The sequence below is a fragment of the Salvelinus alpinus genome, chromosome 2, assembly GCF_045679555.1.
Source record: "Salvelinus alpinus chromosome 2, SLU_Salpinus.1, whole genome shotgun sequence".
Taxonomy (NCBI): domain Eukaryota; kingdom Metazoa; phylum Chordata; class Actinopteri; order Salmoniformes; family Salmonidae; genus Salvelinus; species Salvelinus alpinus.
In genome coordinates this window covers 26,275,914-26,420,092 of record NC_092087.1, presented here as the reverse complement: position 1 = coordinate 26,420,092, position 144,179 = coordinate 26,275,914, and the positions used below count along the sequence as shown (strand labels likewise).

The following is a 144,179-nucleotide window of genomic DNA, read 5'->3' as shown; positions in this document are numbered from 1 at the left end:
CTGGGATTGGCTGGCACAGAACCAGGAGAGGCTTATCACCTATACATATGATATCAAATCATAACCAAACACCAAATCTGATCTACCCAAGCTATGGAACCCCCTATTACACAACCAAAAGCCTGAAAATCTACCTCAGAGATTTCAGTTTTTTTTTTTTTTTAGCTCTCTATGGAGATTAGAAATATTTTGATCCCCCTCAATTGGAGAGCATTATCACACCATGAAGGAAGGGAGGCACAGGGAGGGTGAAGGCTTTGAACAGGGGAGAGGGGGGAATCATGGCGAGTCTGAAAATAGCCTGATAATTTGTGGTCTGACACAGGTCTGATGTAGCGGATGGATCCACAGCTCTGAACTCAGAGGGGAGAGAGGCCTCTTCAGAAAGACATCAATTCCAGGGTGCAGAGAGCACAGATATCCAACAGTCTCCGCTGGCTTGATCATCAGCATTAGAGGCTTGACTATAAACACACACAGGCCACCACAACAACCTGGCTTGCTGAGAATTATACCCAGGTCAATCAATACAAACGTCAGACTGAAGGATGTACAAATGAATAGCTCCCACCCAGGTATTGTGCAAGTACAAAATGCCTCAACAATAGGTGGGTGAAAAGCTAGGAAACAACCTTTTAGGAATAGAGGAGTCAATTATTACACTTTTGTAATGGTTTTGAAATCAACATTGTCATACGCCCCATAATTTTGCACTAAGGTGCTAGGTAACAGAAAAACACAGACCAAACCATTGTAACAAGGTTGTATGGGAGCAATAGCTATGTGTAGGAACATTTAGTTTCTTTTTACTTTTGTAATAGCTGCCATGACGCAGTACTGTGGCTTTGAAATTCCAGCGGTTCTTAGCCAAGCACACTGACTTCACTGACTTCAGGGTCTTTAGCCAAGCTTTAGCCAAGCTAAAGACCCTGAAGATCACTTACAGCTGTCTGCCTGAACACAAACCCCTGAGAAGCCCCTCTGAAATAATATTATGATTGTGGCCCTTTGGGGCCCATTTCCAATACAGAAGGACTGTGGTATATTGGTCTCTCCCTCATCATTAGAACCTACTGGAGTTCACAGGTGCTGGCTGCTCCAAATCCAATTCTAGCAGGCCAGGCCTGATAACTGTCTCAGTGATGAGGCTGCCTGTACTGGGCCAGGGTCTTTGTGGGTGTAGAGACAGACTCTTTGTGTTTGGGCAGAAAGCCTGTCCACCGACCACTCAATTGTCTCACAACATTAAAATCAGCCACGACAGTTCCATTGCCTCTGGCTAATATATACACTGGTTTCTTCTATGGCTAACCCAATGAGGCGTGCACACATGTACAGTTGAAGTCGGAAGTTTACATACACCTTCGCCAAATACATTTAAACTCAGTTTTTCACAATTCCTGACATATATTCCTAGTAAATATTCCCTGTCTTAGGTCAGTTAGGATCACCACTTTATTTTAAGAATGTGAAATGTCAGAATAATAGTAGATAATTATTTATTTCAGCTTTTAATTCTTTCATCACATTCCCAGTGGGTCAGAAGTTGACATACACTCAATTAGTATTTGGTAGCATTGCCTTTAAATTGTTTAACTTGGGTCAAACGTTTCGGGTAGCCTTCCACAAGCTTCCCACAATAAGTTGGGTGAATTTTGGCCCGTTCCTCCTGACAGAGCTGGTGTAACTGAGTCAGGTTTGGAGGCCTCCTTGCTCGCACACGCTTTTTCAGTTCTATCCACAAATGTTCTATAGGATTGAGGTCAGGGCTTTGTGATGGCCAATCCAATAGCTTGACTTTGTTGTCCTTAAGCCATTTTACCACAACTTTGGAAGTATGCTTGGGGTCATTGTCCACTTGGAACCCATTTGCGACCAAGCTTTAACTCCCTGACTGATGTCCAGAGATGTTGCTTCTATATATCCACATAATTTTCCTGCCTCATGAAGCCATCTATTTTGTGAAGTGCACCAGTCCCTCCTGCAGCAAAGCACCCCCACAACATGATGCTGCCACCCCAGCGCTTTACGGTTGGGATGGAGTTCTTCGGCTTGCAAGCCTCCCCCTTTTTCCTCCAAACATAACGATGGTCATTATGGCCAAACAGTTCTATTTTTGTTTCCTCAGACAAGAGGCAATTTCTCCAAAAAGTACAATCTCTGTCCTCATGTGCAGTTGCAAACCGTAGTCTGGCTTTTTTATGGCGGTTTTGGAGAGGTGGCTTCTTCCTTGCTGAGCGGCTTTTCAGGTTATGTAGATATAGAACTCGTTTTACTGTGGATATAGATACTTTTGAACCTGTTTCCTCCAGCATCTTCACAAGGTCCTTTGCTGTTGTTCTGGGATTGATTTGCACTTTTTGCACCAAAGTACCTTCATCTCTAGGAGACAGAACGCGTCTCCTTCCTGAGAAGTATGACGGCTACGTAGTCCCATGGTGTTTATACTTGCGTGCTATTGTTTGTACAAATGAACGTGGTACCTTCAGGCGTTTTGAAATTGCTCCCAAGGATGAACCAGACTTGTGGGGGTTTACAATTTTTTTCTGAGGTCTTGGCTGATTTCTTTTGATTTTCCCATGATGTCAAGCAGAGGCACTGAGTTTGATGGTAGGCCTTGAAATACATCCACAGGTACACCTCCAATTGACTCAAATGATGTCAATTAGCCTATCAGAAGCTTCTAAAGCCATGACATACTTTTCTGGAATTTTCCATGCAACAAAGTAGATGTCCTAACCGACTTGCCAAAACTATAGTTTGTTAACAAGAAATTTGTGGAGTGGTTGAAAAACATGTAAACTTCCGACTTCAACTGTACATGTACACACACACACACAAAAGCCATAGTTTTTAGAGACTGTTGACTGACAAATATTGATCCTTGTTAGTAAAAGAAGGAATTGTCACATTGAGTCACAGTAGAAGAGAAGACTGGGGGTTATTCCATTCAAAACCGTCACCTTCTGGCCTATATACACTAACAAAATGCACACACACGCACATACACATCAAACATTCTCCTTGTAGTCCAAATGCATTATTCACTGTAAAAGGTGCACAGCTTGCCTGAGTTTGAGCATTTACAATTCAAACAGGGCAGAGGCTGAGTCTGCATTGAGAGAGGCTGTGGCTCCAATCTCCATACAGGACGTGCCTGACTTACCAGATGAAGAGAAGGTGAGAGACCCAGAGAAGAAAAGGGAGGGGAGGGAGATAGAGGAACAGGAAGCAAGAGAGAGAGGAAGAGGAGGGATAGTGAGCAAGAGAGATTGAAATAGAAGGGAGAGAGAAATAATCTTTTGCTCGTGGTCTGCATAACTGAGGCTTCACATGATATGATGTCTGTCACATGATGTCCCTCGCTGACGTAGGTGGAGGCTGAGGCCTTAACAGTCACTAGGCGATTTCTCTGCTACCCTTACAAACCTGGACCCCTGGAACAAAGACACAGTCTGTGTGTGTGTGTCTACTGGGACATTGCAGTCTCAGCCACCAGTTCATTGAGATGGATTTATTTTAGATGTAATAATAAAAGGTCAACTTTGAGACAAAGATAAGGCCACTGTTCCTCTCAGGAGGACCAGCTTCACATTTACACAACACAGACCTTCATGCCCAGGCCAACAGTCCCTACAGGCCAGACAGACTCTGGGGCTCCCATAGACATCCATCAAAACACACTGAATTGGACCATATGAATGGATAGATACACAAGCTGACAGAAGACCCGTGTCAAGCATCAACTCTTTAACAATTAAGATATGGAAACCCCCTCCTAATATGGAGGAACACACACACAAACCTTTGGACGTCCTTCTGTCACAGGACGAGATCAGGCATTGAGCACCTGCTCACACCCCCAGCCTGTACAGATGTAAGATATTCATTTGAGCCAGTTTGCTGCAGGAAAATAATCCTAAGGCAACAGGAAATGTGAATTATTATGTAGATTATAATCAATGGACATTTTTGTAGGGGTTGATTCCTTTTTCATAAGGGAAAATCAAGTCTGAAATTTCATAATAAATGACAAACTTCAGAAGCCTTTTTAAACCTCAAATACACTAAAAGTTCTCCTGCAACAGGCAGATCAAATTAATATTAACATCTGTACCCCACCCTACTCTATGATGACACACACATGCCACCAAACCCCACCTGTCAGAGTGACAAAGAGAACACCTCGGACAGGAGTGGAGCAGGACGATGTCAGACCCCACGCCTATCCTTCTCCAATATACAGACACCTCTTCTGCCAACACAACCCATAATGACCCTACATTTAAACATATCACTTTCACTCTTTTGTGTCCATCTGGAGTGAAAGGAAATATTTTGGACCGCTCAGCCCAGAGTGGATACCAGTGCAGGAACATTTACACAGGCATCATGGCTCTGGATCCAGAGTCATCATAGTCAGCCTCCCTAGTAAAACACATTAGGAGACAAACAGAGATTCTGATTCAAACCAGATGGCCAGATGCAGCAACAGAGCTTGGTGAACTGCACTGTGAAACCCATACGGGCCGGTTGAGGTTAAGTCACCGTTTATAGGTGATATTTCTCAACACGACATGACAGTGACATGACAGTGGATTCCCAATTTATAGGTCACAAAATGCCTTTTTATGGCTAAGGCGTCACCCCTTTTACCTAAACAGTTTACATTTTACTCAGCATACTTGTATACAGCATTCATTATATGTCTATTTGGCTTCAATCAGCAGACATTAAAGAGGCAAAAAGAGGAAGAAGAGGATTTGAGTAAGTAAATAAATAAATAAGACCAGGCCTGCTCGTTAGAATCAAACGAGAAAGAAATTACACCCCAAAAAGACTGTTAAATATGTGAGCCTTTGATCTCTGCCCTAAATGAGCAAGATCCACTCTACAGAAAGGAATGTGTGCGTGTGATGATATAGACTGAGGCTTGCTTTACAGAGAGGGGTTTAACTGAGGTAAAGCTAACCTAACTCTAAAAGTATGCAGCACAGAGCCGTGAGTCAAGAGCACAGACCCAGAGACCAGGGAACTATTAGTCTGAACATTCAGCAGTCTAGGTGTTGACAACTTGAGGAAACACTTCACCTCTACCGTATAGAAGAAAGTCTGATGAAGATTTAGTAGAAAGGTAGAGACATTTTGTATAATAAGGTTTAAACTAGGGTAAAGCGCAAATAAGTGTCAATGCTTTTCATACTGTCTCGTGCAGTAAAATATTGTCAGTATCATTCGGTATCTGTTTGTTATAACATTGGATTTTTACTGTATGTTCATGAGAATGGAGATCGGGATGGTTTTCCAATACTTTACTGAACAGAAAGCCAAGTTCGTCACTTGCTTTGTAGCTGAAGTAGTTATCGTGAAGCATACCACTGGATTATAGGTACACTAGACCACTATGGAACATTCACAACATTGCATGTGTCTGACAGGATCCAGCCTGGTGAAATGTAAACAGAGTCCCCCTGGCTTGGCCTGCCTCTCTGTCCACTGTCCTGTGTGTGAGAAGACCACAGAGCAGAGGATTATGGAAGGGAAATGGAAGTTAGTTAAAAGCTGACCTCTGACATTGATACAACAGTCTTTTGATTCGCTGGATCAGGATGTTCTGTTCTCTGGTGTGGGCTTTAAATGCAAGCTGTCACTTAAATAAAGTCATTATCTAGGTTTTGTCTGAGCGTCAACTGGATAAAGTTGGTAAATCCCTCCCCAATGTGATTCTGTATGGTTTGTTCTATTCGTGACAGAAAGCCAAACAGACAGTTGTCAGATTGTTTGTTTGAAACTGCCAAAAGCATAGAAAGTGCTGTTCCACATTAGTGACACCACATCAGCATCCTGCGAGAGTGTGGTTAGAGAGTGATGATTTCACACCTACGATGTGTAATCTCTCCTCCATAATGTGCAATGACGTCTCAGTCCCCAGTGAGCCTGCAGTATTCTTCTGGTTAACTTTAACACATGACAAGCTGCATATTCATCACTCTCCTGGGTCGGTGGCAGTGTGGTGGTACTGAACTTACAATAACCTGTGATGCCATGAACTGATAGATTCTGGTCGTTAGATATGACATCTTCTGAATAGTCAAAGCTAATTTGAACACTTTCAACTTCAAACTGAGTGAAAGAAGAACGCTCCCGCCAGCTCAAACTACAAGGATATCAGGTTGAGAGAAAAATCACTGAGTGGCCTAAACATGAAAAATGGCCTTGACTTGTTAGTTATATAGTCTCCTATTTCACAAGACACAAGATCCTAAACTTTTCAATTGCAAGGCATACTTTATGAGTTCAATAACTCTATGTGACTCTGCTACACTGAGACAGTCCAGACAAACTGTGGGTCATTTATTTACATACCAAACTATCAACCCCTCAACAGACCAATAAAGGGTCTGCTTTTCACTGTTAGATACTACTGCACTGTTGGAGCTAGGAACACAAGCATTTTACTACACCCGCAAAAACATCTGCTATATGTGTGTATGCGACCAATACCATTTGATTTGATTTGATTCTGCTGTGTCAATGACACATTTTAGGAGGGGACCCTTACCTGATGTCAATTACTTGAAATTAAACATACTCTATCCCTCAAAGTGCTTCATTCTTAGAACTGTCTGGCTTATCTTTAAAAAAAAGGTGAAGGTTCATTGAAGCTTATCTACATGAACTCAATCCAAGTTCCTCACTCAGCCTCAACTTTACAGCAATGCAGTGAGCTGGACCAAGCTAACGCTGAAGAGCAATACTGAGCTGTTTTCAGACGTGTAGTAGGACTAAGCAGATGAATAGGACAAAACAAGGTCACTGGAGTCCAAAGCCAATTCAATTCACAAAATAGCTATTTTTCCTCTGTCCTACTGCCTTCCTTCTTCTAACTGTTAATCTGGTTGTGTTGTATTGCTGCTTGTTGGCTCTAAGACCATTGTAACCCTAATAATGGTAATGCCTGTTATTCTGGGCTGGCCAGTTGTCAAGGCACCAACAGACACCAGCAGTCACTCACACACATCTCCTTGGCAATTAGTCAATTTACACAAATAAACGTGTCCCTACAAGAGAGAGCATCTGCGTTGCATTCAAATCTGCAGTGCTATACGGAGTTGCTGGAGCAAGAGTTTGGGTTTATTGTGCAGTATTTCTGCTTTAGGAATGGAGGATTTAATAGGGTGATATTGGTAAGGCCTACTAAATGAACCCCACATGGTGCTCATTCTGAAATATTCTTAGCGCTGCCTCCCATCAACGTCTCGCTACCGCAGGGAGACATGCACGTACACACACAGCCTTTTAAACATGTTACATCCATAAACATGGTGTAGAATAGTCTTAAAAGTTTCCTGTTTTCTCAAGTTTCAGGTGGAAGACCATTACAGTGCCCAGTGGTGCCATTACTATCAAACGGAGTTACACAGGTTACACTATCCTTGTGGGGACCTAAAATCCCCAAATGGTCCCCAAAAAGATAGTAAAATTGTCCCTTGTGGGGACATTTCCCACACCCCCATGAGGAAAAAGGCTATTTTAAGCTTAGGGGTTAGGTTCAGAGTTCGGGTTACGGGTTAAGGTTAGTGTTGAGGTTAGGGTTATGGTCAGGGTTAGCGGTTAAGGATTTTGAATGGAAATTCATTTTAGGTCCCCACGAGGATAGAAGAACATAGTATATGTGTGTGTGTGTGTGTGTGGGTACATGTTTGTGTGTGCGTGTGATTGTGTTGGCCTGAGTGTCAGGGTGTTCAGTGTCCCTCATGGGGACATTTCCCACATCCCCATGAGTACAAAGGCTATTTTAAGCCTAGGGGTTAGGTTGTTATGTTTAGAGTTACAATTAGGGTTACAATTAGGATTAGGGGTTAGTGGTTAGGTTTAGGTGTTAAGGTAGGGTTATGGTTAGGGTAAATAGGTTTAGGGTAAATAGAATTATGAATGCTAATTCATTTTAGGTCCCCACGAGGATAGAAGAACATAACGTGTGTGTGTGTGCGTGTGCAGGTACATGCTGTTTGTGTGTGTGTGTGTGGTTGTGAAGGAGAGGATGTACGTGTTTGTGTTGGGGTGTTCAGGATCTCTGGAAGCCGTACGTTGTCCCTTCTCTGATCACAGGAAGCTGGCAGTGCCTCAGACCTCCTATTAGATGCAACTTCCTGACCTCTCCCTCTCCTTTCAGATGGATTGATAAGCAGAGTCCAGAAGGGCAGAGCGGCTACTCTTTCATCTGTGAAACACAGGGCTCACTAGCATCCTCCTGGCTATTAATAGACACACACACACAAAGTATGGACACTTAAACACCTCAATATGCATAGCCAAGAGAAAAATGCTTCTGTATGCACAGAATAGAATCTTTGGGACATCATAAAATGTTGACCGGTGATGAAGGATCTTTCTGGTCTCTATAATAACCCTCCTCTGTTATGTTGTTGAGCTTTGACGATATCTGCGACTGCGTCACTCATGGATTCTGCTGTGTGCTTTGAGTCATTGTGAGCTGTGGATGTGATGGGGACCAAAATAACACTTCGCCCACTCCTCAGATGATGCAGAATACGCAGTATGAAAAGCCTGAGCATGAGGGAATAGATGCAACACAGCCCGCAAGACATCTTGGGCCAGATACAAGCAAACCTACACACCAGAACAAGTTCATTTTAGCTTATAAACATTCATTTATTACACCACTTCAAATATGATTTAACATTTAAACAATGTGAAATACCACTGTGTTGGTTAGATTGAATTCTACCTTGGTCATGCTTGCAGCTCAATACGCTACTAAAAGGAACCAATATCCAGTCAGTTAGCTAAATCAATAAACCAATCAAATACATCAACACTGACTGCTGTGTCATCAATCATTTTTTTGTGACTAAACAAATTAATACTGCTCCAATGGGATTCAGTAACGTAATGAAAATAGGAAATGCCATAATTTTCCATCCCAGAGGGAAACATTTAAGTGAAAGTGTGAAAATGTATATTGTTTTGTCTTTTAGCCACCTGACTTGGGGCACTCTTCTGATTTGTTTGTTATGTTGATTATATATATACACATTATATGGATATATATATATTTTTTTTTAATCGACAGTGAGAAGCTAACTTTCTGGCCATATTGATGATGAAAATGCCAGGCGATAACGTCAGATACAACACTGACCTCTGTTGGTGACTCTGCGCTAGAGCTGAAATCTATTCTAATACTTTAAATAACAACTAGGTGGTGTAACAGCAAACTCATCATCCTGCGTAAAAGGACTAATCTGAGTTCACCAGAGCAGAGTAAGGGGACTGTAGATGAACAGAAGGTAAAAGTTAGACTGCTGAACGTGCCAATAATCACAGGAATGTCATGGGAAGCGGAGAGGGGCTGGTAATTAGGTGAGGGGACAGAGATGGAGTTAGATACACCAGACACACAGCTGTGGCGGTATCTTAGCCAGTGTGTGTGACAGTGTGTCAGCGCTGGCCTCTGACCCTGGCCTAAGGGACACAGAGATAATGACTGCATCTCCTGATGTTAACGGGAGAACATGTAAAGGGACGTGAATGAACAGTGCAAACCCTAACAAGTGTGGCGGGTGGAAATTGTAGGCTGTGGAACGTAGTGAAGTCAGTGTGGGGCTGACGGCTGCGAGACTCCCCCTTTATTCCAGGTGACAGTTCAATAAGCCAGGATCAGCACCAGTGGAGACGCAGGCTGAATAAATCCTCTAGACTCCAAAGCAGAGCAGAACACTGCCTTCAAGGCTAGAAACTACTGGGGATGGAGCTCTCCGGCAAATCCATCAAGGGGGAGAGTGCATTGATCAATTTATTTTCCTAATTTCAGAGTGGATCAAACATGCAAACAGCAACCACAATGTTTGTATGCAAATCGAACAAAATCACGAGGACGAATGTTTTCCTACAGGAATGTAAAGTTACACTAACAATGACAGTCAAAGTTACAAATCGATTCAGAATACCAAATGCACTCCAGACATTGGGATTCACTTGCCCTCTCCCTCTCTCCTACATACTGTAGATAAGCTGGTCTACATCACTATCTAGTGAGTCTGACTTCATCCTCTTCTCCAGTCTCTCTCTGGGTCAAAGAGGGATTTTCTGATGCCTATCTGTCTCTGTCCAATACCCAGAGTGCTTGGCACCTGTTCAGTATGACCTCTAATAACAGTCTAGGAAAATAGATGGGTATCAGACTAAAGCAACAAGACACACAGATACCCCTAGTCTGGCACAAGATTACGATATGTTTTTGTTCAGGAACCAGCTGTGGAACACACAGTGCCATGAGGACCATCTCTCCTGGTTGTTAAAAACATTATGTAATCGCATATCACTATTAAGAAATGATAACACAATAATAAAAGCTGGGTGACTGTTCCATTTTTAAACATCCATATTTGATATCTATTGCTGCAAACGAATTGCCCTTTAGGACAAAGGATATGTACTCCAGTCTAGTCTGTATGAGACATGTTCGCCTCCCTGTGGAAAAACAAATGTGTTTCTACACAGACAGTAAACACAAACAACTAAGTGAAGGTGGAGAACAAGGCTCCTCAGAGCTTAAAACAAGATTTGGTCCCATAGAATCAGAAAACAAGGAATGTTAGCCCCAACACTGAATAAAAGGCTTTGAAGGTCCCAGAATGAAAAGCACCTACTCAAAATGCAAGTCATCACAATGCCGAGTCAAAACAAAAAAAGCCTGTTTTGGCTTGTGACTTCTGGGCTCTCTGATTATGTGGGTTTTCTGTCACTGGCACACTGGTCACTCCACAGCGTCAAAGTCAGGGTAAAGAGACGACTTCTGTTGTCTGTCCGGGCCAAGACTTTAAACAACAGCACTTCAATTTTGCTTTATGGCTGTTTAGAGAACTTGATGCACAAGTAGATGGGCTGTAGGAATGTGAAGCCTTATACACTACCACAATTATAGTATAGTTAAAATTTGCACAGCATACACTAATGACTTCAAATATTTAATTTAGGTTACGGAGTAAACGTTATTTATAATAAGGGTTACATGGATGGTCAGCAAAATGTATTGTACCTAAACCCTCCCTGAATGCTTGAAAAAAACAAAAAAACAAGTGACCCTCCTTTATACCCTAAATAATAATTAAAACAAAGTGGATAGCAGAAAACATGTCTACCATTTACCCTCACTTCTTGGACAGACCTGAGCCATAGATATGCGTTTTTTTTAAACTGTTCTTCATCCTGTAAGCGTTACATGGCAACACAGGAATTTTGATAGCGCACAGGGCTGCGGGCCAGAAGGTTGTGGGTTTGCAGACCACTGTGGACAAGAATAGGAGTGGAAAGATAACTTTTATAGTAAAACTATTGTATGAATCTATCATCGTATTTGCAGTTTCGTGTTCGCCACGAAACTGTCCCTGTTGGCAAATAATTCAATTGAGACGTCATTAGGAGTCTGATGATGGTACCAATGCAGAAACATTAAGCTTTAATTTCTGGCTACTCTTCTTCCGTGGCTTAACCCAACGAGAGGTCACAAGTTTTTCCCTAAAAGCTGTCTGGGTTTTAGGGCTGTCCCCAATTGGTACAAATTTTAAATAATGTCTTCATCCATTTTTTTATATTTAACTAGGCAAGTCAGTTAAGAACAAAATTATTTTTTACAATGTCATATATAGACACACCCTATGTGTTTTAATGAAATCAACTATATACAGTGCCTTCGGAATGTATTAACACCCCTAGACATTTTCCACATTTTGTTACGTTACAACCTTATTCTAAAATGGACTAAATAAAAAACAGAAATACCATATTTACATAAGTATTCAGACCCTTTGCTATGAGACTTTCAAATTGAGCTCAGGTGCATCCTGTTTCCATTGATCATCCTTGAGATGTTTCTACAACTTGGAGTCCACCTGTGGTAAATTAAATTGATTGACATGATTTGGAAAGGCACACACCTGTCTATATAAAGGTCCCACAGTTGACAGTGCATGTCAGAGTAAAAACCAAGCCATGAGGTCGAAGGAATGGTCCGTAGAACCCCGAGACTGTGTCGAGGCACAGATCTGTGAAGGGTACCAAACTATTTCTGCAGCATTGACTGTCCGCAAGAACACAGTGGCCTGGATCATTCTTAAATGGGACAAGTTTAGAACCACCAAGACTCTTCCTAGAGCTGGCCGCCCGACCAAACTGAGCAATCAGGGGAGAAGGGCTTTGGTCAGGGAGGTGACCAAGAACCCGATGGTCACTCTGACAGAGCTCTAAAGTTATTCTGTGGAGATGGGAGAACCTTCCAGAAGGGCAACCATCTCTGCTGCACTCCACCAATCAGGCCTTTATGGTAGAGTGGCCAGACGGATGCCACTCCTCAGTAAAAAGGCACATAACAGCCTGCTTGGAGTTAGCCAAAAGGCACCTAAAGACTCTCAGACCATATGAAACAAGATTCTCTGGTCTGATGAAACCAAGATTAAATTCCTTGGCCTGATTGCCAAGCGTCACATCTAGAGGAAACCTGGCACTATCCCTATGGTGAAGCATGGTGGTGGCAGCATCATGCTGTGGGGTTGTTTTTCAGTGGCAGGGACTGGGAGACTAGTCGGGATCGAGGCAAAGACGAACGGAGCAAAGTATAAAGAGATCCTTGATGAAAACCTGCCCCAGAGCGCTCAGGACCTCAGACTGGGGCAAAGGTTCACCCTCCAACAGGACAACGACCCTAAGCAAACAGCATAAACAACGCAGGAGTGGCTTCGGGAGAAGTCTATGAATGTGCTTGAGTGGCCCAGCCAGAGCCCGGACATGAACCCGATCTAACATATCTGGAGAGACCTAAAAATAGCTGTGCAGCAATGCCCCCCTCCAACCTGACAGAGCTTGAGAGAATCTGCAGAGAAGAATGGCAGAAACTCCCCAAATACAGGTGTGCCGAGCTTGTAGCGTCATACCCAAGAATACTCGAAGCTGTAATTGCTGCCAAAGGTGCTTCAACAAAGTACTGAATAAAGGGTCAGAATACTTACAGTGGGGAGAACAAGTATTTGATACACTGCTGATTTTGCATATTTTCCTACTTACAAAGCATGTAGAGGTCTGTAATTTTTATCATAGGTACACTTCAACTGTGAGAGACGGAATCTAAAACAAAAATCCAGAAAATCACATTGTATGATTTTTAAGTAATTAATTAGCATTTTATTGCATGACATAAGTATTTGATACATCAGAAAAGCAGAACTTAATATTTGGTACAGAATCCTTTGTTTGCAATTACAGAGATCATACGTTTCCTGTAGTTCTTGACCAGGTTTGCACACACTGCAGCAGGGATTTTGGCCCACTCCTCCATACAGACCTTCTCCAGATCCTTCAGGTTTGGGGGCTGTCGCTGGGCAATACGGACTTTCAGCTCCCTCCAAAGATTTTCTATTGGGTTCAGGTCTGGAGACTGGCTAGGCCACTCCAGGACCTTGAGATACTTCTTACGGAGCCACTCCTTAGTTGCCCTGGCTGTGTGTTTCGGGTCGTTGTCATGCTGGAAGACCCAGCCACGACCCATCATCAATGCTCTTACTGAGGGAAGGAGGTTGTTGGCTAAGATCTCGCAATACATGGCCCCATCCATCCTCCCCTCAATACGGTGCAGTCGTCCTGTCCCCTTTGCAGAAAAGCATCCCCAAAGAATTATGTTTCCACCTCCATGCTTCACGGTTGGGATGGTGTTCTTGGGGTTGTACTCATCCTTCTTCTTCCTCCAAACACGGCGAGTGGTGTTTAGACCAAAAAGCTCTATTTTTGAATCCTCAGACCACATGACCTTCTCCCATTCCTCCTATGGATCATCCAGATGGTCATTGGCAGATGGTCACGGGCCTGGACATGCGCCTGCTTGAGCAGGGGGACCTTGACTTCCGGCGCCGAAAAGAGATGGCCGCCTCGCTTCGCGTTCCTTGGAAAATATGCAGTATTTTGTTTTTTTATGTGTTATTTCTTACATCGGTACCCCAGGTAATCTTAGGTTTCATTACATACAGTCGGGAGGAACTACTGAATATACGATTAACGTCAACTCATCATCGTTCCTACCAGGAATATGACTTTCCCGAAACGGATCCAGTGTTTTGCCTTCCACCCAATACAATGGATCTGATCCCAGCCGGCGACCCTGTGCGACGCCGTAAAAGGGGCAAACGAGGCGGTCTCGTGGTCAGGCTTCGGAGACGGGCACATCGCGCTCCACTCCCTAGCATACTACTCGCCAATGTCCAGTCTCTTGACAATAAGGTTGATGAAATCCGAGCACGGGTAGCATTCCAGAGAGACATCAGGGATTGCAACGTGCTCTGCTTCACGGAAACATGGCTAACTCAAGAGACGCTAACGGAGTCGGTGCAGCCAGCTGGTTTCTTCATGCATCGCGCCGACAGAAACAAACATCTTTCTGGTAAGAAGAGGGGCGGGGGGGTATGCCTTATGATTAACGAGACGTGGTGTGATCATCATAACAACACACAGGAACTCAAGTCATTCTGTTCACCTGATCTAGAACTCCTCACAATCAAATGTCGACCGCATTATCTACCAAGGGAATTCTCTTCAATCATAATCACAGCCGTATATATTCCCCCCCAAGCAGACACATCGATGGCCCTGAACGAACTTTATCTGACTCTTTGTAAACTGGAAACCACACACCCTGAGGCTGCATTCATCGTAGCTGGGGATTTTAACAAGGCTAATCTAAAAACAAAACTCCCTAAATTCTATCAGCATATCAATTGTGCTACCAGGGCTGGAAAAACCCTAGATCATTGTTATACTAATTTCCGCGACGCATATAAGGCCCTCCCCCGCCCCCCTTTCGGAAAAGCTGACCACGACTCCATTTTGTTGATTCCAGCCTACAAACAGAAACTAAAACAACAAGCTCCCGCGCTCAGGTCTGTTCAACGCTGGTCCGACCAATCTGAATCCACGCTTCAAGACTGCTTCGATCACGCGGATTGGAATATGTTCCGCATTGCGTCCAACAACAATATTGACGAATATGCTGATTCGGTGAGCGAGTTCATTAGGAAGTGCATTGACGATGTCGTACCCACAGCAACGATTAAAACATTCCCAAACCAGAAACCGTGGATTGACGGCAGCATTCGCGTGAAACTGAAAGCGCGAACCACTGCTTTTAACCAGGGCAAGGTGACCGGAAGCATGACCGAATACAAACAGTGTAGCTATTCTCTCCGCAAGGCAATCAAACAGGCTAAGTCCCAGTACAGAGACAAAATCGAGTCGCAATTCAACAGCTCAGACACAAGAGGTATGTGGCAGGGTCTACAGTCAATCACGGATTACAAAAAGAAAACCAGCCCCGTCGCGGACCAGGATGTCTTGCTCCCAGACAGGCTAAACAACTTTTTTGCCCGCTTTGAGGACAATACAGTGCCACAGACACGGCCCCCTACCAAAACCTGCGGGCTCTCCTTCACTGCAGCCGAGGTGAGTAAAACATTTAAACGTGTTAACCCTCGCAAGGCTGCAGGCCCAGACGGCATTCCCAGCCGCGTCCTCAGAGCATGCGCAGACCAGCTGGCTGGTGTGTTTACGGACATATTCAATCAATCCTTATCCCAGTCTGCTGTTCCCACATGCTTCAAGAGGGCCACCATTGTTCCTGTTCCCAAGAAAGCTAAGGTAACTGAGCTAAACGACTACCGCCCCGTAGCACTCACTTCCGTCATCATGAAGTGCTTTGAGAGACTAGTCAAGGACCATATCACCTCCACCCTACCGGACACCCTAGACCCACTCCAATTTGCTTACCGACCCAATAGGTCCACAGACGACGCAATCGCAACCACACTGCACACTGCCCTAACCCATCTGGACAAGAGGAATACCCATGTGAGAATGCTGTTCATCGATTACAGCTCAGCATTTAACACCATAGTACCCTCCAAACTCGTCATCAAGCTCGAGACCCTGGGTCTCGACCCCGCCCTGTGCAACTGGGTCCTGGACTTCCTGACGGGCCGCCCCCAGGTGGTGAGGGTAGGTAACAACATCTCCACCCCGCTGATCCTCAACACTGGGGCCCCACAAGGGTGCGTTCTGAGCCCTCTCCTGTACTCCCTGTTCACCCACGACTGCGTGGCCATGCACGCCTCCAACTCAATCATCAAGTTTGCGGATGACACTACAGTGGTAGGCTTGATTACCAACAACGACGAGACGGCCTACAGGGAGGAGGTGAGGGCCCTCGGAGTGTGGTGTCAGGAAAATAACCTCACACTCAACGTCAACAAAACAAAGGAGATGATTGTGGACTTCAGGAAACAGCAGAGGGAGCACCCCCCTATCCACATCGACGGGTCAGTAGTGGAGAAGGTGGAAAGTTTTAAGTTCCTCGGTGTACACATCACGGACAAACTGAATTGGTCCACCCACACAGACAGCGTTGTGAAGAAGGCGCAGCAGCGCCTCTTCAACCTCAGGAGGCTGAAGAAATTCGGCTTGTCACCAAAAGCACTCACAAACTTCTACAGATGCACAATCGAGAGCATCCTGTCGGGCTGTATCACCGCCTGGTACGGCAACTGCTCCGCCCACAACCGTAAGGCTCTCCAGAGGGTAGTGAGGTCTGCAGAACGCACCACCGGGGGCAAACTACCTGCCCTCCAGGACACCTACACCACCCGATGTCACAGGAAGGCCATAAAGATCATCAAGGACAACAACCACCCAAGCCACTGCCTGTTCACCCCGCTATCATCCAGAAGGCGAGGTCAGTACAGGTGCATCAAAGCAGGGACCGAGAGACTGAAAAACAGCTTCTATCTCAAGGCCATCAGACTGTTAAACAGCCACCACTAACATTTAGCGGCCGCTGCCAACATACTGACTCAACTCCAGCCACTTTAAAAATGGGAATTGATGGAAATTATGTAAAAATGTACCACTAGCCACTTTAAACAATGCCACTTAATATAATGTTTACATACCCTACATTACCCATCTCATATGTATATACTGTACTCTATATCATCTACTGCATCTTGCCATCTTTATGTAATACATGTACCACTAGCCACTTTAAACTATGCCACTTTATGTTTACATACCCTACAGTACTCATCTCATATGTATATACCGTACTCTATACCATCTACTGCATCTTGCCATGCCGTTCTGTACCACCACTCATTCATATATCTTTATGTACATATTCTTTATCCCTTTACACTTGTGTGTGTGTATAAGGTAGTAGTTGTGGAATTGTTAGGTTAGATTACTTGTTGGTTATTACTGCATTGTCGGAACTAGAAGCACAAGCATTTCGCTACACTCGCATTAACATCTGCTAACCATGTGTATGTGACTAATAAAATTTGATTTGATTTGATTTGTGTGCGCTGCAGGATTTTAATCCATGACGGCGTAGTGTGTTACTAATGGTTTTCTTTGAGACTGTGGTCCCAGCTCTCTTCAGGTCATTGACCAGGTCCTGCCGTGTAGTTCTGGGCTGATCCCTCACCTTCCTCATGATCATTGATGCCCCACGAGGTGAGATCTTGCATGGAGCCCCAGACCGAGGGTGATTGACCATCATCTTGAACTTCTTCTATTTTCTTCTATTTTCTAATAATTGCGCCAACAGTTGTTGCCTTCTCACCAAGCTGCTTGCCTATTGTCCTGTAGCCCATCCCAGCCTTGTGCAGGTCTACAATTTTATCCCTGATGTCCTTACACAGCTCTCTGGTCTTGGCCATTGTGGAGAGGTTGGAGTCTGTTTGATTGAGTGTGTGGACAGGTGTCTTTTATACAGGTAACGAGTTCAAACAGGTGCAGTTAATACAGGTAATGAGTGGAGAACAGGAGGGCTTCTTAAAGAAAAACGAACAGGTCTGTGAGAGCCGGAATTCTTACTGGTTGGTAGGTGATCAAATACTTATGTCATGCAATAAAATGCAAATGAATTACTTAAAAATCATACAATGTGATTTTCTGGATTTTTGTTTTAGATTCCGTCTCTCACAGTTGAAGTGTACCTATGATAAAAATTACAGACCTCTACATGCTTTGTAAGTAGGAAAACCTGCAAAATCGGCAGTGTATCAAATACTTGTTCTCCCCACTGTATGTAAATGTGATATTTCTGGTTTTTATTTTTAATAAATTAGCCAACATTTCTAAAAACCTGTTTTTGTTTTGTCATTATGGAGTGTAGATAATAAAAAAATATGTTTTAGAATAAGGCTTAAACCTAACAAAATGTGGAAAAGTCAAGGCACTGTATGCATTGAGCTTGTCTGGTGCTTTAAGTTCACTGTTTGATGAAATAACACTCAAATGACTCAAGAGGGAGCCAGAGATCTTTTTTATTTTTTATTTTACCTGACCCGACTATCATCTTGCTCCTACTGGTTTTCGCAGATTCTGCCTTACTCTCCGGAAGTTGCCGGTAATAGGCTACACGAGGAGTCAGCAAACTTTCATGTGTAATGCCAATTTATCTTACCATTTCTACTGATCTGCGTGCCAGTTATGGTTTTCATATATACATTTGTAGAACGGTTTCATTTCATTATTATAATAAAGTCTTTGTATCTCAAAATCACTGTCACGTGGTTAATCAAAATTCTATCTAAATGAAAATGATACAAACCTAAAAAGTAACTTCTATTGCCATTGCTAACTATGTAAAAATAGCATATAAAGCCAACAAATAAAAACATTGCAGCCTGCAGGTAGAAAATATCCTGATAAAAATAAATATATCACATTGGCTATGCACGGCCTGTCTGCAACGAACTTGAAACACTGTATCACGTTGGGTCTGGCCTGAAGCTTCTTGCAACACTGTATAACATATTTTGGGCCCTCAGATTTACCAGAGCCAGTGAGCTTAGGACAGATACAGCTGTAGGCTATTTGCGCAAGGGATAAGAAGTAATCAGGTAGGCCTATTTTATGACGTTTCCACTGGGTCACAACACAGTCATCAGATTACCATAGCACAAATAAGAATACAAACACATCCGTCATGTAATCATTAGCTTAAATGACGACACCCTTGTAACAGAAAACACACATACACGAATTTCATCTCCCTGAGCAGCGTACAGCATCTGTTGCAGTGGTGTCATAGATAGCAGCATCATTACTACATGGATCTCATCCAGACTCAAGATATAATTTCCCCTCTCCAGGTAGACAAACACAGAAAGACCATAAAGAGCAGTGCTTACAACACAATATTTCAATATGACTGGGGATCAAAGGAGAGCACTGGATAGGAGAGACACTGAACTAATAAAACAGGCTCTTATCTGGGGAGGGGTCTTTCCACAATGACCTCTGTTTGCGTCACATGGGGTGACTTTTAGATGCAGCTAACCCTGGTTCATCTCAACTTTTAACATGCCACTTTATTGGAATTCACGAGCCGTCCGATTGGCCCTCGGTGTCTCAGCGGGCTACCACATGCTTCCCCGTTTCCGTGACCACCATATCTAATGGAAAGTTAAATGTTTTATTTTTTTACAGCCAATCAAAGACAGCCTCTCCCTCTTGAGCCAATAGAGAAGCTTTCAGAGAAGCAACTGATCTTAACCCAGCCTTTGATGCATAGAGAGACAGAGGAGTAAGAGAGCGAGTAGGAGAGATAGAAAGGGAGGGGAAAAAGAGGGAGGATAGGCTCCCAACCCTGTCAGAGGATCTGTAAAGGTCAAACTATGATTAATTTCAGGGTTAAATAGTTCTCTGGGTTTGTATTATTGCTGAGCAAAAACCCTCCGGCGCTGTCAAAACACAGACATTTAAAATTGGATCCTCTTAAACGACAAAGACAAAACATTCAATTTACACAATAAAAGCCGACATCTCCTCATTTGCCTCCTGACCTAAATGAGTGTTACCACGCGGCACAGATGTTGCTGCTTTCCACTTCAAAGGACACAGGGAGTGGAGTGGAGGAGATAGGGATTTGGTCCAATAATTACCAGTAAACCTCTTCAGGGCTTTCACTGGAGGTTGGCATCTATCTCCATGCCAATACTGAGACTACAGAGAAGAGAGGAATCATGGTAAATCCAACAGGCCTATTGTGTGGTGGTGGCCACCAGGGTCATAAAGTCATAAACAGCGCAATGCTTGAAGCACAGCGACGAGCTGCTGGCAAAACGCACAAAATTGCTGTTTGAATGAATGCTTACGAGCCTGCTGGTGCCTACCATCGCTCAGTCAGACTGCTCTATCAAATCATAGACTTAATTATAACATAATAACACACAGAAATACGAGCCTTAGGTCATTAATATGGTAGAATCCGGAAACTATCATCTCGAAAACAAAACATTTATTCTTTCAGTGAAATACGGAACCATTCCGTAATTTATCTAACGGGTGGCATCCATAAGTCTAAATATTCCTGTTACACTGCACAACCTTCAATGTTATGTCATAATTACGTAAAATCCTGGAGGTCCAAACTGTTGCATATACCCTGACTCTGCGTGCAATGAACGCAAGAGAAGTGACACAATTTCACCTGGTAAATATTGCCTGCCAAATCAGTGTCCAAAAATACCGATTTCCGATTGTTATGAAAACTTGAAATCGGCCCTAATTAATCGGCCATTCCGATTAATCGGTCGACCTCTACTCCATATCCCCTCTCCTCTGATTTTACTTCAACTTGGGTTTCAGCTTAGGCCAGTGGTGCATACAAGAGCAGGCTCTTGTTTTCAATGATGAAAGGCTGTTGCGCAGCAACTCACTGCCTTCCTGAAGACAAACAATGTATACGAAATGCTTCAGTCTGGTTTTAGACCCCATCATAGCACTGAGACTGCACTTGTGAAGGTGGTAAATGACCTTTTAATGGCGTCAGACCAAGGCTCTGCATCTGTCCTCGTGCTCCTAGACCTTAGTGCTGCTTTTGATACCATCGATCACCACATTCTTTTGGAGAGATTGGAAACCCAAATTGGTCTACACGGACAAGTTCTGGCCTGGTTTAGATCTTATCTGTCGGAAAGATATCAGTTTGTCTCTGTGAATGGTTTGTAAATTTCGGTGTTCCTCAAGGTTCCGTTTTAGGACCACTATTGTTTTCACTATATATTTTACCTCTTGGGGATGTCATTCGAAAACATAATGTTAACTTTCACTGCTATGCGGATGACACACAGCTGTACATTTCAATGAAACAGGTGAAGCCCCAAAATTGCCCTCGCTAGAAGCCTGTGTTTCAGACATAAGGAAGTGGATGGCCGCAAACTTTATACTTTTAAACTCGGACAAAACGGAGATGCTTGTTCTAGGTCCCAAGAAAAAAAGAGATCTTCTGTTGAATCTGACAATTAATCTTGATGGTTGTACAGTCGTCTCAAATAAAACTGTGAAGGACCTCGGCGTTACTCTGGACCCTGATCTCTCTTTTGACAAACATATCAAGACTGTTTCAAGGACAGAAAATCAGAAACTTTCTGTCCAAAAATGATGCAGAAAAATGTATTCATGCTTTTGTTACTTCTAGGTTAGACTACTCCAATGCTCTACTTTCTGGCTACCCGGATAAAGCACTAAATAAACTTTAGTTAGTGCTAAATGCGGCTGCTAGAATCCTGACTAGAACCCCCAAAAATGATCATATTACTCCAGTGCTAGCCTCCCTACACTGGCTTCCTGTTAAGGCAAGGGCTGATTTCAAGGTTTTACTACTAACCTACAAAGCATTACATGGGCTTGCTCCTACCTATCTTTCCGATTTGGTCCTGCCGTACATACCTACACGTACGCTACGGTCACAAGACGCATGCCTCCTAATTGTCCCTAGAATTTCTATGCAAACTGCTGGAGGCAGGGCTTTCTCCTATAGAGCTCCATTTTTATGGAATGGTCTGCCTACCCATGTGAGAGACGCAGACTCGGTCTCAACCTTTAAGTCTTTATTCAAGACTCATCTCTTCAGTGGGTCATATGATTTGAGTGTAGTCTGGCCCAGGAGTGTGAAGGTGAACGGAAAGGCTCTGGAGCAACGAACCGCCCTTGCTGTCTCTGCCTGGCCGGTTCCCCTCTCTCCACTGGGATTCTCTGCCTCTAACCCTATTAAAGGGGCTGAGTCACTGGCTTACTGGTGCTCTTCCATGCCGTCCCTAGGAGGGGTGCGTCACTTGAGTGGGTTGAGTCACTGACGTGATCGTCCTGTCTGGGTTGGCGCCCCCCCCCTTGGGTTGTGCTGTGGGCTATACTCGGCCTTGTCTCAGGATGGTAAGTTGGTGGTCGAAGATATCCCTCTAGTGGTGTGGGGTCTGTGCTTTGGCAAACTGGGTGGGGTTATATCCTGCCTGTTTGGCCCTGTCCGGGGGTATCATCGGATGGGGCAACAGTGTCTCCTGACCCCTCCTGTCTCAGCCTCCAGTATTTATGCTGCAGTAGTTCATGTGTCGGGGGGATAGGGTCAGACTGTTATATCTGGAGTACTTCTCCTGTCTTATCCGGTGTCCTGTGTGAATTTAAGTATGTCCTCTCTAATTCTCTCTTTCTCTCGGAGGACCTGAGCCCTAGCACCATGCCTCAGGACTACCTGGCATGATGACTCCTTGCTGTCCCCAGTCCACCTGGCCATGCTGCTGCTCGAGTTTCAACTGTTCTGCCTGCGGCTATGGAACCCTGACCTGTTCACCGGACGTGCTACCTGTCCCAGACCAGCTGTTTTCAACTCTCTAGAGACAGCAGGAGCGGTAGAGATACTCTCAATGATCGGCTATGAAAAGCCAACTGACATTTACTCCTGAGGTGCTGACTTGTTGCACCCGCGGCAACTACTGTGATTATTATTATTTGACCATGCTGGTCATTTATGAACATTTGAACATCTTGTTCTGTTATAATCTCCACCTGGCACAGCCAGAAGAGAACTGGCCACCCCTCATAGGGGTTCATGGATTCCTCTCTAGGTTTCTTCCTAGGTTTTGGCCTTTCTAGGGAATTTTTCCTAGCCACCGTGCTTCTACACCTGCATTGCTTGCTGTTTGGGGTTTTAGGCTGGGTTTCTGTACAGCACTTTGAGATATCAGCTGATGTAAGAAGGGCTATATAAATAAATTTGATTTGATTTAATTTTTCCAAACAGTACTGCAAATACCACGACTAGCCTACTGTACCACGTGAATTAAGGTACTGGCAAGAAGAAATTACTGCAAATGGGAACATTTTCCAGGAGTTACAGTAAAATTACTATAACTGCCCTAGTATTAACTACTGGTCAAGTGTTAACATTCAAGCCCCATTATCATTGGCAGTGGTGAGCCAACATGCCTTGGCAGTGCGTTGTGCGAGTTATTGAACACAGCTTTAAAAAACACCGGTGGAGAGTTAAGTGGGTCACACGATCAGGCTGATCAGATATCTGCTCTCACACAGTGCTCATGTTAATAAGCTCTGTAATGAGTCTCATTAGCACAAAGAAAATCAATCAAGCCAACGGCTAGCATTAATAATTCAAAGGAGCGCGTTGTGCAAGTTAAATCCACTCCTGTCTTCCCCTATCCTAACCTACCCTGCCTAGAGCTGCCAACTCTGGTTACACAGCTACACTGGCTCTTTAGTAATGTGCAGCTACTGTTCATCAGAATATATTTTCATTATTGAAATGAACAGATTGAATTGTTCTGAAGCCAGAGGCAAATCAAACTAATCGCCTGAATCAATACAACTAGGCATACAGCAGTCTATTCATCCTGTAGTCTATTCATCCTGTAGTCTATTTAGAAGACTGTAGCTCACAGTAACGCATAACATATTACAGTTTGCATACATTGCTTTTCTGAGAACAAATCATGTTATACTAAAGTGACAAATTCTTATTGGAGTTTTCCTTTAGTCAATCTTTTTCAGAAGCCATACTGAGTGTGATTGGTTGGATTAAAGCTCAACGGTGAAGAATCGGTGAAGAATCTGGTCAGTAGTAGACCTGAGTAATTTAAAATGGATGGCACTTGACTGGGCCTTCAATAGGACCTGAATGGGACCCGCCAACAATAAAACCACTGCGGAAGAGTAGGCATAAAACCCCAGGACACCAGCTTAGCGGAAGCTTCTTTATAGCACGGAAGAAGGAAAGAAGAAAAAAACTGGCACAAACTCTTCCTGAAATCTCAAGCTCCTGAACATTTAGAAAAGCATCAATATTTTTGAGAATTCTGGAGATACACACGTTAAAGTGTAGGGAATTACTTAGCCCAGTCCCTTTTACTGTTAGTTATTCATTTCTGAGAGTTCAACCCAGTTCTTTAAATGGCCTGGCTTTCCCAACCTCCTTGGCTTTCCTCCAGACTCACACAGTGGAGGTCATCAAAGAGGGTTCTGTTGTGCAACTATGTCTGACATCAGCAACAGTGGCTGTTTAAGGGCTGTTATAGAGAACCAGATTTTTTATTTTTTTAATTTTAAATAGCCCAGTCCCAAACCACATACACATCATCATCAATAATTTCCCAGGGAGACAATTCAAGGTCTGATTTTGGTAGTCTTGCAAGTCACTGTGTTGACTTAGTAGTTTTGTCACTCTTAGTTAATAAACAGCAGGGTTATATAGTAGCCTAGCTACAATACTGTCTATCCTATGTACGCACCTGCCTTCTCCGATTACCTAATCTCCAACACTGAGGTCAGCTAAAGTCCACATTCAAAATAAAACACCCATATCTATATCAATCGGCATGAAAACATGCTTTGCTGAGAACCAGAGAGGAAGAGACTGGTTGGAGTGTTTTCTTTTAGGAAGGTACAAAGGAGTTCAGTGATGTTCGTAGCCATAAAGTTCCCTCGTACTGTTCTAGCTTCTGCACACAAAGCAGAGTTTTCAAGGCCGTCTGTAAGAAATGTCTGCCGTTGGGTTGGTTTGTCGGGAAAAGGTTTACTTTTATTGTGGCACTGCAAACACAGGCAATTAAAGGCACATTCCAGAGGTTGGCTGTTGCCCTGTAATAGTTTACAGAACGGAGGCCTGATGAGCCTCTGCCTAGACTGGCAGCCCCTCCTCTCTCATTGTAGACCCTCTTTTACAGACAGACCAGGCTTGGCCTTCATTAAGGCTGCTTACATTGCTGATAGAGAGGACGTGTCACATAGAGGGATGTCTACTTTTTCTTGGAAAAAATTAAACCACCATGTAGAGGTAAAAGTTATTGCTTTCAATAATCGATGAGTGCCCCGATTTAACAGTGAATAGAGCTTTTGCTTGTCACACCCACACACAGCTCAACTATTTTAAACAATTCTGGAAAATGAATGTTGTCTTAATATTTAGCTTCATAGTGAATCATACCTAAACACAATACAGTTTATAAGTGCGGCATATGAAAGTCTACCCAACGCTCATTCCTTTCACTCTAACACAAATACAAGCGGAGAGTGTGTGTAGAATGACTGCTTAAAATATCCCATACTGCATGAATGGCTTTCTTAAAGTCAACTTATGTTAGGGCACACAGATCATGAACAATGCCTTGCTGACTCTGATATGCATGGCTGAGTCCATTAAAAACCTTAACACATGAGGGCTTCAGTAACTCACAGGTGTCCTCCAGACCAGTGCTCTAGCAGAGAAGGAAGTGTCCAATGCCTCAAACTGGAATAGAGATATGGTCTATACTATTCAAGAGCAGTATGTATTCAGAGTTTCCTCAGGATGTTTTCTCAAACAAGGAGCAAGCACTATTCCACCTTACCAACTACCACCACTGAATCTTTTAACTGATACTGACTGAAGTTTTTGGCAGGGAGGGAGTAGAGAGATGCCCTGCAAAAGTAAGTGTATAAATAGAGAAGGAGAGAGAGAGGGTCCCTACCTCCATTGTTGCAGAGTGAAGCCCGGTCACTGGTCTCCACACACGTTACACAGCTGTTCACTCTCTGGGTGTTCAGCTAGTGACCGAGAGAAGAACCAATATATGATACCTCCTTGTATCACGCATCTCTTCATCAAACACATACAGTATGCTGTCTCTCTGTCTCTCACATGACAACAATTCACATTGGGACAGAGTAGGTTTACAGATTATCCCGAAAGGCATCGGAAAATTGAGACATTACAATGACATAAATCCAGGTGCATTAGGCCTACTCCCTTTGAGTATATGACCTGGGCCACATTCCCCCAAAATATCACTGAATCAGAGAAAATATGTTGAAAAAAATATAGTTTCTGTGCCTCTGTCTAACAGTTCATAAAACCAGAAGTCTCTAGGAAAGGTTTGACAAAGTATGCGTATTGGCGTAGAATACAAAACCAGCTATTCATCAGCGGGCCAATTAATGTGACTTAATTCGTCTTTGATTTGTACTGGTGGATGCGTTATCTTTCCTGAGCAGATGTAACTTCCCCAGGGAAACGGTGCAAAGAGGAATGCACTACTTTGCCGATTGAGAAACAAAGTCCACAGACTGCATTTACACAGCACAGTGTTTGTGGAAACTGGTAACCACACTGATGCTGTTGTCATGCAACCATCGTTTTACTACATTTCTGCCCAAACGTGGGATCCTATGAAAAACGACAACTTGCATCACTCACCGTTCTACTGGATACTCTCTTCTTGGAGCTGCGAGGGAACATGCCAGTCTTGTTCCAGGACAGTGGGATGAGAACTGAGACCAATAAAGCAAAAGGTACACTTGAAGAGTGTCCGCACACGTTCGTAAACAAATCCTGGCGCTCGACTTTCCTCAAACAAACAGAGAGCCCTGCCCTCGCGTTTCATTCATAAATGAAGAAGCGCGGTTTCCGGATACTCCAGCTCTACCTTATTGCCTCCAATAGAAGCAGCAAATTCCGCAGACTATATTAATCTTGACAGCTAAATATTGCAAGTAACACTTTACACTGTCATTATTAATTACATTTCTAAAATTAAAGTGTTATCCATACTCACTACGTTCATTAGGCTACATAGAAACAAGTGAATTGTCAGAGAGTATTTTTCTATCATATAGGCCTACTGTATGAAATAAGCTAAACAGTAGGTCAAAGTTGGAAAACTTTGTCATTGCCTTTGAATCCTTCATGAGTTTTCCTATGCTAATGTTTTACCATCAGACTGTAACCAAGCCAACCCAAGAAACTCCCCTTCTCAAACACAGAACTGAGGACTCACTTTACTGTATTCTCTCCAAGTCACATTTGGCCAGAAATTATACATTTTACCCCCATTTGTTTGATGAAGTGTCCAACTTTTTCCTCCCACTCTGGAATTTCCCATTTCAATTTCCTGTGAGGTATTGCAGGCAGAGTTGGCTCTCCAACAAGTGCTTGCCATTTACCACCAGAGAAAAGCTTTGCCGCATTACCAAGACAGGCAGACAGACTCAATGCACTCAAGAGAGCTTTGAGTCCCAAGGCCTTTCCTCTCAAAGGAGAATTCTTCACAGAGAGCAGAGCCATGTTAAGAATATCACTGCAATAATCTCCATGCTCAGGGCTCTATTCACTTTACTGGGCAATCGTATATTTATTTCTCTTACAATTCATTCAAAGGATGGTATTACTGCCTAATATATTATACAACTCCTTGAATTCCCTCTTGGCTTTTCTCTATCTTCAACATGCTCATGTACCACTCAATTCACTACAGTTCTATGTGCTTAGCTTGCTTCACTTCCCACAATGTTCAGACATCTGTTTTCAACACTTTTGAATCTGGAACAAGGTTGCACTACTATGAAGAAGCAGCACTGAGGCACAGATGATAAAATAAAGATAGTCAGCGCTGTCTACTGTTTCTAGGTGAGAGCTTTGACCTTCAGACTTCCTCACTCCTGTGGACTAAAACATCCACAATGTTCCACATCAGCATCAGCAGGCTCTATACAGACATAGAGAGATAGAAAGAGAGAGAGGGGTGGGGGGGTGAGAGATTGAGTGAGAGAGAGTCCTGCAGAGGAATAACTTAACCCCTGTCTAACACATACACACGAAGGTCCACATTGTTTGTGTATGTACAGCAAGCTAGAGGCTAATGAAACCTCGTGTTAGTTCAAAGCTGTGTGTAATTACCCAGGGGAGTGGTGATGGTGGTGGGGGCTGTTCTACAAGGTGTTTTATCTGACGCTGGGTTTACGATAATCCTGATGTTATCTAATAACAGGATTGAGGATCATCATGGCCGAGGTGTCTAATAGTAGCCACCTGTATATTCTTCAAAAAGACACATGGACAAGTATTATACCAATGGTTACAAATTATTAGGGCTATGTTCCAAATCAAAGGAAAATCATATTTTTTCCCCCATACTTATTTTTCCCAGGCCATGCCATGAATTTATACCTCACAATTTTCAGTGTTCAGAAATAAAATGTCTTTAGGATAAAGGGCACATGTGTTGGGAATGTACAGTAGAGCCCCAGGACCTATAAGGACTGAGGTCACTGCTTTAATCTGGGTGGGAAGATCTGGGAATATGTCTGATTTGAGCACACACAGGCACAGACACGCAAGCACGGGTACAGATACAGACACAGACAACCACGACCCCCCCCCCCCCCCACACACACCTGATTCTACACGATGGTTAGATATAAACTGTAGTTCAAAATAAAAAATACAAAATACAAACATGGAATAGAAATTGATTCTAAATATTCACTCCAGTACAAGGTGATGATATGAAACAGTGTAATCTATACATAATACACACAAAACACATATTCCACATTGACAGGGGACTTCAACCACTCCCAGCATTAAATGTGCTCTAAAAAATATGAACACGCAGTCTGCACAGCTCTACGAGGTTAGATGAAGGAAACAGCTAAACTTGCTCTATTGCATAATTCAGAGGTAACTCTCTCTGCACTGCTGCAGGGGGAAATGTCAAAGCTTTTCAATGGAATACTGCATACTAAGGTGGTTTTAGTAGCAAACCCACAAAGGGGTTTTCTGTCTGTTACCACTTAGTTAGCATGGCACAGGGCTCTGGTTGGTGATACAGGGTGCAGTGATGCTGAACTCGCCCAAAGGGGAGGAGGCAACAGTTCAGGTGGGACACTGCGGCTGCTCTAACCCTAGGCTAAACACTTTACCTGGATAACTATATCAACCCACTTATTTAGCCGTCTGTTCCAGATTGAGTATTGCCAGAGGATATGAGTGAGCATGTGAAGAGCGGTGTCACGACTTCCGCCGAAGTTGGCTCCCCTGCCTGTTCGGGCGGTGCTCGGCGGTCGTCGTCACCGTCCTACTAGCCGCCACCGATCCCTTTTTCGTTTGTCTGTTTGTTTTGTCTTATTAGTTTCACCTGTGTTTCTGTTGTTTTCGTAAATGAGCTTCCCTATATTTAGTAGGTAGACCCGCCATTGTTTTGTGCGGGATTGTCTTTATGTTACATGTGTGTGTTTTAGGTAGAGGTGTATTATTTTTTCTATTTACTTGGTACCCTGTGTTTTTGGGTTATCAAGTTGTTCTCTGCGCCCTGGATGTTTGGGCTTATAATTTTTTGTGCATTAGTAAAAGGAATATTTTTTCCAAGTGGATCTCTCTCTGCGTCTGATTCCTTCACCCACCTAGTCCCGCGTGACAAGCGGTTGTGTATGAATTGCTGATAAGGTTAGATTGAGCTCAAGTCATAACATACAAGCACCTCATATAAGTACCCATGAAAACAGATTCCATGTGATAAGAATACAAATAAAAAAGTAGATAAGTGTCCACTGAGAGATTGGAACTCATCAGCATATTAGAAAGTGATTGGAGAAACAAGTTCACCTATTTTAAAAATTACCCAGTTTACCTTGTAGGTGTCAGAGTAGTTGTTCGATCGAAGTTGGAGCTGTGAATGACAGTGTGATCCTAGCACCTGGGCTCCGTAGACTTACAGGTGTTTGCTGGGTCTTGTTAAAACAGAACATGCCTACGTGAGGAGGGATCCATGGAGATGGTAAACAGTAACCATACCAGGTGAGTTGAAGGGTCCGCACGCACGCACGCACGCACGCACGCACGCACGCACGCACGCACGCACGCACGCACGCACGCACGCACGCACGCACGCACGCACACACACACACACACACACACACACACACACACACACACACACACACACACACACACACACACACACACACACACACACACACACACACACACACACACACACACACACACACATTCTACTGGCAGAGGTGTCATTCTAAGTAACATAGCTACACATGCTTTTAAAACGATCAATAAAATGCTCATAACCATTACAGGTAAAGTAATCTATTTTTCTGGCATCATGTTAGTGCTGAACCAATGACCATAACATATTGCAGAGGACCTACCTCCTACATTGGAAAACATGACATTGAATGGGCTGTTTAATTTAACCTGAGGTCTGGGGGAATGTTCATACATCTGGTCAATGTGGGCTGCTACAGTATATTGGATGTTATCTCTCTGAGGAGAGATCACTCTGCCAAAGACCAGTGGTTTTGTTTAGATAATGACATGGTCAGGGAACCATCCTTGTATGTTAGACCCACAACATACCTACAGAAGTGGTACATCACAAACTGTCTGGACACTAAAACAACTGGTTTCAGACCAACCTTATTACATTGAGTGCAATGTCTACTGTAGGCTACTGTCGTGTCTTTGGCATCATTAAAAGTGAAGACTGTTATTTTATCAAATCAATTCTCTGTAATTATATTTCTGTGATTAAACTAATCATGTGAATGTAATTAACTAGGAAGTCGGGGCACCAAGGAAAATCTTCAGATTACAAAGTTATAATTTTCCTAATATAACTCTTCAGATATTTTAATATCTGATCAATTAGTCTTCTAATTAATGAATTATTGTTTATCTCACGTTAGTCTCATTCCAAACGTCGTAAATTGTTGGTTATCTGCACGAACCCAGCCTTTACTATGAATCATCCATACACCAATTGGCTTAATCATTTATTTACTAACTAACTAAATAGAATGCATAAAATAGAATGCATCACAGAAATGCATAAACAAACAAACAGTAGATATGGTTACAAGGAAATGATAGAGGAGGTTCCCTAGTGGGCTAAGCCGATATGACGGCTTGGTGGACAAAGGGAAGTGGGTGTGGACTGACAACATGCGGGAAAGACAAAAGGAATCACTATACAGTTGATAATTATATTAATTGAAATGCTAATCCTTTGCACATGAACGCTCACTCATTCAGGAATAATTGCAATCAATATATATTTACGCCCAGTGTGTCGTCGTGATTTCTGTTGGAACTCGGTCCTTCTGCGGAGAGTCAGTTCATCAGCATCTCTCTCAGCGTCGCTTCCCTGAAGATCAAAGTCTTCGTGGTTAGAATGGATACTTCAGAGTACCATTCAGAAATGTTCTCATAGAATAGATGTTTCGGCGGTTGTCTGTATTCGCATCCCAGGTTGACATAATTTCTAGCTACAGACTAGTAATTAGTATCTAAGATTAGCTCTTATTCTGTTGGGATTGATAGTCTCAGAGTTTAACCATTTCCACCCGTGTAGCCAATACTCCACGTGGTATCGTTAGGAATTCAACAACCATTGCACCCTTAGCTTACGCTTTCCTCAGGAGGGTTTTTTATTCGTAACACTAGGAAAGGGCGGTTCATGATGCCAGATCATGTCTGTGCTCACGGGGGCGGGCCAATGACTTAGTTAAACTTTAAAGGGAATACAATTCTCTCACATTAAAGGTTTAACATCACATTACATCATTTCACAAATAGTTTCATCTTTACTCATTCATTTTATACAAGAATTAGATGCAAACCTCATGATTTAGAAATGTACACATTCAGAGATATAGTTATGTGTGTTTCCTGTCCTCTCTGAGGTCACCAAATGAAACACACTCATCATACCCGTCCCAAGCTAGGGGGCAGTATTTGGATGTTTGGATAAATAACGTTCCCAAAGTAAACTGCCTATTTCTCAGGCCCAGATGCTAGAATATGCATATAATTGGCAGATTAGGATAGAATACAATCTAAAGTTTCCAAACCTGTCAAAATATTGTCTGTGAGTATAACAGAACTGATATTGCAGGCGAAAATCTGAGGAAAATCCAACCAGGAAGTGCTGTTTTTCTGAAACTACTCTGTTCCATTGCCTGCCTATCCTCCATTTAAAGGGATATCAACCATATTCCTTTCCCTATGGCTTCCACAGGGTGTGAACAGTCTTTAGACATAGTTTCAAGCTTTTACTCTGAAAAATGAGCGAGAATGATCACATCGCGTCAGTGGACTGCAAGATGTCCTTAGATTTGTTCATGCGCCACTGGTAGCTCAACATTTTCTTTCTCTCTTGTATTGAAAAGTTTACCGTCCGGTTGAAATATTATTGATTATTTATGTTATAAACAACCCGAGGATTGATTATAAAAAACGTTTGACATGTTTCTACGAACTTTACGGATACTATTTGGAATTTTCATCTGCCCGTCGTGACCTGCACGAGCCTGTGGATTACTCAACAAAACGCGCCAACCAAATGGAAGTTTTTGGATATATGTAACGGATGTGAAATGGCTAGCTAGTTAGCGGGTATGCGCTACTAGCATTTCAATCAGTTACGTCACTTGCTCTGAGACTTAAGTAGGGTTTCCCCTTGCTCTGCAAAGGCCGTGGCCTTTGTGGAGCGATGGGTAACGATGCTTCGTGGGCGACCGTTGTTGATGTGTGCAGAGGGTCCCTGGTTCGCGCCCGTGTCGGGGCGAGGGGACGCCATAAAGTTATACTGTTACATATACAAAGAATCTTTATTGAACAAAACAAACATTTATTGTGTAACTGGGAGTCTCGTGAGTGCAAACATCCAAAGATCATCAAAGGTAAGCGATAAATGTTATTGCTTTTCTGACTTTCGTGACCAAGCTACTTTGCTGCTAGCTGATTGTAATGTTTTGTCTACTGATCGATGTCCTCACACAAACGCTTGGTTTGCTTTCGCTGTAAAGTTTTTTTTTCTAAATCTAACACGCCAGGTGGATTAACAACAAGCTAAGCTGTGTTTTGGTATATTGCACTTGTGATTTCATGAAAATTTTATATTTTTTGTAATTTCATTTAAATTTGGCGCGCTGCAATTCAGCGGATGTTGACGAAAATGATCCCGCTAAAGGGATCGGTGCGCCAAGAGGTTTTAAGTGTCCACGGACCATTCCCACAAGTGGACATTTTGTTTCAAATTCCCATTTTGGGGATTTAGGAGTTTGCCATGTGAAATCCTTCGTTCTCTCTGTGTCTCTCTGCATGGCCAGGGGGAGAGAGTCTCCGCCAGGAATTCATGGCCTGAGATAAGAGAACCTGGGTATAGGAGAGAGTGTGAGAGAGAGAGAGAGAGAGAGAGAGAGAGGGGGGGATGCCACGATCTACACCCAGAAAGGGCCACGTCATGACACTACCTACCAAGAATAATTTCCCTGTGAGCATGAAATCTGTCATGTCATTTCCAGGAACAGCTCTGTTGAAACACAAGGTATTCTGGCATGGCCCTGTCAGATCCTTCTGCTTGGTAGAATGATGACTTTCTCTCTCCCTCTTTCTCTCCTCACTTCTATGCTACTGTAGAAACTCTCTTGCTTTTAATACAGTCCCCTGGATCTGTTGACAACTAACAGCTAAAAGAATCCGCAAGCTCCCTACAATACACCTGAGATTTGGTGTATTGTAGGCTTGAACAAACTAGCTGGAGCCTCAGCACACAACTTATTTGAATGCATTTTCATGGCGCCCCATGGTCATAGCATTGCCTTTGTATTCCCAAGTCCCTTTCATGTATGGTTACTAAGCTACAGTATGACAGACAGTCAACAGCACATGGTCACAGTACTGCATATCTTAGAAAAACCTACCAACCAGTAATTACACCTGGAGGACCAGGTGAGTGTCTAGAGAAGACCCCCATAGACAAACAAAGATGGGGGGAGGGTTCACTGAAACATATGCACAGCGTAAATCTGTTCTTTATGGTATGGCGGGGAAAGTGCAATAATGTTAAAGTGACCATCATGAAAGCAATGACCACTTTATGGCAGAGGCATGTCTTCTCTCTTGTCTATTCATAGCAAGATCATAGCTATTATTACTTATATTATTATGTGTTATTACGTTTCTATTATTTCTCTATTTTCTTTCTCTTTGCATTGTTAGGAAGGATCATGAGTAAACATTTCACCGTTGGTCTATACCTATTGTTTACTAAGCATGTGACAAATAACGTATGATTTGATATTAGACTTCATAGTGTGATACATCAAGGTTTGTGTATGAAAATTATGTATTAGCATAAGATGTGCTCATAGACAAGGATGGGCTGTGTCAGTCACTTTATTTCCTCTGATTCTATTATCTCATCTCATACATAATTCAGACATTTCATATCGCAGCATTAAAACTATTTCACATATTATGCAGACATGACACACATATAAATATAAACATTTGCTGGGTGAAATGGTTTGCCTGGACCATCTAATAAAGAGGTATGTTTTCTTTAGGGCATATAACTGTATTACAATAATTTATAAGCCAATGTACATTCAAAGGAATAATACAAACTATCACAACTTAAGCAAATTAAACAAACACATGTATATAATTTATTATTATAATACTTTTAAATTAATTTAAAACTACAAAAAATGTAAACAATGTGGCAAATGTGGAATAAGATATATAAATTGTTACATAAATATACTGCATATTGTTAACATAATCAGTTCATTTTAAAAACCTGAAAATACATGTGGAATCTGGATCGTCAAATATTAACAGTCAGACTATAGAATCAATCTCTTCTGACTGGAAGATTTGGACAATAAAACATTTAACATTAACATTGAACATTTTCATTTCATTAAATATAAACGAATACGATTTTTTTTTAACTCATTTTGAATGGCTATCAGATACAACGGTGTGGAATTCCTATTTAGCTGAAGGTTAGATGGAAACATGACGAAGTATAGGTGCACCGTCATGAAAATATCCTGCTGATATTCTCAAGGTATCATTTATAAAAAGGCTAATATGGCAAGTATGGCTTTGTCCTCAAAATATGTCCCCCAATTATTATTGTTTTTCTTATTTTTGTCATTCATTTTCTATAAAAGTCTATCAAAAATCTCATGGAAGGCATAGGTCGCATGAGATAAAGCAAACACCTTCAAACAGAAGGTAACGTGATTGTGAAAACACCCATATGAACACTGGAATGACAACATATCCATAACATCATATGGTAATAGAGAATTATGGAAATAAATCTGGATAGACTGTTGAAAGGAAATAACATAAAGGATGAGAAACAAGTGGAAGTTGTTTGAGTGGAGGTACAGTAGAGTAAGCAGTTCCTACAGGCAGCATTTGGACAACTAAGACGTTTAAGGCATCAACTCTCTCAGTTGAGTCCTCAACTTTAAAAGGACAGCTATATCTTTAACCTACTCTCTCCCATTCTTCTCTGGCCCACCTCAGGGTTGTTCCTCTGTGGTAGTATCACCTGGCTGAGTCTGCGTCCGCAGCAGCTGCCTGTGATAGCCTCGGCAACACCAGATCAGTCTGTCTTGCTATGCTTCACTACACCACATTTGCAAGGGCACCTGACTAATGTACCATCCTACTGCTCACTGCTGGTGACTGCGTGTGCTGCTTTAGACCAGGTAACGGTCATTACAAGAACTAAAGCACAGGTAGGAACATAGCACTTACTACACTGCTCCATAAACACTCAGCCACTGAACTAGCTTGGATAGTGACACCACAGAGCATAGGTAAAACAGGGCTGAAGGATGCAGAGACTGTAATACAGCTAAGAGTGTAAGAGAGAAAGTACATACAGTGTGTACACATTCATACACATACCCAAAACTGACAGTCTTCTTCTGCCTCATTAGACAAAGAAGAGCCAGGCCGTAACACTGCCATAATATGAGAGAAAAAACACTGCCAGAAACACAAAGCAGCTACAGTACACTGGACTGAATATGATGATACATATTTCTAAGGCACATTTTTATGTTCTAGTGCCCTCAATCTCAACTCTGGACCTCGAAGCCAGTTCCACTGCGTTTTTTCATTGGTCACCTCTAATCAGGGACTGATTTAAACCTGGGACACCAGGTGTGTGCAATTAGTTATCAGGTAGAACAGAAAAGCAGCAGGCTCCGGACCTCGTAGGGTCAGAGTTGAATACCCCTGTTCTAGTGTATGGTGAAGGGATGTGGATAGATACACAGTAAATATAGTACACTGTGTTGTTTGTTGGAGAGAAAAAAAAACAATTCTTAAATGATCTTACAATGTAAAAATACATTTTGAGTATATCGTATAATAAATAAGTAATTTACCATGTTATGTACAGTACTTACACCTGTTCTATTGACATATTTACACATTGGAGGGAATAGAGGTCATTTGGAGGATGGAACCCTCGTTACTTTAGCACCACTGAGAGGTTGGATATCTTGGCTTGAAGAGCAGCCGAAGAGAGCTGTGAAGAGAGGGAGGGATGCCAATACAGAGGGATGCCAAAACCACATACACTTAGAAAAAAAGGTGCTATCTAGAACCAAAAAGGGTTCTTAGGCTGTCCCCATAGGATAACCTTTTGAAGAACCTTATTTGTTTCCAGGTAGAACCCTTTTGGTTCCAGGTAGAACCATTTGGGTTCCATGTAGAACCCTTTCCACAGAGGGAGCCCAAAGGGTTATTACCTGGAACCAAAGAAGGGTTTTACCTGTAGCCCAAAAGGGTTCTCCTATGGGGTGAGCCGGTAAAAACCTTTTGGAAACCTTTTTTCTAAGAGTGTACTATGGATACAAACACAATACAGGTGACATGTTTCATGTTTAGGAGGGAAATAGTGGTACATATAATAATAGATTGGAGCGATAAAACACTATATATTTCTAAGAATAGTTAGTAATATGCACACGGTTAAACGGTCAATTTAGGCCACTGTGATGAGCAGGCCAGACCCAGAAGACGGAGTGCATTTCCCACAGTAACCCCGACACATTAATGTTACTCTGCTTCCATCATGTGGACAAACAAGGAACAATGTTTACACTGCTATAATAAACAGGATACAGCATGGTTTAGTAACAGTAACACAAATCATGATGTATCCACTCATCTACCATGCCATCTCTTTTACAACTGGCCATGAGAAGAAAAAAACCCTGTTGAAGGTGGTTTTAGGCTCTGGCCTTTTGTGAGGTTCTCTGTCACAACGTTATAAAGGTATTAAAGCAAACTGTAAAATGGGGCCGCTGAATGAATTACATATACACTACCGGTCCAAAGTTTTAGAACACCTACTCATTCAAGGGTTTTTCTTAATTTTACTATTTTCTACATTGTACAATAATAGTGAAGACATCAAAACTATGAAATAACACATATGGAATCATGTAGTAACTAAAAAATGTTAAACAAATCAAAATATATTTTATATTTGAGATTCTTCAAATAGCCACCCTTTGCCTTGATGACAGCTTTGCACACGCTTGGCATTCTCTCAACCAGCTTCACATGGAATGCTTTTCCAACAGTCTTGAAGGAGTTCCCACATATGCTGAGCACTTGTTGGCTGCTTTTCATTCACTCTGTGGTCCGACTCATCTCAAACCATCTCAATTTGGTTGAGGTTGGGGGATTGTGGAGGCCAGGTCATCTGATGCAACACTCCATCACTCTCCTTCTTGGTAAAATAGCTCTACACAGCCTGGAGGTGTGTTGGGTCATTGTCCTGTTGAAAAACAAATGATAGTCCCACTAAGCTCAAACCAGATGGGATGGCGTATCACAGAGAATGCTGTGGTAGCCATGCTGGTTAAGTGTTCCTTGAATTCTAAATAAATCACAGACAGTGTCACCAGCAAAGCACCCCCACACCATAACATCTCCTCCATGCTTTACGGTGGGAAATACACATGGGAAGATCATCCGTTCACCCGCACCGTGTCTCACAAAGACACGGCGGTTGGAACCAAAAATCTCCAATTTGGACTCCAGACCAAAGGACAAATCTCCACCGGTCTAATGTCCATTGTTCATGTTTCTTGGACCAAGCAAATCTCTTCTTCTTATTGGTGTCCTTTAGTAGTGGTTTCTTTGCAGCAATTCGACCATGAAGTCCTGATTCACACAGTCTCCTCTGAACAGTTGATGTTGAGATGTGTCTGTTACTTGAACTCTGTGAAGCATTTATTTGTGCTGCAATTTCTGAGAAAGGTAAATCTAATGAACTTATCCTCCACAGCAGAGGTAACTCTGGGTCTTCCATTCCTGTGGCGGTCCTCATGAGAGCCAGTTTCATCATAGCGCTTGATGGTTTTTGCGACTGCACTTGAAGAAACTTGAAATGTTCTGTATTGACTGACCTTCATGTCTTAAAGTACTGATGGACTGTTGTTTCTCTTTGCTTATTTGAGCTGTTCTTGCCATAATATGGACTTGGTCTTTTACCAAATAGGGCTATCTTCTGTATAACTGATAACAGAATTTTGTTCTTCAGGTTCATAACCCAATTTAATTATATTACTCAGTCTGCAAACCAGAATTTGTAAGATCCTGGTCGAATGAAACAGACGGAGACCCAGCTAAATAGTCAAAAAGGTTTATTCACGGGAACGTTCTAAAGTCAAGAATACAAAACAATTCATTTTATACCGACTTTTCACGCCCACACATTCACACAACCATACGCACAGACGCACACACATACACACAAACAGACGCACACACACACATACACACAAACAGACGCACACACATACATACACACAAACAAACACACACACATGTCCTGCTACCCAGCCGACAGAGATTAGTGACCTTGTCCTTGAGACGTACTCCCCGTTCTCTCCCAAATCTCTAGACAGGTCGGCACCAAGCTCAGACAGTCTGTGTTTATAATACCATAAAGACATATTGTCTTTATCCTAATTCTGACTAGACTACACATTTATTGATTATGATTTTATACATTCTAATCACTTCCATACAATTATATGTTTCAGGGCGGAATATTCTAATCATTCAATTAACAGATCATTCTCACCTAACAATAACCCCCCCACAAATTAACTTTTAAGAAGGCACACCTGTTAATTGAAATGCATTCAAGGTGACGACCTCATGAAGCTGGTTGAGAGAATGCCAAGGGTGTGCAAAGCTGTCATCAAGGCAAACGGTGGCTATTTGAAGAATCTCAGCTATAAACTGTATTTTGATTTGTTTAACATTTTTTAGTTTCCTACATGATTCCATGTGTTTTTTCATAGTTTTGATGTCTTCACTATTATTCTACAACGTAGAAAATAGTCAAATAAAGAAAAACCCTTGAATGAGTAGATGTTCTAAAACTTTTGACAGGTAGTGTAAATGCACAGTAATCTAACAGCATTTGCATAAGCGATGATGTGGAACACTTTCAGCTTAATACACAGGATAGTAAAATGCAACAGAAATCTATCCCACGGAATGAAAGGAGCGGCATCTCCTCTGTAGTTGGACAACACTTATCGTGAGTGCCCTCCACCGCACTTGACTTAAAACAACCGGTATTCAGTTAACCAGCCTTGAGTGTCCAGAGCTCCACTGGCTTTGAGACAGATTCAGCGTCCTCAGCCTGATCTCCATTACAAAACCAGGAGGGCCCACTTCACCGTGCAGCTGCCCAATAAGGCTCCGGTCTCTCAGGGCACTTAAGGCACCAGAGGATTCTGGGATACAGAGCCCACTTGGGCCAATGCCCAGAACAGAGAACCCTCTGGAGCCAAGAAGAAGGAAGGGAGGGAGGGAAGGATGGATGGATGGATGGATGGATGGATGGATGGATGGATGGATGGATGGATGGATGGAAAGAGAGAGAGAGAGAGAGAGAAGAAAGGAGGGAAGGAGGGAAAGTGGAGAATGATGTTGTCTGAAATCAGGAAAAGCCTGTTGGGTATAACACTGGGGTAAATCTCAGATGAAAACTCGCCATCATAAGTGACCAAACATGAGGCTGTGATGTGCATCATGTTCTTGCCTGGGATTTGTGTATATCAGCAGCTACATAGTTTCCTTCGGAGATCCACTTGGTTTCCTCAGCTAGCTGGAAGCCTGTTGATGAGAGGTTGATGCTGAATCGACCCTGAGGACACAGCGAGGGAGGGAGGGAGGAAGGAAGGAATGAGAGAGGGAGGAAGGAAGAGAACGAGAGAGAGAGATAGAGAGGGCAAGGGAGATATCAGCACTAGGGTTGCAAAATTCCGGGAACTTTAATAAATTCCCTGATTTTCCCGAAATCCCGGTTGGAGGATTCGCGGAATCAGGAGGGAATAAACTGGAAATCCGGATGTCTCCAACCAGGATTTGTCACGCCCTGACCGTAGATTGCTTTGTATGTTTCTATTTTTAGTTTGGTCAGGGTGTGATATGGGTGGGTATTCTATGTTGTAGGTCTAGGTTTTCTATTTCTATGTGTTTGGCCTGGTATGGTTCTCAATCAGAGGCAGCTGTCTATCGTTGTCTCTGATTGAGAGCCATACTTAGGTAGCCTGTTTTCCCATTTTGAGTTGTGGGTGGTTATTTTCTGTTTAGTGTTTTTCGTCACCTTACAGGACTGTTCGTTTGTTGTTTTTGTTGTTTTGTTCAGTGTTCAGTTGTTTTATTAAAATAATGAACACTTACCACGCTGCACCTTGGTCCTCCACTCCTTCTCCCGACGATGTTCGTTACAGGATTACTGGTAAACCAGGGAATTTATTGAAAGTTCCCAGAATTTTACAACCCTTTCAGCGCCTCCCCCATAAGGCCAACAGAAGGGAGCAGTAGAGAGCAGTTCAATTACATGCCACAGCTGCATTTAAATTTCATCAAAGCCCAGATTATATATGCCTGCCAAACCCCAGCGACAAATACCAGACTCTTTACAGCACAAACAGCTATAAACAGAGGTTGTCTCTTGGAACTCTCTTATGGAAGCATAAGTATTTGTCAAGTTAACAGAGCATGGTGAGTAGTGTATTACTACTGTAAATGTGTGCATACGTTTTCTGATTACAAGGTGTGTTGTGTTAATGGAATTAAAAAATATGTTCAATAACTCTTGGGGTCCAATGAAATATTTATTTATTAGCCTATCAAAACCAACATGTTTTGGTGCAATAGTTTTCATTGGGGTATTTTTTGGTAGTTGGAAACACATGGCCTCAGCCACATCTCCTGAAATGATTGAAACAATTACATTTACATGGGTTGGCACCGTGTCTCACTGGGCCATGGCCCCAGCGAACCTGCTCTCACTTGGGGCCAAAGCCAGGCCACTGGTACTTTTCAGCTTGCATTTACATAACACTGGTTAACTGTGAACTTTAACACATTCTTACAAAGCAATTGTTTTGATTATGCAGAGGTTGTTGATTCTGCTCTTCACAAGTCCTCACTGCCAGCCCTAGCTATGGGAACACAATGTCCCTAGTATAACATAAGGCTAAGGTAACACTGGAGTTACAGTCGAAAAGCAGCATCAAGAGGGGAGGGAAAGTGGGGGGAAAGTGGGTGAAATGGTGTCTTTGAAGGATGTTTCTTCCTGTTTTACTGGCTTTCCCTTGTGGTGGGCTGCAGTCTGCGACACTCTGGAGACTCATCATATGTGCCGCACATTGGGAGCTGGCTGGGACTGTGGGAAAGGTGGCATATACACACACATACAGATAGAACCCCTTCTTCATGCACTGGCTGAAGCTCATACACACACACACACACACACACACACACACACACACACACACACACACACACACACACACACACACACACACACACACACACACACACACACACACACACACACACACACACACACACACACACACACACACACACACACACGTGTGTGTACACATAGAAACATACATGCATGGACAGCACACACATACGGTGCCTTCAGAAAGTATTCATACCACTTGCACATTTTGTTGTGTTACAGCCTGAATACAAAATTGATTCAATTGATTTGTTTCCTCACCCATTTACACACAATACCCCATAATGACAAAGTGAAAACATGTTTTTAGTCATTTCTGCTAATGTATTGAAAATGAAATAAAGAAATATCTCAGTTACATAAGTATTCACACCCCTGAGTCAAAACATGTCAGAATCAGCTTTGGCAGCGATTACAGCTGTCAGTCTTTCTGGGTAAGTCTCAAAGAGCTTTGCACACCTGCATTGTACAATATTTGCACATTATAATTAAAAACATTCTTCAAGTTCTGTCTAGTTGGTTGTTGATCATTGCTAGACAGCCATTTTCAAGTCTTGCCATAGATTTTCAAGCCAATTTAAGTCAAAACTGTAACTAGGCCACTCAGGAACATTCAATGTTGTCTTGGTAAGCAATTCCAGTATATTTTGCCTTGTGTTTTAGGTTATTGTCCTGCTGAAAGGTGAATTTGTCTCCCAGTGTCGGTTGGAAAGCAGATTCAATTTTTCCTATATGATTTTGCCTGTGCTTAGCTCTATTCCGTTTCTTTTCATCCTAAAAAACTCCCTAGTCCTTGCCGATGACAAGCATACCCATAACATGATGCAGCCACCATCATGCTCGAAAATATGAAGAGTGGTACTCAGTGATGTGTTAGATTTGCCACAAACATAACGCTTTGTATTCAGGACATACAGTTCATGTCTTTGCCACATTATTTTAGTGCCTTATTGCAAACAGGATGTATGTTTTGGAATATTTTTATTCCAAAACATGCTTCCTTCTTTTCACTCTGTCATTTTAGATTAGTATTGTGGAGTAACTACAATGTTGTTGATCCATCCTCAGTTTTCTCCTGTAACTGTTTCTCCAGCAACTAAGTTAGGATGGACACCTGTATCTTTTTTACATTTTTATTTAACTAGGCAAGTCAGTTAAGAACACATTCTTATTTACAATGACGGCCTACACCGGCCAAACTCGGACGGCACTGGGCCAATTGTGCGCCGCACTATGGGACTCCCAATCACGGCCGGTTGTGATAGTCTGGATTTGAACCAGGTTGTATGTAGTGACGCCTCTAGCACTGAGATGCAGCGCCACTTGGCAGCCCTCATCTTTGTAGTGACTGGGTGTATTGATACACCATCCAAAGTGTGATTAATAACTTCACCATGCTCAAAGGGATTTCAATGTCTGCCTTTTTTTATTTTAACCATCTGCCAATAGTTGTCCTTCTTTGTGAGGCATTGGAAAACCTCCTTGGTCTTTGTGGTTGAATCTGTATTTGAAATTAACTGGTCGGCTGAGGGACCCCACAGATAATTGTATGTGTGAGGTACAGAGATGAGGTAGTCATTCAAAAATTATGTTGAACATTATTATTGCACACGGACCATGCAACTTATTATGTGACTTGTTAAGCACATTTTTACTCCTGAAATGATTTAGGCTCACCATAGCAAAGGGATTAAATACTTATTGACTCAAGAAATTTCAGCTTTCATTTTTAGTGAATTAGTGTGTAAACCAGTGACACAACATCTAAATGTAATCCATTTTAAATTCAGGCTGTAACAACAACATGTGGAAAACATAAAGTGGTGTGAATACTTTCTGAAGGCCCTGTTTACAGATACCCTCCACAGTCATATACAGGCGCACTCCGCTGTCTCTGATAGACCCCAGATGAGAGGCAGACATTGCACAACATCATGCAGAGAGACATCATGCAGAGTTATTACAGTCTCACACACAGCATCAGTGGTGAGGGGAGAGAGTGGAGAGTGTGTGTGTGTGTCTGTGTGCCAGCCAGCCGCCTCCTCTCCACAGGCGAATAGGATCTGCAGAGACTGGCCCAGGCAGGGAGTGTGTCCAAATCTCCCATCAGACAGACGGGCCCCTCTGTCCTCAGGACATGTGTGTCTGCTCTGCTCGGTCCCCACTCACAGAAAACACTCCTGCTCCCTCTGTTAACAGTATCACCACACTCAGCACCTCACTTACCTCTTGAGCATGAGGCTCTGCTGGAACTTAGCACACATTGAACTCAACAGCACAGTTAGATGGTCAGACACTAGTGTTGTCACGATACGCATCCGACCACAAGGGGCTACAGAGAGTAGTGCGTACGGTCCAGTACATCACTGGGGCCAAGCTCCCTGTCATCCAAGACCTCTATACCAGAGGAAGGCCCTAAAAATTGTCAAAGACTCCAGCCTCCCAAGTCACAGTCTGTTCTCTCTGCTTCCGCACCGCAAGCGATACCGGAGCGCCAAGTCTGGGACCAAAAGGTTCCTGAACAGCTTCTACCCAAAAACCATAAAACTTACTCAACAGTTAATTAAACAACTACCCGGACTTTCTGCTGTTCACCCCTACCTACATGTACTTCAATTATTGTGTTACTATTTTATTTTTATCTATTTATTAATATTCATACTTTTTAACGGCATTTTTGGGAAAGGGCACGTAAGTAAGCATTTAGCAGTCTGCCATTATCTACACAGTCTACACTTGTTGGATTCGGCGCATGTGACAAATAAAAATGTATTTGATTTGATACCAGTATCGCGATACTAGGAAGTAAGGAAGCAAAGGAAACTAAATATAAAGCAGACTCAATTTCTTGAGGAAAACAGTCCTGGAAAAAACAGCTTTATGTTTTCAGTCATAGTCACATTTGTTTATGTTTCAAGCTATAGCACACAATATTTTACAAAAGTAAGTTTTAAGGGACCATGGAGTTAAGTCTGTTTCGTGTTTTCTAATTTGCCAAGGAAAATCTGGTATCATAGTATCGCAATTCTGGTATCGTGACAATACTATCAGACACACTGTCAAAGACACACCTAGTAAACAAGATGAACCTAGATTCATGAGGTCAATAGAAGTCTTAAGTCCTAACCTCAGAACTCACACCCTAGTTCTTACCTGTGAACACCAGGGGGCACTGTAACAGTCTCCAGCTGTGGCGAAGGGAACTCTGTGGCCCTCGCGTGTGAAAGCAAACTGTCAGTCTGTAGCTGAATGACAAGTGAGAAAAACAATGGCAGAACATATTAGTAGACACGACAAATACTTCGTAAAAATGAATCTGGAACATAGCTCAATCTTTTTGACTGGCCAGCATTGCTATGAAAACTCATATACCAGCAAAATAACAACGTGCCTCTTCCAAAATGAGTACACTTTCACATAACCTAAATCGAACCTTGCTTTTAGGGTCACCATAATGGCAATATCAGTATAATTCCATCTACTTAGTGCAATTTAAACTGATCCCCCCCAGGCCCTTTAATTGTGTGCTACTAAATGACCCTAAAAGACATCTTGATCCCATTAACCCCACTCTGCTTGGACTTAATGAAATGTCTCTGTGAGGAGGGGGAGAAGAGGAGGCTCTTATTTCACAGCATGTTGTGGGAGTCAATCATGGTACTCTGACACTACGCTACATTCAAGTTAGCGTAATTAACTATGATGTAGTGTGTGTGTGTGTGTGTGTGTGTGTTGCAATAATTGACTATAATTGGTAGGGTAGTCTACATGGCCTTGCTGCATGTGTTCTGCAAGTGGTTTTGACCTACTCACTGATGATGTGCATCTTGCTGAGGTCTAGTCATACACTTGTGAAGGTGGAGAGGCCAGCAGCGGTGTAGTCTCTACTACACTCACAGTCCTCTCTCATGGCCCTTGTAACAGGACACTGTGTGGGGTCTATCAGTCTAGAAAGGAAAATAGCAAACATACTGTCTCAATCAAGTTCATATAACATTTGACAGTTACATGATGATAAATGAAGTAATCCATAGGTTGCTTTACCTGAAGCCAAATACTTCAGAGTAGTTCTCTCCCTCTCAGGTCGTCAAGGCGATGTACTCCCGTGGCTTGTCAGTCTGCATTCCTGCACAGAAGACCTGAGGAGGAAGAGGAGTTGGGGAAGGACAGGAAGGAGGAAGAAGGGGTGAGGGAACTCGCCCAGAGAGTTAATTTAAAACCTCTTCAGGACGACATGCTATTTCTAAACCTGACCTGGGTTGGCCTGGTTCTCAAATGGACAGCCAGACAGACAGACAGACAGTCTAAAGAAGTTCCCCTCAGTCTCATTCATCTAAAACATGAGAAAATAACTAATGACCAGCCCGCTTGGGTAGCAACTTCAGAATGGAAAAACAAATGTACTTGTTAAAATCAGGGGCTGGAACGGTTCAGGGAACAGAACCGAAAACCGGAAAATAAGGACATTTTTCAAGTAACATTAACGGAACCTGGAACCAAATTGAACAGTTGTTTTAAGAGTTTGGGAACCAATTAATAACGTTATTTTACGTTCCAGGCTCTATCTGCACTGATTTGTGAAGTAATTTAATGAACTAAATGTAAACTATTTATTTCACAGGTTAAAAAAAGGAACAGAAAGGAACGATATAAACCGGTACCTTTATTTTGCTGGTCGGAAACAGTGGAACAAAATGAAAAAAAAATGGTGGTTCTGTTCACCATCGGGCTGGAGATCAGACAGACTCTTGTTGGTAAAGTAGGGATATAGCTTAAAAACACTAAAGTGTATTATGGGTAACGTAGTAAGTTAACTTTCATTTTTGATGCAATTGTGGTGGTGGGGAGATGTAGCCAAACTGTGAGCCCCGCTCTTTTTTCTCCGTTAGCCCACTGTTTTGTTTTGTCATTCAGACTACCTCACATGGTGAACAAGTTTAATAAATGTCAACTACTACAGTGGAATTCCAGACTAACTCGTCATTAGCAGCGGATAAGATCCACAAAGGTGGGAATTACCACCGAGCATCCATAAATTGCTCTGGCCCTGGAGGTAAGTCGTCCCGACTACAGTCTGGAGGCGAGGCAGGAAAGTTAACACCCTGGACGTCACTGTAGCTAGGGGGCAGATGGCCTAAAAGAGAGAACAAAGGACACATTTAGGAGAGGTATAGCTATGTTACAGAGGTGTATTACACACATACTTTATAACAGGAGTTAGGTAAAGAAGAGGCTGAGGATACTGTATGTCTACTGAAAGGCAGGGCTGCTGCAGGCTTCGCTGGCCTCTGGTTTAGTGTCTGAGGGACAACAGTCACTGCCTAGACCCTCAGCAGAAATACACTGCACTGTCCTCTCCATTACTCCATCTCCACAGCTCACTTAACACTGAGGGGGAGAAAAGAGTAGGAGTAAGGGTGCCTGCCACGGGCAATAAGTACTAAAATTAGAAAAAACATAACACTGATAGTTCATAGAGACTGGAAGCCATTCACAGCTCCCAAGATTCCAACCCTCCACTCCTGTGTTGGAGGACAGGGGCCTTGGTTACACGGCATGTAGCTCAACTGCCCTGGGGGGGGGGTCCCAGGGCAGTTGGACGAAGACTGATGCTCATAGGCCTTTTCTGAGCTATCAAATTTGAAAAGACAGATTGTGGATGAGGTTAGGGTTTGTTTTCAGCACCAGCAAAAAGTTGGTTCCAAATGCCAAGGTGGCTCACTGGGTATATTTTATGTTTCATCTGAGAACCCTCACTACATTGAATATGGGTTATGGCAAAACAGGATATAAGAGATGGGAAACATTACTGAGCATGACCAACAATGGTAATACTACAACACTAGGGTTAAACAATTTCAAAACCTACCTTTGACTTCCTGTAAGACTGTAGAGTATGTGAACTTGTTGATTTGTTGTGCTGGATGAAGAGTGAGAATTGATAAATAATATAATGGCAGTGTGCAATCGACATTACAGCAGTGTGTTGAGACATGTTTGTAGTCCAGACTTACTTTTATGATGGAGCTGACAGAAGTCTCAGGCCATCACCCTCGTTCTCTACATCCAGATGTACACTGAGTGTACAAAACATGCTCTTTCCATGACATAGAGTGACCAGGTGAATACAGGTGAAGCTATGATCCCTTATTGATGCCATTTGTTAAATACACTTCAATCTGTAGATGAAAGGGAGGAGACAGATTAAAGAAGAATTTTTAAGCCTTGAGACAAATGAGACATGGATTGTGCATGTGTGCCATTCAGAAGGTGAAAAGACAAAATAATTAAGTGCCTTTGAACGGGGTATGGTAGTAGGTGCCAGGTGCACTGGTTTGAGTGTGTCAAGAACTGCAATGCTGCTGGGGTTTTCCTGCTCAACAGTTTTCCATGTGTATCAATAATGGTCCACCACCCAAAGGACATACAGCAAACTTAACACAACTGTGGGAAGCATTGGAGTCAGCATGGGCCAGCATCCCTGTTGAACACTTTCGACATCTTGTGTCCATACGACTCAAATAGAGGCTGTTCTGAGGGCAAAAGGAGGTGCAACCCAATATTAGTAAGGTGTTCCTAATGTTTGTACATTCAATGTATGTAAGTAGTAACTCAAGTGACTTGCCTAGTTAAATTAAGGTTAAATAAAATAAATAAATAAAAGTGTTGTGATGCTGTTGGACAGTGTTATGTTGGTAATCCAAGTTTAGAGATTTTTTGGAAGGGTTTGAGAGGCCTTGCGTCAGAAACACTTCAGCTCTTACAAATGCACTCCAGCTGGTCTTCATCTACGTTATGCGTCCAACGCTGTCAAACAAATGAAATACCTGGAATTGCTATTGTGAGCTGAGCAGCCATGCTGTGCCTTAATGGAATTTAGCTTGTCATAGCTGGCTGGTGGGTTTGGGCTAATGTAAAACCATTCTAAATGTGTTATTATAACAATTACAACATTACGACAACTATAACATTATAACTTTAACAGCACCAAGTAGCCTATACAACTATATTGGAAAAATGGACAGAGGAACTTGCTCATAGTATGAAATATTAGAACTCCTAGCTATTAGAATGAGTGGCATAGCCTATGTTATGTAAATCTGTGTTATGTTAATCTATGTTATGTTAATCTATGGTGAGAAAAACAAAGAACAGACTGCCACTAAAAACCTTTCCTCAAGCTTTCAGATTAACTGACAAAGGAGGAAGGCAATATAACAGCTGGTTGAGAAACTAGCTTAGCCCACAAAGGCATTAGACCTGAAAGAACAGGGCATATGGTACAAATGTACATGTGTGTAGCTGTCAGAGCACAAGTTGGAGCTACCTTTCCAATACTTTCAGATCTGCATGAAGTGACTATGAGATATAGCAAATCAAATCACATTTTATTTGTCACATGCTTCGTAAACAACAGGTGTAGACTAACAGTGAAATGTTTACTTACGGGTCCTTTTCCAACAATGTAAAGTTAAAGTCTTTATGCATCTTAATGTCATTTAGCAGACGCTCTTATCCAGAGCGACTTACAAATTGGATCTTAATGTGCTCTAATATCATAAGCAAATTTATTTGGGGCTAATTCACAACCTGATTAAGTGGAGACTTAAGTGGAGACTTAATCAGGTGGAGAATTAGCCAAACATACCCTGGTAAAACTGACTATCCTACCAATCCTCGACTTCGGCGATGTCATTTACAATAGCCTCCAACACTACTCAGCAAACTGGATGCAGTCTATCACAGTGCCATCTGTTTTGTCACCAAAGCCCCACCCACTGCGACCTGTATGCTCTCGTCGGCTGGCACTCGCTACATATTCGTCGCCAGACCCACTGGCTCCAGGTCATCTATAAGTCTTTGCTAGGTAAAGCTCCGCCTTATCTCAGCTCACTGGTCACGATAACAACACCCACCCGTAGCACATGCTCCAGCAGGTATATCTCACTAGTCATCCCCAAAGCCAACACCTCCTTTGGCCGCCTTCCCTTCTAGTTCTCTGCTGCCAATGACTGGAACGAATTGCAAAAATCGCTGAAGTTGGAGACTTATATCTCCCTCACTAACTTTAAACATCAGCAATCTGAGCAGCTAACTGATCGCTGCAGCTGTACACAGCCCATCTGTAAATAGCCCATCTAATCTATCTACCTCATCCCTACCTCATCCCCATATTTATTTACTTTTTTGCTCTTTTGCACACCAGTATTTCTACTTGCACATCATCATCTGCACATCTATCACTCCAGTGTTAATTTGATAAATTGTAATTACTTTGCTACTATGACCTATTTATTGCCTTACCTCCTCATGCCATTCGCACACACTGAATACAGACATTTTTTTTCTTCTAATGTGTTATTGACTGTATGTTTGTTTATTCCATGTGTAACTCTGTGTTGTTGTTTGTGTCGCACTGCTTTGCTTTATCTTGGCCAGGTCGCAGTTGTAAATGAGAACTTGTTCTCAACTGGCCTACCTAGTTAATATAAAGGTGAAAGAACAATTTAAAAAAACTAAAAGACTCAAAATGCATTAGCTAGATCACTAACTCTAAAGATAATACCCACTCATAGTATACGTGCATTAATCTAACATTACAGTACATTTAATGTCATTTTATTTTTTCAATTGTAGCCATCTAGTCCGGGGAAAAGTGACTGGGCAACAGGATAGATAATAGACAGTAGCAGCAGCGTATGTGTGAAAGTGTGTGTGTGTGTGTGTTGCGTCAGTATGCATGTGTGCGCAAGTTATGTGTGTGTGGGCATCTGTAGTGTGTGTGTGTGTGTATCTGTGTGTTGGGGTGTCAGTGTAAGTACAGTATGTGTGAGTGTGTGGATAGAGTCAGTGCAAGAGAGTTCAATGCAAAAAAGGGTCAATGCAGGAAGTCTGGGTAGCCATTTTATTAGCTATTTAGCAGTCTTGTTTAGCAGTCTCAGGCTTGGGGGTAGAAGCTGTTCAGGGTCTTGTTGGTTCCAGACTTGGTGCACTGGTACCGCAGTGGCTAAACGGACTAGAGAGGCATGAGGAGTTCCAGCCTCCGGAACTTTCAGTGAGGCAACTTGACCCGCCAAACGTCCAACAGCAGCATGAGGTTAACTGCCATAATTACCTTCAGCTGTTTGCAGCTTGAGGGGTGCCAAGGCGGTATTTTCTCTCTACTAATTAGGCTACACTCTCCTCTAAGTGCAGTGATTTCATGCTGCTTCTTGACCTAGATTTAAGGCTTCCTGAACATAAATTAAAAAAAATACTACTTTAATGCACCCTTTAAAGACAAGAAAGTCTGAAAAAACCCAACCAACATAGACTGATAACAGTGTGTATGATAGCCTGTTGATCTGAACTTTTGGCTACCCAAAGACATTTGTTGATGAGGTCAGTTTGGGTCGAAATTTCATGTTCAATAAACATTTTCTTTAGAGTATGCCTCTCAAGCTCATATTCACTATAAATGATGTCTTCAGCTCTATAGGCCTACTGATATGATTGGAATCCAGTGGTGTGTATTCATGAATGCCAAGGGAAGACAGCCTTCCCCAAAAATTAGACTAATAATAAAAAATTATTATAATAATGTGTCTTTCACCTCTCTGTGTTTCATAATTGTCCTTCAATTCGCAAGTGGCTGAATGTATCCCACTGGAGAAAGCATCAGAGTGAGAAAAACATTGCCCCTCTGTCTCAGTATGTGTGGCCAATCTATCTGATGCTGTCTGGTCAAAAAGAGTATGACATTGTTGCCGCCAGTAGCGTTGAATTCAACAGCAAATGAAGGCAGCGAGCATTTGGCCTCCCTTAATATATATTTTTTATTATAACAGAATAGCCAATCAGCATTGAGCTAAACTTAGTGAGCACAACTGTGAATGTTCTTGGCACACCCAAAATAACTTGTGAAGGGAAGCCAATTTGGATTTGCCTTCACACCAATCACATCACATCAAAAGCAAAACGTCATTGACAGAAAAACTCGGAATTGTTGTATGTCGATATGTCATTGTCCTCCGGTGGCTAGCTAGGGAGCTAAAATCATCCCTTTCCTAAATTAGCCATGGATGGAGATATGGATTTGGACTTGGTGATTATAACGGTGATTCTGATCCAACCATAAATTCATACATTGTGCCTCTGGCCTGAGAGGATGGAAGTTCAATATGTCGCTAGATGTAGTAAGTTAACGTTAACTAGTTAGCTGGCTCATCATTGCCAATGAAAGTAAGTTAGGCTAGTTAGCAAGCCCTTTAGTCAGGTAGCCTAGTTGAGGACAACAAAAACTAAAAGTGCATAGGTAACTGCATGACAGTCAGAGAATTATGGCAACATGACAGAGAAGAGGACGGTATTAGTACAAACACACACACACACACACACACACACACACACACACACACACACACACACACACACACACACACACACACACACACACACACACACACACACACACACACACACACACACACACACACACATCAGTACCATCGACAGCCACCTGATATTTAGCTTATGTGGAATGGACTAAATTGTTTCTTTTTGTTTCTTTTCTTTTCTTTTTTTTTGTATCTTTTAGTTGTCACTGTATTAGACTAAGCATAGGTAATTTGATGATGTTGAAGTTGAAATGGTGCTGGAATGACATTAGTTGAGGCAGCTTCTGTTTTTTGTTGTTGTTGCGACTTGCGGTAAATCTCTGTGGTTCTAAATCAGTAGTTGTTTAGTAGTCCAAAAATGGCAGAAACATTAACTTGCTTGACCATACTGTTTGTTACATGCAATATGCTTTGTGGACTTCACCGGACAGATGTTGCTCTCTGGTTCTCTTTTGTTTTCGTAACGGGTCGCCAAACAACCTATGGGATTTCCTTCCCCTTCACACGATGTGATTGAGATGCTTAATATCAAAGATGTTACAGTCACGCCACACCCTTACTGTACCCACGTGACCTGTCACCATAAAAGGCAGTGTGGAGTGACATACTGTCTTTTCTTCACGTTTGTGTTTGAAATTAAAAGACTGCTATTAAATCCCCTTCGGATAACTTTCTTACGATTCTTTAACGACTCGAGGAGGTGCCGTGAGTAGTTGATTTTATCTAATCTACTCCCCCTCGCTCTTGTTATTGTGCCGGCCCATTCTAGCGAAATGTTATTGCTTTTTGTCAGGCATTTCCATCCCTGAGTCCACCAACACCGATACTGACAGTCCATACTTGACTGTGCCTGCCAGATAGCTTCATATAGGTGTAAGTTTTGAACCTTGATACATATTTTTTTATATATTACATTTTTTTTATTTACTCCCGTTTGCTGCCGGCTGTGACAGAGCCTGGACTTGAACCAGGTTCTCTAGTGGCACAGCGTGCTAGTGGATCGGAGCCAACGGTAAGTATAACATTTTCTCTCTCATTCTCTCAAGCATTTGAAGCCGATATCAAGGCATTCGAAGCACACGCCGAAACATATAGAGACAAAAATATTTTTCTTGGAACACACTTGTGTGCTGTACATAGGATGTCATTCCACCCATGTCAACAGTAGACCACTGCGCCACTCAGGAGGCCCACCTTGACACATATTTAGACGGGAGTCTCGACCCCAAAGCACTATGGATCGGAGCCAATGGTAAGTATAACATTCTCTCGAAGCATTTGAAGCCGATATCGAGGCATTCGAAGCACACGCCGAAACATATAGACAAAAATATTTTTCTTGGAACACACTTGGAATGACATACATAGGATGTCATTCCACCCATGTCAACAGTTTTAAAAACAACTCCCAGCCTCAGATGAGCACACATTTTGCACAGTATAGCAGCTCTTGCTCTCACTGTCAGAAATTCAAACTGAGTTGAAATCTTGAGCGCTTTGGGTGCGGAGCCTCCGGATTCTCATCAGATGAGTCTACCACACAGTCCAATGATCATTCCAAATGTGCCAGGTCAAATGATGGGTCTCACTCCTTTCATGATCCACCGCCAAATAAACGCCATCGCTCGTCCTTGCCTGGGCACAAATTTAGAGAGATACGCAAGGAGATTAAGTCACTGGACAGTCGTATGGAAACCCTTGAGTCTGCCCTCGAGAACATCCTGGCCAGGCTTCCCCCGCCGGTACCAACCCCTACCTCTGAACGGAGCGTAGATGTTGAATCGGATGACACTGACGTACTGTCCACAAGAGCCTCCCACTCTTATGACAAAGTCTATGAGTACTCTGATGATGCTATGTACCACAGCTCTAGCATCTTCCAGTCTCAGTTTGCCGGCTTGGCAGTGACGGTCGACCAGAAAATATCCTTGTCTGAAATTTTTGAGAGTGCAAGCAGGAACCTCAATATGGAGCATGCATCTACTGCCACATCCACATCCAAGTTTGATGAACTCAGTTCTTCAAAGAGTGAGACATCCATTCTGTTGTTCAAAGAGTGAGACATCCATTTTGTTGTTCAAAGACTGAGATATCCATTCTGTTGTTCAAAGACCATGTGCGTGAGCAATGCACTTGGAGCACACCAAATGACAGAACCCCTGCTATGCCAAGCATATGCACTCGCGTAGCTACAGTTCATGGTGCAGATGAGAATGGATTTGGCCATTTATCCCATATGGACAAATACTTTGCTTCTCTTGTTCATACAAAATAAAAAGCATACATGTTAATAGGGATGTGCATCTTTCCCTTTGAAAACCATTTGATAGATATTTAGCTAGATACATGGGCTTCAATACGATATAGGAATTATACATTTTAGGTTAAACCTACCTAACCACACTGAGGATGATTACAGCTGAACACAATGAGAATGATGAGAATGACCTGCGTGCCTACATACAGTAGGGCTGCCAATCTTAGCGGATGTGTATAGGTCCCGAGGCGAGGCTACATGTAGTCTCTGGAATGCAGAGAGTGGAAGGGCGATTTTCCGTGCCACGATGCCACTGAAAGTCTTTCACACTTTCTCAAGAATGCTACGATTTGATAACCGTGAGTCAAGACCTGCAAGACGTGTGAGAGACAAACTGGCGGCTATAAGAGAGGTCTGGGAGAAGTGGGTGGAGCGTCTGCCATACCTATACAACCCTGGGACTGATGTAACAGTGGATGAGAAACTGGTTCCATTCAGAGGTACATTTTTATTTTCATATCTGTAATGTAAGTGATTTTCACTGTTAATTGTATTATGTATTGCTGTAATATCACCACCTGCACTCCTCACAACAAAGGGTAGAGAGGCCTTCTCATCAAAGTTTACCTTCACACCCACCACCACTCCAGTTTCTTACCTCCCAAAGAGAAACAAGAATGTGGTCCTTCTGAGCACACTGCACAAACGGCTGAGATCAGTGATCGTGAGGACAGGAAGCCAGCCATCATCCTGGACTACAACCACAACAAAGGAGGCATTGACAACCTGCACAAGGTGATTGGAAATTACAGCTGCAGGAGGATGACTGCCCGCTGGCCCCTGGTCATCTTCCATAACATCATTGATGTGTCCTCATACAATGCCTTCATGATATGGAAAAAGATCAACCCTACCTGGATTCCTGATAAGCGGAAACAAGAGGAGGGTGTTCCTGGAGCAGCTGGGAAAGGCACTTGTAACCCAACACATTCAAAGAAGGGAGTGCCTCCTGCACACAGCAGCCTCCTCTGCTCTGCAGCACTTGTGAAAGCTGTTCAGGGGGCTGAATCTTGTCCTGATCCACCTGAGGCTGCAGCTGGAGCAGGCAAGAGGAGAAGATGCCAATTCTACCCCCCAAAGAAGGACTGTAAAACAAACACTATGTGCTGCACATGTGAGAAATACATCTGCAAAGTCCATGCACACACACTTGCATACTGTCCTACATGTGCTAATTAGAGTTGATTGATTTATGTTCTTCACATTTTTGTTTTGTATCTATTGTCTTATTTTATTCTTATTTATTGTTGTTTGTACTAAAACGTACTAAAACGTGAATGTGATTTTGCAGAGCATACAACCATGCTGATAACCATCCGTGGAGATCAGTGGACAAAGGGCTGGATAACGGGCCACACCGAAAAACGCATGGTTCCACAGAATACCAACTGGGATGGATCCCGAGGCAAATGTGGCTTCTTCATCAACATCTTCATGATTTTGTTTGTAAAATAATGATAAAAATACTCTCGCCAGCTTTGATCCATGCCTGGGCCTGCAGGACGCAAAGTTCTTTGTCAGACGAATCATTGGTTCGAAACTACAGAACAGTACAAAACAAGAGAACACACATGGTTAATGTTCTGAAAAAAAGTATATATATATATTGGTCATATTGGTCATGGCCCCCGAGTGGCCCAGCAGTCTAAGGCACTGCATCTCAGTGCAAGAGGCATCACTCCAGTCTCAGGTTCGAATCCAGGCTGTATCACATCCGGTCGTGATTGGGAGTCCCAAAGGGCAGCGCACAATTGTCTCAGTGTCATCTGGGTTTTGCCGGGGTAGGCTGTCATTGTAAATAAGAATTTGTTCTTAACTGACTTGCCTAGTTAAATAAAGGTTAAATAAAAAATATATATATAATATGTCTTACAGAGCCTTTCCATTAGTCCACTCAAGTTTCTTCAACTGTCTTCTGACCATGATTAGAGCGATGTTAATGTTGTGCTGTGATGCCAGCAGATTCCAGACTGCATTTGCCGATCGCACATCGTCTTCAACCATCAGTGAGTCGATGGCTTGAATAGTCTCGCTGGAAATTGTAATGAAAAGCACTATACAAAGTAAATGTATTATTTATTATGGTCTGACATGTCTGCAGAAATGTTGCAATTTTGTAATGTGTTTTGTTTGGTAAATTGTTTTGTAAATATTAATTCACATTTGTGGTGCCACTCAATAAACAATTAATTATTTAAATCAATATTGTCAATATTGTTATTATTATTATTATTAAAATATGTTTTTATAATGGAGGGTGGTGTTAAAAAAAATGAGCCCCAAAAGGGGTTATTCGAAGAACCTTTTTCAAGGGTTCTTTGAATAACTTATAGGGTTTCCCCCACAGTTTCAATTTGAAGAACCCCTAAAGGATACTCCGGGAACCTTTTCATTTTAGTGTAGGAGAAAATGTTAGCTGGCTTTTCATAGCCGAGCATTCAGAGGTCAAGACAGCAAGTGCATAAGAGAGAGAGAGAGAGAGAAAATCGAAACACACACAGTAACGCGTGTTAATGAGTTCCGAGAGCCGATCAGCCGATCTGTTCAACGATTAGTTTAATTAATAGCCCGGTTACTGTGTGAAACTCCCCCCCAACAAGTAATAACCCTACTCACGTGTGGTCAACTATTTCATCACCGTTTTGCACTGCTCTGAGACAAGCAAGACTACTAAAACAACATATACATTTTAAAACCGTTTTTTTTTATTAACCCTGCATTATAAGTGTAAAAAGGCCCTTAGATATTAATTTAGAATCCTCTAAATTTAATTAGATCTACTACAGTACAATGACATTTTATGGACCTGCCAGTATTTTAATTTAGAGATTCCAGTAAAGAAATGTATATGTAGCGGGGTAACTTTCTTCACCAATTCTCTTACCATTTTGTACTGTTGTGTGATTAGCCTACCAGTTGGTGTAACTGTAATGTTAATTCTCTTGAGAGGAATTTTGCTCTTCACTTTCACAATATTAAAAACTTTCAAATGCATTCATGAATTAAATCGCTTTAGCCAACATGTTGCGGTTAATCTGATGAAGGATTGACTAGATCTATAAGCCCAGGATGATAGTAAAATGGGCAATAAGATACACTACAAGAAAGGGAACACATATACAGTATAACCTTAGAAAACGGTTGCAGTTCGGAGGGTCATCTAACAAGTGCAGATCGGTGGGCCATCAAGCAAACATACCAATGAAGCACGGGTAAACAGTGGGAGTATCTATGACTCTCTGAGAACCCCTTCCTTCGGCGCTGGGTTCTGGGCCGGGAGGGTGGCTTCGGCTCTCGCCTGAGCTCGGATTCCCGCATCTACATACAAACGTTATACGCGTGGAATATAGCAATAAGAATGTCCGTTTGATATGCAGTGCAGATCACCTACTATTATCCTTCTCAGAGTTTTAAGAATTGTGTGTGTCCAGTTATTTGTGACATTGTGGCATTCAAAGCATATTGAAGATAGAAGCAATAGGATATGAAGCAATAGCCTTCCCGCGTGTGGTCAACTATTTCAGCAATGTTTCGCGCTGCTCTGACACAAGCATGGGGACTGGTCTTGATAAATCAATGAGATTTTTATTTTCACTGAATATCCATTTGGGTATTGGTTAGACTACAATTAGGGTGTAGATATGTTAGGATTATTTTGCTCTTAGTACTGTAGCCTAATCACGACCAGTCACGTTGTACAGCGCCATATTTTCCTAACGGAAACCCTGAGGGTTTTGTCTTAGAAACACCATAATATTAATCAAATTAATTAAGCAAACATTTTTAAAATCCATCCCATACACTATGTTCTTACAAAAAAGTTTTAAATTCTCTAGTACAGCCATATTAAAGACTGTCAAATGCTTCTCAAAGATGCCCTCTGGTGGTCAAACTAGCACTAACTAGCATTAATGGCAACAATGGCTGACACTTAAATAATGTGCCATAGAATTCTGCGGTAGCCCGCAAGGTGTGCTGCAGTATGAGGATTATAAATACAACTGTGATAGCCTCTACTAGCCTCTCAAAGCACTTCTTGATGACAGAAGTGAGTGCTACGGGGCGATAGTCATTTAGTTCAGTTACCTTTGTTTTCTTGGGTACAGGAACAATGGTGGACATCTTGAAGCAAGTGGGGACAGAAGACTGGGATAGGGAGAGATTGAATATGTCCGTAAACACTCCAGCCAGCTGATCTACGCATGCACGGGATCAGCTCCCACACACTGAGGAAGAAGGACCTTGCTGTTTCTCTGAACGTCCTGTTCGGGTTTAAAGTTGATCAGGATTTGAATACCTTCGCAAATAAATGACTAACTATGAATCAGGAGAGGGCAGTCATTTCAAGAGGTGGTGAAGTAATTCAGTCAATCTGCATTTCATACCTTCAGGTAAGAAGACAGGACATGTTCATGGATATGTCTACTGTTAGTCCAACTGCAAAACCAGAATATGAATGCACACACGGCAAGTGTTTTCACCTATTGCGATAAATGTACACTGTTAATGCATGGTGTCTGAGGGGAGATGTTTGCATTAGACATTACATGAATTACTACACTTCACATTTTTTGTATAATCACATACGCTGTCTCCATTTCTGCTACTAGCTCTGTTTCTGCTTCTAGCTGGGCAAACATTGTGTCTACAGTATATATGGATCTGTTGTGCTGAAAAATAAAAAGTGAGAAACATAGCATTTGCATGGTTATGATTAGAAAATGTTAGACTTTTCATGACCAATGTTTGACATCATGGACAGTAAGATTACATGCATCATTTGAAAACTTCCCTCCCCTGTCAGTGATAATGTTGTCCACAAGTCCAAAATCAAGAGGTTTGTTGCTGATAATTGAAGCGATCTCTGTTCCCGATTTGCCCTACAAGGGTTCAGCAATTACCCATTTGCTGAAGAGGTCAGTCATGGTTAGAGCATATTGGTTACCAGCAACGGTTCTCTTCTCAAAAGGACTTATGAGATAGATGCACAGGATAGACCATGCATGTCTAACTTGATAGGATGCATCACAGGGGCCCGCGTTTTCATGTTATAGTAGAGTTGACACTGCACTCCTCAACCTTATAGAATGTGAAAACATAGTACAGTTGTGGCCAAAAGTTTTGAGAATGACAAAAATATTAATTTCCACAAAGTTTGCTGCTTCAGTGTCTTTAGATATTTTGTCAGATGTTACTATGGAATACTGAAGTATAATTACAAGCATTTCATAAGTGTCAAAGGCTTTTATTGACAATTACATGAAGTTGCTGCAAAGAGTCAATGTTTGCAGTGTTGACCCTTCTTTTTCAAGACCTCTGCAATCTGCCCTGGCATGCTGTCAATTAACTTCTGGGCCACATCCTGACTGATGGCAGCCCATTCTTGCATAATCAATGCTTGGAGTTTGTCAGAATTTGTGGGTTTTTGTTTGTCCCCCCGCCTCTTGAGGATTGATCACAATTTCTCAATGGGATTAAGGTCTGGGGAGTTTCCTGGTCATGGACCCAAAATATTGATGTTTTGTTCCCCGAGCCACTTAGTTATCACTTTTGCCTTATGGCAAGGTGCTCCATCATGATGGAAAAGGCATTGTTCGTTATCAAACTGTTCCTCCGACTTTCAAGTAGAGGTCGACCGATTAATCGGAATGACCGATTAATTAGGGCCGATTTCAAGTTTTCATAACAATCGGAAATTGGTAATTTTGGATGCCGATTTTGGCGATTTTTAAAATATATATTTTTAACACGTTTATTTAATTAACTAGGCAAGTCAGTTAAGAACACATTCTTATTTTCAATGACGGCCTAGGAACGGTGGGTTAACTGCCTTGTTCAGGGGCAGAACGACAGATTTTTACCTTGTCAGCTCAGGGATTCAATCTTGCAACCTTACGGTTAACTAGTCAAACCTTACGGTTAACTAGTCAAACGCTCTAACCACCTGCCTCACGAGGAGCCCGCCTGTTACGCGAATGCAGTAAGAAGCCAAGGTAAGTTGCTAGCTAGCATTAAACTTATCTTATGAAAAACAATCAATCAATCAATCACAATCACTAGTTATAACTACACATGGTTGATGATATTACTAGTTTATCTAGCGTGTCCTGCGTTGCATTTAATCGATGCAGTGCGCATTCGCGAAAAAGGACTGTCGTTGTTCCAATGTGTACCTAACCATAAACATCAATGCCTTTCTTAAAATCAATACACAGAAGTATATATTTTTAAACCTGCATATTTAGCTAAAAGAAATCCAGGTTAGCAGGCAATATTAACCAGGTGAAATTGTGTCACTTCTCTTGCATTCATTGCACGCAGAGTCAGGGTATATGCAACAGTTTGGGCCGCCTGGCTCATTGCGAACTAATTTACCAGAATTTTACGTAATTATGACATAACGTTGAAGGTTGTGCAATGTAACAGGAATATTTAGACTGATGGATACCACCCGTTAGATAAATTACGGAACGGTTCTGTATTTCACTGAAAGAATAAATGTTTTGTTTTCAAGATGATAGTTTCCGGATTCGACAATATTAATGACCTAAGGCTCATATTTCTGTGTGTTATTATGTTATAATTAAGTCTATGATTTGATAGAGCAGTCTGACTGAGTGATGGTGGGCACCAGCAGGCTCGTAAGCATTCATTCAAACAGCACTTTCGTGCATTTTGCCAGCAGCTCTGCTGTTTATGAATTCAAGCCTATCAACTCCCGAGATTAAGCTGGTGTAACCGATGTGAAATGGCTAGCTAGTTAGCGGGGTGCGCGCTAATAGCGTTTCAAACGTCACTCGCTCTGAGACTCGGAGTAGTTGTTCCCCTTGCTCTGCATGGGTAACACTGCTTCGAGGGTGGCTGTTGTCGATGTGTTCCTGGTTCGAGCCCAGGTAGCGGCGAGGAGAGGGATGGAAGCTATACTGTTACACTGGCAATACTAAAGTGCCTATAAGAACATCCAATAGTCAAAGGTATATGAAATACAAATCGTATAGAGAGAAATAGTCCTATAATTCCTATAATAACTACAACCTAAAACTTCTTAGCTGGGAATATTGAAGACTCATGTTAAAAGGAACCACCAGCTTTCATATGTTCTCATGTTCTGAGCAAGGAACTTAAACGTTAGCTTTCTTACATGGCACATATTGCACTTTTACTTTCTTCTCCAACACTTTGTTTTTGCATTATTTAAACCAAATTGAACATGTTTCATTATTTATTTGAAACTAAATAGATTTATTGATGTATTATATTAAGTTAAAATAAGTGTTCATTCAGTATTGTTGTAATTGTCATTATTACAAATAAATGTAAAAAATCGGCCGATTAATCGGTATCGGATTTTTTTGGTCCTCCAATAATTGGTATCGGTATCGGTGTTGAAAAATCATAATCGGTCGACCTCTACTTTCAAGTCCCCATTCTACCAGCACAAAGAAAATACCTGAGATTTGCCTTTGAAAAATGTGCTTTCAATTTCGCGCCCTACCCTTTGGCCTTTCGCTCGCCCCTTGCACTTTCACAAAGTGAATAAGCGCAGTGCTAGCCCCCATTCACCAAGCAGGAGTCAGGGTCCTGAACTGCTTAAATGATTGGCTAATACTGCATGTGCAGGGTTACAAAGCCAAACTTTGGCACACATATCCATGGTGTCACATCACCTTTCCGTGTTGCAACTAACAATGAACTTCTCTGGTCCCCACTCAGTGTGTGCACTTCCTGGGCTTGACACTGGACACTCAAATCATGCGAGCAACACAAATTGCCTTTCAACATTGAAACTGAGAAACAGATGACAGCACTAGAGAGTCAGAGTCTCCTAGGCTTCCGAACTGCTGCATTCCATGTTGTACTGTTGGACTTTCTCCGCATGCGGCCAATATAGAGCTGGTACAACAGACACAACCTATGTCCCAGAAAGGAACAAACACAAAAAGCTGACCATTTCAATGAATTGCTGGAGAGCAATACAATGCTGAAGCCGAGCACTTCAAACTCCCAGTGGAGTTCTCCTTGGCGCAATTCACAATAGGGTGACTTTGACCACAGATCCTACCTACAGGGATGGGGAGTAGCCTTGAACCAGTCAGGGGTTCATGGTGTATGGTCAGCACCATGAACAACAGCTCACATCAACTTACTGGAACTTCAGGTGGTTCACCTTGCACTCCGCCACTTCCTCCCAGTACTGAGAGGACAACATGTACTGATACGGACAGACAACATAACCGCGGTTGCACACATCTACCACCAGGGCGTACTGAGGTCAATGGGCACTGCACCAGGTAGAGAGGGAGATACTGCTTTGGGCAAACAGACACCTTTCATCCCTCAGAGCAATACACATGCCGGGCGTGGAGAATCAGACAGCAGACCTTCTCTCCAGAGGAGGCCCTTTTCCTTCAGACTGGAGGATACATCCCACAGTAGTGAAGATGATGTGGGCGCAATTCGGAACGGCCATTCCTGATCTGTTCACATCACAAGACTCAACCTATTATTCTATGTGGTTCTCCATAAAGGTTCCAGCAGGCCCACTCAGGGTCAACGCCCTATCACACAGGCGGCCAAGGGGGCTGCTGTATGCATTTCCACCAATTCCCTTGCTCTCTCAGGTCTTGAGGAAGATCAGTCTCAAGAGCGCGTCAGTTTGCAGGGAAGTACCCATCTATATTGAAAGTGTATATGGCAGCCATCTCTAGCCATCTCTCAGCCATCTCTCATCTCATGAACAGATTGTGGGTTCATCACCAGGGGCGTACCCTCTAGTATCGCTCCTTCAGTACCCTCATGGGAGTTAGATATTGTCCTACGATCACTTATGACTCCAGCCACCCTAGTCATAGACTGTTCTCTCTGCTACCGCACGGCAAGCGGTCCCGGAGCGCCAAGTGTCGGTCCAAGAGGCTTCTAAACAGCTTCTACCCCCAAGCCATGAGACTCCTGAACACCTAATCAAATGGCTACCCAGACTATTTGCATCCCCCCCCCCCCCCTCATTAACACCGCTGCTACTCTCTGTTGTTATCATCTATACATAGTCACTTTAATAACTCTGCCTACATATACATATTACCTCAATTACCCCGACACCGGTGCCCCCGCACATTGACATTGACTTCGTACCATTGACATTGACTTTGTACCGGTACCCCCTGTATATAGCCCCGCTATTGTTATGTACTGCTGCTCTTTAATTATTTGTTATTCTTGTCTCTTATTTTTTTTTTTGGTATTTTCTTAAAACTGCATTGTTGGTTAAGGGCTTGTATTGTATTGCATTTCACTGTAAGGTCTACTACACCTGTTGTATTCGGCGCATGTGACAAATAAAATGTGATTTGATCCCACCATTTAAGCCCCTGTCTTCAATCAATCAATCAATCAAGTTTATTTTATATAGCCCTTCGTACATCAGCTAATATCTCGAAGTGCTGTACAGACACCCAGCCTAAAACCCCAAACAGCAAGCAATGCAGGTGTAGAAGCACGGTGGCTAGGAAAAACTCCCTAGAAAGGCCAAAACCTAGGAAGAAACCTAGAGAGGAACCAGGCTATGAGGGGTGGCCAGTCCTCTTCTGGCTGTGCTGGGTGGAGATTATAACAGAACTATGCCAAGATGTTCAAAATGTTCATAAGTGACAAGCATGGTCAAATAATAATTGAGAATAATTTTCAGTTGGCTTTTCATAGCCGATCATTAAGAGTTGAAAATAGCAGGTCTGGGACAGGTGGCGGTTCCATAACCGCAGGCAGAACAGTTGAAACTGGAATAGCAGCAAGGCCAGGTGGACTGGGGACAGCAAGGAGTCATCATGCCCGGTAGTCCTGACGTATGGTCCTAGGGCTCAGGTCCTCCGAGAGAGAGAAAGAGAGAGAGAAGGAGAGAATTAGAGAGAGCCAAGATTTTCAAAATGTTCATAAATGACAAGCATGGTCAAATAATAATCAGGAATAAATGTCAGTTGGCTTTTCATAGCCGATCATTAAGAATTGAAAACAGCAGGTCTGGGACAGGTAGGGGTTCCATAACCGCAGGCAGAACAGTTGAAACTGGAACAGCAGCAAGGCCAGGTGGACTGGGGACAGCAAGGAGTCATCATGCCCGGTTTGCCGTGACGTATGGTCCTAGGGCTCAGGTTCTCCGAGAGAGAGAAAGAAAGAGAGAACGAGAGAATTAGAGAGAGCATACTTAAATTCACACAGGACACTGGATAAGATAGGAGAAGTACTCCAGGTATAACCAACTGACCCTAGCCCCCCGACACATAAACTACTGCAGCATAAATACTGGAGGCTGAGACAGGAGGGGTCAGGAGACACTGTGGCCCCGTCCGATGATACCCCCGGACAGGGCCAAACAGGAAGGATATAACCCCACCCACTTTGCCAAAGCACAGCCCCCACACCACTAGAGGGATATCTCCAACCACCAACTTACAATCCTGAGACAAGGCCGAGTATAGCCCACAAAGATCTCCACCACAGCACAAACCAAGGGGGGGCGCCAACCCAGACAGGAAGATCACGTCAGTAACTCAACCCACTCAAGTGACGCACCCCACCTAGGGACGGCATGAAAGAGCACCAGTAAGCCAGTGACTCAGCCCCTGTAATAGGGTTAGGGGCAGAGAATCCCAGTGGAGAGAGGGGAACCGGCCAGGCAGAGACAGCAAGGGCGGTTCGTTGCTCCAGAGCCTTTCCGTTCACCTTCACACTCCTGGGCCAGACTACACTCAATCATATGACCTACTGAAGAGATAAGTCTTCAGTAAAGACTTAAAGGTTGAGACCGAGTCTGCGTCTCTCACATGGGTAGGCAGACTATTCCATAAAAATGGAGACCTATAGGAGAAAGCCCTGCCTCCCGCTGTTTGCTTAGAAATTCTAGGGACAATTAGGAGGCCTGCGTCTTGTGACCGTAGCGTACGTGTAGGTATGTACGGCAGGACCAACTCGGAAAGATAGGTAGGAGCAAGCCCATGTAACGCTTTATAGGTTAACAGTAAAACCTTGAAATCAGCCCTTGCCTTAACAGGAAGCCAGTGTAGGGAAGCTAGCACTGGAGTAATATGATCAAATTTCTTGGTTCTAGTCAGGATTCTAGCAGCCGTATTTAGCACTAACTGAAGTTTATTTTGTGCTTTATCCGGGTAGCCGGAAAGTAGAGCATTGCAGTAGTCTAACCTAGAAGTAACAAATGCATGGATAAATTTTTCTGCATCATTTTTGGACAGAAAATATCTGATTTTTGCAATGTTACGTAGATGGAAAAAAGCTGTCCTTGAAACAGTCTTGATATGTTCGTCAAAAGAGAGATCAGCGTCAAGAGTAACGCCGAGGTCCTTCACAGTTTTATTTGAGACGACTTTACAACCATCAAGATTAATTGTCAGATTTAACAGAAGATCTCTTTGTTTCTTGGGACCTAGAACAAGCATCTCTGTTTTGTCCGAGTTTAAAAGTAGAAAGTTTGCAGCCATCCACTTCCTTATGTCTGAAACACAGGCTTCTAGCGAGGGCAATTTTGAGGCTTCACCATGTTTCATTGAAATGTACAGCTGTGTGTCATCCGCATAGCAGTGAAAGTTAACATTATGTTTTCGAATAACATCCCCAAGAGGTAAAATATATAGTGAAAACAATAGTGGTCCTAAAACGGAACCTTGAGGAACACCGAAATGTACAGTTGATTTGTCAGAGGGCAAACCATTCACAGAGACAAACTGATATCTTTCCGACAGGTAAGATCTAAACCAGGCCAGAACTTGTCCGTGTAGACCATTTTGGGTTTCCAGTCTCTCCAAAAGAATGTGGTGATCGATGGTGTCAAAGGCAGCACTAAGGTCTAGTAGCACGAGGACAGATGCAGAGCCTCGGTCTGACGCCATTAAAAGGTAATTTACCACCTTCACAAGTGCAGTCTCAGTGCTATGATGGGGTCTAAAACCAGACTGAAGCATTTCGTATACATTGTTTGTCTTCAGGAAGGCAGTGAGTTGCTGCGCAACAGCTTTTTCTAAAATTTTTGAGAGGAATGGAAGATTCGATATAGGCCGATAGTTTTTTATATTTTCCGGGTCAAGGTTTGGCTTTTTCAAGAGAGGCTTTATTACTGCCACTTTTAGTGAGTTTGGTACACATCCGGTGGATAGAGAGCCGTTTATTATGTTCAACATATGAGGGCCAAGCAGAGGAAGCAGCTCTTTCAGTAGTTTAGTAGGAATAGGATCCAGTATGCAGCTAGAAGGTTTAGAGGCCATGATTATTTTCATCATTGTGTCAAGAGATATAGTACTAAAACACTTAAGTGTCTCTCCCGATCCCAGGCCCTGGCAGAGCTGTGCAGATCCAGGACAGCTAAGCCCTGGAGGAATATGCAGATTTAAAGAGGAGTCCGTAATTTGCTTTCTAATGATCACGATTTTTTCCTCAAAGAAGTTCATGAATTTATTACTGCTGAAGTGAAAGCCATCCTCTCTTGGGGAATGCTGCTTTTTAGTTAGCTTTGCAACAGTATCAAAAAGAAATTTTGGATTGTTCTTATTTTCCTCAATTAAGTTGGAAAAGTAGGATGATCGAGCAGCAGTGAGGGCTCTTCGGTACTGCACGGTACTGTCTTTCCAAGCTAGTCGGAAGACTTCCAGTTTGGTGTGGCGCCATTTCCGTTCCAATTTTCTGGAAGCTTGCTTCAAAGCTCGGGTATTTTCCGTATACCAGGGAGCTAGTTTCTTATGACAAATGTTTTTAGTTTTTAGGGGTGCAACTGCATCTAGGGTATTGCGCAAGGTTAAATTGAGTTCCTCAGTTAGGTGGTTAACTGATTTTTGTCGTCTGACGTCCTTGGGTAGGCAGAAGGAGTCTGGAAGGGCATCAAGGAATTTTTGTGTTGTCTGAGAATTTATAGCACGACTTTTGATGCTCCTTGGTTGGGGTCTGAGCAGATTATTTGTTGCGATTGCAAACGTAATAAAATGGTGGTCCGACAGTCCAGGATTATGAGGAAAAACATTAAGATCTACAACATTTATTCCATGGGACAAAACTAGGTCCAGAGTATGACTGTGGCAGTGAGTAGGTCCAGAGACATGTTGGACAAAACCCACTGAGTCGATGATGGCTCCGAAAGACTTTTGGAGTGGGTCTGTGGACTTCTCCATATGAATATTAAAATCACCAAAAATTAGAATATGATCTGCTATGACTACAAGGTCTGATAGGAATTCAGGGAACTCAGAGAGGAACGCTGTATATGGCCCAGGAGGCCTATAAACAGTGGCTGCATAGATTTCATGACTAGAAGCTCAAAAGACGAAAACGTCATTTTTTTTTTTGTAAATTGAAATTTGCTATCGTAAATGTTAGCAACACCTCCGCCTTTGCGGGATGCACGGGGGATATGGTCACTAGTGTAACCAGGAGGTAAGGCCTCATTTAACACAGTAAATTCATCAGGCTTAAGCCATGTTTCAGTCAGGCCATCACATCAAGATGATCAGTGATTAGTTCATTGACTATAACTGCCTTTGAAGTGAGGGATCTAACATTAAGTAACCCTATTTTGAGATGTGAGGTATCACGATCTCTTTCAATAATGGCAGGAATGGAGGAGGTCTTTATCCTAATGAGATTGCTAAGGCGAACACCGCCATGTTTAGTTTTGCCCAACCTAGGTCGAGGCACAGACACAGTCTCAATGGGGATGGCTGAGCTGACTACACTGACTGTGCTATTGGCAGACTCCACTAAGCTGGCAGGTTGGCTAACAGCCTGCTGCCTGGCCTGCACCCTATTTCATTGTGGAGCTAGAGGAGTTAGAGCCATATCTATGTTAGTAGATAAGATGAGAGCACCCCTCCAGCTAGGATGGAGTCCATCACTCCTCAGCAGGTCAGGCTTGGTCCTGTTTGTGGGTGAGTCCCAGAAAGAGGGCCAATTATCTACAAATTCTATCTTTTGGGAGGGGCAGAAAACAGTTTTCAACCAGCGATTGAGTTGTGAGACTCTGCTGTAGAGCTCGTCACTCCCCCTAACTGGGAGAGGGCCAGAGACAATTACTCGATGCCGACACATCTTTCTAGCTGATTTACAGGCTGAAGCTATGTTGCGCTTGGTGACCTCTGACTGTTTCATCCTAACATCGTTGGTGCCGACGTGGATAACAATATCTCTATACTCTCTACACTCGCCAGTTTTAGCTTTAGCCAGCACCATCTTCAGATTAGCCTTAACGTCGGTAGCCCTGCCCCCTGGTAAACAGTGTATGATCGCTGGGTGATTCGTTTTAAGTCTAATACTGCGGGTAATGGAGTCGCCAATGACTAGGGTTTTCAATTTGTCAGAGTTAATGGTGGGAGCCTTCGGTGTCTCAGACCCCGTAACGGGAGGAGTAGAGACAAGAGAAGACTCGGCCTCAGACTCCGACTCGCTACTCAATGGGGAAAACCGGTTGAAAGTTTCTGTCGGCTGAATGAGCGACACCGGTTGAGCATTCCAACAGCATTTCCCTCCAGAAGCCATGAGAAAATTGTCCGGCTGCGGGGACAGTGCGGGGGGATTTATACTAACGTTACTATCTGTACTTACTGGTGGCACAGACGCTGTTTCACCCTTTCCTACACTGAAATTACCCTTGCCTAACGATTGCGTCTGAAGCTGGGCTTGCAGCACAGCTATCCTCGCCGTAAGGCGATCATTCTCCTGTATATTATGAGTACAGCGAATGCAGTTAGAAGACATCATGTTAATGTTACTACTTAGCTTCGGCTGTTGAAGGTGCTGACGAACCATGTCCAGATAAAGCGTCCGGAGTGAAAAAGTTGAATGAGGGAAAAAAGTTGTGATGGAAAAACTAAAAATATAAACGGTAATTTAAAAGAAAAAAAAAAACGTAAAGTTGTCAGCTAGTTGTCAGCTAGCAAAGCAAAGCTAGCAAAGTAAAGTTGGCAACAAAACGCACAGCAACAAAACGCACAGCAACACGTCTTCACTTGTGTGTTGTGAGCTCTCAGTCAAGACTGCCTTTCTATTGGTTATTGTTTCAGCCAAGCTTGTTACATGCGCTTTCTACCAATCCTTCATGCTTTACTTTAGCAGAAGATGGATATAAGGCAGTGCTTCGGGCAAATCCAGCATTCTTAGGTGCTTTCATCATCACATACTAACCAGCCCTTAATCATAACGGTATTTCACCTGCCTCCTCACTCCTTACAGGAGAGTTGTGAGTTGAATACACTTTGCCCGGTTAGGGCGTTGAGTGCCTATCTTGCTGTAACAGCAACTATTCATCAAACAGAACAGCTTTTTGTGTGTTATGGGGAGCACATGGGTACTGGCACATTAGATTACCAATGCAGTGTCAAAATCATACGCTGCAGCAGGTAGACCGACTCCAGACAGCTTGGTAGCACACTTCACCAGGGGTGTGGCCACTTCATGGGTCCTGTTCAGAGGCCTCCCTGGACTCTATCTGTGCTACTGCAAGTTGGGCAACACCCATGACTTTCATGAGGTACTACAGAGTCAATGTTATGTCTGTGGTTCTGAACACGGCACGCTCTCTCAACTCAGATAAGTGAGCGTGCCATGAACGTTGTAATACTTACTTATCAACCATCAGGGAGATAGATGTTCTGTACCTCATGTTTTAAGTTCTAGCTTTCAGTTTGCGGTTGAATATCACAGTTGAAATTCTGTGTTACCCTGTTGGGTATTATATTCTGTTGCATCTTGTGGTGGATACAAGGACGTCCGAGGGCCTAATATGGACTTAGTTAAATGGTGAGTTATCCCACTCTGTTATACAAAGTACCTCTTTGGTACAGCCTCTCCCATAGGTTGTTTGGCGACTCATTACAAAAACAAAAGAGAACATTGGGTTATGGATGTAACCTTAGTTCTCTGAGTGGAGTAACGGGTCGCCAAGTATTCATGTTGTTCCTCCACCTCCATGGGGGTTCGCATGGGGGTTCGAGTGAAGTAGTAGACAGAATGTCACCCCACACCGCCTTATATAGTGACAGGTTACGTGGGTACAATATGGGTGTGGCGTGACTATAAACATATTTGATATTAAGCATCTCAATCACATCACAGGAAGGAATTCCCATAGGTCGTTTTGCAACCCATTACTCTACTCAGAGAACCAAGGTTACATTCGTAACCCAACGTTTTGTGATGAAACAAACATGTGGTTGAATTTATTTTGCCCACTGTGTGACTGTTGTCTTCTTGTTATCTTGGCCTTATATATCACGGTGGCGTATGAACTAACAGGTTATAAAGCAGCAAACAACACAGTTATCACAACACATAGGTTGTAGCCTTTTATTCCTGGCTTCCCCTTTAATTTTACCAAAGCACTGCTTCTGTTTGAACACTGCAGGGGGAATATGATAGAGAGGGATTCATCAGATTTTATCACAGGCGCTGCTCTCCAATCCTTCCTCACACGCCACTGCACGCTCTAGAGCTCCCTCGGCCCCCTCCTGACAGTGAATGTCTCTGGGACCAGCTCGAGGTTCCACTCTGTCTGTCAGCTGCACTCTCACCTCGCTTAAAACAGAAGTACACAAAATATCCACGCTCCAACTGACCTTTATTTTGGAGAACATGTGGATGGGTTTATCCAGAAAGCCGTCAAAGCTGCACTTACCGAATGACACTTTCCCTCGCTCCACCAGTACAGGAGGGGCAGTCAGTGACCCGGCAGGTCTGGCCGCTCTTGTACTCCATTGCTCCTTGATGCTGAGTACTGAAACAGAACAAGACAGAAGGTAGGACTCATTAAAAAACTATTCTCTTACATGTTTGAAGTTTGCTAGATTGTCATAATGTCTGTGAATGATACCATTCCTCCCGACCTATTTTCTCCATCACCAAGTAAGTTATTTGAGTCCAAAGGGAGTTAAATTTTGCTCACACTGCAGATGGCTATATCGGTCCACTAGTAAAGGACTATTAAAGGCTATAAAAGCCTCCACTCTTCTGGGAAGGCTTTCCACTAGATGTTGGAACATTGCTGCGGGGACTTGCTTCCATTCAGCCACAAGAGCATTAGTGATGTCGGGCACTGATGTTGGGCGATTTAGCCTGGCTCGCAGTTGACGTAGTAATTCATCCCGAAGGTGTTCGTTGGGGTTGAGTTCAGGGCTCTGTGCAGGCCAGTCAAGTTCTTCCACACCGATCTTGACAAACCATTTCTGTATGGACCTCGCTTTGTGCATGGGGGCATTGTCATGCTGAAACAGGAAAGGGCCTTCCCCAAACTGCTGCCACAAAGTTGGAAGCACAGAATTGTCTAGAATGTCATTGTATGCAGTAGGGTTAAGATTTCCCTTCACTGGAACAAAGGGGCCTAGCCCGAACCATGAAAAACAGCCCCAGACCTTTATTCCTCCTACACCAAACTTTATATTTGGCACTATGCATTGGGGCACTTAGTGTTCTCCTGGCATCCGCCAAACTCAGATTTGTCCGTCAGACTGCCAGATGGTGAAGCTTGATTCATCACTCCAGAGAACGCGTTTCCACTGCTCTAGAGTTCAATGGCAGTGAGCTTTACATCACTCCAGGGGACACTTGGCATTGCGCATGATGATCTCAGGCTTGTCTGCGGCTGCTCGGCCATGGAAACCCATTTCAAGAAAGCTCCCAATGAACAGTTCTCGGTAGTGAGGGTTGCAACCGAGGACAGACAAGTTTTACGCGCTACATGCTTTAGCACTCGGCGGTCCCGTTCTGTGAGCTTGTGTGGCCTACCACTTCGCGGCTAAGCCGCTGTTGTTCCTAGATGTTTCCAGTTCACAATAATAGCACTTACAGTTGACCCAGGCAGCTCTAGCAGGGCAGAAATTTGACAAACTGACTTGTTGGAAGTGCCACATTGAAAGTCACTGAGCCCTTCAGTAAGGCCATTTTACTGCCAATGTTTGTTTGTGGAGATTGCATGGCTGTGTGCTTTATACACCTGTCAGCAACGGGTGTGGCTGAAATAGCCAAATCCACACATTTTAAAGGAATCCACTAATTTCAAAGGGTGTCCACATACTTTTGTATATATAGTGTATATGGCAATACAAGTGTATCTCTCTCTCTTTAGTTTTCATTGTATCTCCGAATCACCTGTTCCAGTGGAACAATTAGCCTAGCCAACTACTTCCCACGTTACAATTGTGCACTTGTTGAGGCAAAATATGCCAATTATGAACTCTTTAACATAGAGTATCATTATTAATTTCTATGTTCATTACCCTCATTTTAGACCTGTGTGTGGAATTCTGTTGAATTGAGTTCAGGTGGCAGTTGCAGGGAAGGTGGTGGCATGATTCATGGCTACACTATGCCTACCTTCCTTACTTTCCACAGCAAAGACATCGAGTTTATAATGTCATTCTCACACACTGGTTTAACTTACCGGGTGTTGAGCCTGGGTTAGCTAGCAAGTCTTTAGGTCTTCAATAAGATTATGTCCCTGCACAAGACTACACTATCAAGCAAACAACTTCAGTTACATGTGCCTGTGGAACTACATGTAGAAAGTTAATTAAATGGCATAAATCATCCTGTCATTTTGTTTGTTGATTATAAGACATTTGTTTGACTCACACCAGACCCCTCTGTGGTTTGTACTTTGTGTATGTAATGCATCTTGACTTAGACAACATGCTGCTTCAGGTTGAAGGACACAGCTTATTATTAGACATTTGATTGCTATACCACTATAATTAGAATTCAACATCATTCACTACAATTTGCTTCAATATCAACAGGAATACTTCTAATTAGAGCTAACACATCATAATCATTGCATAACATTATATTGTCTTATCAAAACAAGGATAGGTCTAGGAATTTGGTTCAAAAGCTCTAACCACATGATTTTATGTGCAAGAACAATGTAAGGTTGAACCAAGGTTCTGTTTACAGAATGAAGACAGTTAGAGAGAGAGAGAGAGAGAGAGAGAGAGAGAGAGAGAGAGAGAGAGAGAGAGAGAGAGAGAGAGAGAGAGAGAGAGAGAGAGAGTGGGGGAGAGAGAGTTATCTCCACTAGACAGTCAAGCTTGAACCCCTGCCTTGAGGACATTGCATATATTGAATGTAGAATGTTTTTCTGATTTGACCATGTTTTTTCTTCTTCAAAAATGCAAGAAATGTAAAACATTTTATAAACTTCATCTACAGTAGTACGCAACAGAAATACATCTGGAGGAAAATCCCAACATGTAAGTAGAAAGTATGATATTGGTTGGTGGGTAATGTTTCACTACTACCTGGCTTATCTTGCACATGTGCATGTACAGCAGGCCTATCTAGGTATTTAAAAATACAACATTAGAAACATAGAGTTACATTAACAATGCAAATGTTATAATGTTTATATATTTAATGTGTATGCTTCTTCAAAGCCAAATAGCTACTTTCAATACTGTTAATCCTGAAAGTGTTTGTAATTACATTTTAATTGGATTTTGTGCACCAACAATAATTGCTAATTGTGCATTTTCCCAAGGGAGACATGAAGGTCTTCACACATTATTATGTGTGTGTGTGTGTGTGTGTGTGTGTGTGTGTGTGTGTGTGTGTGTGTGTGTGTGTGTGTGTGTGTGTGTGTGTGTGTGTGTGTGTGTGTGTGTGTGTGTGTGTGTGTGTGTGTGTGTGTGTGTGTGTGTGTGTGTGTGTGTGTGTGTGTAAACACATCCAGATGTCCATGCCCTCCTGAGGCTCGAAGAGCGAGAGAGGTGAGAAACTGCCTTGTTAAATGAGTGCATGTAAACCACTAAAAGCGCCAATAATCCCATCTCTTTATGCTACCTATCCTCTCTATATTTCAATCATTTCTATTGATTTAATGATCAAAACAAGAAATTCCAAGTGTGATTACTGAAAAAGCTAACATCAGATTTTTAAATTTTCTATAAGCTCACCTGCTTGAAGGAGGAACATTTCCCCTCTGAAATGTCATAAGATTAAGAGCATTTAAGACTGTATTTGTAATTACTAATGATTTGTTGAATATCATATTTCATAATTACATTCCAAATAAAGCTGATTGTTTATGAAGGTACTACTCACTATGGCAGGGGTCCTCAACCGTTACCCTACGAGGTCCGGAGCCTGCTGGGTTTCTCTTCTACCTGATCAGTAATTGCACACACCTGGTGTTCCAGGTCTAAATCAGTCCCTGATTAGAGGGGAACAATGAAAAATTGCAGTGGAACTGTAACTTGAGTTTGAGGGCACCATGGCTTCACAAGTGGGTGCATGTGTGAATGCAGGTTGGCAGGTGTTAACATATGGAGTATTTAGTTATTTTTATCTGCCAATTCTGGATGTAAAAAATGTGTGCATTTTGTAAATCTTGTGAAATGGTCCATGGCTACCATAGGGTGTCTGTTAAATGATTATGGTACAGTACATTCAGTGAAATCAGCTGTTTCCTGGTTTTAGGATTGTTTAGGGTGCTGTATGCAATTGAGCTGTCTGAGATAGAGGGCATATGTGTATCTCTTCTGGGCCCCTGATCAGTGGAGGGGGAGAATGAGAAAGAGATAGAGAGAGGAATAGCGGGAGAAAGAGCATCAGACTCTCCAGCTGGGGAGGTGCATGTTGGGAATGTGTCTGGCCTGTTGTGGTAAGTGGATTGTCTCTTTGGCGGGCTAGAGGGAGAGGAGCCTCTGACACGTTTCCTATTGGGGAGGGATAGGAGGGAGGGAGGGCGGGCGGCACAGGGAGCTTCATGCTGGCTAGAGTCAACCTCAGCCAGGCTCAGATGAAAGAGGAGGCATGACTGTCCCTCCCACTGCCCCAGATAGCAGCCCAATATGGGATTGTCTCAAACTGCCAGAAGGATGAGCTACAACCTAGCAGACAGACCACAATGTGATGTGCAACAGGACACGTCTTACTGAGCAGTCATGCATGGTAAAAAAAATGCCAACTCACTGCCTGGCCTCAGAGCCATGCAAAACATCCTTTATGTATTTCCGAGCACCTCCAAGATGTATGATACCTACTAATGGTCTAGTTACCTCATACAGAAACGAAAGTAGGGAGGTTGGTTTGGGAGGATGGGTGGACGTAATCCAATCCAAAGGTTTTGTGTTCAAGTCGCGTAATTTTAGCTAACCCTTCTCCTAACCCTTATTCAAAACTTAACCCATTTCAATTAACCTGCTACATAAATTCTCCTAACCATTGTCGTTAGTTCCCCTAACTGCCAAAGTTAATTCTCCCTGTAATTCTCATTTATTGTTACAGTGCAACAAGCAATCTGAGAGAAATAAGTATAATACTATGAATCATCCAATTCGTATGCTATTATACGACCGGGTAAGACATATGATACTATACGTTCTATAATTCATATTATATTTTACGACCGCTATTCCATTCATAATGTAACCTAACGTAACATTATATGTCATACTAAATGGACTGTCACAGATGTATGTACAGAATAATACAAATTTCCCTGACACCACATTGCTCCGATACCCAGCTCACAGTGCATGTGCACACACGCATATGCTCACACACCACCAGTGAATAAGCAAGTTGAAAAAAGAGTGCTGAACTGGGAGCGTGATTCGTGGTGGTAGTCAGCAGTGTATTATTGCACGTTTAAATAGTACCTCTCCCCAGTTCCCTGTCGTCCACTTGGGGCAGCGGTGCCCCCAGCAGCTCCTCTCTTTGCTGGGCTGGGTCAGGTGCTTAAAGTTGTCCTCTGAAACGGGTCGACCTGACCGGGTCATACAGCTCACCTTACAGTTCTTCCATCCTTTACCACAGGTGGCAGAGCACTGTAAGAGGAGGGGTTGTACAGAGAACAAATACCAGAACAATGTCAAATACTTTATGACTTCAATGGGAATAGTTTAAATCCCTTTTATCATTCACTTGATTCGTTTTTCAGTCTACTTCTTCTTGAGAACAATATCATGTACAGGGCTTCAGAGTGCACAACAGGTTAGGGACATTTTCATTAGCAAATACAGTACGTAACATGAGATAGTGCATAAGATCATGAGAATTGGTTTGAATCCAAATAAACATAGATTGGACATAGACATTTCCCACATTTAGCACTTTGATATTTGATAACTTGAGATTTTCATTCACTGACATTCACACAAAAAACATTTGCTACAGTGCATCATTTTTTGCTTTTTGTGAAAGCAAGCGGAGCGTACAGAAATGTGCGACGGAAGCGGAGGCCCCTCAGTTAAACGGATGAAGTCCATATTAGAAGGTAGAGTCATTTAGAGCTAGTTGCTGCGCTGTGAGCCAAGCATACAGTACACAGTCAGCAGCCACGTTCACATCCAGGTTCATTGAGCAGGCCCAGGTCTAACTCTGTCTGACAGGCAGGCACCCCACACCAGCACCCCCCAGCACAGTCCAGTACTCCCAGGTCTGTGAGTTCAGTGGGGCTGTTGGGTTTGGGTTGGGTAATCAAAGCATGTCAGAGTGTGAGCCCCTGGGGCATTTAAGCCCTGAACAGCACCTGACAGGCAGTCCTGTCTCCCAGGGTGTGTGCTGCCCGGAAGACCAGAGCCAATCGCATGCAAGGAACAACGAGCCATCAAGCCACATTCAAACAGCCAGAAAGCTGAAACCTGGAGGAAAAAAGGTAATGTAGCTAGCACCTTTCAAAATTAAGGCAACTTTATACTGATATATCACTGATATTATATAAGACTGATTTGTTGCCAGGCTGCTTTTCTAAATAGTCAGCTAGGTGGTCTTCTTAGCTAGCAAGCTAGCTACCTAACAAATAGGGGATGTCATGAGAACATTCAGCGATGTTCCCATTAGGTTCCTTAAGGGTTTCGGTGCAACGTTATCCCACTGAAGTTTGGAGAACACTCCAAGAACATTGGGTCATGGTCCCATGGGAACGTTCTCTGGGGGACTTTTGTGTAGTTCCCTCTAAGTTACCACGGTGTCACTCAGGACCTTTTTCAGATGTTCTCAGGACTCATTTTACTAGTCCTTGGGACATTGCATGATGGTCCCAAGGGAATATTCTCTGAGGCACCTATCTATAGACGTTTTTAGGATGTACTTGGGACATTGTGTCATGGTCCCCTGAAGTTCCCCTATATGTTCTTGGGACGTTGGTCCCCTGGAGGTTATGTCTAGTTCCCGGTTTGTCCTTGGGACGTTTTTAGAATATTCCTTGGACGTTGTGTCATGGTCACCTGGAGGTCTTGTCTAGCTCCTGGTTAGTCATGGGGACGTCCCAGGCTGGTGCTGCAGATGGATATATCCGCTAATACATAACTATTAAAGGCCCGGTGCACCAATTTTGTAAAAAAAAAAAGGTTTTTCAGGGGTTGTTTCAGTAGCGGTACTTCCCATGGCTATGACTCCTGAATCACTGGACGAAAAGGGTCCATATCAGGGGATATCATTGCATTACACGTGTTTGATATTCTAGAGAATACAGTGCATTTCCAATGCATATTATAAGTCTTTGGATATGTACTACATCCTGAAAAATTCTGAATCCAGATGTGCCTATAATACATATATGATATTTTGAGATTACTCCGAACATCACACTTGGACATTTGCTATAGTCGGATATGGATTCAATATCCTGAGATATGTGACATTCTATTTTCTCTCTTCATGTTGACAAATACTGACTGTATACTGTACATTGCATATCTGTGTTTTCTCAGCACATTCAAGATAGTATGCTATATCGATTCCAGATATCCTTCTCCTGGCTGAGGTCCATATCAGGACCTTGATATGGTTTTCGATATGCTGAAACTAAGGATGATTTCAGATGCATTTCTGAGTTTTCAGCACATGCTCAATAATTGGACAAAATATGGAATCCATATTTTTCTTTCATGCACAAATTATTTTTGAATTCTCTCCTGATATCATGCATGGTATGGCCAGATAGAGTCATTAGATATCCTGAGATAGGCCTATGTGGACATCTTATTTTCTCTATAAGATGACAAATGCTGATAGTAGACATACAGTACCAGTCAAAAATGTGGACACACCTACTCATTCAAAGGTTTTTCTTTAGTTATACTATTTTCTACATTGTAGAATAATAGTGAAGACATTCAAACTACGAAATAACACATATGGAATCATGTAGTTACAAAAAAAGTGTTAAACAAATCCAAATATATTTCAGATTCTTCAAAGTAGCCACCCTTTGCCTTGATGACAGCTTTGCACACTCTCTTCATAGGTTTGATGTCTTCACTATTATTCTACAATGTAGAAAATAGTAAAAATAAAGAAAAACCCTTGAATGAGTAGGTGTGTCCAAACCTTTGACTGGTACTGTATGTTCTCAGCACATACAATGCATACTGTATGCTCTTGACTGAGGTCCATTTCAGGATTTTGATGTGCACAAATAAGGACAATTTCTGATATTTATTTTAGTTTTTAAGGACATGCTAAATAATTTGACAAATATTAAATCCATGTAATTCTTTCAGACAGTACCTATAGTTGTTGTATTCCCTCTGCATAAAGGCATGGGCAAACTGCAAACTAAAAGCACTGTTACTGGTAGCCTAGCAACAAGAATAACTTGTTTTCTGCCACGCAGTGTCAACTGTCATTTTTGCATTTGTGCGCCACAAATGAGTGTGTATACGGTGTGTGGTTAAACTTACATCTGGAGAAACAAAGAAGTGAGAAGCTGTTAAGAAATGACATTGAGTAGCTAATTTGAGATTTGCTATTTTATTAGGATCCCTGTTAGCTGTTGCAAAAGCAGCAGCTACTCTTCCTGGGTTCCACACAAAACATGAAACATAATACAGAATGACATAATACAGAACATCAACAGACAAGAACAGCTCAAGGACAGAACTACATACATTTTTTAAAAAAGGCACACGTAGCCTACATATCAATGCATACACACAAACTATCTAGGACAAATAGGGGAGAGGTGTTGTGCCGTGAGTTGTTGCTTTATCTGCTTTTTGAAACCAGGTTTGCTGTTCATTTGAGCAATATGAGATGGAATGCAATAAGGACTCTATATACAGTAATACTGTACGCTTTCTTGAATTTGTTCTGGATTTGGGGACTGTGAAAAGACCCCTGGTGGCATGTCTGGTGGGATAAGTGTGTGAGTCAGAGCTGTGAGTAAGTTGACTATGCAAACAATTTGGGATTTTCACCACATTAATGTTTCTTATAAAAAGAAGAAGTGATGCAGTCAGTCTCTCCTCAGCTCTTAGCCAAGAGAGACTGGCATGCATAGTATTTATAACAGCCCTCTGATTATAATTAAGAGTAAAACGTGCCGCTCTGTTCTGGGCCAGCTGCAGCTTAACTAGCTCTTTCCTTGCAGCACTGGACCACACGACTGGACAATAATCAAGATTAGATAAAACTAGAGCCTGCAGAACTTGCTTTTTGGAGTGTGGTGACACAAAAGCAGAGCATCTCTTTATTACAGCTAGAGCTCTCCCCATCTTTACAACCATTGGATCTATATATTTTGACCATGACAGTTTACAATCTAAGGTAACGCCAAGTAATTTATTCTCCTCAACTTGTTCAACAGCCACACCATTCATTACCAGATTCAGTTGAGGTCTAGCACTTAAGGAATGATTTGTACCAAATACAATGTTCTTAGTTATAGACAAGTTCAGGACCAGTATATTACTGGCCACCCATTCCAAAACAGACTGCAAATCTTTGTTAAAGGATTTCAGTAACTTCATTAGCAGTAGTTGCTGATGCTTTTTTGGATGAATCATTAGCATACATGCACACACATGCTTTGTTAAATGCCAATGGTAGGTCATTTTTTTAAATGTATTTTACCAGGTAAGCTGACTGAGAACACATTCTCATTTACAGCAACAGCCTGGGAAATAGCTACAGGGGATGAATGAGACAATTGTAAGCTGGGGATGATTAGGTGAACATGATGGTATGAGGTACAGCTTGAGAATTTAGCCAGGACACCATGGTTAACACCCCTACTCTTACAATAAGTGCCATGGGATCTTTAGTGAACACAGAGAGTCAGGACACCTGTTTAATGTCCCATCTGAAAGACAGCACCTTACACAGGGCAGTGTCACTGCCCTGGGGTATTGGGATATTTTTTTAGTCCTGAGGAAAGAGTGCCTCCTACTGGCCCTCCAACACCACTTCCAGCAGCATCTGGTCTCCCATCTAGGGACCAACCAGGACCAACCCTGCTTAGCTTCAGAAGCAAGCCAGCAGTGGGATGCATGGTGGTATGCTGCTGGCAACATGGGTAAAAATAGAAAAGAGTAGAGGGCCTAGAGAGCTGCCCTGCGGTACACCACACTTTACATGTTTGTCATTAGAGAAGCTTCTATTAAAGAAAACCCTTTGAGTTCTATTAGATAGATAGCTCTGAATCCACATTATGGCAGGGGTTGAAAAGCCATAGCCCATAAGTTTTTCAACAACAAGTTATGGTCAATAATATCAAAGGCTGCACTGATATCTAACATTACAGCTCCCACAATCTTCTTATTATCAATTTCTTTCAGCTAATCATCAGTCATTTGTTTCAGTGCAGTACATGTTGAGTACCCTTCTCTATAAGCATGCTGAAAGTCTGTTGTTAATTTGTTTACAGAGAAATAGCATTGTATTTGGTCAAACACATTTTTTTCCAACAGTTTGCTTAGAGCTGGCAGCAAGCTTATAGGTCTGCTGTTAGAGCCAGTAAAGGCCACATTACCACTCTTGGGTAGAGAAATTACTTTGGCTTCCCTCCAAGCCTGAGGACAAAGACTTTCCTCTAGGCTCAGATTAAAAATATGACAGATAGGAGTGGCTATAGAGTCAGCTACCATCCTCAGTAGCTTTTCATCTAAGTTGTCAATGCCAGGAGGTTTGTCATTATTGATCGACAACAATAATTTCCCCACCTCTCCCACACTAACTTTACAAAATTCAAACTTCTAATGCTTTTCTTTCATTAATTGTTTTTTTATGCATGAATACAATTGCTCACTGTTCGTTGTTGGCATTTCCTGCCTAAGTTTGCCAATGAAATAATCATAAAAATATTTGGGAACATCAAATGGTTTTGTGATGAATAAGCCATCTGATTCGATGAAAGATAGATTGAATCTGTCTTTCTGACAATAATTTCATTTAAAGTACTCCAAAGTTTTTTTTCTATCATTCTTTATATCATTGAACTTGGCTTCATAATAAAGTTTCTTCTTCTTTTTGTTGAGTTTAGTCACATCATTTCTCAATTTGCAGTAAGTAAGCCGGTCACATGTGCAGCCAGACTTATTAGCCACTCCTTTTGCCCCATTTCTTTCAACAATACAGTTTTTCAATTCCTCATCAATCCATGGAGCCTTAACAGTTCTAACAGTCAGTTTCTTAACAGGTGCATGTTTATCAATAATTGGCAGAAGCAATTTCATAAATTCATCAAGTGCAGCGTCTGGATGCTCCTCATTAATCACACCAGACCAACAAATATTATAAACATCATTCACATAAGAGTCACCTAATATTTTGATTCTGACTGTTAGCACTTGGTGGCATATAGCAACACCCCAAAAGAAAAGGCTTTAGATGTGCCAAGTGAACCTGCAACCACAACACTTCAATAACACTTGACATAAGCTCTTCTCTAAGCATTACAGGGATATGGCTCTGAATATATACAGCAACACCTCCCCCATAAGCATTTCTGTCTCTTCTATAGATGTTATATCCTTGTATTGCTACTGACGTATCATCAAATTAATTATCTAAGTGAGTCTCAGAAATGGCTAATATATGAATGTTATCTGATGTTAGCAAGTTATTGATTTCATGAACCTTATTTCTAAGGCTACATATATTAATTAATATGGGTTCTTTTCAGCCCTTTCTTGGGTAGCTTATCAGAGATAGACATAATATTGAAAAGAGCAAACAAAGCAAGAGAAAAAATTATACATTCAGCAGTCCATTAATCAATTGGTGTGTGTGTGTGTGTTTGAGATGATTTATTTATCCTAGTAAGTAAAATCAAGAATTTTTGCTAAGTTTGCCAGCAGCCAGTAGGGCTAGATAATGAAATTGGAAAAACATTTTTACCACCAATTAAACGTTAAGGTGACAGTTAACGTTTTAAAACAATTTAGGCTTATTTTTATTACATGTTAATTTAAGTTAGCTAGCTAATTAGGAACTTGACTAGCTAGCTAGCTTGTTCCAGTTCGTTTTCTCATCCTGAATGAAGCAGGTAAAGTAGCTACTTTACCACTGCCACGTTGGATCTGAACTGCAAGGGACCTGCACTGACAACCCAATCTGCACCCATCGCATCCATCGTCCATAACAAACGGGGCAATCAGGGGTATTGAGGGTGTGCAACTTTTATTTTCTGTTGAATAAATAAAATACTTTTTTTAGCAAAGATTGGCCTACATTGCTGATGTACATGATCCAGTGGGTGAACTGTATTCCTGCCAGGCTGATCAGATTCAACAGCAGCCTCAGGGGCTCATAAGACAGGATTCTGCCTTGTTGGCTGTTTCTTGAAAAAAACTAATATATCCATATGTATTGGGTCAAAGCAATGTGGCATGTATTTGTGTTAAAGATTATGTATTTATATTCTTGTTCATACAGTGCATTCAGAAAGTATTCAGTCCCCTTGACTTTTTCCACATTTTGTTAAGTTACAGCATTATTCTAAAATTTTCTCCTCAATCTACACACACTACCCCATTATGACAAAGTGAAAACAGGTTTTTAGAAATGTTTGCAAATTTATTACAAATAAAAAATAGAAATACCTTATTTACATAAGTATTCAGACCCTTTGCTATGAGACTCGAAATTGAGCTCAAGTGCATCCTGTTTCTATTGATCATCCTTGAGATGTTTCTACAACTTGACTTGAGTCAAACTGTGGTAAATTCAATTAATTGGACATTACTTGGAAAGGCACACACCGGTCTATATAAGGTCGCACAGTTGACAGTGCATGTCAGATCAAAAACCAAGCTATGAGGTTGAAGGAATTCACTGTAGAGCTCTGAGACAGGATTATGTCGAGGCACAGATCTGGGGAAGAGTACCAAAACATTTCTGCAGCATTGAAAGTCCCCAAGAACACAGTGGACTCCATCATTCTTAAATGGAAGAAGTTTGGAACCATCAAGACTCTTCCTAGAGCTGGCCGCCCGGCCAAACTGAGCAATCGGGGGAGAAGGGCCTTGGTCAGGGAGGTGACCAAGAACCCAATGGTCACTCTGACAGAGCTCCAGAGTTCCTCTTTGGAGATGGGAGAACCTTCCAGAAGGACAACCATCTCTGTAGCACTCCCCCAATCAGGCCTTTATGGTAGAGTGGGCAGACGAAAGCCACTCCTCAGTATAAGGCACATTATAGTCTGCTTGGAGTTTGGCACCATGCCTATGGTGAAGCATGGTGGTGGAAGCATCATGCTGTGGGGATGTTTTTCAGCAGCAGGGACTGGGAGACTAGTCAGGATTGAGGGAAAGATGAACAGAGCAAAGTACAGAGAGATCCTTGATGAAAACCTGCTCCAGAGCCTTCAGGACCTCAGACTGGGGCAAAGGTTCACCGTCAAGCAGGACAACAAACCTAAGCACACAGCCAAGACAACGCAGGTGCGGCTTCAGTTTCTGAATGTCCTTGAGTGGCCCAGCCAAAGCCCTAACTTGAACCCGATCAAACATCTCTGAAGAGACCTGAAAATAGCTGTGCAGCAACACTCCCCATCCAACCTGACAGAGCTTGAGAGGATCTGCAGAGAAGAATGGGAGAAACTCCCCAAATACAGATGTGCCAAGCTTGTAGCGTCCTGCCCCAGAAGACTGCAGCGCCCTAGTCGACGGGACGAGGCAGGGGGGCGAGAAGGGGGAACGACTAGTCGCCCAGAGAGAGCAGAGAAGACTCAGAGGGTAGGTATCCTCTCCTTTAGACAAGATGCTGGAAACCAATGACAAGACGACCATAAAATTCTGTCAATTTTGTGAGGTGCTGCAACCTCTCTTTCTAGAAGCATGAAGAATAGCTGTATTAGAATCCTATCCTATCTCCTAACCACTTATTGTATATTCATATGTACTGTTGTGCTGCTCTCCAGGCTTATGTTGTAGCCCCAAACCCAGACCACCCTAAGGACTTCCCTGCCTTAGCTGTGGGGAGATGAGTTCTCTTACCAAGACTACAAAATACTCCCCCAGTTTACATTTGCCTCCTGTTGAAATGGGTTGCACCTTAACTCTTATTTAAGCATTGTTTGTTTTTTTGTTGCTATTCCTACTAGTGCTTGTGTACATTTTGGTGTTATTTTTCCTTCCGGCTTGTGTTCGGATAAGAAGCAATGTTGAATTCGACCTAAATGCACTGTTGAAGATAATGGCTTGTCTCATCCAACTTTGTTCCGTATAAAGAACATGACCGACCAACGCTAACGTCGGTCTTGCACAGCGTCAGAATATTTGCAGCCATTTTCTGATTATTTCCCAATGTTTCTACATGTTGAATGGCCACTGTTCGTCGACACCCAGCAGGTGTTCTACTGCTCACGGCTGACGTTCGTGTTGGTCTGTTTTGTCCTTTACATACTTGAGTTATAGTTAAGGGTATTCTACATTATGTACTTCAGTGGTGACATCACAGATGTACAGCATCAGACTCTGAACATTCAATCACTCACCACAGCACACAATATTTTGTATTTAACCTTTATTTAACTTATTTACAATGACGGCCTACCTACAATAGGGCAGTGTTTAAACAGGCAGCCTAATATTGGTCTTTTGACCAATCAGATCAGATCTTTTGCTAATAATTGGGCAAAAAAATCTAATTGGGCTGCCTGTGTAAATGCAGCCTAAGACCATGAAACATATACTCTCCTGTGATCAGCAACCACTTTCCAGCTCCTGTACTCAGTTGCTCTAATCTGTCACAATGAAGTGTACAAGAAAGACATAAGTAGTGAATAGTTATAGCCAGGGGTGTCCATGAACAGAATTATATTTGTTTTTGTGTAGCACATGCACGGGACGTCAACATGCTTTGAGAAATGACAGAGTCATAACCTGGTCCCAAGTAAATAACTGTCAAAGACAACGGTCAGTATTAGTGGTGGTATTTATTTTTAAAGGCTGCTCTATTCCATGTGCTCGGAGCAGATATTTAGTGCATGATAATCATGAATGAAATGAGGCCCTCACCACCAGGGGGTGGCCCGTCAGAAAGTCCAGGACCCAGTTGCACAGGGCGGGGTCGAGCCCCAGGGTCTCGAGCTTAATGACGAGTTTAGAGGGTACTATGGTGTTAAATGCTGAGCTGTAGTCAATGAACAGCATTCTGACATAGGTATTCCTCTTGTTCAGATGGGATAAGGGAGTGTGCAGTGTGATGGCAATTGTGTCGTCTGTGGACCTATTGGGGTGGTAAGCAAATTTGAGTGGGTCTAGGATATCAGGTAGGTTGTAGGTGATATGATCCTTGACTAGTCTGTCAAAGCACTTCATAATGACAGAAGTGAGTGCTACGGGGCGATAGTAATTTAGTTCAGTTACCTTAGCTTTCTTGGGAACAGGAACAATGGTGGCCATCTTGAAGCACGTGGGCACAGCAGACTGGGATAAGGATTGATTGAATATGTCCGTAAACACCAGAAATTATTCTATGCATTACATTTCTATTGGCAATATTCTGAAACATGCTCTCAAAAGAGCATGCCCTCTATAATAGCCACTGTGCTTCTTCTGGAGGTCCAGTTTGAGATATTTTTTTCACAAATTATTTAATCTACAAAACACCTCAACTCCCAAACTGGGCATGAACTGATCCATATCATACAAAGGTTAAGACTTCTGAACAGTGCCTAGTTCAGAAGGACCTTCATCAACAAGCAGATTGACATGTTAGTGTCATGTCTTTACTATCATTAAATTGAAGACTTATAGTTTTTATCAAAGATTCTCTGTAATTAGTTATTAAGTGATCAACTAAATAATAACGTAACTAATTAACTAGGAAGTTGGGGCACCAAGGAAAGTATTCAGATTACAAAGTTATAATTTCCCAATATAACCTTTCAGATATTTTCATATCTGATCAATAGTCTTCTGATTAATGATTTATTTATTTTACCTCACGTTAGTCTCATTCCAAACGTCGTAAATTGTTGGTTATCTGCACGAACCCAGTCTTCACTATGAGTCATCCATACATCAATTGTCTTAAATCATTTATTTATTACTAACTAAGTAATTCACAGAAATGCATAAACAAACAAACAAACTTAAAATGGTTACATGAAATGATAGGAGAATATGCCCTAGTGGGCTGAAACGGCATGGTGGCTTGTTAGACAAAGGGGAAATGGGGGGTCGACCAAGAAGTCACTACAGAGTTCATAATTATAACAATTGACATGCTAATCCTTTACACACGAACGCTCACTCATTCGGGAACAATTGCAATCAATATATATATATTTACGCTCAGTGTGTCGTCTTGATCGCTGGTGAAAAGTTAGTTTCTATTGGAGAGTTTCGTCCGCTCTCTCCCTCTCTCTGTCGTGGTTATTGTGGATAGTTCAGAGTGACATTCGTTATAGAATGGATGTTTCGGCGGTTGTCGTTCTTCGCGTTCAATGATACCGAAATCCTAGCTGCAGACTAGTAATCAATATCAAAGACTTGTTCTTATTCTGTCGGTATAGTCTAAGAGTTTAACCACGTGGTATGGTTAAAAGATTCAGCAATTGTCCACAACCATCGTTCCCCTCCTAATGGAGAAAAACATGGTCTAGTGACAATTTCTCAGAGTTGGGTTTTTATTCGGAATTGCAGAAAGGGGCTGTCCCAGGATGTCTGACCCAACTGGGCTCAGGGCAGTCCCTTGATTTAGTTCAAATCAAAAGGGAATTGTATTTTTCTTCATTAAACAGTCCAAAATCATATTACACAATTATAGAAACAGTATCATACTCACTCATTCATCTTATACAACAATTAGATGTAAACCTCATATCTGGGGCTATTATATAAACAGCGGTATGGTAATGTAGCCACACAGTCTCCCATGAGTTTCCCCAAGTTGTGACAAACGGACCAGTTAATAGCTGGAATCTTCACCGATCTTTTATACTTTTTCCGGAACATGAAATGTGTTCGTACCTCAAGTTCTGTGAGGTGGAAGGATTTCCTTTGTTCTCCATGAAAGTGTACCCTCTCTCTAATACTGTGTGTCCATGAGGAGATTCTCAGGAATTTACGACGTCTCTCTGACCACAGCAACCTAGTTGAAGGAGGAAAGGGGGAGGCAGGGAGTGGCAGGGAGAGTGGGATGGGGCTTGCTATACCCAAACAGGCAACGTCATGACATTAGTGTTACAGTTCAGGATCATTCTGGGTTGCTTTGGCATCTTTCTACTAGTTGGTAAACAAGCAAGCAATGAGCATCTACATCTGAAATGTCTCTTTATTCCCACTACCTATGGCCAGGACTAGTTGTGCACTATACAGGGTATATAGAGTGTCATTTTAAGACACACACCCTTTTGTTCCATGATATGAACAGTACAATATAAAAAAGTGCCTTGTGATTAAAAGGGTTGGCAAATTTATTCCAAACTAGCCAAACATGGCTTACATCTTAATCATATCTTCCCATTCACAGTTAGAGACATCAGATTTCCACATCAACATCACGTAATAAACAATGGACTGAATTGGTTCAAATAAAATAAATCCAGTCCCTTTTTAGAAATTAAAACAAAATCTCCATTTGCTGGAGCTGTAGGTCAACTGGACTCCTATAGAACTCCTTTAGAATTCCGGAACCCCAGGCTCAGCATAGTAGAGGAGCTCTAGCTTTGGGTATGGAGTGACTGGAGGGACAAAATGCACACAGTTACACACAGGCAGAGAGAAATGGGACATACAGATCATATACTGTATAACCTCAGTAATAATACATTGTCTTCTTTTCATTAAAGACCCTAAAGAGGGATTAAGAATGACACAATATGCAATAGTTTACTATGCATGCAGTCTGTCCATTCAATCTAAAATAAGAGGTTGAACCCAGAGAAAGGAGTTGAGGCGATAAGTGGGCTTGCCTTCTGAGGGGCAGGTTGCCTGTTAAGGTTGAGCAGGTTGCTTGTGCTGACAGGGCTGCCTGCGTAGACTGTGTTGTTGTTGGCTGTGTCTCTATGGCAGGCACTGGGCTCACAGCACACTGGTCACTACATGCATGCTGTATAGAGACCTGGCTAGCCTGGAGTGGCACAGGGAGCTAGCAGAGAGAAGGGAAGGGGTTAAATGATTCAACATGGAACCATGAATGGCAGCATCCTGACTTATGAGCCTCTGAGTCTGCTATTGAATCTGATCAGCCTGGCTGGAATAGCGCTCACCCACAGTATCATATGCATCTAATGAATCCCCGAGCTGATTGTGCGTAATGCAAATTGGAGTGGGTCTAGGGATTCTGGGATAATGGTGTTAATGTGAGCCATTACCAGCCTTTCAAAGCACTTCATGGCTACGAACCTGAGTGCTACGGGTCTGTAGTCATTTAGGCAGGTTGCCTTAGTGTTCTTGGGCACAGGGACTATGGTGGTCTGCTTGAAACATGTTGGTATTACAGACTCAATCAGGGACATGAAAATGTCAGTGAAGGCACCAGCCAGTTGGTCAGCACATGCCCGGAGCACACGTCCTAGTAATCTGTCTGGCCCCGTGGCCTTGTGAATGTTGACCTGTTTAAAGGTCTTGCTCACATCGGCTACGGAGAGCGTGATCACACAGTCGTCCGGAACAGCTGATGCTCTCATGCATGCCCCAGTGTTGCTTGCCTCGAAGCGAGCAATTTAGCTCGTCTGGTAGGCTTGTGTCCATGGGCAGCTTGCGGCTGTGCTTCCCTTTGTAGTCTGTAATAGTTTGCAAGCCCTGCCACATAAGACGAGCGTTGGAGCCGATGTAGTACGATTCAATCTTAGCCCTGTATTGGCACTTTGCCTGTTTGATGGTTCGTCGCAGGGCATAGCAGGATTTCTTATAAGCTTCCAGGTTAGAGTCCCGCACCTTGAATGCGGCAGCTCTACCCTTTAGCTCAGTGCGAATGTTGCCTGTAATCCATGGCTTCTGGTTGGGGTATGTATTGATAAAGCCAGTGACTGATGTGGTGTACTCCTCAATGCCATCGGAAGAATCCCGGAACATGTTCCAGTCTGTGCTAGCAAAACAGTCCTGTAGTTTAGCATCTGCTTCATCTGACCACTTTTTTATAGACCGAGCCACTGGTGCTTCCTGCATTAATTTTTGGTTGTAAGCAGGAATCAGGAGGATAAAATTGTGGTCAGATTGACCAAATGGAGGGCGAGGGAGAGCTTTGTATGCGTCTCTGTTTGTGGAGTACAGGTGATCTAGAATTGTTTTCCCTCTGGTTGCGCATTTAACATGTTGATAGAAATTAGGTAAAACTGATTTAAGTTTCCCTGCATTAAAATCCACGGCCACTAGGAGCGCCGCCTCTGGGTGAGCGGTTTCCTGTTTGCTTATATCCTTATGCAGCTGACTGAGTGCAGTCTTATTTCCAGCATCCGTCTGTGGTGGTAAATAAACAGCCACGAAAGTATTGATGAAAACTCTCTTGGCAAGTAGTGTGGTCTACAGTTTATCATAAGATACTCTACTTCAGGCGAGCAAAATAAGGAGACTTCCTTAGAATGCGTGCACCAGCTGTTGTTTACAAATATGCACAGACCGCCCCCCCCTCGTCTTACCGGAGGGTGCTGTTCTATCTTGCCGGTGCAGCGTATATCCCGCTAGTTGAATATCTATGTCATCATTCAGCCACGATTTCCGAAACAGTTTCGGATGTCCCGTTGGTAGGATATTCGTGACCGTACCTTGTCTAATTTATTGTCCAATGATTTCACGTTGACAAGTAATATTGACGGTAACGGCTGCTTTCCCACTCGCCGTCTGTGGATCCTTACGAGGCACCCCGCTCTGCGTCCTCTGTACCTGTCACGTTCCTGACCTATTTCTGTTAGTTTGTTGTATGTGTTAGTTGGTCAGGACGTGAGTTTGGGTGGGCATTCTATGTTGTCTGTTTCTATGTTGGTTTAAGGGTTGCCTGGTATGGCTCTCAATTAGAGGCAGGTGTTTGGCGTTCCTCTAATTGAGAGTCATATTTAGGTAGGTTGTTTCACAGTGTTCGTTGTGGGTGGTTGTCTCCTGTGTCTGTGTATATGTTTGCACCATACGGGACTGTTTGCGGTTTGTTCGTTTTATGTAGTCTGTTCCTGTTCATTGCGTTCTTCACGTTATATGTAAGTTCGTCGTTCAGGTCTGTCTGCATCGTTTATTTGTTTTGTTTGTTTATGCAAGTTTAGTTTGTTTTTTCGTCGTGTTCAATAAATCATGTCATTTCACTACACTGCGCCTTGGTTCGATCACTACTCCTCCTCTTCGGATGAAGAGGAGGAGGAACGCCGTTACAGTACCTGCATCTCTTTCTCTTGCCAATGACGGGGATGTTGGCCTTGTAGGGTGTTCGAAGTACATCCTGTGCGTCCTGCTTGTTGAAGAAAAACTCTAATTCGAGGTGAGTGATTGCTGTCCTGAGATCCAGAAGCTCTTTTTTTGCCGTACGATACGGTAGCAGAAACATTATGTACAAAATAAGTTACAAATAATGCGAAAAAACCCACATAATAGCACAATTGGTTAGGCGCCCGTAAACTGCTGCCACATCCGGCGCCAGTTGTCTTAATTTTGAAAGATACAAGCTATATTACCTTTTATCCTCTAGGCTTCAGCTTTCTGGCTCTGTTTGAATGTGGCTTCATTGCTCGTTGTTCCTTGCATGCGATTGGCTTTGGTCTTGGGGGTGGCACACAGCCTGGGAGACAGGACTGCCTGTCAGGCGCTGTTCAGGGCTTAAATGCCCCATGAGCAGTGTAGAGTTGCAAGTACAGATAGGATGCGACAGGCTCTCGGTTGAACGAGTACGTATCCCAGCATGGCGCACTGCACTGCTCAGTGAGGGACCGCGCCGGACAGGAACCCACGACAACCTTTCACCTCATTTAGGAGAGGGAGGGCGGGGCTAAATGTCCCCAGGGTCCAGAGGACAACAACTGGAAGTTACTTCCCACCGGAAATTACTATAGAAGTGAGCACGTTGTGAATGGATTTGTTTTATATGCATTATACACTATTATTGGCATTTCATTTTATATTAACAAATGAAAACAAAAACACAAAATGAAAAGGAATGACAAATCTAAAGTTACTAAAATAATTTAATTTAAAGCTGCAATATGTAACATTTTGGGACCACCAAATTCACATAGAAATTTGAGGTATAGATCTGCCATTCTCTTTGAAAGCAAGTCTAAAAAGTAGTAGATTTATTCTATGTTTTGTTCAGTTTGGTACACCAGGATCAAACAGCTGAAAATACAATATTTGTGGTTATTGAAAAGATATTTCACAGCGGTTTAGATGGTACAATGATTCTCTACACTTTGCTTGTTTTATCACATAAACTGAAATGAGGCGAACTATTAGAATTTTAGCATATTGCATCTTTAAGAGATTGATAGTGTACAGTGATGAATCACAAATTGTTTGCGATAATAACCACAGACACCAATTTCGCATAATAAACTTGATTGAGAATGACATGATCAAATAAAAAATTATGCCAAAACACCAGCAATGTGTGGTTACTCTCTGTACCGCTATACATTTGAAAAATGTTTGTTCTAATGAATTTCAATAAACATAAGTGAGACAATTTTAATGTATGTACTGTAATGTATACATGTCTTTCTGTGAGGAGCCCCCCATTACATTTTGGTGTTTTGGCTTAAGGCTAATTTCATTCAGATTGTTTTGGCGGTGTTGGAAGTGGAACTGCGTTAAAGCTGTCAAATTCACAAGCAGCTCATTGTGTGACCTTATCGTGTATAATGCCATCGGATGCAACAAAACCACACCCGACTATAATCCGACAAATCCTATGCAGCTGGGTTAAAGTTCATGCAGCCGTGTTACAAGTTCAAACACTTGAATTAGACTGATAGGCATAAATCCCCCACATCCAAATGAACATGAAAACATGCATTAGCCTAACATCAATGGTTTGACATTTGAAAGTAATTATTTCTAACAGCGATAGAACCTACACTTTCTAGCTCCGTTTTGAGCTTCTAACACGGAAGGGATAATAAGGGTGTTTTTTGCACACAAGAAAAGCCGGTCACCGATATGTCAGCTCCTACCACAGTTACACCTCCAACACCGCCAAAACATCTGCTATGCGGATGTCGGTCGGCCAACGTTGGTTAACGCTCGATCTGATTTAATCTAGGCCTTAGTCTCCAGATGTTTCTCACATCTGTAAGAGGCTGTTATTGGGCTCAGCATTGCGAGGTTCTGTTACCAGTTACAGTTAGTTCTCCTTTATAAGTACCACTCGAGGCCAGCCATCAGTCTGCATGAGGACTCTTAGAGCATGCAGGCCACTTCTACTTTTAAGGTGCACTTATTGCCCATCTATAGTGTTTTAGGTAACATTCAAAATTAGATCCTATTGCTTCACCCACTGGCCTACGAGCAGGCATTACAGTGGTATTTGGAATTAGGATTGAGGTAGACACAGAGAGCAGACACACAGGCTAGAATCATGGTACTGGAGGGCCGTTTAGGAGAAATAGTATTATACAAAGGGTTAAATCATTTAATAAAAGGCATTTACAACAAAGTGCAGGCAGCCAGACTGTCCTGCTTTTCAAATATCAGATCATTCCTCCAGGTTTTATATACTCTTTAACTGAGCTTTCCAGATATTTTACTCTGCTCCAATAACTTGCTATTACCTTGGATTTCAATCATTACAGCACTGTCACTAAGCACCAGTTAGTGAACACAAGTAAATCACCCACCAATTCTCTATATCCACAAGTGATGTGGGTGTCAACTAGACACTTTTATTACATGCAGTTAGTTAATGTGATTCATGCAGAAATTTACCCAACAACCATTACATAAACTAGACACTATAGCCTTGTTTATACCTGTCACTACCAAGTATGTCTTGATCTTGTCCACTTTCTGATTGTGCCCACATCTTCAGAAATGCATGTTTGCATGGTATTAAAATGTGTCTTATCTGTACACTGTTTCTGCATTATGACCAGAGTTTCTGGTCTCTCCCTATGCAATTTATTTGGCAGATTATTTGACAGATATTTATTTATTTTAAGACACATATTGAAGCCTTAAGTCAGTAGTGCCACGTGTCAATGATTTTAGAGAACAGGATAATGATTTAAATGGTTTCACTGTCCAGATCCGTCTACACTTGTAAGATTTCCAGACACAATGTGTGCCTGGCAACCTTCAGAGATGGTCAGGAAGATCGGATCACAATCAGATCACAATGCGTCTTTCAATCGTCTACACCTGTTTAAAAATGTGGGCACAATCAGAATCTGGACAAGATCAGGACAAAGGGTGTATTATGGCAACCAGGTATAAATGTGCTTATACTTTAGCATACTCTGAGTGAAATTGATATATTGATATCAATGTAAAGTGTAATCATCACAAAACTACCTTTAATCTACAACACAATTTTCAACTATCACACTATTTTCAACTATCATGCAGTCAGACGCAATTCGATTGTACCATTCAAATCAGATGCTTTTATTTACAGTGTCAAATATAACAATGCCCCGGACAGACAGCAAGTTGTGCCTAAAATAAACCACATTCCAAAGCCTGCATTCCGTCCCGGAATCAAAGGCGACTGGGTCTTCCGGGCCCCCACAGACAACAGGGCTTTTCTGGCTTTTTTCCCTTGGATCACAGCCCTTTCCCAGAAGTCCATCCATGCTGATTAGCTGTACAGCGAAGGGGCCCATCCCAGATCAAACGTGACCCTTGTCTTTCTGACGGGCTATCATTTGAGTCACTGTCACCAGCCCCCCACCATCAGAACAATGTCATCAACCCGCATTGGGCGAGGGGGGACTGGCGAGGGGCGGATGAGGGGGCAACGTAGTTGAAGAGCACGTGACGCCAGGCACAAAAAAAAAACATGTCAGGCATGAGGAGTGAATAAGCGCAGTAAGTGGGGGATCCATCTTGTCAGTGTCACAGAGAATAAAGATTTCCCTTGGTACAAAAGGCTTTGAACTTTGGCCGACAGAAAAATCTTGATTGCTCAAATAGGTCACTGGGGCCCTGACCTCATAAGACAAGATATTGTTCAGTGATTTGTACATTTTCATTCACTGAAAACGCCCCTTTCCAAACACTAGTTAGTGAGCTCGAGTAATGCTCTCTGTAGAGATAATTTCCTATTTAATCCATAGTAGGTAATTTGGTTAATTATAATGACCACTTCCACTTTCCTAGTGTAATTAGTGTAAAGTCTGACGGAAATCATCTTAATTAAAGCACAGACTTGTTGATTAGATTTTTAACAGGACTACAAGCTTGCCTGTGGTAGTGTAAGTGAATGTGTTTGCTTCACTATTAGTGTTTCCTCACGGCAATTATCTCATTTAATGAAACTATTTATAGAAACCAGTGTCCCGGAGTGTACGTTTATCCGTTTTTTCCCTAGACACTAGACCTCCTGTAACTAAGATGAGCTCAAGAGCGCAGATGTTTTGCCTCTCTTCTCCATTCAGATGTATAGAGTTCACAACATTGTATCTGTGCCATTATGGCATCTGCATCTCCATTTAAAGTAGTCCATCTTCTTCTGCTTTTGATGTTTGAAAAACATGTAAAGCTAATATTGGTAATTTACCACCACCTGCAGTGCTGGATTCTTGAACCAAAGCTTGTGTGTCATGAATGTATTGTGGCTACTAGATGGCAGTCATATAGCTTAAAGCCATTTACAAACTAGGCTAACCAATTTGAAGAAGATAATGTTCTGATCATTGGCTGATCACTCCCAACCCATAGGAATCCCCACCCAGGTGACTACATTAAAATCTATCTTAAAATGTATCTTCTCTCATATGAGCTTCATTTTTCACTTTAGCCAGTCATGGAATAAAACTACCTAACTGAATGCTACATAAAGTAGAGGATAGACTTGAAAGAAAATCCATATCAATTTATGTTTTGGAACTTCATTTGAGCATAAGCAATCGTTCGTGATAGTTCATGAACATGATCTTTTACAGTAAATAAAATAAATTAAATACACTTTTTAAGAGCACCTCTAGTTAATTTTAATCGTTACCTTTCTGTGAGCTAACATAAATTCAGCAAGTTCATATAAAATTAAATATTGACATGACATTATAATGAAGTAGAAATAAATACAGATCATTATATAAATATACACAAATGTATTTGAAACCCGAACTGATACTGCCATATGGAATGAGAGGCATAGAGTGCTTTATTTCTAGAGTCTGTTGGTATCAAACACATTGTAAATGCATCATCATGCATATACTGTATAACTGTGTTTTGCAATTTATTCTACAAATCAAATTATCGACAATTTCACAGTGACATGAGACTTATGTGCGCATGTGGAGTTGTTCCAAGTAGTGTAAAAAGTTACTCACACTCTTTTTGTATTCATCATAATCAACCCAAACCTTATGCTTCCTTTTCATTACTCATATTAGAGAGAGCTGGAAATGATCGTTTTCTTTAGTGAACAAGGTGTAGTGAGAAATGCACTCACTGCCTGCTTGAGAGCTGTGTTAACATTCCCTTAAAATAAGGTGTGATGTCTGCAATGTATGCACAGACATTAATGACCAGGAGGTTACAATTAGCCTTAGAAATGACTGGGTGGGCTCCAGGCAGAGGTTGCACCTTTACCACAGATCCAAGATCAGCTTTCACTACCCCAATTTCACTCGTAGCCATTGAGGTAGAACAAAACACAGACCCTAGATCATGATGAAAGTGAATGAGGATGCAGCCCTCCGGCAGGAGATAATAGGTGGGTGGGGAGTGATGTTAGAAGAGAATGAGGTAGAAACATACGACTGGCTCAGAGGATGCGCTCCAGGTATATAGAACACTATAAACTCTCCCTGTGGTCGCAGGCACTAACTGTGTGTTCACAAAGCTAGGACATGGGGCATTCTCTTTCAGCTCTAACAGACAGAGGTTTGGTGGTGAATAAAAAGAACACACTTAAAAAATTATCTTTACCTTTTTAAAAACTACAACACATTTTCACCTAACATTACAATATTTTCGGGGGACATAATCAATAATCAACTCTTCGTAAAAAAACATTACAAAAGAAAAGAATATAAACAACTTCTCAAAACACCAGTTTACATACGTACATATCTCTATGTCACAATAAACAGTTTATGACCTTAAGTTTGAAATAAAATACATAGTGATTCTTTGATGTTTATATCTCATTTCTCCCTTGTTTTGCAAAAGCACCATTGTAAGTATAAGTTAATGGCTAGTTGAGTTGTGTTTGTTCCAAGTGAGGTATGGTTGAGCATAGCATATTTTCACATGTGTATTGAGCACTGGTGATCGCACCAAAATAAACTATTTACAAAAGCGAATATATAGACATATCTAACATTACATAAATACACTCATATCAAGCACCTTTTGAGCGGTGGGCCTTGGACCTACTGGTTGGGCCGGGTTCTTATGTCTGTGCTAGTAAAAAGTAAGGAATCTGGGTCAAGACTTCAAGCTGTGGTAAAATGACTATTACCCAGAAGAATCACATAATTTATCAAATAATACAGTTATCACTTTATTCTACAGTCCTATTTCAGCTGGTGTTGACTTAGTCTTAACTGAGAAACACTATTGTTTCTTTTAAAGAATTTTGCATAATTGGTAACTACCCAACACTTACATTACTAAAAAGTAATTATTAGGTCATTATCATGTAATTACCATTTACAATGACATTTCTGAATAAATACCAGGTAAATAGTGGACTGTAAAATAAGGTGTAAACATACGATGATTAGTAAATTCTCTATAAAAACTGCATGTGCCTTAAAGGGGCAATCTGCGATTGCTACATCCATTTAAAAAAAAACTTTTGTCATTCTATATAGCCATTGATTCTTGAAGAATATAACTTATTTTAACTAAGGAGCTTAGTTTAACTGTCTAACACCATCAGAACCCAAAATATAACCTTTATTTACTTCTTTGTTCGTAAACAATGTAATTGTAAACAAAACACTGTATAGCCTCAAAACATGGTTAAAACTATAATTTTCATGTCATGGATGGTCAGTCCTTGCATCCATAGCTATGTGTATGCATTTAAGAGTGGTTACATTTATCCAGCCCCACCCCTTAGATGTTTACCGAAACAGAGTTGTGGGGGTGGTGCTTTGTTATTGTTTGAACTGCATATTACACACTTTAAGACAAATTACATTTTTACAGTTATGATGGTCAATAAAGCTTTAGCATTAGAATGATGTATCCATCTCTAGAGTACATAAAAACAAATTTTCTTTGCAACACGTAAAAAAAAAAGAGTATGAATAGCAACAACACTCGAGTATATGTCCATTCTTTGGGTGTTAACAAAAAAAAACAATGCATCTTAAACTCCTGATATACAGAAACATTGATCAATATTTGCATATGAACAACGAATGACTAAGTGTGCGATTACAAAGAGCAATCACAGAAACTTTGGATGTCAATTCTATATACATAGGAAACGAAGAAGAAAAACTCTTAAGTAATAAATTATCTTTTAAAACAATATTTTACAAACTAGCTTTGATTTTGATACAAACTGATCCTGAATTTTTAACACTAAGACTTATAACAGAGAAAGTGTTCTTATGGTCACAACTGTCAATTAAGCTTTTCATATGTTGTACTTTTTGGTGTGTTGTGTTTATTGTGTGTGTGTCCTGTCTCTTATGTGAACAGAAATCAATTCCCAACTGTCTCTAGAAGGATGACAAGTCTCAGGTGCCAAGGGAAGGGTAACAGTGAAATGGAAAGTGGAGTTTCCAGCATGTAAGCGCTACAGAAACAACCTGCTCTCTCAAGTGTGATTGTTTGTTTGTCATTGTGTGTATTGAAATGAGAGGACTTTTAAAAAAGATGGCGGAAGAAAACATGTATATTTACGAGCGCACCGAGCTCCATGGGTCTGTGCTCCAATGGGGGCTAGACGGGCACGCATGAGTATTGCACTGCTCACGGTCGGGCGGTTTTTCTAGAATCTCACAGCTCAGATCGTTAAAGCGTTCTCCGTTGGGCCTCTGACACACCACCAGCCGTGTCTTTATTCCTCCACCGCACGGCGTGGTACACTGCAGGACAGAGCAGATGAAAGAATAGTGTGTAAACAGAGTCAGGACAGTTGATTCACATTGTCACAATACAGTTATCTACGACCTCTGACCTTTAACCCCTCACCTCCAGCACAACCCAGGAGGTACATGATGACATACAGCCCAGCAAAGCAATTTCAGAAGAATGGAATTGTGGAATAATAACCGCTATGATAACGCCAAGGTTCATAACAATGAAATGATGCATTCAAAGTGTGACTAAACCCCCTCAGTGTATGAGTGCTGTAGGACGGCTTGGGTTCTCTCACCTCTCCCCAGTTCCCGTAGACCCACTGTGGACAGGGTCCGGACTCACAGGAGCGCTGCTCGATGGGTTTGGAGCGATCTTCACAGTTGTTGGCAGCATAACCATTCTCATCTTGGCACACCACCACACGCCTCTGGAAGCCACCCGCACATGTGCTCGAGCACTGACGTCACAGGGAGAACACAGAGTGAGACAAATGGTTCACAGACTCTCACACGTACAGGTATGTATGCACTAACTCAGAGACAGGCAAGTAGACATTCAAACACTAATACGCATACATTCATGAGCATGTATGGACTCAATAACAAAGACATGTTCAAACACATCCATGCAAATGTATGGTGCTCATCTATGCACACATAACTCACTGAGACAAGGGGATCCTGCAATAATACATTTACCCAGAGTCACAGTGTCACATATTGTAGACCTTTGCACATACAGACATCAGCTACAATGAAACAAGCGCACATATAAACACTCACTCACCATTAATAAATACAAAACACACAGTATGTGAAAGTATGTGAAAAAAGGTCCCCATTGACAGACAAGTATACAAAAACACACATATATCAATCTGGCAAGGGTCCGATTGACTGCAGAGACTATGTGCTTTGGGAAACTGGATGGATAATGCACTGCTATATTAAAACACATATCCTCAAGGAGAAAATAACTCTTGCTATTTCCCATGATCCATTAAATAACACCAGCTATTTGGGGACAGATTGTTGTGCAACTATAATAACCCAGTTTTTAATAACAGCTGTACAATAGGCTATTAACCGCCAAAGCCATCAGCACAACTCATTGACCTTAGTCAGGGGTAGGCAACTAGATTCAGCCGCGGGCCAATTTTTGTTGGAGCAGATGGTCAGGGGCCCGGAACATAATTATAATCATTTATACACTGCAAATTGACTACAACTCAGCCCAAAAAGGGATTATATTTGAAAATAACAATAATTTCATACCTTGATAACATTGAGACACAATCACATGTCATTTTTTTCATTTGTTAGAATACAGGAACAGATTTCCTAAATTAAACACATTTTTAAGTAAATTCCTGGTGAATGTACAGTCTTTTTTGACCAAAAACTAAAATCTATCCACTCCCAAAAAATCAGTAAGATACTTTTTTAGTCCATCGGGCCACCTGTTGCCGACCCCTGATATAGGTTGTATGCATGAATTCAATGTTAAGGACCCTAGGACTGCAAGATGGTTGTAAATGGTTAATAAGAAATTCACCGCTCCCCAGGGTCCTGTCCTCCATTGGTGGGCCTGGGTTCGTCCTCCGCTGCGCCCATCGGCAGCCGTGGGCAGGTTGTTGCGGACGCCCCCGCTGGGCGAGGGGAAGGGTCGAGAATCACTGGAGCGGAGAGCAGGGCACTGGGACATGGCACACTCCTGCTCTGTGGCTGGACGGTCGTCAGGGTCACACTCCACCACATCCACTATCTGGTCACTGAGGTTCAAACACACCACCTGGCGAGTGGTCTTCCCCTGCCCGCAGGATACAGAGCACTGCGTACACACACACGCACACAGGCACACACAGTAAGACAAACAACATACAAACACAAACAAACAATGCCGTAGCAGCTTAGGTCAGTGTCTTGTCGCTTTAAACATGGCTGACACAAACAGAAAGCGTAGTTACAGTACTTTAAGGGACCCGTTTGTCAGATCAGTGGAACTTTTAACATATGCCTATGTACAAGCTAAAACAAGCTAAAACTACAACACTGAGGCTGCTTTAATAGTTGGGTCTCATAACGGTAGAACACAGTCATTAAACTTCATGAACTAACTGGCCCATCCATCCGCCATGCCATTCTGTAGTTATCACCCCCTCCATCAGGGTTCATTTCCGGTTCCATTCCATATCAGGAGTGTCTAAAGGGAACTTTCAGAGTCAGATCCGTCTCTTTTTCTGTGCTTCTGTTTGCTGTGGCCTTGGGCTGAGCTGCTTCCTGGAGGTCACTGAGTCGCTCTGGCATAAATAAGCAGTCAGGAACAGCCTGTATCTATCTATCTATCTATCTATCTATCTATCTATCTATCTATCTATCTATCTATCTATCTATCTGTCTGTCTATCTGTCTGTCTGTCTGTCTGTCTGTCTGTCTGTCTGTCTGTCTGTCTGTCTGTCTGTCTGTCTGTCTGTCTGTCTGTCTGTCTGTCTGTCTGGCTGGCTGGCTGGCTGGCTGGCTGGCTGGCTGGCTGGCTGGCTGCCGTCCGTCCGTCCGTCCGTCCGTCCGTCCGTCCGTCCGTCCGTCTGTGTGTGTGTGTGTGCATGGTGGCCATAGCTGCAGCATGGTGGGACTAGTGATCTCTGTCTGATGAGAAAAATCAGTAAACCACAAGGATCCTAGCCCCTCTCTACAGCCCCTCGTCACTCAACCCTCCCTCTATCCCTCACACTTCCCTCCATCCCTCACGCCTCCCTCCAGCCCCATGCCTACCTCCATCCCTCACACCTCAATCCATCCTTCATGCCTCCCTCACGCCTCATTCCATCCTTCACGCCTCCCTCTCGCCTCATTCCATCCTTCATGCCTCCTTCACGTCTCCCTCTCGCCTCATTCCACCCTTCATGCTCCCTCACGCCTCCCTCCATCCCTAACGCCTCCTTCCATCCCTAACGCCTCCCTCCACCCCTCACGCCTCCATCCCTCACGCCTCCTTCTATCCCTAACGCCTCCTTCCATCCCTCACGCCTCCCTCCAGCCACATGCCTACCTCCATCCCTCACACCTCAATCCATCCTTCATGCCTCCCTCACGCCTCATTCCATCCTTCACGCCTCCCTCTCGCCTCATTCCATCCTTCATGCCTCCTTCACGTCTCCCTCTCGCCTCATTCCATCCTTCATGCTTCCCTCACGCCTCCCTCCATCCCTAACGCCTCCTTCCATCCCTAACGCCTCCCTCCACCCCTCACGCCTCCATCCCTCACGCCTCCTTCTATCCCTAACGCCTCCTTCCATCCCTCACGCCTCCCTCCAGCCACATGCCTACCTCCATCCCTCATGCCTCATTCCATCTTTCCTGCCTCCCTCACACCTCCTTCCATCCCTCACGCCTCCCTCCAGCCACATGCCTACCTCCATCCCTCACACCTCATTCCATCCTTCACGCCTCCCTCTCGCCTCAGTCCATCCTTCATGCCTACTTCACGCCTCCCTCCATTCCTAACGCCTCCTTCCATCCCTAACGCCTCCCTTTATCCCTCACACCTCCATCCCTAACGCCTCCCTCCACCCCTCACGTCTCCACCTCTCACGCCTCCCTCCACCCCTCACGCCTCCATCCCTCACGCCTCCCTCCACCCCTCACGTCTCCATCCCTCACACCTCCCTCCACCGCTCACGCCTCCCTCCACCCCTCCCTCCATCCCTCACGTCTCCCTCCACCACCCACACCTCCCTCCACTCCTCACGCCTCCCTCCACCCCTCACCCCTCACTCCACCCCTCATGCCTCCCTCCACCCCTCACGCTTTCCTCCACCCCTCACGCCTCTCTCCACCCCTCACACCTCCCTAGACCCCTCACGCCTCCCTCCACCCCTCAGCCAACCTTCCAAACACCCCTGAGCTTGTTTTATCACCTCCTCCCCTTGGACCAGAGAAACACCCAATCACACAAAGTCATTATGAATTGTGGTCTGAAAAGCACAAACCACAGCTAAATATACTTCAGATATTATAGGCCACTGAGCTGGCTAGAAATACAAGTTAATGAACAGTGCAGAGAGAGCATATAATGGTAGACAGATTTCCCTCTAGAAGAACTGTTCACAAAGGTTAAAGACTATAGCAATGGAGGAAAACACCATATCCGTAGCCAGAAGACCCTCTAGTAATGTCAAATATTAAGTGGATACATTCAATATATTTTAAGTGTACACAGTATATGCACTTAACATGGTGGTTGATTGAAAGACAGTAGTTACTTACTGATGTCCATTCTAGGACCTTCCACTGTCCGCAGTGCACTACAATGCACCCGTCGCTGGCTGGGGGCTTGACCAGGTGGGAGCAGGCAGAATCCTCTGCAACCCCACCCTGGATGTCACGGCAACTAACATAGCGCATCCGGGTCCCTTTGCCGCAGGTGGAGCTACACTGTGGTGAAGAAGGAAGAAATCAGTACAGTACAGTGCAACACACACACACACACAGTATTTAATTGCTACAGCGAGTGGTAGTGCAACCAATAAAACCAACCTGTGTCCAAGAGCCGAACCTCCACTGGGTTTTGTGTGAAAGGTGTGAGGGGACTTTGGTCCCAGGGGGAACTGGGTGGCTGACAGGACACTGGGCCGGTTCACAGTCCTACAGGGACAAACGGACACATCCATCAAACCAATCACACTGACAGAAACACACCACACAGTACTACACTTTCATCTACTTACTGGACACAACCTAGACAGCTCTGACAGAAGGGTACTCACCAGACCAAAAGTAACGGTGTTACTCTGACAGATCCCAGAAACACACAACGTTAAGACCCTCCACATGAGGCCAACCTTCAGAATAACCTGACGCCTGTCATAACGTGTCACAGTGGAGTGGTATCCCAGTCTCCAATGCCAACACTGGGCTCCTTCCCCACCTTCCGCCCTGCTCTACTCCCCGGTGCCCTCTCATGACCTTTGAACCCCTAATTCTGGGGTGAGCAGAGGAGCCTAACTCAGGTTTAGCAGGGCCATAGAGGGCTCCACATTCCACACTCTGAGTCCTCTGAGTGGAAACAAACAGGACCCTGGCAGCTAGCCAGGCAGGCAGGCAGGCAGAAAGGCAGAAAGGCAGGGGGAACACAACCTCCACAGCCTCACACTCACGCAGTAAAATACACCGTAAAACATGCAGTAAATGGTTGTGAAGGTGGTGGGAGAAGAAGAAGAGAAAGAACAAAGGAGGTGAATTATGAGAAGGTACTCTGGTTCTAAAGGCAACCAAGGCCTGTCTATGACACTGTGGGTGTGTGTTGATGTACGTTGTGTACATGTCTGTGCGTAGGTGGCAAGTGTTAAGTCGTCGTTGTGTATTTTTTGGTTTACTCCATCTCGTTGGTCAACTCAGGTAGAGATAAGCTCCATTCTTTTCTCTTTCCCCCTTTTCCAGCCATGCAGTAGTTTAGGGTGGGCGGTCTCGGAGCTGACTTCACGGATGACTGGCTGGAATCACAGGGAGGTGAAGTGACTGATTCAGGGTCACTGGGCCTGACGGCTGAGTCGGGAATTAAGGCCGGGACCAGGGGGGCCTCCCTGGGACCGGAGTCTCAATCTGCGTTTATGGCTCAGCCCAGCCCAGCCCAGCCCACCACTCCACACCCCACCCTGACCTGCCCACCCCATGCCCCAGGAAAACAGACCATTCTGCCTTCCAACTATTAGCGTGGAGAGAGAAAGAAACAAGCCCTAATAAACTAAACTGATGCATGGTGAGAAGTCCATAAAAGTAGAGGTTCATGAAATGTATGACGATTAGTCATCAATTGTATGAATGTGAGTTTGTGTTCACTGTTTATGTGTTGGTCATTTTCAACACAGCAGGAATTGTTTTACTGAAGAGGTTTTTCAGATAGGTTCACATAAGGTGGAGAGAACCAGCCTACACACATTCCATGTTGTTCATTATTTTCCATAGAATGCATAGAGCCACGAGTTGATTATCCCTTTTATGAGTTCAACATCCACTGAAGTAGCTAGCAAGTTACTAGATAGAGACTGTAGTTGCCTTGGTAACCAAACAAACAGACTTGCTAGTTGAGCTAACCAAACTATTCATCCTAGCTTGTTATTATGAACATCGAATTCAACAATGCTAAAAAAATATATATTTGACTTTTACTTTTAAAAGCAGCTCAAACACAGTAAGAATTAACTATAGCCATTGAATTCTACCGTGCAAATAAATATACCGTGTGTTATATGGAAATAATGCACGCTCTAGAACGCCCTTCAAGTCAATCAGAAACGAGTATTCAACAATGCCATGGTATAAACTACAGTACAAGACTGTTAACATATCGACATTAAGGTGGGAAACTACACTATTACACTACAGTACAAGACTCTTGACAGACAAACGATACCCCTGGCAGACTGTAGGTGTGACTTACATAATAACCAAGGTGAGGACAGTTTCCAAGAATAATCCAGGAATGTTTTGCACCATCACCAGCCCTGCCCCATGGCTGGGTTTCTGGGGTTAGAGCCAGTTCCCCCTCCCCCTCCATCACCCACCCCCAGAACCCCCCTGCTCCCTGACAGGAGCTTTCGTGCGCCCCCTGCCGTGGAAAGGTCCTTTTCTCCTGCTCCTTCATGCTTGGTAAGGAGGCGGGCGGCTGGAGGGAGACAATCGCAGCTATGTGTCTCCGACTGGGGGTAAAAGCGGCCTGGCACAGCCCCCCACTGACCCCCCTTTAGACAACAAGGCTTTATTGAGTCCAGGTGATAATGGACTGGGTCACAGTGTGTCATTGACTGTACCTGTGTCGCAGCCTGCACAGGAAAAACCCCTTTCCTCACTATAAAATGTAACACCATTCTACAAATGCAGGGGAAGGGGAAAGTCACATGGTCAGCTCACAACTAAGCATTTAAGTAGTGTGTCAGGAACAGATAAGGGTGTTTGTGTGTTCTACTGAGTCTGACAAATCAAGCCCTGGGTGGTCTAATACTGAGAAAATTGCATGTAGGCCTCACTACAGGTTATATCCTCACAAATGTCACTTGAAAACTGAGTAGTATACAAGGGCTGTAGCCAAAGCATCCACAAAACTGCTTTCACTTATCCCATGTTATTTGTCCAGATGTGTGCAGAGGAGATGGGGAACGTATAGAGATGTTGAGATGGGTCTTAGTGGACTGTGTCCTTACCTGAGTGTCAGTGGGCCGTGTGGCCGCGTTACATTCAGTGTCGTCCATGACAGACCCATATGACCTCACAACGCACTTCACCGCTCGCATCTGGTAGCCTGGTCCACACGAGGTAGTGCACTGTGTTCACCAAAGAGAGAACAAGAGAAAAGAGCGATATAAAGGAAGAGAGAGAGAAAGATAAAAAAAGGGACAGAGAGAAAGTCAGAGACGGACAACAAAAAGCCAACATAGCAAATCTTCCCAAAAATGCCTAACTGAAGGGGAAAAAGTGCACTCCCTTTGAGCCTGGTCAGACTAGTGCCAGCAGATGACAGCCTTCATGACCATAATGCATGAGTAATTCATCTACTTTCCATTGCTTTTTTCCCACTGTATCCAAGTCAGTGGGTAGATACACCACACTCTTTTCTACCTCACTGACTCCAATGAAACGAGGTCAAACTTGTGTGGCAGCAACTTTAAACAATCTTTATTAAGAGCTGTAATTTTATTGTGAGGAGCTGTCATTTTATTGTGAGGAACTGAAGTTTTATTTAAAAAAAATCTGTTTTGGCCAATTCCATGGTATAGGAACACCTAATCTCCATCACACATTTAGGCTTACAGGCAGTTTGCACACACAAGCTGATTTATAAGAGCATAGTTTTGATTTGCAAAATGTTGCAATACCTTTCTAGACTAGAGCCTAAGGATTGCTACAAAGCAGCTGTTTTTCATCCTCTGAGATCTACACTGATTATGCTTTAGCAAGCATAACGATTGTGTACAGATTTAGTGTGCTTATTTTGGTATGTGAATGGGGGATAGATTAAATCAGTGTCTTAGATTATTTTTCTTCTGTCAATGCTCTACATCTGGAGAAAGCATAGTACAGCATTCCACATAGCTAAAACTCTATAGCAAAATGGGCTTATTATGATAGATACAGTAGTATAAATAGCTGCTCCATTTGGTCATATTCTAATATTTTAAACATTTGGACACATTTGGAATAACACAATATGTTCACAAGACATGCCACCAGAGATCTCTTCACAATCCCCAAGTCCAGAACAGACTATGGGAGGCGCACAGTACTACATAGAGCCATGACTACATGGAATTCTATTCCACATCAAGTAACTGATGCAAGCAGTAGAATCTGATTTAAAAAACAGATAAAAATACACCTCATGGAACAGCGGGGACTGTGAAGAGACACACACACACACAGGTACAGACACACTCATACGCACACACACACGAGCACACGCACTCTACACACACGTACATTGTAATATTGCTGTATGGTGGTATTATACCATTTGTATTGTAGATATGTAATGGTGCAATAATGTTAAGTAATGTACTGTTTTATATTTTGTTGTATGTGTGATGTAAGTGCCTTAATGTTTTGGACCCCAGGAAGAGTAGCTGCTGCCAAGGGGGATCCATAATAAATACAAATACATAATCATTAGCTGTTGTAAGATACAACACTACAGTCTTTGAGGAACAGAGGGTAAGCCACAGATGTTACCTGGAACACAGTGTGTCCCACCTGTCAAACATCATAATATTACCTGGCACAAAGCTATGTCAACACTCTCATACACATGTCACTATACGGTTTGTCAACAGGTGTGCCTCACCTGGCCCCAAGGTCCGACCTGCCACGAGGCACAGTCCTGCTGCTGACACGTCTGGACCGACTCAGGCTTGGACGCAGAGTCACAGAAGCGGTCGTCCCGTCGGTCCTCCGCAAACTGGCACCATGTCTGCCGGTGCTTGTACCCTTTCCCACACGTCACTGGGCACTGCAACAACAGTCAACAGGCACAATGAGAAACATGGGCACACATAGCATAAAGCCTTTGGAAAGTACACTCAGAAAATGAGGACAACAGTGTGTGTGTGCAGTTAACAGTAGCTTTGACATGTACAGTAGGTTAGCTATGTGTGTACAGTATGTGTTTGTTTGGGATATTTGAGCAATAAGGCCCAAGGTGTGTAGTATATGGCCAATATACCACGGCTAAATGCTGTTATTAAGCACGACGCAAAGCTGAGTGCCTGGGTACAGCCTTTAGCCATGGTATATTAGCCTTATACTACAAGAGATGCCTTATTGCTATTATAAACTGGTTACCAATGTAATTAGAACAGTAAACAAGTCATTTTGCATCATACCCATGGTATATTGTCTGATATACTGTACCACAGCTTTCAGCCAATCAGCATCCAGGACTCAAACTACCCGGTTTATAATATAAAACATTTGCGGAATGTGACACATAGCCTTTTTAGCTGCTTGGACAGAATGTGAAAACTATGCAATAACACTAGTTATTGCACCACATACTGCACTGTACATGACAAGATATAACAAGGACACTCTGTAATTTTTACATCTTTAACAACAAACTAGACGTAGCATAAAAAGGCCATCTGGGTTCTAAATTCCTAAATTCCTAAATTAATTTCAAGTGATAATCAACATTTCCAAAGCGTAGTCCAAACATTCTCCATGGAACTGACCTCAGACCAGTCTCCGGTCTTCCACGCGGGACACAGGAACTCATTGCAGTTCTGGGCGGTGGTCAGCTTGTCTCTCTGGCTGCACTTACTCTCATCACTTTCTGCCTCAGAGGACTTCCCACACACGGCTGCACGACGCCGGGACCCTCCGCCACAGCTTTTGGAGCACTGAAACACACGCACACGTATTAAACCTTTGTCCTTCTGTTTTGCCTTCTCTTTTTCTTAGCCCACCCAAAAACAGGTGGTCTCACCTCTGACCAAGAGGAGTACTCCCAACCGGCCGGGTTACAGTCACCATGGCAACTCTCCTTGTCCTCAGGTTTACGTTGACTGCTGCAATAACGCTCGTCCACCTTCTGGGTCTTTCCATCGGTACGGCTGAGTTTGGCGCAGTAGATCTCCAGTGTACGATATCCCACCCCACATGGGACTGTACACTCACTCTTCCGCGCTACATGCCACCTGCACAGACAGGAAAGGTCATAGGTGAGAGACGATGACAGGAAACATATAGATCGCATATATAAAGACTGATAGTGATGAAGAATCTGTGATATGGATAGATGGAGAGTGGTTTAGGCAGTACCTGATTTCACAGTCTGCGTTGCAGGGTTCTGTGACCATGGCTGGTCTGGCAGCCCCATGGCACCTCTGGTCTGAGACCACCACACGGTCCGACTCTCTACTACACAGGATCTTCCTCTTACGCTCTCCTGATGGGGTGTGAGAGAAGGTTTAGTTCCTTGGTCATGGTCCTGCTGCTTTTGGTTTCTCCCTGGGATTGAATCGATTGGCTAAAAAGTCCATGCACGCTTGGACTCTTTGGAGTCTAAATCAGACACTTGTCAAAAGGCAAGAATGAAAACCAGCAGGAGTGTGTTCCTCGAAGAGACAGGTTTGACGTCCATGGTTAAATCATTGTAAAATCGTTCTTATTTCAAAAAGCGTTCCCAGAAACCTTGCTCTTAAAGCTGGATCCTCCACCTATACCTTCTGTTCTCAATTTTTATAACCAAACATTAAGAGCAGTAAATCAGTAGAACTGCCAGTAAATCTACATGGATAAATAGAAATGTGTTAGTGAAGAAAGAAACTGCATCTTCAGCCCTTATTCTCTTTAGCTATTTGTGACTTTGCCACTGAAGAGCGCCTGTGACGTCGACATTTCACTCCATTGCATATTTACATGTAAAATGTTTGTCCTTTTTAGCACTGGCAACTCCTAGCCAATTCATAGACGCTAACTACCTTTAGCGCCTATTGACAATTGTATCGTCTTGCTGGGGGGGGGTTTGTTAAGAGCCCCGACGCTTGCTCTTAATCCTTACAAAAAAGTTATACAGGAATCCTGCAGGAATTTGACCCTTTGTGAAGTAATTGTGCAGGTGTCCTACAGGACTCATGTAGTACATTCCTGCAGGTATCCTGCAGGACCAAAACCTGCAGGATTTTGATATTCCTGCAGGATATGGAAAACTGCTGAAGGAGGAGATAAAATGTATGTGGACATGGTGCAGATGTATATAGCCAGCTAGTTTTCTATTCCAAAAATATGTGTTTTTAACTCTCCTTTACAATTTACAACAAGAAGATGAACAGTTATGTGACATATTGGTCACCATAGCAACAGTTGACAGTTGGAAGTTGAGGAAATGGCTGCCAGGCAGTTTAGTTAATTCAAGTACTGCTAATATTAAAACAAATTTTGACAGGTAAGGGGTCAGAGAAACATACTAACTATAACAAATGTTTATATGTACATGCTAGGGGGTGGCGTAGTTAGTTTTTAATGTGTTGTGTTTGTATAACATTTTGTATAAATAAGTTAGCTAGCTTAGCTAACATGTCCTCTACCACTGGCTGCTAGCTAGCTAGCTTTGACAAAAAAAACATTTAAAACTTTTGTTTCCATGGAAAGTGACAAATTAGGTTTGATATCCCTCTTGCTATGTCTCATTAGTACTGTTGTCACAAGATAGGCTATAACTTTTAAGTGTTTTGAAACGGATGGTGATAGATTCGATTTTTGAATGACTAGGCTACTGGCTCCTTGGCAAGCATTTGAAGACGGTAACCAAGTCACATGACCGATCATGACCTGTCACAAATAAGGACGTGATTGCATTTAAATAGTAAAGAGGGGTTTAAAACATTGTTTATCTATGAAATATCACATTATTTTCACTGAAATAATAAGGTCACAATTGAATAAACAAACAGTTTGATTTAAATAGAAATGAATAATTTTAACATCACTTTCTCTCTGTTTTACTTGTAGCTTGCTTGGATAGTTTCCCCACCTCCACCATGTGAGTTCTCTTCTTTTCCCTTACAGCTTAGACTACAAGGAGCACAGAAAACACACACACTATAATTATTTGCCTTGTATATCTAACAGTTTAGCAGAAGGCCACCACACCACAGAGTTGGTCAGTGCATGAGAAAACAATACATTTACTAATTCATCTGTTTCTGATTCTTTGTCTCATTTGCAACTCCATTAGTCCCAGTTGTCTACTAGTTAAATTCTCTGAAGGATGAGGAAGGGATCCAGCAGGTTGTCCTACAGGAAAATGGATATATATCCTGCAGGATTCCTGCATAATTTTTGGTGCAGGATTCCTGTAGGACTTTTTTGGAAGGGAGAGTTAAAACGCATTGCTTGTGGTACGGTTTTGAAAACATAAGGAACGTATAATTCATATCAGCAAGAAATAATAATACAAAAAAAGGTTAAACTACTACACACGTTTATAAGCTTAGTGTTCCCACACGGCCATATTTCCATGTTACAGCGCTTGTTTACAGAAAACAGATGGAAGACATAGGCGACTACCTGTGATAATTAGAGTAGTTACCGTCTATGAATGGGCAAGTCTGCGCTCAACTCTGTGGAGGAGTTAATGTACTTGGCTATTTTAGCGACAAACTCAGATTGTAAATGTTTGCTAATGGTTGTTAGTGTTGCTAACGTTTTCAAGCAAATTCCTATCGCTAAAAATGTCACACCGTTGTTATAGAGAAGGTCACAAGCTAATAGGGTTGCAAAGGGAGTGTATATTACTGAAACTTTCTAAGTTTACCAGTAAACTACCAGAATTTTGGTATCTTTCAAGGATTTTATGTAATCGATCACAATACATCTAGTGGCTCTTTTGGGTACTTCAGATTATCAGAAGTGTCTGTAAAAATCTCTGGCCCTCTGTGTGGCCTTATCACATAAAAAATAAATAATAATATTTCACAATTATTTAACCAGGTAGGCCAGTTGAGAACAAGTTCTCATTTACAACTGCGACCTGGCCAAGATAAAGCAAAGCAGTGCGACAAAAACAACAACACTGAGTTACACATTGTATAAACAAACGTGCAATCAATAACACAATAGAAAAATCTGTAAACAGTGTGTGCAAATGAAGTAAGGAAGTAAGGCAATTAAGGCCAATAGTGGCGAATTAATTACAATTTAGCAATTTACACTGGAGTGATATATGTGCAGATGAGGATGTGCAAGTAAAAATACTGGTGTGCAAAAGAGCAGAAAAGCAAAAACAAATATGGGGATGAGGTAGGTAGTTGGTTGGATGGGCTATTTACAGATGGGCTGTGTACTGCTGCATTGATCGGTAAGCTGCTCTGACAGCTGATATAAGTCTCCAACTTCAGTGATTTTTGCAATTCATTCCAGTCATTGGCAGCAGAGAACTGGAAGGAAAGGCGGCCAAAGTAGGTGTTGGCTTTGGGGATGACCAGTGAAATATACCTGCTGGGGCGCGTGGTACAGGTGAGTGTTGCTATGGTGACCAGCGATCTGAGATAAGGCGGAGCTATACCTAGCAAAGACTTATAGATGACCTGGAGCCAGTGGGTTTGGCAACGAATATGTAGCGAGGACCAGCCAACAAGAGCATACAGGTCGCAGTGGTGGGTAGTATATGGGGCTTTGGTGACAAATCAGATGACACTGTGATAGACTGCATACAATTTGCTGAGTAGAGTGTTGGAGGCTATTTTGTAAATGACATCGCCGAAGTCTAAGATCAGTAGGATAGTCAGTTTTACGAGGGTATGTTTGGCAGCATGAGTGAAGGAGGCTTTGTTGCGAAATAGCCGGTTCTAGATCTAACTTTGGATTGGAGATGCTTAATGTAAAATATATGACATCATTTAATAGGATGATTTAATAGAACAAAGCTGTAATCATTATCCTAAATATAAACCATCAACTTAGTTCAGCATGAAACGTTCTTTATATATATAAAAAAATATTATGTCAATATGTAATTGTTTTGTCGTCAAACTGGTGGTAGTTGTGAAAAAAGTAAATAGTTGAAGAGTTGCTGTTAATTGAAAATAATGACATTATTGATCAGATGCTATTTTCATTAATTAGGCTATTTTCTCTTAAACCATATGTTCTATATATATATATATTAAAGTTATTCAAGCAGAAATTACCAAAGAATCTTACTGAAGATTCCGGTAACCTTGGTAAATTACCGCTAGCTTTGCAACCGTACACGCGAGTAGAAATGTTTGACATTGTATATTTAAGAAGTTAAGTTCCATTTGTATCCCTGAGCTGTACTCACCACTGCAGGTTGCTTACTGATTTGGAGAGAGCGCACCGGCCACTCACATGCGCCAAGTAATTACAATGGGAGAATCTCAATAGCATTTCCTTGATTCCTCTGGGACCTCTGAACTCCTCATCCAATTTGTTTTGAGGAGGCGGCGGGGAGAGAGCACCCGAGGAATCAAGGAAACACAATTATGATTCTCCAAATCTTTTATGTCGAGGGGTGTTTTCCTAATAATAGCCTATCTACAGTATATTAGTTTAACGTTAATGTAATAAAGTATTTGTCCTGAAATGTTTAAATATATTATGGATTGGTCATAGATAAGACAACTATTGAGAAGTATCGATTGTAAAGGGGATTATTAGGCTAATAATAATTTATGAAATACTTGTTTAGGTGCATTTTGTATTATCTCAGTGTTACGGGTTGGGCTTCATGTGCCCATTTTCAGGAGAGCATAGGCTGGAGTGACATGTTATCCAATGCTCTAGTCTAGGCCTACTAAACTCAGCTGTGTGCAATCATTGATGCGTTGTCAAAGTTATAGGAGCTCTGCCTAGTTTAAAGGTGCTCTGTCTTAGAAGCTAATTGAAGCTTCAGTATATTGGCCATTTCGTTTATCTGTATAAGTCAGAGTCCGTCAACATCTTGTCATAGATCCAGCTCACCTTCTGCACCTGTTAATAAATACCACAATTTTGCACCTGAATTCCATCTGACTCCTGATGCTTCACACACCCTGACAAGACCGTAGGGTCCACTATTCTACACAATATAAAAAGAAATGTCTACTTTTCAACTTTCTATAAAACCCTTGGTAGCAGGAGCTTTTTTCGTGTTGGCGACTTCATGGTGGTCAGATACAACCACATACAGCCTCAACTCCTCTCTCCCCCGACCTTACACCTCCCCCCACACCTCCTTTCCCACACTCTTCCACTATCTTCTCTTTACCCCGCTAACCCCTACACCCCCTCTCCTCCTTCCCTTCACATCCCTCCCCCAGCCCTCACCTTGGCAGGGCCTGCTGCACTCCTGCCAGGGCCCGTAGGCGTCCCAGATGAACTGCTGGGGTTTATCCTCGATAGGGATGTTATAGGAGTACCTGACGTCTGGGTTGTACAAGTTACCTACAGAAAGCACCTGCGGAGTGAGAGGGGGGCAGAGGAACAGAACAATACGTACAGTTCCACTGTTCCATTTGCATCATAACCATTTTACTGTGTCACCTTCTCAACAGTCATGTAAGGAGTTGTTACCTGGACAATGATCTCTTCTTCGATGCGGTCAGTGCAATTGATTCTCTCAATGATGTGGTCAGATCCGCTGTACTCGATGATGGTGTTGCCCAGTTTGATTTCCCTTTTAAACATGCTAACCACAAACTCTCCATTGAGCAGATACTCCCCTCTGATGTTTGAAACAGCTGCACATAAAGAGAGAATGGGTGACACTGACATGAATAAAAAGGATGGCATAGGAGTCTGAAAGTACAGTATGGGACAGGGTGAGAAACCACAAGTGTCTTTGATGAGCTCAGCTACTGTAAAGTCATTTTTCCTTTTGTTGAGGAAATCAAACAAGAGTGTTTACATGGACATACTATAGAGTTGCCTGAGTGTTTACATGGACATACTGTAGAGGTGGATACTCTGCATTGACATACTGTAGAGTTGGATACTCTGCATGGACATACTATAAAGTTGGCTGAGTGTTTACATGGAGATACTGTAGAGTTGGCTGAGTGTGTACATGCACATACTGTAGAGTTGGCTAAGTGTTTACATGGACATACTGTAGAGTTGGATACTCTGCATGGACATACTGTAGAGTTAGATACTCTGCATGGACATACTATAAAGTTGACTGGGTGTTTATATGGACATACCGTAGAGTTGGCTAAGTGTTTACATGGACATACTGTAGAGTTGGACACTCTGCATGGACATACTATAAAGTTAGCTGAGTGTTTACATGGACATACTGTAGAGTTGGCTAAGTGTTTACATGGACATACTGTAGAGTTGGCTACTCTGCATTGACATACTGTAGAGTTGGATACTCTGCATGGACATACTATAAAGTTGGCTGAGTGTTTACATGGAGATACTGTAGAGTTGGCTGAGTGTGTACATGCACATACTGTAGAGTTGGCTAAGTGTTTACATGGACATACTGTAGAGTTGGATACTCTGCATGGACATACTGTAGAGTTAGATACTCTGCATGGACATACTATAAAGTTGACTGGGTGTTTATATGGACATACCGTAGAGTTGGCTAAGTGTTTACATGGACATACTGTAGAGTTGGACACTCTGCATGGACATACTATAAAGTTAGCTGAGTGTTTACATGGACATACTGTAGAGTTGGCTAAGTGTTTACATGGACATACTGTAGAGTTGGCTAAGTGTTTACACTGGCATACTGAAGAGTTGGCTAAGCGTTTATATGGACATACTATAGAGTTGGCTAAGTGTTTACACTGGCATACTGAAGAGTTGGCTAAGCGTTTATATGGACATACTATAGAGTTGGCTAAGTGTTTACATGGACATACTGTAGAGTTGGATACTCTGCATGGACATACTATAAAGTTAGCTGAGTGTTTACATGGACATACTGTAGAGTTGGCTAAGTGTTTACACTGACATACTGTAGAGTTGGCTAAGCGTTTATATGGACATACTGTAGAGTTGGCTAAGTGTTTACACTGACATACTGTAGAGTTGGCTAAGCGTTTATATGGACATACTGTAGAGTTGGCTGAGCGTTTACATGGACATACTGTAGAGTTGGCTAAGCGTTTATATGGACATACTGTAGAGTTGGCTGAGCGTTTACATGGACATACTGTAGAGTTGGCTAAGCGTTTATATGGACATACTGTACAGTTGGCTGAGCGTTTACATGGACATACTGTAGAGTTGGCTGAGTGTTTACATGGACATACTGTAGAGTTGGCTGAGCGTTTACATGGACATACTGTAGAGTTGGCTAAGCGTTTACATGGACATACTGTAGAGTTGGCTGAGCGTTTACATGGACATACTGTAGAGTTGGCTGAGCGTTTACATGGACATACTGTAGAGTTGGCTAAGTGTTTACATGGACATAATGTAGAGTTGGCTGAGCGTTTACATGGACATAATGTAGAGTTGGCTGAGCGTTTACATGGACATACTGTAGAGTTGGCTAAGTGTTTACATGGACATACTGTAGAGTTGGCTGAGCGTTTACATGGACATACTGTAGAGTTGGCTACACTGAGAGTCGGTCAACTGTAAACAAACTCTCACTTAACTCAGTGATAAAAAAAGAGCAGCAAAACAGCTGATGTTTTCATTTACAGCAAGGCCTGCAACAGAGAACAGATAAACCTAATTGGGGTAAAATAATCCTGCATTCCTCCTGGAGGAATCTCATTCCTCCTGTTCTGTTCATCAGTTTGTCTGCTGCACACATTCACACTAATGCGATTATGGAGCTAATTTCCTGAGTTACTTTCCTCGCCATTTCACACATCACAGTTATGTGGCTGCAGAGACCGGCCCACTTCCCGCAAGCCATCTTACCCCCTGTTCCCCCTCAGGCCCCAGCTCAACCGCAGAGACAGTCACGCACGCACACACACACACACACACAAACACGCACGCACACAAAGAAACACAGGCATAGTGACCTTTATGAGCAGCACAGAGAGAATGAAATGGCCCACAGAGGGCTATATGAGTTCTGGATCATTAACGCGTTAGCACGTGTGCCCTAAACTCTCATACAGGCCAGGGTAAATGGGCCCTCCAAATCTCTCAGCTGAAGACAAGCAGAACACTACTGTAGCACCACCAACCATAAATCTAATCAAATAAAATCAATTTTATTTGTCACATGCGCTAATTACAACATTACCATGAAATGCTTAAAGCCCTTAAACAACAATGCATAATTAATAAAAATAAGAATAAAGAAAATATTAACTAAATAAACTGAAGTAAAAAAGAAACTAACACAATAAAATAACAACCATATACAGGGGGTACCGGTACCGAGTCAATGTGCGGGGGTACAGGTTAGTCGAGGTAATTGAGGTAATATGTACATGTAGGCAGGGGTAAAGTGACTATGCATAGATAATACATAGTGAGTAGCAGCAGTGTAAAAAAACAGGAGGTCAATGCAAATAGTTTGGGTAGCCATTTGATTAACTGTTCAGCAGTCTTATTGCTTGGGGGTAGAAGAAGTTAAGGAGCCTTTTGGACCTAGACTTGGCGCTCCGGTACAGCTTGCCGTGCAGTAGCAGAGAGAACAGTCTATGACTAGGGTGGCTGGACTATTTGACAATTTTTGTTGGCCTTCCTCTGACACCGCCTGGTATAGAGGTTCTGGATCGCAGGAAGTTTGCGGAAGGAGGCTGAGCGGTTGCCATACCAGGTGATGCAACCGGTCAGGATGCTCTCGATTGTGCAGCTTTAGAACCTTTTGAGGATCTGAGGACCCATACCAAATATTTTCAGTCTGCTGACTAATACATTCTGGTAGAAATGAGGTAAAACGGATTGGATGAGCATTTTCTTCTTTGCTAATGGCCTTTTACAGCTCGTTAAGTGTGGTCTTAGGGCCAGCATCGGTTTGTGGTGGTAAATAGACAGCTATGAAAAATATAGACACAAATTATCTAGGGAAATATTGTGGTCTTCAGCTTATCATGCGGTAATCTAGCTCAGGCGAGCAAAACCTTGAGACTTATTTAATATTAGATTTTGCACACCAGCTGTTATTGACAAAGGGACACAGACCACCACCCCTCGTCTTACCGGAGGTAGCTGTTCTGTCTTGCCAATGCATGGAAAACCCAGCCAACTGTATATTATCCATGTCGTCGTTCAGCCACGACTCGTTGAAACATAAGATATTACAGTTTTTAATGTCCCAGAAACACAGGCATAGTGACCTTTATGAGCAGCACAGAGATGTCCCAGAAAATGCTCATCCATAGGCGGCGCTCCTAGCGGCCGGCGACTTTAATGCAGGAAAACTTAAATCCGTTTTACCTCATTTCTACCAGAATGTATCATGTGCAACCAGAGGGAAAAAAAATCTACACTATCTTTACTCCTCACACAGAGATGCGTTCAAGCAAAAACTAAAGCATGAATTACCAGTGACCCAACAGGATGGATGGTAGAGGAGGGTTACCCACTCGCTGGCGAATTCTCACCAGGCGCCTGGATCTTTCCCATCTGACTAATTAAAGAAAGAATCTTTGTCCAGTTCGAGGTGAGTATTCGCTGTTCTGATAACCAGAATCTCTTTTCGGTCATAAAAGACAGTGGCAGAAACATTATGTACAAAATAAGTTACAAACAACGTGAAAAAACACACAAAATAGCACAGTTGTTTAGGATCCCGTAAAACGGCAGCCATTGAACCATCTCATATCTGCTCAAGAAGAGAATACTAAACCTTTTGACACCTCTGAAAGGTAGGCATGTTTAAATTCAACAGCCAACAAGACCCTAAAAAAGTGTTTTGATAGTGAGTCTGAGTCTTACCGAGGTAGTTATCGTCTTCTGGTTTCCCTGAGTAGCTGTGTTGACGAACATCAATATTTGTAGCACCACTGGGTATTCTCACCACTTCGTTGTATCCTGCAGCACAACAAGCAGAAGAGAACTCAACGTCTCTGAGTGGACATGACTAAGTTAGTGGTCATTATAAACTGGGTGGTTCGAGCCCTGAATGCTGATTGGCTGACAGCCATGGTATATCAGATCGTATACCACGGGTATGACAAAACATTTATTTTTACTGCTCTAACTACGTTGGTAACCAGTTTATAATAGCAATACGGCACGTCAGGGGTTTGTAATATATGACCAATATACCACGGCTAAGGGCTGTATCCAAGCACTCATTGAGTCGTGACTAATGACTAATGTAGCTGGAAACGGCAGATTTTTTATGGAATATCTACATAGGCGTACAATTAGCCTTTTAAAGTGATAAACATGGATTAGCTAACACAACATGCCATTGGAACACAGAAGTGATGTTTGCTGATAATGGGCCTCTGGACGCCTCTGTAGATATTCCATTAAAAATCAGCCGTTTCCAGCTACAATAGTCATTTACAACATTAACAATGTCTACACCGTATTTCTGATAAATGTTATGTTATTTTAATGGACAAAAATGTGCTTTTCTTTCAAAAACAAGGACATTTCTAAGTGACCCCAAACTTTTGAACAGTAATGTATAACGGGCTAATGAAAAGCGTTCAGTGACCCTTTTCAGCCATTGTGATGATACGTAGTTTGAACACCACGACTGGCCCTAGGCTCACCGTAGCGCACCATGTTGAAGGTGCCTGCCACGGTCTTGCACGAGGAGTTGTCACCGCCACACACACCACACTTATCTCTCCTCGCCTTGGAATTCAAGACATGGTCACATCCCGCTTGCTGCACAAGGTATGAGAAGGAGAATGGAGAGGTGGTTAATGAGGAAAAGCAAGTGGAGGAGGAAGAGGTGAAGAAAGTGGAGGAGGAAGAAGAGGAGAAGGCAGATGATGAGAGGGAGGGAAAGGGGGGTATAGGACATGAAAGGATAAATATCCAACTTGTGCTACAACATAAAATGCATCACTCTCACTTTCATTTGCTTGGCAGATTCTCATTGATAAACATTGATGCAGCTAGGATTTTAGTATTTGCGAGATAATGTAACTAAAGTAGTGGCATTCTTATGAAATCCTGTACTGTACTCTGCAACACTCTGCTAGCCTGCAGGGATAAAAACCATATGACCTAAGAAAATAGTTGCCTAATACACAGAACCTAACCCGGTTAAGTGTGTTAAGTCCATATCAGTGTAACACATCTGACAGGAATTCTCTATCGTAAACAGCACCAAAGTGAAACTCTATTCTGATATAGTTGGGTTTAGTTCAAGTTCCCTCTAATAGGGACCTCTGTGATCAATATTCTTCTAATTTTAAAATAATGTCATTATTATCTTATTACTGTTATGAATGGTATATTAGGTTAGCTGTCAGACTGAAGCTATTAAAGGCTGTGTGTCAGTCTCACCCTGCACAGGCCCTGCACACAGATGTCGTTGGTGTCGGGGCCACATGGCGTGCCGTCGATGACCCGATCCCTGAGCTGATAGTAGGCGGTGCTGCCAGCCACCCTGCAAAACAGCTTACAGCGATCCTTCATCTGAACTACAGGACAGGAGAGGGAAGGGGAATGGTGAAAACAGTCCACTGACCACATTAAAGGGGCTAATGAATTCAACCATATGGATGCTCTAACAAGTTTACTTAGCGTCCTCAAGCTGGATCACATTGATTCACTGAGCACTCAGAGTGCTATGAGCACATCTACAGGAAGCCTTAGTTTACTTACAGCACCATTTCTAAAGGTCTAAACAGTCCAGTACATATAGAGATGTTTCTCTGTGTTAGAAAGATGCAAAAACCAGAAGGTGTCAAGAGAGAGAAGATGTTCTTACTTCCGCTGTACTTGGGTACCCAGCGCACATTAGGAGGTAGACCGTTGATGTTGAAGTGCCGGCCGTCGAAGGCTGCACACTGCTCCTCTCTGAAGTCCCTCTTCTGCTTGGAGCAGGGCTCTGAGTTACATGAGCGGAACTTCATCCTGCGCCCCACACAGTACTTCCCCCCGTTCTTGGGCCTGGATGAAGGTGGTAAATAAATACATAGTCAAATCTTGTACTCTAGGATTGATATGGAAAGAATTCATTTAAGGAGGCTTGATGGTATGGTACATTGACCACGGTAGCTCCAAGGGAGACACAGTCCAGTAGATGTGCATGACTACAAAGGCTGTGCTTACATGGGTTGGTTGCACTCGCGGTCGGCGATTTTGATGCCCCCGCCACACGTCCGCGAGCAGGAGCCAAACGGAGACCAGCCTCCCCACGCCCCCTGCACTGGCGTGGCATCGTGCTCTTTGGTAATGCACTGGCCATGTTTACAGTGCTGTGGAGAGAGAGAGAGAGAGAGAGAGAGAGAGAGAGAGAGAGAGAGAGAGAGAGAGAGAGAGAGAGAGAGAGAGAGAGAGAGAGAGAGAGAGAGAGAGAGAGAGAGAGAGAGAGAGAGAGAGAGAGAGAGAGAGAGAGAGAGAGAGAGAGAGAGAGAGAGAGAGAGAGAGAGAGAGAGAGAAAGAAAAGAGAAGAAGAGCATGAGATAATGAAACCTTAGCCTGCACACTGGCAACACATCTATCTGAAAGTACTTCACAACCTCCTTTGATGTTAATCTGGGAAAAATTACAAAACGAATGGAAAAAGACGGAACCCAAAAAGACATCCATTTTAAATGTGTCTGTCTGAGGGTAAGTGAACTCAAAGGGGAAGATATGTTTCAGGTTATAGCGGAGGATCCATTTTCGTTGGCAACAACAACTGCATTGTAAAAGGTGGCAGCCTCAGCATTGAAGGGTTGAGCAGGTTGGTTGGTTTGTGTGCAGGAATACAATGTGTAAACAGAGCAGGCTCTGAACATGTGTGCTGTGGGACCTCAGCTATTTTATGTCAGACAGACAGCCAGGAAGTGAAGAATTTGGTAGAGGGCCTAATTAGAAGCTACACTAAACCAGTAATGGATAGGGAAATTCACAGCTCTACCATAAGCCTATTACTGCCTCATAATAATACCAGCTCTGGAGAAAACAAATCCATCCTAATCCAAGTTCCAAATATGTTTGAACAAATGGAGGGATTTGGAGCAACTACCACGTGCGCCCCACTCATGTTCAATTATGAGTTTATATCGAGTTGTCATTGGTAAATTGATTTTATGGCAGGCTTCTCTGAACTTGTTGTTTTATTTTGTAATTTGTGCTTTTGATGAAATAATAACAGATTTTATAGTCATGAGTCATTCAAATAGCAGCGGTTATTGTGGTTATTTATGGGGTGTTTTTGACAGTTCATAACATTGAACATTTACAGTATGCTCCAGCATAGTGATTAAGCTGGCTTGGGGTGTATTTGAGTGTGTTTGTATGTTCATGCACAGGCAAATTAAACTATTTGATTATATCTCTCGCTCTCTCTCTGTGTGTACACACTACATAAGTATCTGGTGCTAGTCCCTCTTATTTTCCCACTTTTAATTTGATCTTTCTCTTTATCTCACCCTCTCCAATTATCACAATCTGTCCATTTTCTTCCTTCTCCCTGTCAGATCCCTATATACTGTGGTAGATCTCTCTGCTACTTACCTTTCCTGGAGAGCACTCTGTTCCGTCGGCCCAGGGCATGTGTTGGGTCCTGCAGCCCCTCTGGGCCCCCTCTGGGCTGGTGCACCACAGCCTGCGGCACTGGACCTGGAGAACACACACTGTTACCATTCCCCTGCCTGAGCCCCATCCACAAACACAGACACAGTGCTGTATACTCTTGTATCTCTTACAAGGTGTGTTACCTTTAAACAAAACCTGAAGCTAATCCCTGAGAAACATCAAGCCAAGTGGCTTGCAGGGCTTCACAGGAGGTGTAGCATGTAAACAACATATTTAACACATGCAGAAGGCCTAGCTGAGAGCCAACTGGGACAGCAATTGGATATTACATAACAGATTAAGGTGACTCTAGTATAGAATGTCTGGAGTCATAGACTACAGTAATGTAGGACTAGACAGTGAACTGAGTGTCTGGGTACTTTCTCGTGTTTGACAGACCAACGTACAAAACATGACATTTTAATTCCGCATGGTGCATTCTCTTACCATATATGGGCACACCTGTGTCCCCGGCCCAAATATCAATTCACATTGTTTATTGACATTGTATATCCGTCCAGGCAGCTGCTGTGACAGACTGTATGGCCTAGAAATGGGCTCATCAAGTAAGCACTCGCCATACCCTGTGCTATTAAGAAATAAAAATAAAATGACTTAAAGAAAAAACAAAAAAAACAAAGACACAAACAGACAGAAAACACACTCAGTACAGGTGGACAGGCAGTATTCTGTACAATAACAGAACCACTACTGTAATGTATGTACAGTACTACAAGGCTATTGCTATGAAAACAATACCTGGCTCTCTACAAACAAACATATCTGGAAGTATTACAAATTCCACAACACAGAAGTAATGTTGTTTCCCTTCAACCCAGAAATGTCCAGATACCAGTTTTGGTTGAATAGTTGACTGGTCATTTAACCCTTACTGCGATAAGAGCCTGGTGCTACTAACGCTAACGACAATAACACTTCTCCATAATGACATGAATGTCTATACTAGAAAACAATGTCCTTTACATACTCAAGGAACTCTGTGATGTATTTCCTGCTACACTTGGACCACATCCAGGGGTTAGTGTAGTGGTTGAGTGTGGGCGCCATCACATGCTGCTGTATTTTAACCCCCTCCTCTTTGCACTTGTTGCTGTCATCATGGGGCATGTTGAATCTGTCAGGGGGCCAAACCACAAGTGAGAACATATATTCACCACAACACACAGGTCTAACCCTCTAACCCACCATCAATAAACCTACATGTTGGGCTGATTGCTAAGCTAACTACTAAACCTCATCCTTTAGGCAACAGAATGGTAACACACAGGGTTAACTGACTGAACTGGTTGGGGTTAACATTAGCAGCTGGTCTGTGCCGGGGCCAGTGTCTAGGAGAGTAGGGTCAGAGGGGATACTTATTATATAGTACGGTAGTTCTCTCCCATGGTACTGTACTGTATGGCACCTCTATGGTACAGTATGACAGGTACTGCATTCCACAAGCGTTGTCGCTAAGCAGACTTCAGCAGCGGTATCACCGCTTGACGCCAGTAAGAATGGAATTCAACAATTCCACCTTTTGTGTGTGTTGCGAAAAAATTGTATTTGTCTTTAACACACTTGTTAAAGTCAGTAACAGTCTCCAATGTAGTGGCCTGGAGTTGTTTGGCCAAGCTGGATGAAGGCTGGTTGGCGCATGCTGACTTGGGACTTTTTACATGCTGACTTAGGTCTTGGAGCTTAGAAAGATTTTGAGAGCAAAACCAGGGCCATACAAGACACTTGCCTGAGATAGCATGACAAACTAATACAGCTGCAAAATTGCGATTACATGAAATCAATCAAAGAATAGAGAGCATGCTGTACTCACACATGGCCCAGTTCATGGGCGATAGTAAACGCAGTGCTGAGTCCATTGTCCTCACTAATACTGCAACTTCTGTATGGATCACACACTGTACCCAGCTCTGCAAGCCCTGCAAACCAAGAGTATAATCATCATCATGTTTGTTATTAGAGCATTGTCATCACCATCATCACCTTCATCATCATTACATTGTCATTAGCACCCTAAAAAGCAGCATCATAATAAGTACATCAATATTATTATGAAACTGTCACCAATCAAACGTTATGTTGCAGTCTATATTGCATGTGTCTAGAGAGCTCCTCTTACCTAATGTGTCACACTTGTCCCGCGCTCGACAGATGTCCTGCCTGTGAAAAACACACAGATGGAAGTTATGTCACTGGTTTCACACCCCAGAATCCCATTGCACTGTGATACCAGAGAATAAATAAAAGACAACATATTACAGCGAATTCTGGGGGTAGCCCCAACCGTGGCTCGAAGCTAGGACTGTCAACACAACACTTTAGCCGTTACCCCGAGAGATGGTGATGAGAATGGCTGTGTCGTGGTGGGAGTGACAGCGTACCTGGTGATGAGAATGGCTGTGTAGTGGTGGGAGTGACAGTGTACCTGATGATGAGAATGGTTGTGTCTTGGTAGCAGTGACAGTGTACCTGGTGATGAGAATGGCTGTGTCGTGGTAGCAGTGACAGTGTACCTGGTGATGAGAATGGTTGTGTCGTGGTGGGAGTGATAGTGTACCTGGTGATGAGAATGGCTGTGTCATGGTAGCAGTGACAGTGTATCTGGTGATGAGAATAGCTGTGTAGTGGTAGCAGTGACAGTGTACCTGGTGATGAGAATGGCTGTGTCGTGGTGGGAGTGATGATTCTCATCTTGGTGATTTTGCCTCTGTTGCCAGATACAGAAGTTCTTTAAAGTGGTCTGTGCATTGAAGGAAATGGTAGGGCCATCCTACAGAGAAGAGAGGTTTACAGTACTGAGAACAAGGGAGAGGTTTACAGTACTGTAGTGTGCTTCTGGGGCTGATGAATGACTGCAATGCATTGTATTTCTCTGAAAAGGATTAGGATTAGAGTTAGTGTTGTAATCTTACCAGCTCATTGTTGATTATGACTAACTTCACAATCACAATGTTAATAAGATTTCCGATGCTGGGATCCTTGTAGATGGAAGACACCTGAAGGAAAAGATTATAGACAGAAAAATTAAGCGTGTTTTAAACATCAATACATTTCAGTATCCAACATTCATCAAACCCTTTAGGAGTGTACTCAATCAGTGGTTCAGACATTCAAAATCAACATGCAGTTCTAAGGAGAAGAACCTGGTCTCGTTGTCTTGTTTGAGAGGTGTATTATGGCTGCACTCAGATCCTGTAGCGAATGCAGACTGCCAAGATCAGAATATAGGCCAGGCTAGCTACCCCCTAGGTTCTCAGCCACAGACTCCTGAGGAGGCCTTTTTATGAAGTGGCCAGGAATATGCCATCTATGTGACATACCTGAGCTTATTTTTTCACTTTCATCAAAGCTGTCAGACAGGTAAACCTCATGCTGCCCCTCTCCTGACCGTTCGAACATGTTTGTTTACATGGCCTGGGACACAACAAAATGCAGCCCCACTCCCCTACAATCAAAAAGGCTGGCTGGCCATTGGGAGGGTGGTTAACTGAGCAGAACTTACGATGGACATTAACGTGAGAATGTAGTGCTGAAGGTTGCTCCCGTGATGTTCCACCATCTTGCTGTCTGCCACCACCATGACTTCTACAAAGCGGGGATAGGAGAGGAAGCGCTTTGATCTCCTGTGAGGTCCTGAGTCACCGCTGCTTTCATTAGCCGGCCGTCTGCTGCTCTCTCTTTCTGATCTGGAGAGGGGATCGGCAGACAGGCTCTCCAGGTCATTCAGCATGTCGCTACTGCTGGCCATCGGACGTCTCCTCACCTTGTCCCTGTTCCTCTTGTGTCTGTGTTTCTGTCCTGGAAAAGAGATGGTCAAATGAATATAATACTCTCAATATAAAATACAAGCTTATACGGCAAGCTTGTATGACAGGCTATTGCATTTATCAGACAATAAACTGTCATTCTCTTCCTAGAAAGTAGGGTTCAATGGTATCCGTTCCTGTCCCATACTGGGATCTACTGTATTAACGGCAGTGCACACAAGGGGCGGTATTTCTTTCCAAGCGTCATTTCTTTTGACGCACCAAAAAAATGTTGGCAGCAGGGATCTTGATCCAAGAAGGACTTGATTGTCTCTGTTGTAACCAATAAGCTTGATCTGGCAAGCTAGCCACTTAACTAGCAAGTTAGCAAACCAAATGCATAGCTGGAGCCCTCAGCAGGAGATTATTTATTTGGCAAATCTTAGATAGTTAACTTAAGCAGTGGTGTAGCACGCATCCCAGAGCTTTAAGGGCCTGCAATACATTTTTGATTTTTAAATCAATTGTTTTGACGGTATTGAAAACAATAACGTCAGTATTTCAAAGTACCCCGATATACAGTATATAGAGTATACCGCTCAAGCCTACTTGAAAGCACAGTTTTTCTGCTACTGGGAATGCTTGTGAATGCATACAAAGTGAATATGCTACTGCTTTTTGTATATTATTGCTGAAAGAATGAGACAAAACAAATGTGTTGAGGTCCAAGGGCCTGGAGAGAGAAGGAGTGGGGAGGACAGGAGGAGAGATGAGGGGGTGGGTTGCGTTCACTTTAGGTAAGTCTGGCACTCGGCCAAGCACCAAAGATGGAGCAAAGCCCCAACATCTCAAGGAGGAGCACCAAGGATGACTCAGGGTGACTTCTGAGTATGATTTTAATCTTAACATGACAACCAAATGTAAGGGAGTAGCACAAATACCACTCCACTCTTCTTTTCGACCCCGTCTAGCACAAAAGTTGAGCTGTTTCTGCTACCCATGATTCTTATCAGACTGAAAGATATAACCTTTTTGAAAATCCTACAAAGGGTCTTTGTAAAAGCTTGCACAATGTTTTATACAGTGCCTTGCAAAAGTATTCATCCCCCTTGAAGTTTTTCCTATTTTGTTGTATTACAACCTGTAATTTAAATGGATTTTTATTTGAATTTCATGTAACGGACATACACAAAATAGTCCAAATTGGTTAAGTGAAATGAGAAAAAAAAAATTATAAAACCCCCCCCCGGAAAAGTGGTGGGTGCATATGTATTCACCCCCTTTGCAATGAAGCCCCTAAATAAGATCTGGTGCAACCAATTACCTTCAGAAGTCGCATAATTAGTTAAATCAAGTCCACCTGTGTGCAATCAAAGTGTCACATGATCTGTCACATGATCTCAGTATATATACACCTGTTCTGAAAGGCCCCAGAGTCTGCAACACCACTAAGCAAGGGGCACCACCAAGCAAGCGGCACCATGAAGACCAAGGAGCTCTCCAAACAGGTCAGGGACAAAGTTGTGGAGAAGTACAGATCAGGGTTGGGTTATAAAAAAATATCAGAAACTTTGAACATCCCATGGAGCACCATTAAATCCATTATAAACATTTTTAAAGAATATGGCACCACAACAAACCTGCCAAGAGAGGGCACCAAAACTCACGGACTAGGCAAGAAGGGCATTGATCAGAGAGGCAACAAAGAGACCAAAGATAGCCCTGAAGGAGCTGCAAGGTTCCACAGGGGAGATTGGAGTATCTGTCCATAGGACCATTTTAAGCAGTACACTCCACAGAGCTGGGCTTTACAGAAGAGTGGCCAGAAAATAAAAAAATAAGCAAACACATTTGGTGTTTGCCAAAAGGCATGTGGGAGACTCCCCAAACATATAGAAGAAGGTACTCTGGTCAGATGAGACTAAAATGAAGCTTTTTGGCCATCAATGAAAACGTTATGTCTGGCGCAAACCCAACACCTCTCATCCCCCCGAGAACCACATCCCCACAGTGATGCATGGTGGTGGCAGAATCATGCTGTGGGGATGTTTTTCATCGGCAGGGACAGGGGAAACTGGTCAGAATTGAAGGAATGATGGATGGTGCTAAATACAGGGAAATTCTTGAGTGAAATCTGTTTCAGTCTTCCAGAGATTTGAGACTGGGACGGAGCTTCACCTTCCAGCAGGACAATGACCCTAAGCATACTGCTAAAGCAACACTTGAGTGGTTTAAGGGGAAACATTTAAATGTCTTGGAATGGCCTAGTCAAAGCCCAGACCACAATCCAATTGAGAATCTGTGGTATGACTTAAAGATTGCTGTACACCAGCGAACTCATATAACTTGAAGGAGCTGGAGCAGTTTTGCCTTGAAGAATGGGCAAAAATCCCAGTGGCTAGATGTGCCAAGCTTATAGAGACATACCCCAAGAGACTTGCAGCTGTAATTTCTGCAAAAGGTGGCTCTACAAAGTATTGACTTTGGGGGGGTGAACAGTTATGCACGCTCAAGTTTTCAGTTTTTTTGTCTTATTTCTTGTTTGTTTCACAATAAAAAAATATGTTGCATCGTCAAAATGGTAGGCATGTTGTGTAAATCAAATGATACAACCCCCCCCCAAAAAAATCTATTTTAATTACAGGTTGTAAGGCAACAAAATTGAAAAAATGCCAAGGGGGGTGAATACTTTCGCAAGCCAATGTTTTCATCCCCACTTTTTCAAAAACATATATGAACTCAAATAAATTTTCAGGTCATAAAATCTGGGATGTAACACACACACACACACACACAGACACACACACACACACACACACACACACACACACACACACACACACACACACACACACACACACACACACACACACACACACACACACACACACACACACACACACACACACACACACACACACACACACACACACACACACACACACACACACACACACACACACACACACACACACACACACACACACACACACACACACACACACACACACACACACACACACACACACACACACACACACACACACACACACACACACACACACACACACACACACACACACACACACACACACACACACACACACACACACACACACACACACACACACACACACACACACACACACACACACACACACACACACACACACACACACACACACACACACACACACACACACACACACACACACACACACACACACACACACACACACACACACACACACACACACACACACACACACACACACACACACACACACACACACACACACACACACACACACACACACACACACACACACACACACACACACACACACACACACACACACACACACACACACACACACACACACACACACACACACACACACACACACACACACACACACACACACACACACACACACACACACACACACACACACACACACACACACACACACACACACACACACACACACACACACACACACACACACACACACACACACACACACACACACACACACACACACACACACACACACACACACACACACACACACACACACACACACACACACACACACACACACACACACACACACACACACACACACACACACACACACACACACACACACACACACACACACACACACACACACACACACACACACACACACACACACACACACACACACACACACACACACACACACACACACACACACACACACACACACACACACACACACACACACACACACACACACACACACACACACACACACACACACACACACACACACACACACACACACACACACACACACACACACACACACACACACACACACACACACACACACACACACACACACACACACACACACACACACACACACACACACACACACACACACACACACACACCTATGAGCAGTGAAATGTCTTGCATATTACTCAACATCATTCAGATTTATTTTCATAGTAATTAATACTTAAATGTTTGAAGTTGGCATCACTTTCCTACAATACAATTTACACATTGTCTTCATGGTAGTGTGCCTATCGTGTTTTCTTATCAAATGATCACAGGAAGTACAAGAGTCAACAGGAACTTGTAGAAATAAACTGAGATTCGGCGATACTAGGAAGAACTTCCAAAATGGTTGTCCTGTGCATGAGCTGAAAAAGTACCCAGTTACAGGAAATTAGACGTAAAATGCATCAATATCCTGCCCTTTGCACTTGAAAACTTGAATAACCTCTGACTTTTTGGACATACTGCTTTGTGGTGTGCATAGCATCTGCATACAACTCTGTGTAATCAGTTGTTCATGTGAAATTCCTGTGCCACAATGTGTTTGACTGAAGGATGGTGAGATCATAAGAATGACTGGTTACATTTACATTGACTTTCAGATACTGTATGTCAGTCACTAAAGAACCACTCATAAATTGTTATATCTGCCCATGAAGGAACTTCACTGGACTTTATGCAAACTGGAAACCATATATCCTGAGGCTGCATTTATTGTAGCTGGGGATTTTAACAAAGCTAATTTGTGAACAAGGCTACCTAAATTCTATCAGCATATCGATTGCTGTACACGAGCGAGTAACACGCTCGACCATTGCTATTCTAACTTCCACAATGCATACAAGGCCCTCCCCCACCCTCATTTTGGCAAATCTGACCATGACTCCATCTTGTTGCTCCCCTCCTGTAGGTAGAAACTAAAATAGGAAGCGCCTGTGTTTAGGTCTATCCAACGCTGTTCTGACCAATCGGATTCCACGCTTCAAGAGTGCTTCGATCACGTCGACTGGGATATGTTCCGGGTAGCCTCAGATAATAACATTGACATATACGCTGACTCGGTGAGCGAGTTTATAAGGAAGTGTATAGGAGATGTACCCACTGTGACTTAAAACCATTTGCGCAAAACTGGAAGCACGTACCACCGCATTTAATCATGGCAAGGCGACTGGAAATAAGGCAGAATACAAACAGTGTAGTTATTTCCTCCGTAAGGCAATCAAACAAACAAAGTGTACAGAGACAAAGTGGAGTCGCAATTCAACGGCTCAAACACGAGACGTATGTGGCAGGGTCTACAGGCAATCACGGATTACAAAAAGAAAACCAGCACCGTCGCGGACATCGACGTCTTGCATCCAGAAAAATGTAAAACTAATTTGCGTGCATTGAGGACAATGCAGTGCCACCGACGCGGTCCGCTGCCAAAGACTGTGTGTTTAGCCGCGTCCTCAGAGCATGTGCAGACCAGCTGGCTGGTGTGTTTACGTACATATTCAATCAATCCCTTTCCCAGTCTGCTGTACCCACATGCTTCAAGATGGCCACCGTTGTTCCTGTTCCCAAGAAAGCTAAGGTAACTGGACTAAATGACAATCGCCCCGTAGCACTCACTTCTGTCATCATGAAGTGCTTTGAGAGACTAGTCAAGGATCATATCACCTCCACCCTACCTGTCACCCTAGACCCACTTCAATTTGCTTACCGCCCCAATAGGTCCACAGACGATGCAATCGCCATCAGACTGCATACTGCCCTATCCCATCTGGACAAGAGGAATACCTATGTAAGAATGCTGTTCATTGACTACAGCTCAGCATTCAACATCATGGTACCCTCCAAACTCATCATTAAGCTTGAGACCCAGGGTCTTGACCCTGCCCTGTGCAACTGGGTCCTGGACTTCCTGACGGGCCGCCCCCAGGTGGTGAAGGTAGGAAGCAACATCTCCACTCCGCTGATCCTCAACAGTGGGGCCCCACAAGGGTGCATTCTCAGCCCCCTCCTGTACTCCCTGTTCACCCATGACTGCATGGCCATGCACGCCTCCAACTCAATCATCAAGTTTGCAGACGACACAACAGTGGTAGGCTTGATTACCAACAATGACAAGACAGCCTACAGGGAGGAGGTGAGGGCCCTCAGAGTGTGGTGTCAGGAAAATAACTTCTCACTCAATGGCAGCAAAACAAAAGAGATGATCGTGGACTTCAGGAAACAGCAAAGGGAGCACCCCTCTATCCACATCGACGGGACAGCAGTGGAGAAGGTGTAAAGTTTTAAGTTCCTCTGTGTACATATCAACGACAAACTGAAATGGTCCACACACACAGACAGTGTGGTGAAGAAGGTGCAACAGTGCCTCTTCAACCTCAGGAGGCTGAAAAAATGTGGCTTGTCACCTGAAAACCCTCACTAACTTTTACAGGTGCACAATTGAGAGCATCCTGTTGGGCTGTATCACCGCCTGGTACGGCAACTGCACCGCCCACAACCGCAAGGCTCTCCAGAGGGTGGTGCGGTCTGCACAATGCATCACCAGGGGCAAACTATCTGCCCTCCAGGACACCTACAACACCTGATGTCACAGGAAGGCAAAAAAGATAATCAAGGACAATAACCACCCGAGTCACTGCCTGTTCACCCCGTTTCCATCCAGAAGGCGAGGTCAGTACCGGTGCATCAAAGCTGGGACAGAGATTGAAAAACATCTTCTATCTCAAGGCCATAATCAGCCACCACTAGCACAGAGAGGCGGCTGCCTACCTACAGACTTGATATCATTGGCCACTTTAATAAATGGAACACTAGTCACTTTAATAATGTCAGTTTAAGAATGTTTACATATCTCGCATTACTCATCTCATATGTATATAATGTATACTGTATCCTTCACTATCTATTCTTTACTATCTATTGCCGCTCTGTCACTGCTCATCCATATATTTTATACTTACATATTCTTATCCCATTCCTTTACTAGATTGTGTGTATTAGGTTTTGTTGTGGAATTTGTTAGATATTGGGTTTTGTTGTGGAATTGTTAGATATTACCTGCTGCACTGTCGGATCTAGAAGCATAAGCATTTCGCTACACTCACAATAACATCTGCATGTTGTCACGTCTGCTCCCGCTCTTCCCCTCCCCCTGGCGCTTGAGGGCGCCAGAATGCCTTGCATCACTCACTCCTGCCATCCATCACGTACACCTGCCTTTCCTTGTCACGCGCATCAGCGTTATTGGACTCACCTGGACTCTCTTATCACCTGTTCATTTCCTCCCCTATATGTGTCAGTTCCCCAGCTCTGTTCCCTGCTTCTGCATTGATTGTTTTTCTGTTTGCTAAGCTGTTTATGTCTCGTTCCATGTCCGTTATTTATTAAATGTTACTCCCCGTACCTGCTTCGTCTCTCCAGCGTCATCCTTGTGATAGATCGTGACAGAATGCAGAAGCCATCACACGAAGCATCGGGGAGTACTGGCGTTCTGGTTGGTATAGTGGCATCGGCTCTGGGTCACCACCGATGGAACCGGGGGTGCCTAGCCTGCTCGTCGGGCTTCCACGCCCTAGCAGGCTCGAGAGGTTTCCTTGCCCCGGTTGGCTCGGATGGCGCCCATCCCACGTCGGGCCTCAGCTGGATCGTCAGTTCTTGTCTGCCCAGCCTGTCCAGGAGTTTTTTGTTTGTTTGTTGTTTGTTTTGTCGGTGACGTCGGGGGTGGATTCTGCCGCCGATGGAACCGGGGGTGCCTAAGCCAGCCCGTCGAGCTTTCATGCCCTGGCTGGCTCGAGAGGTTTCATTGCCTCGGTTGGCTCGGTGGCTTCCCATCCCACGTCACAATCCACCGGATCATCGGGTTTCCTTAGCGGGATCGACAGGCGTCTGGACTCAGCCGGATCGTCAGGCTCCCATGCCTCAGCCGGCTCGCCAGGCTCTCACGCTCCAGCCGGTTCGTCGGGCTTCCACGCCTCAACCGGCTTGCCCAGCGCCCATGTCTCGGCCGGTTTGCCCAGGTGGGACGCCGGGTGGTGCCCCTAGTGGGGGGGTACTGTCACGTCTGCTCCCGCTCTTCCCCTCCCCCTGGCGCTTGAGGGCGCCAGAATGCCTTGCATCACTCACTCCTGCCATCCATCACGTACACCTGCCTTTCCTTGTCACGCGCATCAGCGTTATTGGACTCACCTGGACTCTCTTATCACCTGTTCATTTCCTCCCCTATATGTGTCAGTTCCCCAGCTCTGTTCCCTGCTTCTGCATTGATTGTTTTTCTGTTTGCTAAGCTGTTTATGTCTCGTTCCATGTCCGTTATTTATTAAATGTTACTCCCCGTACCTGCTTCGTCTCTCCAGCGTCATCCTTGTGACAGATCGTGACACATGTGACCAATAAGATTTGATTTGCAACATTAATTCACAACTTCAAACCGTTTTTACTGTGTTTCCTCAGTTCTATGAGCAAAATGATGCCACTGCTTTACACCAAAGTCTAAACAAGCACAGTAGTATGGTCATTGGTCATGACTGTAATTGTAAAATGACTATAATAAGTTCCTATTGCGAATCATATACTGAACTTTTGGGATATAATACTGTAATTGAGAGACAATTATTATCCTTCCTTGCTTATGTCTGTGTGAACTTGTTAGTCTGGATAACGAGGGGTGTGTTATCAGGCAGACTGAGACACACACACACATTTGTTTACACATTTAGCAGCTCTCAACAGGGAGTCCCATCCTCTCTCTTCTCCTCTCCACTCCAGCCATCAGACACCAGGTGAAGGTTGAGTCTGTCAGCTGATCAAATGGCTTACGTAATGAAACTGACTCAGCTCTCTCGCGCTCTGCTCTCTCTCTCGTGCTCTCTCTCAAAATAAATCATCAGAATAAAAATCTCCATTGCATCTCTCCTCTCATAATTTCATTGTACCTGATGTGTCACAAGCAGTGTCCTCCCTGGCTGCCTCTTTCTTGGGGGCCTTCTTCCTGTACACAATATGAGGTTTGGTGTGTTCTTCTTCATAGTGTTCTCCATTGTAGCTGTGAAGGGGCTCCACAAAAAACTCCCCTTCTGGTGACCTGAAAGTGCCAAGCTGAGGGGGATAAAAAAGGAGGAATCAGAATTGTTTGAAATAACTGCAGTAACATTGGAGCGTGGATTCGTACTGCATGGACACAGTCCAAAGCAAAGATTAGTTGAAATGCTCCTTGCCAGGGCCCCATTGGCTAGGCTTTTTTACACAGCTATTCATTTGATGAGAATGTGTTGAAATAAATGTATTTGCATGCATATTAGTAAAATGGTCCCTGAAAAAGATAGGGAAAAGGAGAAGAATGAGGCCTATGATGCTTATCAGAAAACAATGCAACTATTATTGTTTGTTTCTTGGCACAGTTGGTAGACTTGGTGGAAGCCTTGTTGCATTTCACAAAGCACAGGCTGCACTACTAGCGAACTTGGAGGTCAAAGATACACCAGACAAGCAAAGTACAAAGCTAAGCAATGTGGAAACAGCACTCATTTCTAATTTAGATTGAGTTGGACAATGCTGCACTGGGTAATGCTACCGACCAATAGGGTGGCCCAGAGTGAACCTTATTCTCCATGAAAATGCATTTCATTGTTTATGTATGAGATTGAAACCACCTCAAATTAGGGAAAAGGGAATCTCATAAATATACTGTAGGTATGCTAAATGTAATGACCATCGGGAATATTCACCATTGTGCTCACATGTAAACAAGATACTGTATAATGACAACACTAAGTATTGATTTAGTTGTGGGAGCCACTCTCATTATGACGGAGGATGATGACTCATGTAATATTAAAATGCAAAGTGGAATTGAAATGAGAAAGTGGTTTATTCATGGTAAGTGGATATGATTCATAATTTATCAGTGTGCATATACCTACTTCTGACTTTTTCCCTGTGACTAGGTCCAGAGCAACTTACAAGTCCTTGGATGTATGAATAAATAGACTATAAATGCTTAATAATTTTCAACTTTTAACAGTGCATTTTATTGGCCTGAATCACACCCAGACCAACATTAACTTTGCTTTCTTTCAATGTGAAATGATATCCACAAGCATACCAACTAGGCCTACGGTGCAGGCAAGCCCCATTTGTTTGATTTGTGATGACGTCAATGATGTTCACATCAGGCAGTTAGTTAATAACTGTTATCAATCTGTAAGTATCCCTAGGGGACTTCTCCTCAGAGGTGTAAAGTACTTAAGTAAAAATACTTTGAAGTCGTTTTGGGGGGTATCTGTACTTTACTTTACATTTTTGACAACTTTTACTTTTACTTCACTACATTCCTAAAGAAAATTCTGTACTTTTTACTCCATATATTTTCCCCTGACACCCAAAAGTACTCATTACATTTTGAATGCTTAGCATGACAGAAACATTGTCCAATTCACACACTTATCAAGAGAACATCCCTGGTCATCCTTGCTGCCTCTGATCTGGCAGACTCACTAAACATGCATGCTTTGTTTGTAATTAAATACAAAAATAAAATGGTGCCGTCTGGTTTGCTTAATATAAGGAATTTGGAATAATGTATACTTTTACTTTTGTACTTAAGTATATTTGGGCAATTACATTTACTTTTGATACTTAGGTATACTTAAAACCAAATAATATATATAATTTTTTATCATGCTTTATTTAACTAGGCAAGTCAGAACAAATTCTTGTTTACAAGAACAAATTCTTATTTACAATGATGGTCTTTTAGACTTTTACTCAATTTGTATATTACTGGGTGACTTTAAGTTTTACTTGAGTAATTTTCTATGAAGGTATCTTTACTTTTACTCAAGTATGACAAATGGGTACTTTTCCACCACTGCTTCTACTCCACAACGTCATGCATGCATGGAGATTATGTTCGGAGTCGGACTGAATCGTGATGACGTCAGCACCACTGGCGCTCCCTCTTCACTATTGTGCGTAGGACGTCACCAGCGACCGGAGGAGCATGCATGCAGAGTGAATGATGGATGAAGTGGATGAGCACGAGAGAGGACTTCTATGTTCGAGTCTCGACGTGATTTATCTAAGCAGCTCGTTTTAGATTGTCAGGGATACAAGAGCTAACATAATGCCTTATTCTCACTAACAGTCACCAATTGCATGTTGAACACAAATCCACAAAACTGGACAGGCACGCTTTGTGCAGAAGTAGAAATGCACTCCGTTGCCAGGGAAAGGTTCCCCTAATGTTCTCATGTTGCCATAGTATTATTATGTGAACAGCTACATAGTAAACAATTGGCATTACAGTATCATATCTAGTCATACAACATGTGCGCCTATCATAGTGCAGACTAGAGAAACATTCTAGCACACTGTATGAAGGGAGGGCTACTCAACGTGCTTGGACTCACCAATCCAGAGCAGAGACTGATGACTGCGGTGTGCTCCGTTTGAGCATTCACATGTCCTTTATAGAAGCAATGCTGATACTCCGTATCCTCCTCCGCCTCCACCTCCGGTGTGAAATCCGTTATGTTACTATCGGTAAGTGCTCCTAGTACTGTCACAGTGTATAGCGGAGCAATAAATCCGGACTCGAGTGTCAGGTTGAGGTGATAGCTCTGTCCGAAAGCAGATATTTTGTAATGGATTGTTGGAGAGTCCCATTGATCAGAGGAGTTGCCAGGGATATCGTCCACACTCCGCCGTTTCCTTTTGAAGTGCACGCTCGTGGGAAAGTTGTCACCGGCTTCATTCACTCGCGCCGGAGTTACAATCTCGTATGCGCCAAGCTGCTCAGACACTTTAGCTGGTGAAAAAAGCCATGGTTTAACGGCTATAGCATAAGCAATGATAATAAATAATAACAATAATAATAATGTTATATGAGTTAATTACGTTTGCCCTGTGAAATGAAGCCATTCAAGAAACATAAGACCATTATACATGTATTGTAAATCATGTGCTTTGCTGATCCTGAAAAAAGTCATTCATTCTCCATCTGCCGGTTACAAAATAACACATCACTGGGTAAAAATGTTTTTGGGGCAGGTCGAAATACTTTACCTTTTCTTGAATTCAATAGCGATTTCTCCGTGGATAACACTACATTCAAAACGTCAGGGAGAAATAGCAGAAACCCTAGTCCCCAAAACAGCACATGCATGATTGTCCACGTTAAGTAGAGAGCAACACCCCCGAATACAAGTATTCCTCTTGCACACAGCTGCTCCGGTCGCTCGGGCTTTCCAACGTATTCCAATTCTCAAGTGCTTGTGCATCTGCCACATCCAAATCGATTATGCTTGACTCTTGGTTGCTGGGGGGTTTCTCACCGGTAACGTGCGTTGGGTCGTGAGCGGTTCGCGGATCCCCTGGCGAACATGCATACTGCAGAGAGAGGGGCCAGTTGTAGGCTACAGACAGACAACTATGGTGGGCTACACTGCATGCACCAGACTGCCGATGTTGGGGCGGGTTTAGTGAAAAGGTAGGCTACATTACTGGAGCACGCCCCTCAACCAAGCCACTCCCGTTTCTTAGAAAGTGACTTGACAGACATAATTGACTTATTATTGTGGTATCACTGCAATTACTTGAGAAACATCTTCAATTATGATTGCGGCGGTGGTGTTGCAGTTCTCCATGAAGAAACCATGAAGGTAGTAGCTGGATAAGCAATGAGAAATGTCAACATTTGAGTTAAAAATACATTATAATGGCATTGTTTACTGTTACTGATAGTCGCTTTATTAGGTTACATCCTCCTCCTGACATTAGCCTACATTGGGTCCTTTGTATAGACACCGCAGTTAAGCTCAAAGGGCTTCAAGCTACTCCACATTTAGCCTACTCGGGCTATTCTACAGATTCTAGCTCATTCACTGTGTCTTCACAAATGAGGATTGGGGGATCTACATTTAGAATTGAAAGTCATTGAGTTCCTTTAAATGTCTTCCCCAACTCTCTCTCTCTCTCACACACACACACACACACACACACACACACACACACACACACACACACACACACACACACACACACACACACACACACACACACACACACACACACACACACACACACACACACACACACACACACACATAGACATCATCATATTATGCAAAGACACAGTTTGTTCTTCAACATTATCATACGTGAAAGATAAGTAGCCTAGAAGGCTCTGTCAATAAAATAGGATATGATGAAATACGTTTTCACCAGGCAGTCATATTCTTGAGATTAAAACTAGTCTAAATATCCTTGTTACAACACAAACCAGGGCTAGAAGTACGCATTTCACTGGTCTCCTCCTCAGAGACCTTACGTAGTGATAAATGTTAGCAGATGGGACGTTACAGCTAAATCCTTTGGTACAATCAACACACATGACCATGAGAACCATTAACATGGTTTGCAGGTGCCCACCTAAAACAATATGTCACATTCACAGCCCGGTGCGCTCTGTTCCAGCTCTCCGCAGTTGCCGTGCTAGAGTGGTCATTCAGCCAGGACAGATAGTGCCGGCTCAGCGCTCCTGGTCTCCGGTGCGTCTCTTCGGCCCAGGATATCCTGCGCCAGCTCTACGCACGGTTTCCCCAGTTCACCAGCACAACCCAGTGCGGCCTGTTCCAGCTCCCCGCACTTGTCGTGCTACAGGGGGTATTCAGCCAGGACGCATTGTGCCAGCTCTAAGCTCCAGACCTCCAGTGCGCCTCCACGGCCCAGTATATCCTGCGCCGGCTCTACCCACTAAGCCTCCAGTGCGCCTTCATAGCCCAGTGCGTCCTGTGCCAGCTCTTCACACTCACCGAGCTAAAGTGGGTATCCAGCCAGTACGCGTTGTGGCAGCTCCACGTACCAGGCTTCCAGTACGTCTCCTCAGTCCGGTGAGACCTGTTCCGGCTCCACGTACGAAGCCTCCAGTGATGATCCATGGCCCGAAGCCTCCAGTGATGATCCATGGCACAAAGCCTCCAGTGATGATCCATGGCACGAAGCCTCCAGTGATGATCCATGGCATGAAGCCTCCAGTGATGATCCATGGCACGAAGCCTCCAGTGATGATCCATGGCCCGGAGCCTGCAGTGATGATCCATGGCACGAAGCCTGCAGTGATGATCCATGGCACGAAGCCTCCAGTGTGGATCCCCTGTCCGGAACCTGCGGCGACAGTCCCCAGTCCGGAGCCTCCGGCGACGGTCCCCAGTCCGGAGCCTCCGGCGACGGTCTCCAGTCCGGAGCCTCCGGCGACGGTCCCCAGTCCGGAGCCTCCGGCGGGGGTTCCCAGTCCAGAGCCTCCGGCGGGGGTTCCCAGTCCAGAGCCTCCGGCGATGATCCACGGTCCGGTTCCACGGAGGCGGAGGGATCAGCGTGCGGAGCGGGGGCTACGTCCCGAACCGCCACCGAGGATAGATGCCCACCCGGACCCTCTCCTATAGAGTCAGGTTTTGCGGCCGGAGTCCGCACCTTTGGGGGGGGGGTACTGTCACGCCCTGACCTTAGAGAGCCTTTTTTCTCTCTATTTGGTTAGGTCAGGGTGTGATTTGGGTGGGCATTCTATGTTTTCTATTTCTTTGTTTTGGCCGAGTGTGGTTCCCAATCAGAGGCAGCTGTCTAGCGTTGTCTCTGATTGGGGATCATATATAAGTTGTCATTTTCTATTTGGGTTTTGTGGGATCTTGTTTTCTGTATAGTTTCTTTGCCTTACAGAACTGTGCGCTTTCGTTTTTTCACTTTGGTTATTTTGTTTGAGTGTTTTTTGACAATGAAAATCACGAACACTTTCCACGCTGCACTTTGGTCCACTCCTTTCGACGAGAGCCGTTACACAATAGCCCCATAGGAAATGGCTGTGGTAGGCTCAGAAAAACACACATTATAGCAAGGGATTTTTAGATGGAAAACAGTCAAACAAAATTATGATAGCCAGCCAGCTTGTACAAGTTCAAGACTCTATTGATTCATTTTATAAATAATTACTTGTTGTCTTCTAAATGATGACAAAATCTGTAGGCAATTAAGGTCACAGTTATGAAAACTTAAGGACACCAAGGAGACCTTTCTACTGACTCTGAAAAACGCCAATAGAAAGATGCCCGGTGTCCCTGCTCATCTGCGTGAACGTGCCTTAGGCATACTGCAAGGAGGCATGAGGACCGCAGATGTGACCAGGGCAATATATTGCAATGTGCGTACTGTGAGAAGCCTAAGACAGCGCTACAGGAAGACAGGACGGACAGCTGATCATCCTCGCAGTGGCAGACCACGTGTAACAACACCTGCACAGGATCCATACATCCGAACATCACACCTGCGGGATGCACAATCCCTCCATCAGTGCTCAGACTGTACGCAATAGGCTGAGAGAGGCTGGACTGAGGGCTTGTAGGCCTGTTGTAAGGCAGGTCCTCACCAGACATCACCGGCAACAACGGAACAAACCCACCGTCGCTGAACCAGACAGGACTGGCAAAAAGAGCTCTTCACTGACGAGTCGCGGTTTTGTCTCACCAGGGGTGATGGTCGGATTTGCGTTTATCGTCGAAGGAATGAGCATTACACCGAGGTCTGTACCATGGAGCAGGATCGATTTGGAGGTGGAGGGTCCGTCATGGTCTGGGGCGGTATGTCACAGCATCATCGGACTGAGCTTGTTGCTATTGCAGGCAATCTCAACGCTGTGCGTTACAGGGAAGACATCCTCCTCCCTCATGTTGTACCCTTCCTGCAGGCTCATCATGATATGACCCTCCAGCATGACATGCCACCAGCCATACTGCTCGTCCTGTGCATGATTTCCTGCTAGACAGGAATGTCAGTTTTCTGCCATGGCCAGCCCAGATCTCAATCCCATTGAGCACATCTGGGACTTGTTGGATCGGCGGGTGAGGGCTAGGGCCATTCCACACAGAAATGTCTGGGAACTTGCAGGTGCCTTGGTGGAAGAGTAGGGTAACATCTCACAGCAAGAACTGGCAAATCTGGTGCAGTCCATGAGGAGGAGATGCACTGCAGTAGTTAATGCAGCTGGTGGCCACACCAGATACTGACTCTTACTTTTGATTTTAATCCCCCCTTTATTCAGGTACACATTATTCAATTTCTGTTAGTCACATGTCTGTGGAACTTGTTCAGTTTATGTCTCAGTTGTTGAATCTTGTTATGTTCATACAAATATTTACACATGTTAAGTTTGCTGAAAATAAATGCAGTTGACAGTGCGAGGACGTTTCTTTTTTTGCTGTTGTTAACGGCAGATTATTTTAAATACCTACAATCTCTCCAAACATGCAGTAGTAAGACAGGAACCATGATCCCTCTAGATCTTCTTGCTGTGTTGGACTTATGAACAGACAGTAAAACACACTATTATTCAAATTCACTGTGAGCCCAGTACAGTGGTGGATCCTACATCCAGTAACCTTAACCCCTTTAAATGTAACCCATCAGTTACAATTATCCCTTTCCCAGAACTCTCCATAACCCTTTTTATAACAGGGGTCTTGGGGAAGATACAAATATCTATATTGCCACAAGGCATCACATTCAGCCTTAAATACAATGGTGGTGGTGCAGTTGACTTGGTGGTTGGCAGTTGACTTGCTGGTTGGTAGTTGACTTGGTGTTTGGCAGTTGACTTGGTGGTTGGTAGTTGACTTGCTGGTTGGTAGTTGACTTGGTGTTTGGCAGTTGACTTGGTGGTTGGTAGTTGACTTGCTGGTTGGCAGTTGACTTGGTGGTTGGTAGTTTACCTGGTGTTTGGCAGTTGACTTGTTGGTTGGTAGTTGACTTGGTGGTTGGCAGTTGACTTGGTGGTTGGTAGTTGACTTGTTGGTTGGTAGTTGACTTGGTGTTTGGCAGTTGACTTGGTGGTTGGTAGTTGACTTGCTGGTTGGCAGTTGACTTGGTGGTTGGTAGTTTACCTGGTGTTTGGCAGTTGACTTGGTGGTTGGTAGTTGGCAGTTGCCTTGGTGGTTGGCAGTTCACTTATTGTATAGTGGGATTTTGTTTTTGTCATTGTGCTGTTCTGAAGAGGCTGTTTAGCTACTGTTGGCCTCACTCAACAGACTGGTACTCACAGACCCGGTAGTTATTCTCAATGCACAGTCAGTGGATAGTCACTGAGGTCAACGGAGCCTGGCCTGGCCTGCAGGGACAGTAGCAGGCATCTGACAGCATACAGAGGGCAGCCTCCTCATGACAGTGTAAACTTCACTTCCCCTCCAGTTCTGATGACAGGCGATAAGGACTGGAAAGCTTGAATGGTGGCTAAATCCTGGCATGGGTTTTCAAAGAGAGAAACATAATTGCTATGCTTTTAACATCCCCTCCCCGTATGACTAACTTCCTTGGCATACTGAACTTGTCTTCATTATTGGGCGAGGTCCATGTGTGCTGTTTTTTAAAATTTGACTATTATTTAACTAAAGAGCGACAGATTTTTACCTTGTCAGCTCAGGGATTTGATCTAGCAACCTTTCGGTTACTGACCCAATGCTCTAACCACTAGGCTACCTGCCGCTACCTGCCATTGTGATTTGTCATCCATAGTATTCAGTGCTTAGCAGTTCTTCTGTTCTTTGGTTTTATACAAATAGGGCTGATAGGAGAATATAGACTTTTTATTCACATGCATTGACAAATGGCTATATGCTGCTGCCTACATTACATCTTTGTATGAGGCACAAGGCTCTAACCTCAGTAGCCTCGTTGTCCTTTCCAGCTGGGATCCTGTCAGGGGACAGTTGTTGAGAAATACACTGGTTTCTCTTTACTACTGTGACACACCGGGGGGTATTGACTTTTTCACATAATATTATTCTCTGTGAGAAAATGGTAAATTGCCTTTCCTCGGAACCGCGGCAGTTGAATGGAAAGGAGTCAAACGGGGTTTCCAAACTTTCCAAATGTTTGATGTGTTTGACAACATTAAATGTATTCCGGTCCAGTCATTACAATGAGCCCGTCCTCCTATAGCTTCTCCCACCAGCCTCCTCTGGTCTGGACACTGCCCAAGTAGTAGTGCAGCGCTCAGGGGGTCTTTCCTAAATTTGAATGCTTCCCAGATATCGAAGTTGCCTATCGATTGGCAACAATAGCAACATGCCAAAGCACATATTTATAAAAAAATT

The 144,179-nt window shown here is 43.0% G+C and overlaps 1 protein-coding gene across 1 annotated transcript; it reads right to left on the bottom strand.

Annotated features, from left to right (window-relative positions):
* Window positions 1-96,708: 96,708 nt before the first annotated feature.
* Window positions 96,709-139,103, bottom strand: LOC139557540 (A disintegrin and metalloproteinase with thrombospondin motifs 9-like). Its single transcript, XM_071372507.1, has 28 exons — window positions 138,109-139,103; window positions 137,454-137,851; window positions 134,979-135,141; window positions 125,972-126,267; window positions 125,382-125,465; window positions 125,115-125,239; window positions 124,589-124,629; window positions 124,283-124,388; window positions 123,440-123,586; window positions 122,899-123,040; window positions 122,392-122,496; window positions 121,000-121,145; window positions 120,656-120,837; window positions 120,229-120,365; window positions 119,484-119,601; window positions 118,693-118,788; window positions 114,397-114,563; window positions 114,151-114,280; window positions 109,141-109,267; window positions 108,806-109,016; window positions 108,552-108,719; window positions 107,666-107,830; window positions 106,032-106,151; window positions 103,369-103,476; window positions 103,099-103,266; window positions 100,388-100,663; window positions 99,129-99,290; window positions 96,709-98,838 (listed from the first exon to the last, which is right to left on the bottom strand). Exons 1-28 carry the CDS (start codon window positions 138,206-138,208, stop codon window positions 98,650-98,652), a joined length of 4,377 nt encoding a protein of 1,458 aa, XP_071228608.1. The 5' UTR covers window positions 138,209-139,103; the 3' UTR covers window positions 96,709-98,649.
* Between the last annotated feature and the right edge of the window lie 5,076 nt (window positions 139,104-144,179).

What these genes read in the sequence shown, in the direction of transcription:
- LOC139557540 (XM_071372507.1), bottom strand. Translation starts at nt 138,208, where the DNA reads ATGCATGTGCTGTTTTGGGGACTAGGGTTTCTGCTATTTCTCCCTGAC. An exon ending in ACAGCCATTCTCATCACCAG is followed by an intron (nt 124,630 to 125,114) that starts GTACACTGTCAC and finishes TGTTTTTCACAG; the next exon opens with GCAGGACATCTGTCGAGCGC. An exon ending in TACATCACAGAGTTCCTTGA is followed by an intron (nt 123,041 to 123,439) that starts GTATGTAAAGGA and finishes ATTTCTTAATAG; the next exon opens with CACAGGGTATGGCGAGTGCT.